This window comes from Brachycentrus maculatus, unplaced genomic scaffold, assembly GCF_059751285.1.
Source record: "Brachycentrus maculatus isolate JH-2025_06_01 unplaced genomic scaffold, ASM5975128v1 h1tg000144l, whole genome shotgun sequence".
Lineage (NCBI taxonomy): Eukaryota > Metazoa > Arthropoda > Insecta > Trichoptera > Brachycentridae > Brachycentrus > Brachycentrus maculatus.
In genome coordinates, this window is record NW_028280897.1 from 2994359 (window position 1) to 3121827 (window position 127469).

The following is a 127469-nucleotide window of genomic DNA, read 5'->3' on the forward strand; positions in this document are numbered from 1 at the left end:
CGAGAGCAAAATCAAGATCTACAAAACTTGTGTCCGACCCATCATGACATATGGAATCAAAAGTAGAGCGGACACCGTTGCCACAAAAAACGCGCTTAGAGTGTCAGAAATGAGGACTATAAGAAGCATATCAGGCAAGAGTCTTCGAGATAGAATAAAAAATTCCAGGATCAGGGAAATATGCGAGATCGAAGATGTCGTTAGGCGGGGAAAGCAACAAAAGAGACGATGGTATGTACATGTGAGGAGAATGGAACCATCCAGACTCCCCCACATCGCACTGTACGGCCAACCTCATGGTAAACGACTCCCGGGCAGACCACCAAAGAGATGGGTCGATAGCTGGGAATCGACATTGCAGGTGGCTAATCCCTCTTAAAAACAGGCCGCAAGGCATACAGTAAGAAGAAGAAGAAGAAGTGGAAGTTTATTTGTTCTTTCAGACAATTCCACTGATCTTCTATTGGAAGCTTTAACCAAAACCAAATAAAATGAAATATACAAATGTGTGTGTGTGTGTGTGTGTGTGTGTGTGTGTGTGTGTGTGTGTATGTGTGTGTATGTGTGTATGTGTGTGTGTGTGTGTGTGTGTGTGTGTGTGTGTGTGTGTGTGTGTGTGTGTGTGTGTGTGTGTGTCTGTACATTGGCAGGCTTGTTGCTAAGAAGTGATGTCTTCAACCAACCAAAACGAGCTAATGAGATATCGGTTGAAGTTTGTAATTAGAGGGCAGATAGTGCTTGTACATAAGTATCAATGGAATAATAAAAAATGATCATATTTACCTTATGAAGAAAGATATATCATCAACATTATGTATTAAATTTTAATTGATGAAGAAAAGGCAAAGGAACAAAGATCACGTAAGGAGTTGAGGGGGAGGGGTATAAGAAACCAAGGAAGATATTGACAGTTAGGGTTCCAATGATAGATCGTAATATGTCTAGCGTTTCTTGAAAGTTATCAAAGAATACGTGTCCATCCACCTATCTGTGGCTATAATATCTCATTTGTTTTTTATACGCTACCAGAGGCTTCATGTTATATTTGTAGCGTAGTAGAATGGGGGAAGAGTTTAAAAAATCCAGCCGTAAACATTTCGAAATTGCTTTTGTGAAAAAATATAGCTTTTGAGTGAGTATTCTATACTGATATAGAAAACACGACTCTTGTAGTACGTCAATAAGGGTCAATTTTGTATCTGTAGATTTTAAAATTGGTTAGATATTAGCTTCTAGTTGTAGCAAGCAGGCTGCTCCGGCCCCTCGGATTCCCCTCCCCTCCCACACCGCCGAGAGTGGTACGTCGACTCGAGTGAATAATACAAATAGCGGTTCTATACAAGTTAGTCTTTGAGCGGTTCCGAAAGGAGCGGTTGTGCGTGGCAGAGCGCGCCTAACCTCGTATTGACAGCTCTAACAATAATAAGTGTTCGTGAAAGTGGTCCCAATTTCTTCCAAAAATTCAGTGGGTACTTAGTTATCCCCGACTTACGCACCCCCCCGTCTAATACATACAACTTTTCACGGCGCGTTAATTAGTTTAAGCGAGTTCAATGACGTCGACAAATTGAAATGTGAAGTGAATGAATTTATTGCACTCACTACATAATGCTCGCTAATTTACAGTGTTCGGAGTTTAAGCGTTGCATTTATTCGCCCAAATTATATATACCTTAGTTGTTCATCTAAAATGTGTGCTAACCAATTCGTGTTTACATATTTTAATCTTTAAACTGTGTGTGGATGTTGTGGCATAACGGGTGAAGGTAAGTTTTATTCTTTGATTATTTTGAAATTGATATGACGATTACACTGTTATACTGTATAATTGCGTGTGTAAAGCGTAATTTATTGTATAAATATATTATATTATGTTAATTTCGCAGGTAAAAATATTAATATGTGTATTTATTACTGCCTTTTTTGTAAACAGTTGTATGTATTTATGTTCTCGACGAACGCTTCATTTGTATTTATAACGCGAAAATGGATACAATCTTCATACATGAAGATATACTGTGATTTGCCGAAACGTATGTAGAAAGTTTCACCGGAGTTTTGAAGCGACGATGGTATACAGCGATTTAGGCCAAGAACAAAAATGATAATTCGTACTTGGCTTTTTTTGTACACATATGAATCGTATTATATTATTTAAATTATACAGTACTAAGTGTACTGAGCTTTGAGAATAGGTGTCTGCGGAGAATTTTAGGCGTGCGGTGGTTTGACTTTGTGAGGAATGAAGAGATAAGGCGTAGGACGCAGCAAATCTTGGTCACAACTGTCGTCAAGAAAAGGCGATTCAGTTGGCTTGGCCATGTACTCCGCATGCCTCCTGAGAGCCTTAATCAAGCTTGCTTCTTTTACAAGGCATCAGGTTCGCGCCGCCCAGGACGACCACTGCTGACAATTCGTCGGCAGTTCTCGTCAGAACTGACTTGGGAGGAAGCAAGGGAGCTGGCAGCCGGCAGAAAAGCCTGGAGACAGCTTGTGGACTTCGTATGCTCCACCTAGGGAGCGGATATGGTTTTAATTATACAGTACTGCCTCGGTTAACGAATTTAATGCATGTTTGCGTGACGAATCACGAATCAGTCTGGGGAGCGTAGTAAGGTTTAATTCGGCGAAAATTTTTGCCTAGAATTTTCTCGATTTTTAAACTTATTCTTCTTCTTATATCTCTTATTCCTCATTACTCTTCCCCTCCAGGCTACCTATCCAGGCTATTCCAGGCTATCCTCATTGCCACGCGCAATGTGTCCAAAGAGTCCAAAGTTATAGTAACTTTAAACATAACTTAAGCAGTTGAGGCCTAAGTAGGGCCATGATAAGCGGTGTTGCATAAGCCATAGCTAGATTTCAGAGTCACTTGGACTTTGACGTTGGTAATTAAAAAAGGTCAAATTCTACGTGGGCGATGCTAACCGAATTGCACTAGTGAATTGAATTGGTTGTTTTAATCCGAGAATTTGAAAACCATAATCAACGACACATCCCAATAGCAATTAGTTAAGCACACAATACGCCGTACATGGTCGTCTAAACAAAACTTTCCTCAAAAAAGTATGGGCGTACATGAACGTCCGCGCTTATAACTAAAGTCCGTTGACATTTTTTTTATAAAATGGCACTTTTACTACCATCTGTGGTTGTATTCAAACACTAAAACTACACTTTAGACTATTTTTCTGTTTTACCCACATTTTACTTATAACAAAGTTAGTGCAACGCCATCTTAATGACGCTGTAAAAGAAAAGTCATGACATAAAACATCGATAATTTTGATATTCTTTACCTTCTTCAAACCCTCATCCGCAACCCAATGGTGCATAGGGCACTGCACAACACAAACGCAGTGTTATCTTGATCGTTAACACATGAAGGAAAGGTGATCAGCCCTCCGCTTCAGGTACCAGTCCTAGGTAATATTGAATAAATATTGGAGTGAAAAAATCGCTTATTTTATATTTATTTACCCCCCTCTGGGAATCGAATCCGGGACCTCCAGAACGGTAGCCGAGCGTGCTGACCATTACACTACGGAGGTGGACAACATTTTTATATAAAACATGTTAATTGGTGTAAATATTTTTGTGATTCAAGAAAACAGATTATAATAAAAATAAATAGTAAAAAGACGAGCATGCTTTCTAGCTGTATACATTTGTTTATAAATTGGGCGTTTAATTTATAGAACTCAATTTTAATTTATATTTAAATATTAAAATCAAACTCTGATTTTTACAGTCTACTAACTAAATTGTATTTTATTATGAAAACATCAGTTTTTATTTTGAATATGTATAAAAGTATACTAATTGATTGTTTCCCCGAAAGTAAAAAAAAGTAACTCCGCCAGGTGGGAGGTGACACGGTTTGTCAAACAATACGCGCTAATATTTTGCACTTGACAAAACGGGAACAACGTAGAAATAACCTTTAAATGCAGAAAAAGGAAACTCGCGCTAAAAAGATTGATTTTTGCGGTATACATAAATCATTCCAACAAAGCTCGTTTTGATGCGAGCATTCAGGCAGTCAGTACACCGAGCCGAGCGCTCCATCCATAGTTTCGGATGCTCGCTGATGCTCGCCGCGAGCGATGTTACGACGTTATGTTACGACGAAATGTTCCGGTCAGTCTCCACGTGTGACTCATACTTTTTAAGTGTCAATGCCGTTCAAATTCAACCGAGTTGTAAAAATAAACCGTCTGATAAAATTATAACTATCACTGTTTTACCAATTAATATGGTACATATAACTACGCACGTATTTTATCGAGTGTCTATATCAGAAATGTGATCAATTGACAAGAAAATTACAAAAAACTCAATTGAACATTACGCCTGAGATGTAAAATTTGATACACATACAAGAACGTCATCGCGCTTTCCAGTGAAATTCGTTAGCCGAATTAACCACCTTGCGAAAAAAATTCTTTAGCCGAGATATCACTGTACTGATCATAAAGTTTTGCTTATAATCGTACAATATAGATAATAAAATATCGTACAATATAGATAATAAAATAAATAAAAAAACCGGTAGACGTAAAAATCTCGGTGAGTGGTTATATACTAATTTTATTAACATTTTTGTAAAAAAATAAATAAGTAATAAAATATCAATAATCGCTTAAAATATTTAAATAATTGATTACTAGAAACGAGAGCAATATTGGCTTGCGTTCAGTGTAACTTTTGTTTTGTCTGTTAACACGTTCTGCGCGTCGAACGCGGCTCCCGCGTCCACACAAATGAACGCGGGAGTCGTGCTGAATGGAGGTAAGGATTCCTAGACGGTTTATGTGTTTGACAGTTAAGTCCCCTATAGCGTTGAGATAGATACCGAGTTATCGAAGGGAACGTTATAAGGGGTTAATGTTTTGAATTGCGTTTTTTTTTATTTTAACCAGCGGAAATGACTGAAATGAGTCATTTGAAATTAAAATACAATTTAAAAACATTAACTCCATATATAGTTCTCTCCTATAACGCGGTACCTATCTCAACGTTATAGGGGAGTTTACTGTAATTAAGTACATAATTTTATTCATCAGCGTACGTTTTGTAGGTACTTTTCATATATTATATTACCATAAAATGACTACCGACTAAAGCAGACTGAATGCATTCGAAATGCGACCTCTCAGACGAATGTGCGGCAAAACGATGTTCGAATGGTGAAGTAAGGAAATAATGCGAGACTGAGATAAGCACACAGATGGACATGTGGAACGTACGAGTGAGGAAAGATCGACACTACAATTTTATGAGGCAAATGTAGTTGAAAAGGCCGAGGAAAACATGGCACGATCACGTATCTCTCACTCCTTTCAAGAACGTCATAAATCAAAAATCGACAATTTTCAGTTAGGCATGTTTTCGGAATGCCCGCACTTCTTATACTTTCTTCAGTCGATCCTCTCGTTAGCAAATTTAATATTGCCAACTCCATGCTTCACTTTCATATACTAGGGTTGGAACCAGGACTCTAAAAGCTCTCGCCACATTCCCAGGTCCGGAAAAAAAACTGTTGAATTCCATTCGGACCTATCCATTTAAAAAAAGCTTGCAAAGTTTTTCGCAAAGATAAAAAAATATTACTAATGTTTTTAAAGTCCCTATCACTGTCAACGGGACACGTAAGTTAATACTAAGTAGTGCGTACCATCCACAGACAGCGGCTGGAAGGTTAGTAACCCTACTAGGGAACCCTAGTTGCATTAGGAAATCACCCGCACCGACAGGCCACGGCCACTTGTGCACTACACGGAATGTTACTGTTCGGCAGTCCGGTTAGCATGATAAAACGGATGATTGACTTGGATTGGCTTGTGCTTTTGTCCGTCTTTCTTCGATCGGTGCGTGATCACGGTGCGCGTGAACTCGATCACGCTAAACTGTCGTAGTCGCTTTTATTTGAAAAAAAAACCGGACTGCCGGACAGTAAAATTCCGTGTAGTGCACAACCGCCCCAACCCTTCGCGCTCCGCTGTGTACTGCCAGTTTAGCTTTCGCTGATAGGTTTCTATTTGCCATAACTGATTTGTGTAACTTGCCCCTAAAATTTTTCTGGCGACTATTGTTGGCTCATTTTGGCATTAGCGATGTGTGCGCGCAGATTCAGGTGAACTTCTTCCTGAACGTCCAGTGCCTACTTTTCAGATCCCGGCAAGAGGATAGTAGCCAAACTGCCGGCTGCCACCTTCCGTTTCGCCAGCGTTTGCCATAAGCGGGCAATTATGGGAGCCAAATGCCTTTGGAAGGCAACGGACATGCTTTGAAGGTAAATAATGGATTTCAGTGATGACGTTTACCCTTCCCTTACGGCGCTAATAACTTGCGTGCACCGGTGATATGTATTTTGTACACCATATGCAAATAATAATTTACATATGGTGTAAACCTGCATATTATACAAATAATAATTTACATAAAATCCTCGATAACTCAAAATCTAAAATTGATTTATTACAAAAAAGTGGTGTTTATGAAATTTCGTGTGGAGATTGTGATAGAAAATATATTGGCCAAACTGCGAGTTTAAAGATTAGAATTAAAGAACATCATAGCGGTCTTGTTAGTAATTATTTTTCGGAATTCGCAAATCATATAATAGATACTAATCACTCATTTCACTCTCATAAATTAAAATTATTACACCTTGTTCCATATAAAGGCCAAATTATGAATTATCTTGAAAACTTAGAAATCCAAAAAAAAAAAAGAATTCTAGTAATAATTTATTAAATAATATATTGTTTCAAAATTCTTCACCATTGCTTTCCATTTTTCCTTTGTTTTCAAACTCCGTCCCTTGACTAACCCCTTCCCCTTACTTTCCCCTCTCCTTATTTATAGAACAATTTTATATTTTATATTTTAGTTATTATACAGACCTGAATGATGGAAGTTTAACTTCTGAAACATGTAGTCTATAATAAAACTCAAGTGGTAAAAAACGAAGTGTTTTCTTTGATCATTGTACCGTATGCAAATGTGATTTAAAAACGGAAAAAATGTAAATATTCCTAAATGTTACTTTTATTGACCATAGTTGAAGTAGAAATGTATCAATTTTGTAATGTTAGCTCTGGTTAATACCTAAAAAGAGAAAAAAACTACACCGTAAGTAGCCGTCATAGCTAGCGTAGCGACACGACCACCCTGAATGGCGACATGTGCCCAACTAAAATGAGATCGTCGGAAATAGTATGAAGCCACGTGCGCGTGTACGTGAAGTGCGGCACGCACGCCCCGATTTTTTTTTACAATTTATTTATTTCCGTCGCTGCGACACTTGACCAAAGATGTCCCTGTAAGGATAGAATTATCCTTTTGATTGAAATATCAAATAAAATCAGTTAGAAATCAAAACATTACATCCCAGGTATAATGTTTTATTGAGTTATTTTTTCAAGTTTTCTTGTTAATCTATCACATTTCAGATCTAGACACACGATAAAATACGTGCATAATAGTTGTATATTCCATATTTTTTGGTAAAACTGTAAAAGTTATAATTTTATGAGATAATTTTATTTTTATAACTCGGTTTAATTTGAACGCCTTTGACGTATCAAAGTATGAGTCACAAGCGAGCGTTATGATTTGTCGGATTACCACAATCAATCTGTTTAGTGCACGCTACCTTTTTCTGCATTTCTGCAAAGGTTATCTCTATGTTTGTTCTCGTTTTATCAGGTGCAAAATATTAGCGCCTCATTGTTTGACAAACCATATCACCATTGCGTGCGTGCGTGCGTGTGTGTGTGTGTGTTTGTGTATTTACGTTGTATAAATATTTACTTCTAATCTACTCCCACCGGGGTCCTATGAATTTACCATTTTAATATTTTACCAAAATGGCTCTTAGCAAATTATTCCAAATTCGTCCTCATTTTCTTTGATCTACGCGGAATATTCAGCATTATTTTCCCTTTCCGGAAGCTACCAAATGACATTGTTTTAAAGGACACATTATCTCCCCGATCCCATCTTTCAAGGGGAGTACCCGTCATTAAATATTCTCTTTACGTCATTAGATATTCTCTCGATTCATAAATCACAAAGGAAAATTTCAGAATGACAATTTTTTATATCCTTTGTCTTTACTGATTCGCCTTGTATTCTTGAATCGCGTTTGAAGATATAATGATATTCTTTTCAATATATCCACGTAATGTCAGTCTCTAGTCTGCTATAGAGCTGTCAGTGTTCTCTGGCGCCTGACAGTGTTGGAAGTTTTAAGGGGATAATTGGATAGAATAAAATAACAACTACAGGCCGACCTCATCTTTCGCACATTCGACTTTCGCACAATTCGCTATTTCGCGCATTAAAAAAATCTTTTCTTTTTTGGCAATACTCAATGCAAAAATGTTTTGTTTCCGTGCAATTTATTCCCTTTCACACAATGAAATGCATATGAACCAGGTCCGTACTGTAAAAAGTGTTATGTACGTACTGAATTGAATGTGATCCCAATGGAGAACGCATATCTCAAGTGCGTAGAGCGATCCATAATAACTCTTTATAAAGAAAAGAAAAAAATATTGTTAAATTAACTCTCGAAAAGTATATTTAAAAAAAATATTTTTTATTCAATATGTACTTAGTAGTTGTTTTTTTTATAAAAACAAACTATAATGTACAATTTTTGGTGTTTTTTTTTTAATAGTCCCTTTACTTTCGAACATTTAACATTCTCACACATTTTCAAGAACCTTGTGCGAAAGTTGAGGTCCCTCTGTATATAGTTTTTTCAACATTAATTTTATTTGACCAGTGACCGGGTTTCGTCGCGACCGACATCATCAAATTGGTTCGTCTTTTATATAATAATTTTATGTAATTTATTATTACATATAATTATTATTTTTCCTTCTAAACTTTATCCGGACCCAATGATACATAGGGCACTGCATCGTATTGACACAGTGTTATCTTAATCGTTACTTACATGAAGGCTCCTGCGCTTTAGGGAGCAGTCCAGGGTAATAAATATTATAGTGTAACATCACTTATATTTATTTTCAACCCCTCTTGGGAATTCAACCCGGGACCTCCGGGAGGCAGACATAATTTTTGTAATTATCGAATACAACCTTATTTCGTTTAAAAAATATAAAAAAACCAATAAAGTATACAGTACTGTACCTGTATTGCTACTCGAGTACACAAAATCGTCAATTTTCAGTTGTGCATGTTTTCGGAATGCCCATAAAGTGTACTATATCCCAGCCAAAGAGGCATATTTTTAACTTAATATTTACCCGCTACAGGGCAGAAAATGTTGTTTTTGCATTTTGGAGAAATGGTTAAATTATTTTTAAATATACTAAATATTCTTCAAATGGAGAAAAAACCTTCAGGTTTTACCTAAAAAGATCTGTTACACAGTAATAAGTTCAATAAGTGGCCTGATATTTATTTTTAACACATTGTGTTATATTTTTAAACTTTAAAAACGATCTCCTGAAAAATCAAGATTTTTGATTTTTGACGTTCTTGAAAGGAGTGAGCGATATATTGAAATGTAGAATATTATGCAGCATAGGGCGGCCCGTACAGCGTAACTACTAACTAACTAACCATCACGCCGCTTCCCCGCAGGGGTAGGCAGAGAGAATAGAGCGCCACACCACTCTGTCCTTGCAAACATTCTTCGCCTCTTCCACGTTCATGCATCTCCTCATACATACCCGCCGATTGTTACGACTCCTAACCTGACCACTTTCAAGTATTTGGCACACCTGATCGTGCCATGTTTTTCTCGGTCTTCCTCGGCTTCTTTTCCCAATAACATTCGCCTCATAATTTTCATTATTTATGTACTGTATTACAAATTTCTCGGCTAATCCGACCTTTTCCAAATCCGAACTGATCACGAATTTCCGGGGTTCCCCTGTATGACGATTTTGGCTTCACAAGGATTGGATGCGGAGGGTGGGGACAGCCTACCCCGTGTTTTGGTTGGTAACAAAGTAAATTTGGGAACACGCGCGCACTTGTTTACTCGTTCCTCCGTTCGGGATAAATTATCCCGAATGGGGGAACAGCGCTCGAACTCGAGGAACTTGTCAACTGGAATAATCTATTTTGACAGGATCGACCTAAAAAGTCACATTTAGTAAGTAAGTAACCATCACGCCGCTTCCCCGCAGGAGTAGGCAGAGAGAATAGAACGCCACACCACTCTGTCCTTGCAAACATTCTTCGCCTCTTCCACGTTCGTGCATCTCCTCATTGCCCGCCGATTGTTTCGACTCCTAACCTGACCACTTTCAAGTATTTGGCATACTTGATCGTGCCAAGTTTTTCTCTGTCTTCCTCTGCTCCTATTCCCAATTACATTCGACTCATGAATTTGTTTTACCGTTCTTTCCTCACTCATTCGTTCTACATGTCCAAACCATGTCAACACACCTTTCTTAATTTTATCGATAATGCTTGTCCAGCTTTGCATTCCTTCCTTATTTCACTATTCGAACATCTATCATACATCGTTTTGTCGCTTATTCTTCTGAGAGATCGCATTTCGACTGCACGGTAAATGGAGATATTTTGGAGCAGGTAAACGATTTCGTATATTTGGGTAGTATGTTTTCTAGGGATGGAAAGATTGATAAAGACATAGAAAGGAGAGTGAATTCTGGGAACAAAGTGAATGGTGCACTGCAATCAGTTATAGCAAATAAAAACCTAAAAAGTCACCTTCCCTTTAATTCGAATTGGATAGAGAAGAAAAGAGAGTGACGTATGATAATAATCTATGTAGAAAGGAGAGGGAATGCAGAGTAAATGGTGCACTAAATTCAGTTAGGTGCTGCATTGTGTTGTTGCCTTTTTGCGTCGTGGTTAGGTTAGGTTTGGTTACGTTTGATGATGATAGGCCAAGAAAACAAATGCAGCTCGAGAAAGGAATCTGACATAAAATATCGATGTATAATGTCACTCTTTTTTGCCCCACTCCCGCGGCGTCACAATGTATAGATAGCTCTCTTTCTCCTATCTACGTTTAATCTTTCTTCTCTCTCATGTAACGAAATGTGCCTAATAAACGTGACGCGTCCTTGAAATTCCACTCTCATTTCTCGTCCAATTATCGATTATCAAATCGCCGCTGAAGAATTTTTTTCTTAAAAAATAACACGGCTTTTTACAACAAAAATATCGTGAAATTTTCATGGCAAGTACCTCCTTTTGTGTAGCGTTCCGCTTAGCCTATTTTGGTTCTTGTGAAATGCCAATATTTGACATTAAAAGGTCCCTCGGGCTCTCCTTTATTCGTCGTCTGCTTCCCGGAACACCATTATTGATCCTCCAAAAATATTCTTTGCCCGTTTCAAATTTCAAATTGAAAATAAATAAGTCTCGGCTAACGTTGGAAAATACGAAATTCTACTCAAATGTTGGAACATATCAAATTCTACTTGAGTATTCTAAAATATTTTCCTAGTATTCATATTTAGAATTCTAAAATATGAATACTAGGAATGAACTTGAATAAAAACTTGCTTCAATAATATAGGGTGTTTTTTTTAAAGTTTAGTTTTTAAACTGGCAATTGACAGTTGATTTGTAATCAGTACGTTTTGCCATTTCACCATGAATACACTGAATGACCATTATGCGCGTCGTAGTTTCGGTGAATGGACCGAAAACAATATTCAGCTTGATCCTCTTTTTCAACGCAAAATGTTATTCATATTTTTGGTTAAATGGCTATGTCAATTAGCAGAATTGTTGAATTTGGAGTGGAGAAAACTCAAAAGCCGCTGTCGAAACGTCCTTACATACATTAAAAGTCACTGTTTGGTGTGTTTTACGGGCAGGTGGCATCATCGGGGCATATGTTTTAAAGACTATGTCGTCCAGAATGTTACGGTCAATGTAGAGCGATACAGAACCATGATTACTGACTTCTTCGTACCTCAGTTGAATGCCATTGATGTGACAGAGATGAGGTTTCAACAAGATGGTGCAACATGACGCGCGGCGGGTGCCACCGTCAATTTATTGCGGGAAAGTATAATTTGTATACCTCTACAAAACACCCTATATTTCTCTCAATGTAATATTACACCGATGCGTGTTTTAAGCGTTATATTTATAGAGATGTAACTGATGGGTAAATGTTACTTTTTAGTTACCCGATTGGGATGTTATTCGTTACTTTTTTTCTAATAAATATGCAGGCAATATATGGTACCTGTGCAATATAGTAATTTATTACATAACATTCGCAAGAAACACATCACACCTAATAATAATAATTATATTATATATATATATATATATATATATATATATATATATATATATATATATATATATATATATATATATATATATATATATATATATATATATATATATATATATATTCCTTTTTTCAAACCCTTATCCGTACCCCAATGGTGCATAGAGCACTGGATTATTTATATGCGTCTATACGCAATGTTATCTAGATCGTTAACAGGTGAAGGATAGGTGATCAGACCTCCGCTACAGGTAATATTGAATAAATATTAGAGTGAAAATATATCTTATATTTATTTGACCCCCCCTGGGAATCGAACCCGGGACCTCCAGAACGGTCTATATTATTTATCGATGAATGTGAGTTCTGAAGGAATAGCTCACGAACTACGGCGATTCTGTGCTCGCGTCCGTGTGAGCTGTGCTTGGTCCGATCGGGAGCCGAGATATGCCTGCGTAATTGGAGGTAGCCATTGCGTACCTACTCACACACAACTCACTTCCTCGAGCATTCCGTATAAGAGATCGCAGTGAGGCGGTATTAATTACTTCTCACGCTTCACAATGATCCAATTACGGCCTTATATGTGTGTGTAAACACACGTCTAAGGGTGAAGACTAACCGGAGCATTTCGTCGTAACGTAAAATGTTACGATGCGAGCATTCAGGCAGTCGCATAGTTTCGACGAAGAGAAGTAACGACGTTACTTCTTCTTCTTTTTGTAGATCCTAGGGATCTGTTTGTGCCTCCGCATGTCGCTCTTGGGATGTTGACTTCCAGCTGTCTTTCCATCTTTTCGGAGGTCTGCCTGGGGGTGGTGCGTCCTTCAGGGTTACCTTGAAGGGCGATAAAAGCATTGTCGAATTTGTGGTATGGTAATATAATACTCGACTTCTAGATACATTGATCCAAAGCGTGACACAGTAAATTCACAGTAGCCATCTTTGTTGGAATAGGGAAAGCTTTTATTAAGCAAAGACTCTCTTTATTTGTATGCTAGGTCCAAATCCTGAATTTTAAATATCTTAGCCCTTATCCCCCACCGTAGTGTAATAATAGTCAGCACGCTCGGCTACCGTTTTGGAGGTCCCAGGTTCGATTTACAGAGGGGGTCAAGTATAAGTGTATTAGTGATTTTTTAACTCTTAATATTTATTCAATATAACCCTGGACTGGTACCTGAAGTGGAGGGCTGATCACCTTTCCTTCATGTGTTAACGATCAAGATAACACTGCGTTTATATGATGCAGTGGCCTATGCACTATTGGGGTGCGGATAAGGGTTGGAAGAAGATGAGGAAGAATTCAAGTATGTGAATTCCCCAAGTATGTCTAGGAATTCATTTAGTTTTATTTATGAAGACATTCAAATGTATTTACGTTTGTAAAAGTCAAATGGGAACGGTTAATGACAGACCTCTACAAGGCCAAGCAATGTTTTCGTCTAGAAAGAGCATGGATTTGTGACAAAATCATTAAAAAACGGTTTTAAAGTAAGGTCATGCATTTTATTATTGTTTCTAGCCGGTTCGTCCTGTTTATTTCTTACGGTGACGTATTCACGTGCAAATATAGTCACTACGACATATTGAATTTAGTAATATGTATTTAAAGAAGCACGGAGTTGGCAAAAGAAGGATGAAAGCAGACGAATGCGTGTCAATTTTTTTATGTTGCATTTACTTTCCAGTTCAGCAGATAGATTTAAAGACATACTAAGAAGATTTTTTAATGATTCGTTAACTAAAATTTGGTCTTTGTGACTTGAAGTGATCCTTTTTCTGGTAGTTTGGGCAGTTTTCATAAGGACCAGATTCAAAAAATATCTGGACCGCACACTGAGAGCATTGAATTTTTTAAAGCTATTTTTACCCGGGTCAACCCTTTTGAATTCAATAAAATTATTTGAGTTTCACTCAAATCAGGTTTTTTTGGCATTTTAATATGAAATAATGAAGGCTTAATTGAAAAGTACAAAAAAAAACACTTTTTCACTGATTAAAATAGCTGGAGAGCAATGTTCCACATATAAAACTGACCCTTGAAATTACTAAAAAGAGTTTTTAAATAAACCACGCCCGTAACTGTCATAGATCGGGATAGCACGGCTGTCCAAACTAGATTCTACTTAGTAGTAGCAACTTAACAAAGTAGATTCTACTTAGTCCAAAAATGCAAAAAAAAAAGTACTACAAAAAATTTCCCTTACTGTGTTTTAAGTTTGGACAGCCTACCAGGTAATAAATACAGGTACGTATGTATGTATGTGTGCGTGCGTGCGTGCGTGCGTGCGTGCGTGCGCGAACGTGCGTGCGCGTGTGCGTGTGAGTGTGTGTATGTGCGTGTGCATTTGCGTGTGTGTGTGTGTGTGTTTGTGTGTGTTTTAACTTAAGACTGAGACACCAATACATTTGTATTTATTATGTAGATGTGACATTTCCGAGTGTGCTGCTATTTCAGACGACTCACGCTAACGCACGTTTCGCCTAGTCAGGGCATTATGAGAACATCCTGTCTCAGCAGTGCCTGGAATTTAATACGCTGCTAAAATTCGTTATGAACATAAGTGAAGTTCATGATGTTCGCAAACGGTTTCCATGAAATGTGTTGTTCTAACGACGTCTTAAATATATTGATATATGTATATATATATATATATATATATATATTTACTATTACAGTGAAACTACTATTTTACGTGTTTTTAAGGCCCAGTATTCGATATGTCGTAATTTTCTCTAAATCCAGGACATTTTACGTAATTCATTATTTTTCTTAACGCCGTTTTTGCATTGAAAAAATAAGTTTTTCTTCGAAATAATTATAAGGTTTTGAAAAGAAATAGTTTTTTAAAAAATTATAAAAATATTTTTTCTATATATCGCTCATTCGGTGCAACAATGGCGTAAATACGCTTTTAAAAATATTACGTCAGATGCCATTCAGACGTTGTAGCACCAGAAATGGCGCCATTTTACTCAATCTACAATGACACTCGCGCCATCTCGCAGCATTTCACCACAAAATCAATTATTTCGATGTTTCTCCCGATGTAAATATTATATGTCTTTCCGCACATTTTGACATATCGCTCACTCCTTTCAAGAACGTCCTAAATCAAAAATCGTCAATTTTCAGTTGAGCATATTTTCGGAATGCCCAGAAAATGTACTATATCCCAGAAAAGGAAGCATATTTTTAACTTAATATTTACCCGCTACAGGGCAGAAAGTGTTGTTTTTGCATTTTGAAGAAAAGGTGTTATTTAATTATTTTTTTTTTTTAAATATACTTAATATTTTTAAATGGCGAAAAAACCTTCAGGTTTTACCTAAAGAAACAGGTTTTACCTTCAGGTTTCACAGTAAAAAGTTTAATAAGTGGCTTGATATTTATTTTTAATACATTGTATTATATTTTTAAACTTTAAAAACGTTCTCCTGAAAATCAAGTTTTTTGATTTATGACGTTCTTGAAAGGAGTGAGTGATATATAACTTTAAAAAATGTAATTACGTCATGGTTGAGCGATATATTCTAAAAAAACAAAACATATCCAATATACTTTCTTCAAAAAATCGGACGTGAACAAACATGTTACCGGAGACCACCTCTCCGGTGGTCTCCGGTAGAATATTCATGTGCTTACGAATATCCCCTTACTATTGAATTTTACAATTACATATTTCCAAATATACGCTTATTTAAATGTAAAATTGATTCGCTTACATGGGAATGTGTAGCGTGTTCTCCCATTCCGTAATATCATAATTATAAAACATATCGCAATCTACTATGAACAATGGCGCATTGCTTAGTCGTAGTATAGATAGACGTTTTTCGTTGTTATCGTTTCATTTACGAACAAGATTTGATACTGTGAAAATTGTTTTTTTTATGTTTGTTGGTTTATTTTGTTAACCTTTTGCACTCGAGACTCTTTTGTATGACATACCAGTTAACTCGAGTGCACTTTTTTTGCAAATTTGCACAAAAATAATTTATTTTAGAAAAAAATACTGGAAATGCGTATGGAGATTGACAATAAAACCAATCTATTAATATTATTTTTTAACATCTCATCAAAGATGAAGAAGAATATGGAAGTCTGGCCATTTACAGGGCTGACGACCGTCATAGACTGGTTTAAGTGATCACTTTACACACATGTAACATTCGCCAATTCTACCCATTATTCCATATTCTTCTTCATCTTTGATGAGATGTTAAAAAATAATATGAAAATAACTCCTGTAATTGGAGATAATCCAGATTTTGTGAACAAGTATTTGGACACACTCAAAATGTTGTCAATCTATTAATGTTTAAAATGGTTTATTTAAGAAAAATAAAGACAATTGGTTACTATTTTAAAATTTTATAGTCTTTCAATGTATGGTATCTAACAAAACAATCGGCCAAATGCCATCCTTGGCTGCCCGCGACAAGTGTCACAAAACTCATAAGTCTCATGCTTTTGCCAATGTTTGTCCCTCCGTGAGCAAAGCACACTGTTCTTTTTGATCCTATGCGCAAAACATGTTTTTTGCCATCCAAGCGGACCTAAGTTTAAGAAGTAGACGGCCTATTTGGAATCTGCCGAAAGTCCCCTACAAGTGATCTTCTAAAGTTTTCACTAACTTTATGTGACTGGATGCTAGAAAGGACCTTCGATGCGCAATTGGTGGGACAGAATTGTACCTGTATTAGTACGTAACCCGGCCTTTTATTATTTAAACAACGTAACGGTACAGTGGCGACATCGTTCACTCCTTTCAACAACGTCAAATATAAAAAAATCCTCAATTTTCAGTTGTGCATGTTGTCGGAATGCCCAGAAAATGTACTATATCCCAGCAAAAGCGGCATATTTTAAACTTAATATTTACCCGCTACAGGGCAGAAAGTGTTGTTCTTGCATTTTGAAGAAAATTTATTGTTTAATTATTTTTTTAAATATACTTAATATGTTTTTCAAGTGGAGTTTTTTTTTCAAAACATTCAGGTTTAACCTAAAAATATCTGTTGCATAGTAAAAAGTTCAATAAGTGGATTGATATTTATTTTTAGTATATTTTATTATATTTTTAAACATTAAAAACGATTTCCTGAATAATCAAGTTTATTGATATATGACGTTGTTGAAAGGAGTGAGCGACATGTAGTCGACAACCGATTTACTGGGGAATTTACCATGTCGACATATTGTCGCCATTCCAGTGCAAAGGGTTAAAGTAAATAAGGGTGTGTTGAGATGGTTTGGGCATGTGAATCGAATGGGTGAAGAAGCGATCGATGATGTACGCAGCGATCAATTGGAACGTCAAATGCCTGAGACGAATTTCCTTCTTAATCCAGATTTCTTACTGAGTATTCGGACACACTTAAAATGTTATTTTAAGGTCTAGTGTTTGGCATAGTCCATAAGCGGAATGCCTATGCGAGGAGTTAAGTAGGTAGTTGGATTGGTACAGTTTGTCGTAAGTCATAATTGGGTCGATGACCATCTGTGTTTAGTAGTTGTTTGCACTGTGAGGTAACATGCCCCTCGAGTGACGCATCGATCATTAAACCCACGGCAAACGAGACGTATGTCTAAACATAAAAGTAAAACATCTTAAAACGTAAGGAATAAGAGAGATTTAACCTGTCAACCGGAGAGTTCACTTTTGAATAGGGTATTATCACTCGGGAGGAATATCGAATTTACATACTCAATCTATAAAATAGTGCTTATAACAGCCGATATAATCAATATTTTCATTCATCATTTTATTTTGCAAAATTCACATTCGTATAAACGTTGCTTTCGTAAGTTTGTAACGAATGACGTGACAGAACTACTATTATTAATATAAAATAAAACCCTTATCCGCACCCAATGGTGCATAGGGCACTGCGTCATAAACGCAGTGTTATTTTGATCGTTTACACATGAAGGAAAGGTGATCAGCCCTCCGCTTCAGGTACCAGTTCAGGGTAATATTAAATAAATATTACAGTGAAAAAATCACTTATATTTATTTTACCCCCCTTGGGAATCGAACCCGGGACCTCCAGAACGGTATCCGAGCGTGCTGACCATTACACTACGGAGGCGGACACTACTACTATTATTACAGCTCTATAAAGCAGATACATAAAGGGATACGCCCCATAACACACCCGATTGCGTAAAATTTGAAGACGTATAGCGGTGTCCGTTATTCGTTTTATTCAAATATCTAAAGTTTAAACCTTCATACCTCCCTTACTTCTCTACAGATTTCAATAAGAATGTTACCACCGATAATATTGCAATTTTTCATATTAATTTATTAGCCAATAATAACACTTCATGCGAATGATCCATTACGTAATATACAACGGACCCAAACTCTTTCAATAGGACGTGTAGTACGTCACGCCCGGTGGACGTCATTTCATATATTTTATTTACACTAAAATAAATAAAAAGTCTGCGAAATATTTTTTTTTCGTTTATTTATATATATAAATCACAGAGAGAAATACAAAATTACAAACAAACAGGTCACAAACACGCTCGGCTACCGTTCTGGAGGTCCCAGGATCGATTCCCAAGGGGGGTTAAATAAATATAAGTGATTTTTTCACTCTATTACTTATTCAATATTGTCCTGGACTGGTACCTGAAGCGGAGGGTTGATCTCCTTTCCTTCGTGTGTTAACGATAAAGCTAACGCTGCGTTTATATGATGCAGTGCCCTATGTACCATTGGGGTGCGGATAAGGGTTTGAATGAATGAATGTTCAATATTTGCAAGATCCATAGATGGCTACTGTGAACTCATTAAAATTAAATGTAAATTATCTGAAAATATTGAAAATAGTGAGGAAGATGAGAATAACATTATTTTATGGAGTTTTGGAAGGTCAGATTTTAACAGCAATAGTGAATACGGACAAAAGTCCCGGTAAGTAAATAGACGAATCCTGTAAAAAAAAAACGAGATAACGGAACGAGAGCGATCAAAAAAGGCAAGAGGAAATTAATCAGAACCTAAAATGTCTAAAGTCTGCGTAATCGGTGGACATGTATGACTAGACAGACGAGTGTGGAGTTCCGTCCACTGCCTACTGCTGCGGGGAAACGGCGTGATAGTGGTAGTAGAAGTGATTGAAGTGAGTCATGTACGGAATTTCAAACCATTTCCTCTAATGTCTAGCATTTTCTCGAATTCCTTTACATGGTAAGTAGAGCCGGGATGCTTCTTTTGAGATGTTATTACCCTTTGCGCGTATACAGGCGGACCTCAACTTTCGCACATGATTGCTTCCTGAAAATGTATGCGAAAGTTAAATGTTCCTAAGTAGAGGGATTATTAAAAAAAACACCAAAAATTTGACTTTAAAATTTGTTTTTATAAAAAAAATACTAAGTACAAATTTAATATTTTTTTAATTTTTTTAGTTAACTTATCAAGAGTTGTATGTTACTCTTTTTTTGTTTTCTTCATAGAGAGTTCTGTAGGTAACATGAAGTATTATTATAGATCGCCCTACGCACTTGAGATATCGCTCACTCCTTTCAACAACGTCATATAAGTATATACAAAAAAAACTTGATTTTTCAGGTCGTTTTTAAAATTTAAGAATATAACAAAATGTATTAAAAATAAATATCAAGCCACTTATTGAACTTTTATTGTGCAACAGATCTTTTTATCAGAAAAATATTTAGTATATTTAAAATAATAATCAAACAATACCTTTTCTTCAAAATGCAAAACCAACACTTTCTTCCCTGTAGTGGGTAAATATTAAGTTTAAAATATGCCGCTTTTGCTGGGATATAGTACATTTTCCGGGCATTCTGAAAACATGCACAACTGAAAATTGACGATTTTTGATACATGACGTTGTTGAAAGGAGTGAGCGATATGCGTTCTCCATTGGGATGACATTTAATTCAGTACGTACATAACACTTTCACAGTACGGACCTGGTTCATATGCATTTCATAGTGTGAAAGGGAATCAACTGCACGGAAATAAAACTTTTTTGCATTATTGGAAAAAAAACTTTTTTTATTGTGCGAAATAGCGAATTGTGCGAAAGTCGAATGTACGAAAGATGAGGTCCGCCTGTACTGAGTGCAATTACCACTCGCTTGGAGTATATCGACCCCTGTATGCCGATAAGTGGAGTAGCTTCCATCGTTATATCGTATTCAACTCGGAAGACGTAGTTAGAGTTTAGTCACAGCCGTTACTCCGTTACGGTAGAGTTTGCACGGTAGTATAATGGCAAATGGGGTATATCTGTCATTTTCTAAGTTTGTTCCACAAAATGTCTAAAAAAAAACTAACTAATCATCACGCCGCTTCCCCGCAGAGGTAGGCAGAGAGAATAGAGCGCCACACCACTCTGTCCTTGCAAACATTCTTCGCCTCTTCCACGTTCATGCATCTCCTCATACATACCCGCCGATTGTTACGACTCCTAACCTGACCACTTTCAAGTATTTGGCATACCTGATCGTGCCATGTTTTTCTCGGTCTTCCACAATCTGTCAAAAGGATATAGCTGTAGTTGCAACACTCATTTAGTTTTATTAAATTATTTATTGATTCGGCATTAACTCTGTGGAATGACATGATTATTTTATTAAAAAATTAAACCCTCGAATAATCCACTTAATTGAGTTTTATTTTTATTTACGACTAGTTTTAATTTGTACCAGAAGATGAAAACAAGTGTCGTTTTCGAAACTAGTCGTAAATAAAAATAAAACTCAATTAAGTGGATTATTCAAGTGTTTAATTTTTTTAATAAAATATTTTTATTAAGATATGTACACAAGCCATCCGAATAAAATATGTAATTTCACAAGATTGTTTTTGCTCTCCTGTAAAACGTGTCTGAGACAGATATACCCCTTTGTCTTTACACTACCGTGCAATGTACTCGTACAATAATTAGCTAAATAAAAGAGTTAAAATGTCGGGTTGTGGTCCCGTGGTTAGTGTCGCGAACTCTTGAGTCAGAGTTTTTCGGTTCGAACCCACTCTACCACAATTTGATACCTATTTCTAATAATGAGCCGCTTAGGGTCACAGAAATAGTATTAAATTGAAGTTTTGAATATTGAAAGCATTAACTTTGTGGATCATATTGATATATTATTTCGAGAAATAAAAATACTTTGTGTTTTGATCCACTCACATTTTTATTAACCAACTAGTTTCGGCAACAACCTGTTGTCTCTTCAGGGTTTAATTTATGATTAAACATATATATAAAAAATTAATTATTTTTTATATATATGTTTAGTCATAAATTAAACCCAGGGCAACAGGTTGTTGCCGAAACTAGTTGGTTAATAAAAATGTGAGTGGAATAAAAAACCTGTTGTCCTCTTCAGGGTTTAATTTATGACTAAACATATATATAAAAAATTAATTCTTTTTTATATATATGTTTAGTCATAAATTAAACCCAGGGCAACAGGTTGTTGCCGAAACTAGTTGGTTAATAAAAATGTGAGTGGATCAGTTTTGATCCACTCAATTTACTTCTCAAAATACTTCAATTTACTCAAATACTCAAAATACTTCAATTTAATATATTATTTCGAGAAATAAAAATACTTTGTGTTTACAAAGTATTTTTATTTCTCGAAATAATATATTAAATTGAAGTATTTTTGTAAATAATAAAAACACAAATATTTTTTTGTTTGTTTTTTAAATAATTAGTAATAATATTTTTCTGTATCCTTTCGGCGGTCCTCGTTCTGTTCTCCCGCTCACTATGATTTCTTAGTCTTTCTCTCGCTATCCATTCGCTCCACGCGTCCATACCACCTTAAGGAACTCTTCTTATTTTTTTCATTTATCCCTAGTTCAGCCTAACATTCCTCTCAATATCTTAAATATCGGAAGTATATAGTCATACATTGAATTCAACGTACACATAGTTAAAATATTTATTTTTATTTTATAGGCAACAATTAAAGAGAAATGAAACTTTGCGATCGGTCATGTTTTGTTTACGTCTCATAAATTTGTTTTATGACTCTTTTTCGTATGCCCAAATCATCGCAACACATCTGCCTAATTTTAATCGATAATGCTTATCTCAGCCTTGCATTCTTTCCTTATATCACCATTCGAACATCTATCATACAACGTTATGCCACTCATTCGTCTGAGAGAACGCGTGTTGACTTCAAAAATATATTAAGTAGAATATATGTATTGAGCAACCAATTTCGTCCTCTGATTTGCGTGAATAGCCTCATCAACAACCATTCAATTTTAGTTGTCATTAAATTAACAGTTTGAGTGTGTCCAAATACTTGTTCACAAATTGTTCAGGAGTTATAACATAGATGAAGAAGAATATGGAAGTCTGGGCATTAACGGGGCTAAAGCTAAAGCATCTTACATCTCACCAATAGATATCTATCTCTAGTGAAATTCTAGTGATTCAAGCACTATGTTTCGGAATTTAATCATAAACGAGTATAAAGAAGTTCCAAGAATAAGAGTAGTGTGGTTGTCAATTATGGGTAGAATTAGTTAATGTTACACGTGTAAAGTGATCACTTAAACCGGTCTATGACGATCTTTAATGTCCAGACTTCCAGATTATTTTTCATCTATGTTGAAATGTCAATAAATGATATGAATTTTTTTAAATAAATGTTTTACTTAGTAAATACCACTATTTCTTAAAATCTACTGTGACGCGTGTTTCGATGCATTCCGCATCATTTTCAAACACCGTATGAGTAAAACATTTATTAAAAATGGATAGATTTTACCACAAAGTGACTGCCGAATCAATTAATGAAAATGATTATGAAATCTAGCTAACATTTTGAAATTGATTCAGACGACACCTATATACCTACCCTTATATAATCTACCAAAATTTTTAGCGCGTTCATATTGACGTCATGTCATTGACTAGTTTTTTTTTCATTGTCTAAATATTAATATAAAAATAAGTAACGATTTTACTTTAAAGAAGTCCATTTGATTCGATCAGCCGTGTCTAGTCTGAACCCGTTACAATTCCGCCTTCGATCTTTGTATCTCGAATGATAAGCGTCGTTTTATGACTGAAAATCGTGATTGTAATCTAGAAAAAATGCCAGAATAATCAGTAATTATTTTCACATTAGTGGACTGCGACTCGTTCTCATACAATAGATCGTGAGTCATACCGTAAACGTAGCAAACATCGTCTATAACTGAGCTACCTATAGTGTGGACCGGAGGTTCATAAGATCTGCTCATTTAAATGATCCGCATTGCCACATACGTAGCACGTGTATTAAATGATCCGTTCACTAAGACCCGATCATTTTGACGATTTGGTCGGGCGAATCGCGCTGGCGAGAAGGAGAAATTTTAACAATCCGAACGTAAATCGTTCATCCGGATTACTGAGTGTTTTGAGAAAAATGAGAGAAAAAAGGAGGTACTGAATGACTATACGAACTCCATTTATCAATTAGAACTTGAAATTTGTCTGTAAGTAATTTCATTATTGATTCGGGAGTCATATTGTGGTAATATTTATGCATTTTCAGTTTAAGTTTTACTTGGTAAATACTACTATTTCACAAAATCTACTGTAAAACGTGTTTCTATGCATTCCGCGTCATTTTTAAACACCGTATGTGAAGGTATGTCTAAAATTAAAATTTGTGTCCTTGGGACATTGAAGGACGAAGAGGGGAGGGGGTAGGAGCTGTTTATTTTAATTTTTATTTCTTTTATCAGTGGCAACATAGACAATAAGGGGGAGACTTTGTCATATTGTTAATTATGGGTTTATTTTTATTATTTATGAATTTCTATTGTTTCCAAAAGTTGCATTTTATGACTTTTTGTATTCAGTGTTATATTTTCAGTTTTTAAGTTACATGCTTACAAGGAGATAAAATCAATCATTTCGGATTACAACGCATTTCGGAATACGGAGCGTTCGGATTAGCGAGCTGGCACTGTAGATCTTACCATCGATAACCAAAAACGGCAACAAAACTTTTTCCATCGTGTAATCTTATGTTTTCTTTTAAAAATTTCTTGATCAATTAATATAATAATAATATTAAACCATATCCGCTCCCTAGGTGGAGCATATGGAGTCCACAAACTGTCTCCAGGCTTTTCTGTCGGCTGCCAGCTCCCTTGCATCCTCCCAAGTCAGATCCGCGTCCCGAAGTTCTGACGAGAACTGCCGACGAATTGTCAGCAGTGGTCGTCCTGGGCGGCGCGAACCTGATGCCTTGTAAAAGAGGCAAGCTTGATTAAGGCTCTCAGGAGGCATGCGGAGTACATGGCCAAGCCAACTGAATCGCCTTTTCTTGACAACAGTTGTGACCAAGATTTGCTGCGTCCTTATCTCTTCATTCCTCACAAAGTCAAACCACCGCACGCCTAAGATTCTCCGCAAACACCTATTCTCAAAGCTTAGTACACGGCTGCTCTGGGCCCTTGTAAGGTGCCATGTTTCACAGCCGTATAAGAGAACAGGAGCAATGCAGGCATTGTATAGGCGGCATTTGGTCTTCACCGAGTATAAATGCGATCTCTAGACAGCCTTCATACTGATCAATTAGTCAACAAATTAGTATTTACGCATTGATTTAAAAAAATAATCAGAATTTATTGTGTACATCGGACGTATTTTGTAAATATCTTAAACAAATTCGCGTATAAACAGCGCGTGAAGAGTGTAGGGGAACCGCGACACTATTCGCATCTCACTTTTGCATATTTGCACTGTGCAAGCGTGAGGAGCCCAAAGCTCAATGTTCTCTGGCTAGCAGCTAGCGGGCGAGCGGCACAGTACCAGTAGCTTTTGGGCTCCCGACAAGAGTGGACCTATGCTTGTTCCGATAGCGTTACCAGATGGTTTTATAATGTTTTCAGCAAATAAATATAAATTATTATATTTGTTGACTTCATTTATAATTAATTAAGGGATTAGCTATGAATGTCCGTATTTTTCGATTTGAAATTGCTAATTTTTTATATTCTTTTTGACATCTCATCAAAGATGAAGAAGAATTTGGAAGCCTGGGCATTTACGGGGCTGACGACCGTCATAGGCTGGTTTAAGTGATCACTTTACGCACGTGTAACATTCACCAATTCTACCCATTATTGACAACCACACTACTCAAATTCTTGGAAGCTCTATATATATATATGAACCAATGTAGAAACCTTGTTCTTGAATCACTAGAACTTCACTAGAGACATTTATTGGTGAGATGTAAAGTAAACACGCTACTTTTTTATTGTATAGTGACTACCCAACACCGGGACGCGCATTTTATTTTAGCTCCGAAAGGGGAAAGGTTTCTTCGTGATTCTTTCAAAATTGTAACCCGGTCACTCGTTGGATGTACCTATGTGAACGGATTATTTAGATCCGGTTTGTTTGGTAACGGTCCTAGTTAAGTTGGTTCGCCAACTTGGCAAACGCTGCGAACATAAAGGGCTCGTAGTTGGCTTGCGTTTGTATAACATACTAGCTACAGAAGTACGGCTGTCCAAATTTAAAACACAGTAAGGGACATTTTTTTGTAGTAGTTTTTTTTTTGCATTTATGCACTAAGTAGACTCTACTTAGTCCAAAAATGCAAAAAAAAACTACTACAAAAAAATGTCCCTTACTGTGTTTTAAATTTGGACAGCCGAGTAGCATATATGCATCGTAATGTGGTCAATCTATTGTATAAAATAAATATATTAAGTAACAAACTAACCATTACGCCGCTTCTCCGAAGGGGTGGGCAGAGAGAACTGAACGCCACACTACTATGTCTTTGCAACCATAAAAAATCGCCTCTTTCACATTCGTGCATCTGCTCATACATACCCGTCGATTATTTCGACTCCTGTCCTGACCGCTTTCAAGTATTTTACTTACATGATCGTGCCAAGTTTTTCTCGGTCGTCCTCTGCGTCTTTTTCCAACTACATTCGCCTGATTAATTATTTTTACCGTTCTCTCCTCATGCATTCGTTCCACATGTCCAAACCACCTCAACGAAGCTTTCTTTATTTTATCGATAATGCTTATCTCAGCTTTGCATTCCTTCCTTATTTCACCATTTGAACATCTTTCATACATCGTTTTGCCGCACATTGATCTGAGAGAATTAGAGAAGTGTGGTTGTCAATAATGGGTGGAATTGGTGAATGTTACACTTGTGTAAAGTGATCATTTAAACCAGCCTATAACGGTCGTCAGTCCCGTAAAGCCCAGACTTCCATATTCTTCTTCATCTTTAATGAGATTTCAAAAAATAATAAGAAATTTTTTAGTTCCACACAAAATCAAAATATGCAAACAAAATATCGATTAAAATCGCTTTGTCATTTTCAATTCATAAATATCGACAAACAACTTGTAGATTTTGTATAGCCGAATGTAAATTATTATCATAATTTATCATTATCAATATCTACTTACCTGTATTTTTTTATTTTATTAATGCCATAATTATAACTCACTTCTAATTGAAAACAGTGTATGAGTTGCATCGGTGACGTACAATATACGACACTTATCTGCCTACCGTGTAGTATACTTGTCGCCAGATAACCTTGCCAAACTCTCGTAGGGTAACCATGATGAAAAATATAAATGTATTAGAATTTATTTTTATCATTATTTACTCAAAGTTTTCGAGTAAAACTATTTTTTTTCTGTACAAAAAGGTGTTTTCAACAAAATCATTTAGTTATATATATAATATTACGTGGGATTAAATAAAGTTTTTTTTTTTTGTATGAAGTTGCATTTATTATTTACTTTGCTTATTACATATCGCTCAATCCTTTCAAGAACGTCATAAATCAAAAATCGACATTTTCAGTTGTGCATGTTTTCGGAATGCTCAGAAAATGTACTATATCCCAGAAAAAGCGGCATATTTTTAACTTAATATTTACCCGCTACTGTTATTTTAAACTTAATATTTACCTGCTACTGTTATTGCGTTTTTAAGAAAATGTATTGTTTAATTATTTTTTTAAATATACTAAATATTTTTCAAATGGAGAAAAAACCTTTGGTTTTACCTAAAAAGGTCTGTTGCACAGTAAAAAGTTCAATAAGTGGCTTGATATTATTTTTAATACGTTGTATTATATTTTTACACTTTAAAAACATTCTCCTGAACAATCAATTTTTTTTTATTTACGACGTTCTTGAAAGGAGTGAGGATATGTACAAGGTTTATTTTGTGGATATTTTTACTTCCAATTAAAAAAATGTTTTTATTGAATCTGTATTGGGAACAGGAGAGATGATCTAGAGTGGGCCAATCAGGAACTTGTCGGCGTTTGCTCATTGCTGGGAGGAAACCACGTTGCACTCCTCAGGAGAAGGCGGACTGCTGACTGTCGTCAACAGACCTTCCGTTCCACTAGAAGTGTGTTGGCCATTTTGTGTCCTAGCTTGGTTTATGGTACGAATGTCCTTCACTATTTTTATCATGTATGATTCCATCTCTCGTGACAGTTCGCTATAATTATCACGGATCCGATATCGGATAGCTCAAATATAGCTTCAAAGTTTAAGTTGTGAGGTATAAAATTAATACAAATATTGAGGCAGTATCTTTATTGTATCAATTACTGGATGTTCACACTAAGAATGATGTCTTGATTGAAATTACAACATTTTGAGTGTGTCTAAATACTTGTTCACAAATCTAGATTATCTCCAATTATAGAAGTATTTTTCATATTATTTTTTGATATCTCATCAAAGATGAAGAAGAATATGGAAGTCTGTGATTATAATATTGTAATATTATGTCACGTGTGTGATTATAATCCAGGATTCGGACCTCACATACTAATAAAAGAATTTCTGCTCAATAAAAAGCCTCTTTTCATCTCATCTCTAGTGAAGTTCTAGTGATTCAAGAACAATGTTTAAAAATTGGTTCATATATATAGAACTTCCAAGAATTTGAGTAGCGTGGTTGTCAATAATGGGTGGAATTGGTGAATGTTACTCGTGTGTAAAGTGATCACTTAAATCAGCCTATGATGGTCGTCAGCCCCGTAAATGCCAGACTTCCATATTCTTGTTCATCTTTGATGAGATGTCAAAAAATAGTCTTGATTGAATAATAATTTCTAATATGTGGAATACAGTGGACCTCTCATTAAGACCATAATTCGTTCCAGAATCTTACTCGTTAAGCGATTTTTTTTAATGGCGCGGAAGTCCCTGTTCACAAGTGAATTTCGTAAAAAAGGGACATACCATTTCTCTGTAACGCGTTATGCGAGATGTCGCTCGTTAAGGGAACAACTTATTCACATTTTTTTGCTCGTTATGCGAGCTACCCCGTTTTGAGAGGTGCTCGTTATAAGAGCTTCCATTGTGTTTCGTTAGAATTGTCACCTTAGTTTTCTTTGTACCTTTGGTATCATCAAAGTGAGAAAATTAAGTTGCGGGCTATCGATTTTCCCGCCTCAATCCTATTCATCCCAATGGAAAATGTCAAAAATCTCTTTTAATATAATAAATTCCGTCTGGGAGCATCGCGGCGTTGTGCACGTCATGTACTCACTGCGAACAAACAATTGGTGAAATACCTTTCAGTCTAGGAACTTCGACCCCACAAAAGAATTTTCCGGACATTCAGAATTCACCGACATCTAGATTTCAACCTACCGGATGTCTGTCTACATAGCGGTGCAATAAACAACCTGCCAATAAAATAATAAACGTACTCGAGTACTAAATAATGATAAGCTAGAAAATATATCTCGAGTGACTTGAATTTAATGGCTCATAGGGTACCGGGTCAAAGTAACCCCCGGCTCCTTATCGGGTTATAAAAAATGATTTTATTGGATGCTTCTAAACGGTTGTAGGTTAAAATCTATGAAGGGGTTAAATATATCATTAAGGGGACAATATATCATTAAGGGGGACAATATATCATTAAGGCCCTTCATACGTTAAATAGCATCTTAACTAACTAACTAACTAACTAACCATCACGCCGCTTCCCCGCAGGGGTAGGCAGAGAGAATAGAGCGCCACACCACTCTGTCCTTGTAAACATTCTTCGCCTCTTCCACGTTCATGCATCTCCTCATACATACCCGCCGATTGTTACAAAAATGCTAAATAGCATCTTAACTTTCTTTAAACCCGGGTAATATTTGATGTAATTGAATTTTTATCTTCAATTACATCATCGTTTTTGCATTGAAAAAATAAGTTTTTATGCGTAATAATTATAAGATTTTGAAAAAAAAGTTTTTGAAAGGTAAGCAGTTAAAAAAACATATAAATAAAAATATTTTTTCTCTATGTATTCTTAAAAAAATATCCAATATACGTTCTTCAAAAAAAATCAGGCGTGAAAAGACGTGTGACCTATCCCGTGGTCGGCCGGTGATTGAATTCTGTGCTTGCGATTATCCCCTTAATACGGTAAACGAAAAATTCTCCCTCTTTTCCAATTTGTGAACAAGTTTTTAGACACACTTAAAATGTTGTGATGGAATTGTTACAAAGATTGTAACCTGCGGTAATAAATACGGTGATAAACGCTTGAAAACAGCATTTTCATTTCTTTTATTTTTTATTTAAGTGAGTGTGTCCAAATACTTAGTTACAGAGTATTTTCACACACTCAAAATGTTGTTAGAGAAATTCATCATTATAATACACGAAGGCATAAGAAAATACGTGTGGAGCCGATAAACTATTCGGTTGAGATTGTGAAAGAAATCGTTCATTCTATCTCTCTGCGCGGTGCATACATGTTCGTACGTTACTCGTAATAAAATGGTGTTTGTTGTGTGGCTGAAACGAGGCGGTAAAATTTGAAGTTAACATCCGTTACTGTATGAGCGCTTGTGCACTACACGGAATTTTACTGTCCGGCAGTCCGATTAGCATGAAAAAACGGATGTTTGGCGTTTTTAGTTTAGCGCGCACCGTGAACTCGATCACGCTAAACTGTCTTAGTTGCTTTCTTTAAAAAATATTATAAAAAAACCGGACTACCGGACGGTAAAATTTCATGTAGTACACAAGCGCCCTATGGGGGCTTGTGCAGTACCCGGAATTTTACCGTCCGGTTTTAAAAAATAAAAGTGACTACGACTGTTCAGCGTGATCGAATTTACGCTTAGCCCAGATCAAGAGCACCGATCCGAAGAAAAAGGACAAAAGCACAAGTCAATCCAAGCCAATCATTGTTTTATCACGTCAACTGACGTGCCGGACGGTAAAATTCCGTGTAGTGCACAAGCGCCCTATGTGTTGGCCGTCGCGTTGTACCTTCCTAGTCGGTCAGCGGTCGGGAAAGGGTCGAGTCCTGTGGGGGAATGTCAGCATCAGGGGACTGCTAAATTCTTCATTTACCATTAATAAATTTCCTACCAGCACGCTTCTCAAATTGATGTTCTCCTAGTGTAATTGTGGAATTGCTACATAGCTTTGTTTGGAAAATGTATGAGTACTTCAATATTATTGAAATACGTTTGTATTTATTTCAGTTCTAAAGTTATCATTTCGATTTATATTATTTGTTCGGACAACTTATAATTTTAACCCTAAATTACTATACTAAGCTATCCTACGAGTGTCGTTGTAACTATTCGTAAAAAATACGTCATAGAAATAAATAAAGTAATAAAAACTTTTATATTTTAGTAGTAATAGCATCATTCTTTGGGGTTATGAGATCATGTAATAAAAAAAAGGTACATTACGAAGTTACTGTGAATTTATTCGTACAGTTTAATATTTTATTCCTAGATTACTAAACTATCTTATATATGACGGTGTTAAACATTTGTCTCTGCCTACCCCTGCAGGGAAACGGCGGGATGGTTAGTTAGTTAGTTAGTAACATAATTTGAGTTTAAGAGATCACGTAACAATGAAAAAAAAGAAGTTACATTAGGAAGGTACTGTGAAGATCTTTACGTTTTTTTTTCTCCGGGAATCGTCATTTTGCCGTCGTAATTTATACGATAGTACAGTATTCTAGGGTTAAAGTGCTAGTATATACCCAGAAAATATTAGGATCGTATGATGAGTTTCGTAAACGAAGTATCAAAGTTAATTTGGTGACATCATCTTGTAACTGTGTCAGGTAAATTTTTAACCAGAAGTGACGCATTGTTCAGGGTTTAGACGCGTTCGAAGCGAGCAATGTGGCATATACATGTATTATGATATATTATGACGCGTGTTTCGTTGCAGCCGAAATCATCATCAAACACCATACGCGAAACTCGGCCTCATCTTTCAACATCGTAATGACACAACTTTTGGTCGCAATCAAAAATGAGACTTGAAATACGATTTCAAACTAAAATTATGTTCAAAATATAATAAATAAATAATAAATCCCTTACCGCACCCCAATGGTGCATAGGGCACTGCTTCATATAAACGCAGTGTTATCTCGATCGATTACACATGAATGAAAGGTGATCAGCCCTCCACTTCAGGTACCAGTCCAGTGTAATATTGAGTGAAAAAATATTAGAGTGAAAAAATCACTTATATTTGCGAGTGTTTTTGCCTAGAATTTTCACTCATGAATTACATGAAATTATAGTAACTTTAAACATAAAGAGTAAATCCACTCACAAGTAGGCATAGGCTATGAAACTTATAAAGTTGAAGCCTGAGTAGGGACATGATAAACGGTGTTGCATAAGCCGTAGCTAGATTTCAGAGTCACTTGGACGTTAGGTAATTAAAAAAAAAATCACTTATATTTATTAAACCCCTCTGGGAATCGAACCCGGGACCCCCAGAACGGTAGGCGAGCATGCTGACCATTACACTACGGAGGCGGACAAAATATAATTATGAAATATTTAAAATAACAAATTTTGACGCTTTATTGTTTCCAACAATTTTCTTTTGCGTTTTTTTTTAATAAATGTATAAAGCAATTTATTTCTTTATAATTTTATTTTTCACTTTTTCAAAAGAAATAAATTCGCTGGAACAATTTATATCGTAAGTAACAATATCTCTGCGTAAACCACGTGTTCAGAAATTTAATCACATATTTATATTCAGTTTTACTATTATTCTCAAGTTACAAATAATAAAAATTGGTTTTATAATATAAGACTCAAAAATACTCGTGTTACTCTGAAAAAGCAAAGACACTGCATTTTAAGTAATTCAAGTCTCACTCAAAACTGACGCAGCTTCGCCATCTTGGTTTTTCTCTGTCACTCTCTGTTTTATCGGCGAAACACTTTTTAAATTAAAAATAAATTAGTACAGTTCTTTGAATGTTTTAAGTATGCAGATATGCGATTCCATAATCGCATATCTGCATACTTAAAATATTCAAAGAACTTCTTCTACATACTTCTTCTACATGCCTACATATCCATACATATACATACATATCCATATATGTGTGACATTTTCATGTATGTAGAAGAAAAAGTATTTTTTTTTTAAAGGTAAGCACCCTTGAGACGATGTTTTAAGAGTAAAAAAGCACTTTAGAAATGTTATTTTAACCCCTATCCGCACTCAATGGTGCATAGGGCACCGCATTGTAGCGACGCATTGCTATCTTGATCGTTAATTGCACGAAGGCAAAGTGAACAGCCTCGCGCTTCTTGTACCAGTCCAATCAAATAAACATGAGAGTGAAAATCACCCATATTTGTTTTGACCTCTCTGGGAATCGAACCCTGGACCACCAGCATGGTAGCCAAACGCGCTGACCACTACGCTATGGAGGCGGACAGATAGAAATAAGCCAAATATTATTATCAACTCTCAAATTTAAATTTGAATTTCGCGTACATTGTTTGTTATCGCCTTTGCATTTATTGAAACACTTATAATGGTTAAGTTTATTTAACTTTCTCAAAATGCAAAGACGTTGCCACAAAGTGACTGACAGTAAAATTAATTAAAAAAATATGTATTCTTAACATTTGGGGTGAGTACAAATTGTTGTTCATAAATCTGGGTTTCTCCACTTAGCAGTTATTTTTACAAATTTACATCTCAACACAGGTGAAGAAGAATATGCAAGTCTGGGTAGTTACAGGGCTTGCGACCTGTCATGGGCTGGTTTAAGTGATCACTTTACACGCGTGCAACATTTACCATTCTACCTACCCATGATTAACAATTACACTACTCATATTTTTGGAACCCCGTGCTTTATTTTTTTTTAATTAATTAATTTATTTATTTCATGGATACATTTTTTTAAATGTTTTTATTATAATATGTACGATGAGCAATTACACTACTCATACTTTTGGAACCCTTTGATATATTTTTTTTGTTATTTATTTATTTCATAGATAAATGTATCCATTTTTACTTTTTTTTATTATTATATGTATTACGGCTCTTTAGGCATGGCCTGTGTTGAGCCGAAATACTTACATGTTAATACAATGATTTGTATTATTATTTGTTTTTTTTTATACATTACATGCAATAGATACAATAACAATATACAGTATAAAGGTTTTACAATAAAATAATTACACCTGGACTTTAATTAATTCACTTTCTACCTTGTCCCTTCCAACGAGAAACAACCATCGACGGACACTGTTCTTAAAGATGATGATGATCTTGATCAATCTGTATATTGTGACATGGTACATGAGTTCACAACAATTATCTACTTTTGAAACAGCATTTTGAGTATGTTCATATACTTGTTCACACATCTGGATTATCTCTAGTGAAAATTATAGTGAACGTTTAAAAATTGGATATATATATATATATATATATATATATATATATATATATATATATATATATATATATATATATATATATATATATATATATATATATATATATATATATATATATATATATATATATATATATATATATATATATATATATATATATATATATATATATATATATATAGAATTATTATTATTCTTCATCTATGTTGAGATGTCAAAAATAATATGAAAAATACCTCCTTTGATTGCAGCTAATCCAGATTTGTGAACATGTATTTGGACACACTCAAAATTTTGTATATAGAACTTCCAATAATTAGAGTAGTGTGGTTGTCAATCGTGGGTAAAATTGGTAAATGCCTAGACTTCCATATTCTTCTTCAGCTATGTTAAGATGTCAGAAAAACTAATAGTTTTAAAACGTGGTGACAGCCCTGTCTGAAGCCGGGCGCGGCTTTATCGATCTCATCCCCTCTCCACTCAGTTCTCCTCCTGTACCCCCTGGAGCAATAAAGGGTGGTAGAAATATATAAATAATTATATAATACAAATATACTCCAATTCAGCCTGTCTCGCTACTGATTATAATTATAAGACTGACGCGGAATGTCAGGGCTGACAGTCAATCGTTTTCAACATAATCTAATATTTCATTTACAACATTTTGAGTGTGTCCAAATACTTGTTCACAAAATCTGGATTATCTCCAATTACAGGAGTTATTTTCCCGTCAATGCCCAGACTTCCATATTCTTGAAACAATGGTCACAATATTAATTTATTTTGTGTTTTTTTTTAAATAAAATACAACTTAGTGGACTCGAAAAATCTGGGTTTGATTTGAAATTAATCCATAAATTAAAATGGAGTTCTACAAATTAAACGCCAAATCAATGAATAACTATACAGAAGCTTTGTTTACTTAAATTACGTCACGTATATATATATATATATATATATATATATATATATATATATATATATATATATATATATATATATATATATATATACATATATATATATATATATATATATATATATATATATATATATATATATATATATATATATATATATATATATATATATATATATATATATATATATATATATATATATATAACGTGGTAATATTTTCCTTTTGAAAATTAAGTGTAAATAATATGTAAAGTGGGTGTATAATAATAAAATAAACAATGTGTTGCTTTGTAATTAAAGTTTATAATTAAAGTTTATTCTTAATTTATCTTTATAATAATTTTTATATCTATCTATCTATCTATCTATCTGATTCTGACAGTTAATTTTTCCTATCGGATCTCTTTTGTTTAATTCTGTGCGACGCATGCGGCATCTGGTGGTAGAACTGTTTTATGTAGGTACTTTTTGTAAGTACTTAATAAAATGTATAGGTAGGTACCTAGTTATTTTATTACATATATATATATATATATATATATATATATATATATATATATATATATATATATATATATATATATATATATATATATATATATTTAACGTATGAGTTGTTTAATATAAAAAGGTTAAATATCATATTTTCAGGCGTTTCCTAGTATGTAAAAATAATCCGGGGTTCTCGGATCTTGCACATATCCAAATTAAAAGGTTTCTGCTAAATAAAAGCTTTTGTCTATCCAACATAGATGGATGTTGTGAACTCATACAAGTATGTACTGTGTCATGATATTGATCATATGTATATCTAATAGTTCTTAAAATTTGAGTCGTGTGACTGTCAATCATGGGTGGAATGGTGAATGTTGCACGCGTGTAAAGCGATCACTTGTCCAGCCTATGACACAGGTCATAAGCCCTGTAAATACTTAGATTTCCATATTCTTCTTCATCTATGTTGAGATGTCGAAAAAATATAGAAAATAACTCCTGAGCGGATAAAATCCATATTTGTGAACAAGTATATATATATATATATATATATATATATATATAACGTGGTAATATTTTCCTTTTGAAAATTAAGTGTAAATAATATGTAAAGTGGGTGTATAATAATAAAATAAACAATGTGTTGCTTTGTAATTAAAGTTTATTCTTAATTTATCTTTATAATAATTTTTATATCTATCTATCTATCTATCTATCTGATTCTGACAGTTAATAATATTATCGGAAGTCTTTTGTTTTCTTCTGAGTGACGCATGCGACATCTGTTGGTAGAACTGTTTTATGTAGGTACTATTTGTAGGTACTTAATAAAATGTATAGGTAGGTACCTAGTTATTTTATTACATCTCCCCCCTTGGGGATGAAAATTCATAGTAAAATTTTCACTCGTCCTCCGGATCATCTTCTTGTAGTGAAGGGACTGGTATAAGTTTAGTGATATGATAAAGTTTTTTTTTTCTTCTTCTTTCTTTCTTTTTTCCTTCTTTTTTTTCTTTCTTTTATTTGTATTTTTTTTCTTGACCCTTTTAAAGTAGACACAGTTTTTTTCAATCCATTTGTTTTTTTTTTCTTTTGAATTCCTCCATTTTTATTTAGATCTCTTAAAGTATCTTCTAATATAACCAAATTTACAACTTTTAATTGTTCATCTGCATTTTCATTCGAGTTTAATACTGAATTCCTGCTTAGACAATCTACTTCTAAATTCTTCTTTCCTGGAGTATATTTTATTTTATCTTTCGTAGAAGTTTTTTCTACTTTATTTTTATTTTCATTTTTCAAGCACTGTTTCTGTGTTATTTGTATGTCTTTATTTTTATTCTGATCTTTTAAATTATCTTCTAATTTAACCAAATTTGCAACTTTTAATTGTTCATCTGCATTTTCATTCGATTTAAATACTGGATTCCTGCTTAGACAATCTACTTCTAAATTCTTCTTTCCTGGAGTATATTTTATTTTATCTTTCGTAGAAGTTTTTTCTACTTTATTTTTATTTTCATTTTTCAAGCACTGTTTCTGTGTTATTTGTATGTCTTCATTTTTATTCTGATCTTTTAAAATATCTTCTAATTTAACCAAATTTACAACTTTTAATTGTTCATTTGCATTTTCCTTCGATTCTATTACTGGATTCCTGCTCATACAATCTGCTTCGAAATTCTTCTTTTCTGGAGTATATTTTATTTTATATTTTGTAGAAATTTTTTCCACATTATTTTTATTTTCATTCTTCAAGCACTGTTTCTGTGTAATTTGTAAATCTTCATTTTTATTATTAATCTTATCATCTTCCTTTGTTTTAAACCAGCACGATGCTTCAGGGTGATATCGAGTTCCCTTATTTAAATTTTCACAAATCTTACATGGACTTTTATCTTTAATTTTATCACTAGTTCTTAGATTTCCACGTCTTCTTTGTTTATCTTCTAATCGTTTTCTTTGATCATCTTCTAATTTTTCTCTCTCACTCCGAACATATTGTAGTAATTGTTTTAATACATCTAATGTTTCATAATTCATTTCCAATTAACAAAATTGTCGTTTTATAACGTGGTAATATTTTCCTTTTGAAAATTAAGTGTAAATAATATGTAAAGTGGGTGTATAATAATAAAATAAACAATGTGTTGCTTTGTAATTAAAGTTTATTCTTAATTTATCTTTATAATAATTTTTATATCTATCTATCTATCTATCTATCTGATTCTGACAGTTAATAATATTATCGGAAGTCTTTTGTTTTCTTCTGAGTGACGCATGCGACATCTGTTGGTAGAACTGTTTTATGTAGGTACTATTTGTAGGTACTTAATAAAATGTATAGGTAGGTACCTAGTTATTTTATTACATATATATATATACATATATATTCAAATCGTGGTCAGAGGTGACGACCGGCTTCTAGCAATGCCGGACGCTTACTGAATCGGATGTACGCGCAAACGACCATATACTTCCCTTGACGTTATAAGACATCACAAGCGTTGGCCGTGTTCCCCTTCGCAACCGAAGATTGCCTAAAAAGGTGCTAACGTAGAGAATTATTGTAACAATATGTATTGTCTTTAACGTGACCAATAGACTGATTACTCACCATATATTATTACGAATAACACGCTATTATTTGTTTTCATGTAATGTCACGTTTGCTTTTGATCCAAATCTTTTTGCATAACGTCTCAAATTAAAAGCATATTGTATTACGTTTATCAAAACTAACAATACCTTTTATGAAAGCTGTCTGTGTATAAACAATACCATTTATTAATTCAGCTGTCATTTTGTGAGAACATCTTTCCATTTTCAATTTATTTTACTTGGTGAATAGCACGTTCTCTTGTCTATTGCGAAACGTGTTTCGATGCGCTCACCGTAATTATACGATGTATGATTTTAATGATTTGAAGAAAACGTGGTATCAACTAAGTGAAATACTAATTGAAAATATAATTATTTTACATTGTAACCTCTAAGCTGCTCAATTTCGGGTGTCAAACTTTCCGTCCTGTGCTGGATTATTTACATTACAATATTTTTGACAAAAAAAACATATTTTTGCTTATTTTTTTAAGCGAAACTTTCGTAAGTCGTTTGATTATCTATTATAGATGTTCACAGTACGCAATTCACTTTACTTATTATGTTTTTATAGTGTATTTACACCAAAATATTAACATTAACGGACTCGCGTAGGAAATTTTGCGGCCGTATAGTACACACGGCTGTCGTATAGTCCATTCGTTTTTTTTTTTTTTTTAGATGGGAATTGCATTTATTATTTACCTTGCTTATAATGTACAAGGTTTAATAGTCCATTCGTTGCGTGCGCGCAGTTTTTTTTAAGTCTGTTGAAATCACAAATCTGCATTTCAGGCATCTTCCAGTATCGTAAATTAAACCGGTTAGGATCTTGCATACATCAGAAATAAAAAGGTCTCTGCTAAATAAAAGTTGTCGCAATCCAACCATAGATACTGTTGTGAACTCAAACATGAAGCGACATAAGATTTACGATATATGTATGAGTTCCCAAATTTTTAATAGTGTGGGTGTTAATCACGGGTAGATTGTTGAATTTTACACATGTATCAAGTGATCACTTGCCTATGACAGGTCATAAGCCATGTAAATACCCATATTCTGTATTCTTCTTCTTCATTACGTTGAAAGGTCTCCCGACCGCATTCCCGGATCTGATACAGAAGTATCTAGGCTTCCTGACAGACCTCTATTTCAAAGCAATTTTATTTTATGAACTAAGTTAGTTAAATGATTAGAAAATGTGAAACAACATTGTATCCCGATTCCACTGTGAATTAACATTTAATTGCTTTCAATGTCCCTGTCACCGCCACTGCTGGATTAATGCAAGTTTGTAATACCATTAGCAAATGACTAGTAGAGCCCCGGTGTAGGCAGTAGTTAGTAGGGAATAGTAGTTAGTTAGTTCGATTTGTCAGCTTAATCTAATTCCAACACAGACGCCTCCACAACCTCGACCAGCACAGCAGACAGACACGGAACAGTGCCAAGGCACTTGCAGGAAATGTTCAGCCATCGCATTTCCCACTCAATCATTATTCTTCATATACATGTATATTATGTATTGTTTGTCATTAACTTTGTGGAATGACATTTGATAATTTTAAAAAATTCAACACTTGTGTAATAACACTTTATGAGTTTTATTTCATTCCACACGACTAGTTTCGAAAACTACACTTGTTTTCATCGACAGGTGATTATTAAAATTCGTCTTTTAATAATCACCTTTCGATGAAAATAACTATAGTTTTCGAAACAAGTCGTGTGGAATGAAATAAAATTCATAAAGTGGCATTATACAAGTGTTAATTTTAAAATAATCTTCTTCGTCTTTGTTCAGATGTTAAAATGTAATTTGAAGGGGGTTGAAATGAAACACTGTTTTCAAAGCTAACATTATTTTTTCGCGTGTGCATTTTCATTCATAAGGGTGCAACAAGTGCTTGTTAGTTTCAAGTGCATGTTACTGAATATTCCACGCCACGATTGACTCCAATTATACAGGTAAACTTCAGCATTCCCGCATGCTATGCCACGATAGTAAAAATAGCAAATGCGATTTTGACTTGTGGAATTTTTCAAGTACTTTGGTACTTACCTTATATACAGGGGTGTTGGAGGGCACTATCCACCCATATCTTGTTTAATCCTTATGTAGCTATACTATTCTAAGTGACACTTTTAACATGTGTAGTAATTATTTATGGGAGACAACGGTAGCCAATGGGGGGTGTAGGTACGTACCCTTATATTTATTTTCTAGGAAAGGCCTAATCAGTTTAAACGCCAAATCAATAAATAAATATATAGTATAGTTAATTATTCCGCAGTAATTGTTCACATAATAAGCTCCATACTTTCCAAAATGACAAATGAATCAACACTCAAGGTAGTATGCGTTTTATGAAATGGTTGAGTTTTTCGGGAATGTCGTTTTGTCATTGCTTTATACATATCGCTCACTCCTTTCAAGAACGTCATAAATAAAAAAAACTTGATTTTTCAGGAGAACGTTTTTAAAGTTGAAAAATATAATACAATGTATAAAAATAAATATCAAGCCACTTACTGAACTATTTACTGTGCAACAGATCTTTTTAGGTTAAACCTGAAGGTTTTTTCTCCATTTGAAAAATATTTAGTATATTTAAAAATATAATTAAACAATACCTTTTCTTCAAAATGCAAAAACAACACTTTCTGCCCTGTAGCGGGTAAATATTAAGTTAAAAATATGCCTCTTTTGCTGATATATAGTATATTTTTTGGGCATTCCGAAAACATGCACAACTGAAAATTGTCGATTTTTTATTTATGACGTTCTTGAAAGGAGTGAGCGATATGTTTCGTCCGGAAATTTTTGTTTATACCTGTCCCAGCTTGATATGAAACATCCATCGTTCCTCTTTATATGAAAAAAAGATGGAATTTTTGACCTGGAATTCGGCTGGCTTAAGTGATCACTTATTCACTTGTGTATAAGTGCTCACCATTCTGCTCTTTATTGATCATCCATATTGCATTGATCCTTGAAACCTGTATATATGCGATGGTATTAGAACCTTTCACATGTCGGTACGATTTTCGATACGTTTTGAAGTATGGCTGTTTATAGCGCCACCAGCTGAGAAATTTTAGTCCTAATTTAAAATCGTCTTCACGTCGAACCGTCCAAAGTTCGACATTGTATTGTTTTTTCAATTTGTCACGTGCTGTACTATAAATATGACCAATGATATTTATGTAATCAGATCCCGAATTTACGGATCACGTGTTATCATTGGATCTCACGTTGCTTACTTCGTGCATAAAATTATATAACATATGATAAATCCTGACATGAGTAATCCTTGAAAATCGCGGATCATTATAAATATTCTATACTCTGTATACTGATGTAATAGGTTTTATAAGTAGAACTAGAATAATAGTGTTAATATAAAATACAAAAAATACTTGACTATCAGAAAACAAAAGTTATTATTATTTTTTTTAAATAAAATTAAAAACTTAATAATAAAAATAAAGCCCTTATTGGCACCCCAATGGTGCATAGGGCACTGTGTCATATTAACGCAGTGTTATCTTGATCGTTTACACATGAAGGAAAGGTGATCAGCCCTCCGCTTCAAGTACCAGTCCATGGTAATATTGAATAAATATTACAGTGAAAAAATCACTTATATTTATTTTACCCCCCTTGGGAATCGAACCCGGGACCTCCAGAACGGTAGCCGAGCGTGCTGACCATTACACTACGGAGGCGGACAGAATTATACTGATGTATGATATAGTATACTGATGAATTTATTTTATTTTATTTAACTTAAGATTTTTCAACGATGTATGATAGATGTTCGAATGGTGATATAATGAAAGAATGCGTGTCTGAGATAAGCGTTATCGATCAAATTAAGAAAGGTGTGTTGAGATGGTTTGGGCATGCGAATCAAATGAGTGAAGAAAGAATAGTAATACAAATTTATGACACGAATGTGAAAGGTAATAGAAGCAGACGAAGGCTGAGGAAAACTTGGCATGATCAAGTACACTAAGACATCACTTTGCGTCGTCGATGCGTTCCAAAATATCGCTACGCAAATTGAAATTTACAAAACGGGACCTTTTAGACCAAAAACCTTTTAGAAAATTTAATAATAATTAAAAAAAAAAAAAACAACGCAATTCGAAGCGAAAATGAGTCTTAATTCAGTAACGACGCAACTTTGAAAAAACGTAAAGTGAGGTCTGAGTGTATTTTGAATAGTTGATCAGTGAGGCAAAAAAATGTATGATAGATGTTCGAAAAGTGATATTAGGAAAGATATCAAGGCTGACACAAGCCTTATCGATAAAATTAAAGAAAGTGTGTTGGGAAGGTTTGGTTTGGAAGGAAAAGAACAGTAAATAAATTTATGAAGCGAATTTAGTTGACATTATATCGCTCACTCCTTTCAAGAACGTCATAAATCAAAAATCGTCAATTTTCAGTTGTGCATGTTTTCGGAATGCCCAGAAAATGTACTATATCCCAGCAAAAGAGGCATATTTTTTACTTAATATTTACCCGCTAAAGGGCAGAAAATATTGTTTTTGCATTTTGAAGCAAAGGTATTGTTTAATTATTTTTGGAAATATACTAAATATTTTTCAAATGGAGAAAAAACCTTCAGGTTTTACCTAAAAAGATCTGTTGCACAGTAAAAAGTTCACTAAGTGGTTTGATATTTATTTTTAATATATTGTGTTATACTTTTAAACATTAAAAACGTTCTCCTGAAAAATCAAGTTTTTTGATTTATGACGTTCTTGAAAGGAGTGAGCGATATGTCAATTACTTGGCGTGTCCAGATGAGGAGTACTCATAATTGGCGGGAACGTATGTGGAGAATAATGTTTGCAAATACAGAGTGGTGTGGTGTTCTTTTCTCTCTGCCCACCACTGCGGGGAAGCGTCGTGATGATTAGTTGGTTAGTTAGTTAGTTTAAGCAGAAAATAATACACTTTACTGTCAGATACCTTTTTTTTTACTGTAGTTCTCATTAAATAAATCAATTAGTCTCCGACGATATTGGAAAAGTTTTAATTTAATTTTCGCAATCGAAGTTTGTCGACGCTTTTCCATTCTAGTACGAGGGTTGCCTTTTATATAAAAACTGAAAAGAACCAAAGTGTTGAAAATAAATTGTTGAAAATAAAGTGTTTTATTAAAGTCACTTTTGCATATATTCAAATCAATTCTGGAAACATTTTGCCTCTCTGAAGCTGATATCGTAGAAATATGCTTGTGAAGTCGTCAATAGCTTCTTTAAGTGATTAAAATCGATGTCCGTGCATCTTTTGTTTGACAGTGGGGAGCATAAAAGTCATTAGGCGATAAATCGGGGGAATACGGGCAATAAGACATTAATTCCATGTTTTTTCTTCTTCAAATATTCAGTTATTTGACGTGCTTTATGGGAAGCAGGCATTGTTGTGATGATGAATGATGCGACATTTTTTGGTGTTTTTCCTTATTTTATGGCTGTGAAACATGGCACCTTACAAGGGCCCAGAGCAGCCGTGTAGGTACTAAGCTTTGAGAATAGGTGTTTGCGGATAATTTTAGGCGTGCGGTGGTTTGACTTTGTGAGGAATGAAGAGATAAGGCGTAGGACGCAGCAAATCTTGGTCACAACTGTCGTCAAGAAAAGGCGATTCAGTTGGCTTGGTCATGTACTCCGCATGCCTCCTGAGAGCCTTAATCAAGCTTGCCTCTTTTACAAGGCATCACGTTCGCGCCGCCCAGGACGACCACTGCTGACAATTCGTCGGCAGTTCTCGTCAGAACTTCGGGACGCGGATCTGACTTGGGAGGATGCAAGGGAGCTGGCAGCCGACAGAAAAGCCTGGAGACAGTTTGTGGACTCCATATGCTCCACCTAGGGAGCGGATATGGATATGGTTTTTTATCCATGACTGTTTGAAAACAAATTTAAGTATACCATTCAACATTAACAGTTCTTCGATCCTCTAAATGAACGTTAACGATCTGTCCTGTATAACCGAAGAAACAAGCGGTTGTTTTTTTGGAAGTGCTCCGTTAACGAACAACTTTTGTGGTATTGGGTTCATAGTCAAACACCCAAACAGTAGACTGTTGTTTGCTTTCAGGTTCATACGAATATATCCTTGTTTCATCTCCTGTTACAGTATTGTATACGGATTTTGAACGTCCTCGGTCGATTTTTTAAAAACATTTCGGGACACTAATCATCACGAGCCTCTTTTTTCGGTTCGGTCCAATTATCCAGAATCCATCTGGAACAAATTTATCTCACACCTAAATGCTCATGAAAAAATATTGTATTGCAGTCTTCGATATGCCAAGAAACCTCTCTATCTGCCTGTAAGTTACATGCCGATCATCTTCAATCATGTTGCGCACAGCATCCATGTTTCTCGGAACGACAACCGAATTTGGTCGACCTTCAGGATATTCATCACTGACGGACGCACGACCGTGATGAAATTCTGCAAACCAATTGTGAACAGTCTTCTCTGATGGTGCTTCATTACCAAAAGTTGCACAAAGTGATTCTATGTATTGTTGTTGAGTAAAGCCCTTTTTAAAATCATAAAAAAACATCCAACGCAAACCCTCACGAGTGATCTCCACTTTTCGCACAAACTTACTTCTTTCAAACGTTCACTGTCAAGAACTTAATTGGTAATTAGTAAGTTGGTAACGCAATAACAAACCTCAGTGTTCACAAATACAGTGATGTCACAACTCGCAAACTCCATCTAGTATTCGCTTGTAAAAACGTTAAAGGCAACCCTCGTAAAATCAAATCAAATAAAATACAAGTTGGTGAACGTGAACTTTTTGTTAACTTTTATTTCTTTGATTAATCAGTCGAGTGCTTTCAGAACAAGTTTGACGAGTCTTGTGACAAGAGTTGTGAATCTTGGAAACTTGTATTATTTCGTTCAGTTTGTTTGGCTTCCTTATTTCATTGTTTTAACCCTTTGGTTGGCAAATTTTATTCCTCATAATTACTTCAAATAACTTACGTGTAATTAATAATAAGCCATTTTATAATATAAATGTAAAAAAAAATATTAAAAAAATACTCGTGGAGGGAAGCATATTTCCCACCGAAAAATCATAATATTTTTTTAAATATTAATTATGCGTAAAAAATATAGAAAGTACACAATTATAGTAGGTAAACATTAAATAAACAAAAAGGACAGAATATTTTAATATTTTTCCATTGAAATTTTTGAAACACGTGGACCCATCCACGCAAAGCGGCACCTCGCACCCGCTGCAAATATACGAGTATTTGGTACGTTTTTCGATTACTTTGGTACTGCAGCCCTGCACCGTCTTTAAGTGCCACATTTTTCCATTCCATTTTTTATCCATCTAAATATAATAATGAAAGAAAACAGTACAAAAAAAAACATAATTAAAAAAATATACACACTAATAATTTTGGTCACATTTAGTTCCATGGGATATAAATTTCCCACCAAGTTGACACTTGATTATAAATGAACGACGTGCGTGTTTTCCGATATTTATTAATTAATGTAAACATGAATACAAACCGTGATAGAAATATAATAGTATATAGCTTAGAAAGCACTTAACGCTGAATAAAACGATTTTTTGGGAAAAAACTCTCACTGACACAAAAAATACTGTCGAAAACTGATTGTTAGTTTTAAAATATTTGATTGAAAAAGATTCCAGAAGATGTCAGCAGTTGACATTAGTATAATTCAAGTGAAAACACCGCTTCCCAATGACTTTTTTGTGCCATTTCCTTAGGTGGGAATACATCTTCCCACCGTCCACGAAAGGGTTTTAATGTTGAATTATTATTAGATGGCGGTTTAACCTTTTAAAAATTACAAATATAAAATAAAGAAATCGTGAATTATGTATTTATTTATTTAATACATAAGTCACGTATATAATATTCCCGATGAATTACTTCCATTTCCCATTTTGAGACATGGAATTAAGGTTAACAAGCAAACAAGAAAACAGCGAAAAATGTAAAATGGAAAGCAATAAAAAGTACAGTAAATAGGCATATTAAAAAAAAAACATAAGGTAAGAAGCATGTTTAAAGGAAAAAAGAGAAAATATAACTATGTAATCACTAACACATAAAAACTGGTGGACATAAAAACCATCGCACTTATCACCACGTCGCTTCCCTGCAGGGGTAGGCAGAGAGAATAGAACGCCACACTACTCTGTCTTTGCAAACATTCTTCGCCTCTTCCACGTTCATGCATCTCCCCATACCTATCCGCCGATTGTCACGACTCCTAACCTGACCACTTTCAAGTATTTGGCATACCTGATCGTGCCATGTTTTTCTCGGTCTTCCTCTGACTGATGACACTGCTTTTAACCTGACTACTTTTAAGTATTTGGCATACCTGATCGTAACATGCTTTTTTCGGTCTTACTCTGACTGATGACACTGCTTTTAACCTGACTACTTTCAAGTATTTGGCATACCTGATCGTGCCATCCTTTTTTCGGTCTTCCTCTGACTGATAACACTGCGTTTATATGATGCAGTGCCTCATGCGCAATTGGGGTGCCTCATGCGGATAAGGGTATGAATTAATGTGTTTTTAAGGATAAATAAATGAAGGAGATCGCCTCCGCAGGTATCGTCAGCCGCTCGGCAGGGCCGGCGCGCCTCCCGCGCAGGCAGCGGCCGCCGCCGCTCCGCAGTCGCGACCCGACGCGCCCGCCGGCGCACCGTGGACGCGTGTCCCCACATGAAGTTCCGAGCCCGCGACACCCCACGGCTCCACCGAGATCTGGCCGTGAGTATTTGCCATTTGCCTATTCAACTTTTTATTTCATTAAAATTAAACACTCGAATATACCGCTAGTTGCAAAAACTTACAGATGTTTTTTATCTACTTCTAGAAAATTTGGTGATGGACTTACAATCTTGTATTTATTTAGATTGGCAGTGACAGGTATATTGAAAGCTTTTAAATGTAAATTCACAGTAAAATCGGGATACAATTTTATATTATTTCACATTTTCAATAAATTTCCCAACTTAGTTCAAAAATAACATTGCTTAGCAATAGCAGATCTGTCAGGAAGCCTAGATGCTTCTGTATCAGATCTGGGCATGCGGTGGGACAGCTTTCAAAAGATGTTTTCATCTTCTGGTACAAATTAACAGTTTCGAAACTAGTCGTATACATAAATAGAACTCATTAAAGTGGTATATTCAAGTGTTTAATTTTTATGTTTTTAAGTTTTTGTCCGCCTCCGTAGTGTAATGGTCAGCACGCCCGGCTACCGTTCTGGAGGTCCCGGGTTCGATTCCCAGAGGGGGTCAAATAAATATATGTTTTTTTCACTGTAATATTTACTCAATATTACCCTGGGCTGGTACCTGAAGCGAAGGGCTGATGATTATTAAGTTTTAAATTTTATTTAAAAAAAATAATAATAACTTTTGTTTTCTGATAGTCAAGTATTTTTTGTATTTTATATTAACACTATTATTCTAGTTCTACTTATAAAACCTATACCCTTATACCATTTACTATGACCTAAATTATATTGTATACCCACACACAGGCCATGCCTTTGTGGAATCTTTTTTTTTATTTAGATTTATATTTTATTCATATATTTTTGTATTTGAATTTATGTCACGTAATGCAAAATAATTTAAAATAAAGAAAAAATAATAATAATCACGTCATTACACAAAGTTAATTCCGAATCAATAAAGAATATAACTTTTTATTTATTTATTACAATTATTGTTTTTAACATTCCCGAATGTAGAAACCGTTTTTAAACAATTCCAACAGAACTTTAAATATTTGGGAACCGACTACTTCGATTACCTAAGAAATTCAATGACTCATATACACGTTAATAATAAAAAATACACAATATAAAAATAAATTATATCACTCAAACATAAACAACAACTTATGTACAATAAATAATTACAAGTCCCTCTCCAAGCTTAAATTTGAAGAGTGTAAAGTAGAAACGTCTAGAAAATTAATTAAAATAAAAAAAAACTCTTGGAACCATGTTAAATACACACATATATATATATATATATTGATATCGTTTTTGATATATATATATATATATATATATATATATATATATATATATATATATATATATATGTAATAAAATAACTAGGTACCTACCTATACATTTTATTAAGTACTTACAAATAGTACCTACACAAAACAGTTCCAGCTCAGAATAAAACAAAAGACTTCCGATAATATTATTAACTGTCAGAATCATATAGATAGATAGATAGATATAAAAATTATTATAAAGATTAATTAAGAATAAACTTTAATTACAAAGCAACACATTGTTTATTTTATTATTATACACCCACTTTACATATTATTTACACTTAATTTTCAAAAGGAAAATATTACCACGTTATATATATATATATATATATATATATATATATATATATATATATATATATATATATATATATATATATATATATATATATATATCAAAAATAAATTACTAGTAAGATTTAAATTAAAAATAGATTATCATTTTATTGGATCTCATCAAAAATGAAAAAGAATATGGAAGTCTGGGCATTTACGAGGCTGACGACCGTCATGGGCTGGTTTAAATGATCACTTTACACACGTGTAACATTCACCAATTCTACCCATTGTTGACAACCACACTACTCAAATTTTTGGAAGTTCTATATATATATGAACCAATTTAGAATGTATAAAAATAGATTGATAAACGTTATTTGACGTTCGAATGGTTAAATATGTAAAGAATGCAAGGCTGAGATAAGCATTAACGATAGATTTAACAAAGCTGTTGTGAGATGGTTCGGACATGTGGAACGAATGAGTGAGGAAAGAACTGTAACAATAAATTTATGAGGTGAATGTAGTTAGAAAAGGAAGCAGAGGAAGACCGAGGAAAACTTGGGAGTGGTCAGGTCACGAGTCGGATTAATAGGCGGGTATGTATGAAGATTGTGTGGAATTCTATTACCTCTGCCTATCTTTGCGGGGCAGGTGCTTGACGGTTAACTTATTGAATAAGTAATATACATATTTAGAACCCACGGCGAAAAGCCATCTTTTAGATATCTATCTGTAGTTAAAACAAATATCGTGTGTAACTTGCGTCAGTGAATTTCTAGCTAGTTTTTACAATTTTTCAATGCAAAATTATATCGTATGTGCACTTAATTTTTCATTAAAAAACCAACCGTTTTTTTCTTCAAGTTTCTCTAAAATTACTTATTAATTTTTGATACTCGTGTATATATTTATAACACACGGGGAAGAGATAAGATATCTTTCTTAGTAAGAACGAATATCGTGTGCAATTAAATTTCTAATAAATTCATAATCATAATAAAAATATAATCACCGTTGCTCTGTGTTCAGATAACGTATTATGTATTTTTTTATTTATAAATTTGGCGTATGATTTGTAGAACTCCATTTTAATTTATGTTTTAAATGTTAAATGAAACGCTGCATTTATGAGTCTACTAAGTTGTATTTTATTGTTAAAAAACACATAAATTTTGTGACGATCGTTTCGCCTAGTTATGGCATTTTCAAACGAATGTCGCCATTCGTTCTCTTCAGCGACAACTCTTTTCTTTTCAATACCATATTTGCATTTCGATGAAAAACTTATTTTTTCTATACAAAACCGACGATTTAAGCAAACATTCAATTTAGGGAAATGCTACTGGATTCAAAGAAAATTCAGTTGTGGGCGTCATCCCGTCTCATGGAATCATACCATTTCGCTCACTCCTTTCAAGAACGTCATAAATCAAAAATCGTGAATTTTCAGTTGTGCATGTTTTCGAAATGCCCAGAATATATACTATATCCCAGCAAAAGCCGCATATTTTTAACTTAATATTTACCCGCTACAGGGCAGAAAGTGTTGTTTTAGCATTTTGAAGAAAAGGTATTGTTTAATTATTTTTTTAAATATACTAAATATTTTTCAAATGGAGAAAAAACATTCAGGTTTTACCTTAAAAGATCTGTTGCGCAGTAAAAAGTTCAATAAGTGGCTTGATATTTGTTTTTAATACATTGTATTATATTTTTAAACTTTTAAAACGATCTCCGGAAAAATCAAGTTTTTTGATATATGACGTTGTTGAAAGGATTGAGCGATATGTCCTTTTACAGTATGATTTGACTTTTAACCCTAATTATAGTATTCATGATCATCTGTTTACCTTTTTTGGATTCAAACAATAACACTGCGTGACATTAAATGTATGTTTCGTTGTATTACTCATTCCTCCATAGGTTTAACATGTCGCTCACTCCTTTCAAGAACGTCATAAATCAAAAATCGTCAATTTTCAGTTGTGTTTGTTTTCGAAATGCCCAGAAAATGTACAAAAATGTTCTTAGCCAAAGCGGCATATTTTTAACTTAATATTTACCCGCCACAGGGCAGAAAGTGTTGTTTTTGCATTTTGAAGAAATGGTATTGCTTAATTATTTTTGTAAATGTACTAAATAATTTTCAAATAGACAAAAAACCTTCAGGTTTTACCTAAAAAGATCTGTTGCACAGTAAAAAGTTCGATACGTGGATTGATATTTATTTTTGATATATTGTATTATATTTTAAATCTTAAAAAACGTTTTCCTGAGAAATCAAGTTTTTTGATTTATGACGTTCTTGAAAGGAGTGAGCGATGTGTCATTGTTCGTCACTTGGTGATAACATAAAATTTTCAGTTTATCTATAACTCGCTTATTTTATTTTATTTGATTTGGAAAAATAGATTAGTTATATTGATTCATTAACATTAACAAGTAACACAAAACAGGTATTTGTACCATTCCAGTTACAAAATTTCACATTTTGTAAGTTTGTGAAAATACCCGGAAGAGGGACGGGAGGGAGGAAAAGGGGAAAATGAAAAGATCAAAGCTCAAGTCAAAGACCAATTATATGACTATAGGGACACACCGCGATATGAATGTCGACTTACTATGTAAACGATCTCAGTGCTGACAACGTTCAGTAGAACATTTCCATATTCATCGTTGACCAATTTTGATGATCGATAAATATAGGAACTTTGTTTAGAGTTTGTTCTACTCGCGGGAAGCGCTAAGGTGTCAGTTGCCAGGTTATCCGACCGATTATCGAACGCGTATTTTTAACACGATTACGTTAATTTTCTGCCCGCCGCTGTACGGTAATTGATAGTCTTATTACAAGTTAAAAGGAAATATTTTTTCAATATTCTCCATATGAATTAGGTTACTGGTACAAGGCGTAGTGATGTCGCTCTGAATAAATACTGTTAGAAAATAATATTTTAATTGTGCGTTTATTTATTTTAAAAAGAGCGTATTTCTGTATAATATTTACTATGCATCGCTACTGGGATTACTTACATTAGATATATATATATATATATATATATATATATATATATATATATATATATATATATATATATATATATATATATATATATATATATATATATATATATATATATATATATATATATATATATATATATATATATATATATATATATATACACACACTCGTACTTGTAAAAAAAAATACATATCATTTACTCATACATCCTTCCCAATTATTTCGACTCCTGACCGGATCACTCCCTGGGTCTTCCTTTGCTTCTATTGGGAATTACATTCGCCTCATGAATTTGTTTTACTGTTCGTTCTACACTCATTCGATTCACATGTCCAAACCATCTCAACATACCTTTCTTTTATTGTATTATATCGACAATGCTTATTCCAGCCTTGCATTATTTCCTTATATCACCATTCGAACATCTATTTTACATCGTTTTGCCGCACCGATAGATCGCATTTCGACTGCATTCAGTCTAGTTTCATCCTTATTTTGCCAACTCCATGCTTCACTTCCATACATTAGGGTTTGTACCAGGACTCCATTGTGTACAACCTTTTGTGCTACATTTCATTAGTACCTACTTTGTGTATATTGTAAAGTTATGAATTTCGAAGTTTTATGACACTCCTTGGCAGCTAATCTACAGATAATGACAAATCGTCACCGATTTAGAATTGAGGACAGATTTGTGCCTTTGTTTGAAAAACATTAATATCTTTTTAATTCCATTATTCCGATAACCTGGAAGTAGCGATTAGAGAAATAACTGTAACTTAGATTTATTACGTGTATTATACCTTCGCAGATAGCAGTGAGTAATATGGACAAGTCAAGTATGTTGCATAGGTACATTTCAATATATATATATATATATATATATATATATATATATATATATATATATATATATATATATATATATATATATATATATATATATATATATATATATATATATATATATATATATATATATATATATATATATATATATATATATATATATATATATATATATATATATATATATATATATATATATATATATATATATATATATATATATATAAACGACGATATAAGAAAGGAATGCAAGGCTGAACAAGGAATAATTGAAAAGATTAGGAAGAGTTCTTTGCGGTGGTATGGACATGTGGAGCGAATGGATAGCGAGAGAATGACTAAAAAAATATATGTGGCGAATGTGAGAGGTAAAACAGAAGGTGGACGACCGAAAAAGACTTGGCACGATCAGATCAATCAGAACCTAAAATCTGGCGGTGTCAAAAGTCTGCGTAATCGGAGGGCGTGTATGACTAGATGTATGGATGTGAAGGAGGCGAGGAGTGTATGTCAGGACAGAAGAGTGTGGCGTTCTATCCTCTCTGCCTACCCCTGCGGGGAAACGGCGTGATGGTAGTAGTAGTAGTAATATATATATATATATATATATATATATATATATATATATATATATATATTACTACTACTATATATAATATTCTTCATCTTTGATGATATGTCAAAAAAAATATGAAAATAACTCCTGTAATTGGAGATAATCCAGATTTAGTGAAGACAAAGTTTTTGGACAAACTCAAAATGTTGTAAAATTATATTTTTATAATGAAAGATATTTAGTTTCTACTAGAGGCGAGCTTGTGTGTGGTGAACGTACATATGTAGATAGATATATTTTAAAATAATGGGTGCCGAATAAACGAATGAGAAAATATTAATTATAAATAATAAGCATGTTTGGCCCCGATCTTGTACTTACTATAGTAGCGCTGTAGCTCGGCGGTCATCGTTCCAAATATTATAGTATGACACAACCGCTTGTTTGTAACAGCTCTTCACGCGGCGTTTTCTTATATTGAAAAAAAAACTTATTTTGTCTTATCTTTTATTTATTTTAATAATAAAATAATAAATCCCTTACCGCACCCCAATGGTGCATAGGGCACTGCTTCATATGAACGCAATGTTATCTCGATCGATTACACATGAAGGAAAGGTGATCAGCCCTCCACTTCAGGTACCAGTCCAGTGTTATATTGAATAAATATTAGAGTGAAAAAATCACTTATATTTATTAAACCCCCCTGGGAATCGAACCCGGGACCTCCAGAACGGTAGGCGAGCATGCTGACCATTACACTACGGAGGCGGACTATTATTTACTTAAATATTATGTACAGGAAAAAATAAGTACATTGGCGGGCTTGTTACTAAAAAGCAATATCCTCCAACCAACTAACAACAGACTAGTGATATTGATCAAAACGTTTGATACCATATATAGCTTTACAACATTTTGAGTGTGTCCAAATACTTGTTCACAAAATCTTCTTTTCATCTCACCAATAGATGTCTCTAGCGAAGTTCTAGTGATTCAAGAACAATGTTTCTTATTTGGTTCATGTATTTAGAACTTCCAAGAATTTGAGTAGTGAGGTTGTCAATAATGGGTAGAATTGGTGAATGTTACACGTGTGTAAAGTGATCACTTAAACCAGCCCATGACGGTCGTCAGCCCCGTAAATGCCCAGACTTTCATATTCTTCTTCATCCTTGATGAGATGTCAAAAAGAAATAGAAATATTTGTATTTTTAAATATATGTCAAAAAATATATATATAACGTGGTAATAATTTTCTTTTGTAAATTGGGTGTAAATAATATGTAAAGTGGGTGTATAATAATAAAATAAACAATGTGTTGCTTTGTAATTAAAGTTTATAATATTTAAGTTAACAATATTTTTCTATCTATCTATCTGATTCTGACAGTTCAGAATATTCTATTTTTTCTATCTGACGTCTTTTGTTTTATTCAGTGCGACGTATGTGACATCTGGTGGTAGATTTGTACTATATGTAGGTACTTAATAAAATGTATAGGTAGGTACCTAGGTATTTTATTACATATATATATATATATATATATATATATATATATATATATATATATATATATATATATATACATATATTGTTTGCTTTTTTGTTTAACGGCCCGTTAGGATATCTCATTTCTAAAATCTGGCCCGGCTACTGAAAATGTTGGCCACCCATGTGTTAAATGATCCTTTTACTTTTAATTTCTCATTTTAATATCATGAAAATAATAAGAGGTACTCAGATATTTATTTCCAATTTAAATACGGGTCGGGGTAGAGAGTTACATCATTAGTGGAAGTTTCAGTTTAGTACGGGATCCTAAACTTATTGTAGCGGAGGTGATTCGCTTCGGTGAGTAAGCTAACAGAACATTTCCTTCCGCGTTATATTAACTTGGGTTAGGAGTTATATTAACTTGGTCCAGACGCTATTCGTTCGCTCCGGATATCATATTCCATCCGGTGCAGTGCAACGGATTTTCCGGCTACTTGTATATTTGTCTTTTCGACTTCGAAAACTTGAAATGTAATCCGTGAAAAAGTAAGGAACTCCATCCCAGTAGTGCAACTGAAAATGTAACATTTACATACTTCCCGTAGGTCGGCAAAGTGTGGCTCGGGAGCCGCAGGCGGCTCTTTGACCTTTTAAGAGGGGCTCCGGGACAAATATGCGCGGGAAGACTGTTTGATTATTTGTGCGAACAGTCTTTTTTAAGCATGACCTTTATTAAAAGCACACTGAGAAATCGTCTCGATGAGGATAACTTGGAAACGTGCTAAAAATAATCCCGTACAAACCTGGCTTTTATTCGCAATAATGTCCTTGCATGACCTTTGAAAGGTTAATCGATAATAGTGATAAGTAGTGTTTTATGGATACCTTACTGTCAAAAGATTTTTTTTTATCGATTCATAAAATCCTATTATTTTTTGACATCTCATCAAAGATGAAGAAGAATATAGAAGTCTGGGTCTGAAGTTATTTATTTTCATCTCACCAATAGATGTGTCTAGTGAAGTTCTAGTGATCCAAAAACAATGTTTCTAATTTGGTTCATATATATATATATATAGATCTTCCAAGAATTTGAGTAGTGTGGTTGTCAATAATGGGTAGAATTGGTGAATGTTACACGTGTGTAAAGCGATCACTTAAACTAGCCTATGACGGTCGTCAGCCCCGTAAATGCCCAGACTTCCATATTCTTCTTCATCTTTGATGAGATGTCAAAAAATAATAGGAAAATAATTCCTGTAATTGGAGATAATCCAGATTTTGTTAACAAGTATTTTGACACACTCAAAATGTTGTGAATGAAATTCTTATTAAGGATGAAATCATGTTTCATTGGATGTATAAAGGTTTTAAATTATAATACAGGTGTACTAGAATTGCAAACAGATTTCGCTCGTAAGAATAAAAATATATCGTTATAATGTGCTCTTTGACTAATAAGTTTGCCGACCACTGGCCTAGACTATACCTAATTCTTCCAAACTAATAGAAAATCTCGATATTCGAATTAATCCTAAGAATTGGTACTTGGATGCTTCACTTCCATACTTTAATATATCATATTCATAGTTGTATTTACCGAGTGATATTCGAATTAAACTTGAGTATCCATATGATATTCATAGTGGTAATTACCGAGTGATATTCAAATTAAACTCGTGAATTGTTACTTGAATGGTTTACATAAGTTTCATTAGTATATTATATTCATAGTTGTATTTACAGAGTGGTATTAAAATTAAACCTGAGATCGGTACTTGAATGCTTCACATCCATACATTAGTAAATTAAATTCATAGTCGCATTTAAATTAAACCTGATAATTGGTACTTGAATCGATAATTTATAAGAGAGTTTATCCTCTTTGTAGGAGAGATTGCCTTCATATTGAATTGGAAAAATTCCCAGTTTTCGCGATCACTCTCCAGTCTCCACTTCGGATGGATTTCGGAGAATCTCTCATAGGTTTCTGGGTTATGAATATGTAATAATTTGGTCGCTCGCTACTTTGAGCCGCGCTCTCGTGCCTGAAGTGTTTTGCTAAATATACTAATGTTTCCACTTCGAGCGCATCTTTCCAGCATCCCGAACCACATGGCCGCTTGTACCCACTTTCTATCGTGCTAAATATATATATTTATATATGTATATATATATATATATATATATATATATATATATATATATATATATATATATATATATAAATATATGTATATATATATATATATATATATATATATATATATATATATATATATATATATATATATATATGTATATGTATATATATATATGTATATATATATCCATATATACAGTGGTGGCCAAATGTATTAGGCACCTCCTACAAAATTGGTTTATGTCTTTAAATATGAATTCTTGCAATCTTTTCGGATTGTATCGTATTTTGATTTATTTTACCTACTACTTTTTACCTGCTATCCCGACCTACGACAGTTAGGGGCGTGGTTTATACAAAAACTTTCTTTTTACTAATTTCAAGGGCCAGTTTTATATGTGAAACGTTGCTTTCCAGTTATTTTAATCAGTGAAAAAGTGCATTTTTTGTACTTTTCATTTAAACCTTCATTATTTTATATTGAAATGCCGAAAAAACGTGATTCGAGTGAAACTGAGCGATCTTAAATAATTTTATTGAATTTAGAAGGGTTGAACCCGCGTAAAATTAGCTGAAAAAAATTTCAAAATCGGAAAAAATAATAAATTTATGCAAATAAATTCATGCATCATACCTTATTATCGACAAAAATACTTATTTGAATATTTTGTTATTGTTCCATCTAATTCTATTGAACGTTGTTGATTTCCTATCGATAAACACCCGAAGGTGTACGATAACACTGCAATGTTTTCAAATTCTAGCGATTGGAAAAAATATTTTCACATTTTCATATAAAACTCGCTGAAACATAAACAGCATATTGGGTCTGTGTTATGTACATATATTGGGTCAATGTCTTGTGTTACAAAAGTGGTTTACGATTATTTTTAATATAACGAAAAACGTCGTTTACGCTCTTTTATTTAGACATATTAAAAAAATATATGTTGGTAAAAACCACAATTTCATTAAATCAAACGTAAAACAATTTATTTTTATTAAAAATAATTGTATTATTTTTGACATCTCATGAAAGATATTCTTCTTCATCTTTGATGAGATGTCAAAAATAATATGAAAATAACTCCTGTAATTGGAGATAATCCAGATTTTGTGAACAAGTATTTGGACACACTCAAAATGTTGTAAATAAATTGGTTAAATTATAAGCTTAAATAATAAAAATGAAAATGGTATTTTCTGGCGTTTCTCATGTGTGTGATTATAATCCAGGATTCGGATCTCACATACTAATATAAGAGTTTCTGCTTAATAAAAAGCTTCTTTACATCTCACCAATAGATGTCTCTAGTGAAGTTCTATTGATTCACAGAACTTCCAAGAATTTGAGTAGTGTGGTTGTCAGTCAATAATGGGTAGAATTGGTGAATGTTACACGTGTGTAAAGTGATCACTTAAACCAGCCTATGACGGTCGTCAGCCCCCTAAATGCCCAGACTTCCATATTCTTCTTCATTTTCGATGAGATGTCAAAAATAATATGAAAATAACTCCTGTAATTGGAGATAATCCAGATTTTGTGAACAAGTATTTGGACACACTCAAAATTTTGAAAATAATTGTGGTTTTCTTTTTTTCTTTTCTTTCCTATATCAACATGTATCATATTCATTAAATTTATTTTTCAGCATTTAAATGTCTTCATTTTTTTATGTCTGTAGGAAGGTTGTTGAAGTAATTATTTCACAAATATTTAAAGTTCTGTTGGAAGTTTTTAGTATTGCATTTTGATATTGTACAGTCGTATTTATATCTCGAAGATGAACTTTTATTTAGATTTTAGTAATTTTCATCCTTAAACAGTTGGAGGACTGCTGTTTTTTTAATAGTTCCTAATTGGGAGCTTTAAATATTGAAAATAAGATTGAAAATAGCTTGTTGAGTTATATTTTAGTTTGCAATTTAGATAGGATGGATATTCTCCTAGAGCAGTCGTTTCTTTGGTTCTTCTGAAGCAGTCCAGAACTTTCCCTTCACACAATTAAACCACTTTTTTATTGAATAATTTTACAAAATACATATTTAAATAATACGTAATAGTTGGTAAATATACAAAACATTAGAAATATAACATTTCTACCTCTCTAATAGGATGTTCGTTTTAAAATTCTTCTTTTTTACTAAGTAAATTATAACAAAGTAAATTAAAGATAAAAATAATAATATTCCTTGGTATGGAGTCTAGGGAGGGGTAAGTCTTGTATGTTTTTTAAATTTAGTTTTGAAGGTTTGATACTTTTTTATAGATTTTAAGTGTTCCGGAAGATTATTAAAGTTTTTTTACATACCTACGCATAATGATTTGACGCTGGTGTTGTTTAACATCTGTGCAATATTAAATTATTAGAAAATCTAGTTACGTGAATTTTGCACTTCAGTTGTTTTTTCTTTAAAAGTTTGTAGGATAGAAGCTTTATAAAAAAATTATTCAATTGTTGCTACATTGTTCTTCAAATACTAATTTTGAAGAACTTAATGTACTTATAGATGCGAGTGATCCACTTAATACTGCCTATTATCAATTATTGAATCGGGTCCAATTCGTTATTGAGATTAATTCATGTATAACACAGTTAAATTCTAAGTAGCGAATGATTTACATCAATAGTTTTATTGATATCGCGACATAGGAGAGGAAGTCTCTTCAAAAAATAATATATTAATTATGTTTATGAATTAAAATTAAGAAAAGTGTGTTGAGATGGTTTGGTCAAACAAATTTATGAGGCTAATGAGTAATAGAAGCAGAGGAAGACTGAAGAAAACTTGGCATGATCAAGTATTTGAAATACTTGTGCGTGGTCAGGTGAGGAGTCGGAATAATCGGCGTGTATGTATGAGAAGATGGCTGAATGTGGAATAAGAGAAGATTGTGCGCAAGGACAGATTGGTGTGGTGTTCTTTTCTCTCTGCTTATCCTAACGGGGAAGCGGCATGATGGTTAGTTTAATTTTTATGTCAGATAAATTTGGGAGCTCGTAATACATAATACGTAAACGAATTTGTGAACTGATTGGTGTCATAAGTTTCGAGTAATCGAATCCAAAAACCGAATGGATCTTTGTCAGACGGGAGGAATATTTAATTTAACATACTCAACCTATAAAGGATTGTATTAGACTCGTTTTGTGTTTATAACAGCTGATATAATTAATATTTTCATTCATAATTTTCTTTTGGATAATTCGCCTTCGAAAAACGTTATTTTAGTAAGTTGGCTATGAATGACGTCACAGAAACGATGGAGTTATAATAATGTTGGTGTCATTGCTAAATTATTGGCGGCTCTATTTGTTGATGTCTATGGCCCACCCTCCTACTCCCCTCCCCTTATATTTGTATAACACAAATGGTAGTGTAGTGGTAACCAAATAATCCACACTACTACTATTACAGCTCTATAAACCATAGACAATAAACCATATGACGTCATAAAACGTTCGATGACGTATGCGAACGCGCGTTTTTCGTTTTATTCAAATATCTAAAGTTTAAATCTTCATATCTCCCTTAGTTCTCTACAGATTTCAATAAGAATGCACCGATAGTCTTGTGATTTTTCATATTAATTATTAAATAATAATCACGCATCGTAATATTTATCCATTAAATAACTACATCTTTTATTATTAGTCGTTATTTGATTCAATTGTTCACGTTTAAAAATTAACCGGTTAGTCACGTCTCTATATGTTTTACCTTTAAAGGTAATATAAAATGCTCCCACGATAATATATTTTCACTCATGTAATGCTCTTGAATATTCCCGGATGAAATATAAATACGCGTAAAAGGCTTTCCTTAAATATGGATTGAGGCTATAAGAAATGAGTACTCCTTGAGCGGGATGAATATTTGATTTCGCGTGTTACGAATTTTTCTGGAGAAAAACCTTTAAATAACGCGGCTGTATGTCACTGTATTTTTCGTTGTTGAAAAAAGTTTCTTTGAGTTTTTATAATATCGCTCACTCCTTTCAAGAACGTCATAAACCAAAAGTCATCAATTCTCAGTTGTGCGTGTTTTCGGAATGCCCAGAAAATGTTCTATATCCCAGCAAAAGCGGCATATTTTTAACTTAATATTTACCCGCTACAGGGCAGAAAGTGATGTTTTTGCATTTTGAATAAAAGGCACTGTTTAATTATTTTTTTTAAATATACTAAATATTTTTCAAATGGAGAAAAAACCTTCAGGTTTTACCTAAAAAGATCTGTTGCACAGTAAAAAGTTCAATAAGTGGCTTGATATTTATTTTTAATACATTGTATTATATTTTTTTAAATTTAAAAACGTTCTCCTGAAAAATCTAGTTTTTTGATTTATGACGTTCTTGAAAAGAGTGAGCGATATGTCCATATTATTAGAGCTCCATTTCTCTGTATTTTCTACAATTGTGAATATTCGGCAAAAATATAATCGGAACCCCCTTTTTATAATAACCTAAAGACTATTTTAAATATAGTCAAAATAAACCGAAACAGCAGATATATGATTCATTCGTTAAAATTTATGCAGTACGGCCTTACAGAGCCTTCAGGATATTATTCATAGGGCACTGCATCATATAAACACAGTGTTATCTTGATCGTTAACACAAGCACCAGTCCAGGGTAATATTGAATAAATATTCGGGTGAAAAAATCACTTATATTTATTTGACCCCTCCTGGCAATCGAACCTGGGTACGGTAGCCGAGCGTACTGACCATTCCACTACGGATGCGGACTTGAGAACATAAATTACAGTAATTTCATCTACCGAGCATTAGGAAAAGGGTTCCATAAACAACTCTACAGTGATGATTATAGTCGTTAATTGAAGGGGCTTACGACCGTCATAGGCTGGTTTAAGTGATCACTTTACACACGTAAAACATTCACCAATTCTACTCATGAATGGCATCCACACTACTCAAATTCTTGGAACTTCTAAATATATTGATCAAATTCGAGACATAGTCTTTGAATTCACTAACTCCTAATAGGAGATAATTCAGGTTTGTGAACAAGTATGTGGACCCACTCAAGATGCTGTGAATAGCAATGAAGTTACTGATTTTAGTTATATGGGTTTGCTTGTGAGTTTACATAGCATAATCCTTAGATTTCCGACAGGCGACATGGCTGATGTTTCTAGTTGGATAGAACATAATCATTCTAAGTCTCGTTATACCTCCGAGTCGTGAGTTTGAGGATCAGTTCTGTGAGTGAGTAAAGTAGGCCCGTAATAATAATGTACGTTCATGCTTCTCTTGGGAACGTTTTGCTGAGAATCGTTTAGCCCCAAGCTATTTATAAATGATGCGTTCACATATCCCCGTGTTAATTCACATCTTACACGAGGCAATATAGTATAAGGGTTAATTTTTAAAAAAATGTTTCAGTATTTTAATTTTGATTTAACATGTCAAGTACTACTTTTTCTTAAATTCCATTACGCTCACTCCTTTCAAGAACGTCATAAATAAAAAATCGACAATATTCAGTTGCGCGTGTTCTCTGAATGCCCAGAAAATGTACTATATCCCAGCAAAAGTGGTATATTTTTAACTTAATATTTACCCGCTACAGGGCAGAAAGTGTTGTTTTTATTTCTTTAAATATACTAAATATTTTTCAATTGGAGAATAAACCTTCAGGTTTTACCTAAAAGATCTGTTGCACGGTAAAAATTTCAATAAGTGGCTTGATATTTATTTTTAATAATTTATTTTTAACCAGGCTTTAAAAGGTCATCTACGTTGAGATGTCAAAATGTATAAATAACTATATATTTTTATTGACATCTCATCAGAGATGAAGAAGAATATGGAAGTCTGTGCATTAACGGGGCTGACGACCGTCATAGGCTGGTTTAAGTGATAACTTTACACACGTGTAACATCCACCAATTCTACCCATTATTGCAACCACACTACTCAAATTCTTGGAAGCTCTATATATATGAACCAACTTTGAAACATTATTCTTGAATCACTAGAACTTCACTAGAGACATTTATTGGTGAGATGAAAAGAAGCTTTTGATTGAGCAGAAACTCTTTTATTAGTATGTGAGGTCCGAATCCTGGATTATAATCACACACATGAGAAACGCCAAAAAATAAATGGTTCAAAATTGGTTCATATAAATAGAACTTCCAAGAATTTCAGTAGTGTGGTTGTCAATAATGGGTAGAATTGGTGAATGTTACACGTGTGTAAAGTGATCACTTAAACCAGCATACGATGGTCGTCAGCCCCGTAAATGCCCAGACTTCCATATTCTTCTTCATCTTTAATGAGATATCAAAAAAATAATATGAAAATAACTCCTGTAATTGGAGATAATCCAGATTTTGTGAACAAGTATTTGGACACACTTAAAATGTTGTAAAAATAACTCCTCAGTGCGAAACCCAGATTTGCGAACAAGGATTTTGCACGCTCAAACATGTCGCGAATAATAACAGTCCTTTTGATTTAAACGATACCGTTTGCGATACGGTTAAAAGCTTCTGAAAATCGTTTGAAATCTGTCATGCCCTGAAAGCTTTCGTGCCGTATACTGGTATGAGTTCAGTACTTCGGGTGTGGGCTGTCATGTCTCCATGCGTCCTCACGTCTCGCGACGCTCGTAAACAATACCAGCCCTCCAAATAACGGATGATTGCGACGTTTTCCTCGGTACGGCTAGGGGTGCGTATTTCTAAAGTACACAAGGCCGGAAACCGTCCATACGTCGTGGCTTGTACTAATAATACAAATAATAACAATTTTAGGTAATTTATATAGCGTTCGTAAAACACTACCTCAAGGGCGCCTACACAGACGTAAATTTCGCGAATAATGTGACAAATCGCTCACTCCTTTCAACAACGTCATAGATAAAAAAAACTTGATTTTTCAGGAGATCACTTTTAAAGTTTAAAAATATAATAGAATGTATTAAAAATAAATATCAAGCCACTTATTGAACTTTTTACTGAGCAACAGATTTTTTAGGTAAAACCTGAATGTTTTTTCTCCATTTGAAAATATTTAGTATATTTAAAAAAATAATAATTAAACAATACCTTTTCTTCAAAATGCATAAACAACACTTTCTGCCCTGTAGCGGGTAAATATTAAGTTAAAAATATGCCCCTCTTGCTGGGATATAGTACATTTTCTGGGCAGTTCGAAAACATGCACAACTGAAAATTTATGATTTTTGATATATGACGTTCTTGAAAGGAGTGAGCGAAATGTGTTATGTTCAGAGTAATCATTATGTGTTTTTCGGTACCTACGTTTTTTTACTTTTTGTTGTATTTTCAGTACTGTTTGCTAACATTTTTGGTTGTATAATATTTCGTGGGTGCATTCTGGCCCCGTATAGTTTAGAAACACGTGTAAGGGTAGGAGTATCACTCGTTCGGGGCGTGCTGTAAACTATATGTAGGCCACGTCAGTCAATCCCATATTTCAGCGGCGCGCCCTTCTCTTCGATACTGGCATACCCAGGCCCACCCTATTAGGCTGTCCAATTGAACACCGCCTAATTTACAGCCTACCTGTACATAGGAACCAATCGATATTGGACGAAAATTATTGGAACACCAATTCAATTGAAGTAATTTGATTAATTTATTCGGCGCTCGCTTTGTGGTAATGTCTATCCATTAAAAATGAAAATTTTACTTGGTAAATACCACTATTTCTTAAAATCTATTGTGACATGTGTTTCGATGTATTCCACGTCGTTTTCAAACACTGTTTTTGTATAATGCAGCGCCTTGTGCACCATTGGGTGTGGACAAGGTTCGACAAAAACACAACTACCAGATTGAAATATTTTACAATAATTAAAGAAAACACTTCGTTTTTTACCACTTGAGTTTTATTATAGACTACATGTTTCAGAAGCTATACTTCCATCATTCAGGTCTGTATAATAACTAAAATATAAAATATAAAATAACGAAAATATAAATATGAAATATTTTCATTTTTTTAAATTAATTTTACTTGGTATATACCACTATTTCTTAAAATCTATTGTGATATGTGTTTTAATGCATTCCACGTTATGTTTATACACTGCTTATATATAATGCAGTGCCTTGTGCACCATTGGGTGCGGATAAGGGTTTGACAAAAACACAACTATCGGATTGAATATAAAATTTTATTTTCATAAACAGTAGATATGTGAATGTGTCAACAAAACCCTTACGTCTTTTGCAGTAATTATTTTATTTCAATTTCACTTGGTAAATACGTCTGTTTCATCTATTTGTGATACGTGTTTCGACGCGTTCGGCATCATTTTCAAACTCTTTATTTGAAAATTATGCGAAATTCATCGAAACAAGTGTCACAATAGATTTTGAGAAAAGTAAAAATTTTAATAAAAACAATTTATATATTACCGCAAAGCGAAAACTGAGAAAACTTGCAGTATTTTTTAATTAATTTTTTAAAATTATTATAATTATCACAGTTTTTCATATTTTTCCATTCCATTAGGGTAGGCACTTCTTATGTGCCTATATGAAATGCACGCCACTGGGTGAACTATCTTAAATTCGTACGTTCATAAGTGAAGAACCTTAATTATTTTGATTTTTCTCTAATAATACTGTATCATGTACTTCAACAATTAGATTTGCACCTCACCTTGGAATACGTACATAATGGCATAATTTTATATGATCAAATCAACGGACGGGCAGTATTTAGGTTCGCTGTTCATGTCAGGAAGTAATTATGTGTGTTATATTATGGTACCACTCATCTGTGATTATTCTACATATCGCTCACTCCTTTCAAAAACGTCATAAATCATAAAACTTGATTTTTCAGGAGAACGTTTTTAAAGTTTAAAAATACAATACAACATATTAAAAATAAATATCAAGCCACTTACTGAACTTTTTACTGTGCAACAGATCTTTTTAGGTAAAACCTGAAGGTTTTTTCTCCGTTTGAAAAATATTTAGTATATTTAAAAAAATAATCAAACAATACCTTTTCTTCAAAATGCAAAAACAACACTTTCTGCCCTGTAGCGGGTAAATATTACGTTTAAAATATGCCTCTTTTGCTGGGATTTAGTACATTTTCTGGGCATTCCACAAACATGCACAACTGAAAATTGACGATTTTTGATTTATGACATTCTTGAAAGGAGTGAGCGATATGTGCTTTACATAGATTCAAATACAAACAACACTAAATCGACCCTTTTCCGGAAAATCTATTTGGTATACGTTATCTATTTGGTATACGTTATCTATTTGGTATACGTTATCTATTTGGTATACGTTATCTATTTGGTATACGTTATCTATTTGGTATACGTTATCTATTTGGTATACGTTATCTATTTGGTATACGTTATCTATTTGGTATACGTTATCTATTTGGTATACGTTATCTATTTGGTATACGTTATCTATTTGGTATACGTTATCTATTTGGTATACGTTATCTATTTGGTATACGTTATCTATTTGGTATACGTTATCTATTTGGTATACGTTATCTATTTGGTATACGTTATCTATTTGGTATACGTTATCTATTTGGTATACGTTATCTATTTGGTATACGTTATCTATTTGGTATACGTTATCTATTTGGTATACGTTATCTATTTGGTATACGTTATCTATTTGGTATACGTTATCTATTTGGTATACGTTATCTATTTGGTATACGTTATCTATTTGGTATACGTTATCTATTTGGTATACGTTATCTATTTGGTATACGTTATCTATTTGGTATACGTTATCTATTTGGTATACGTTATCTATTTGGTATACGTTATCTATTTGGTATACGTTATCTATTTGGTATACGTTATCTATTTGGTATACGTTATCTATTTGGTATACGTTATCTATTTGGTATACGTTATCTATTTGGTATACGTTATCTATTTGGTATACGTTATCTATTTGGTATACGTTATCTATTTGGTATACGTTATCTATTTGGTATACGTTATCTATTTGGTATACGTTATCTATTTGGTATACGTTATCTATTTGGTATACGTTATCTATTTGGTATACGTTATCTATTTGGTATACGTTATCTATTTGGTATACGTTATCTATTTGGTATACGTTATCTATTTGGTATACGTTATCTATTTGGTATACGTTATCTATTTGGTATACGTTATCTATTTGGTATACGTTATCTATTTGGTATACGTTATCTATTTGGTATACGTTATCTATTTGGTATACGTTATCTATTTGGTATACGTTATCTATTTGGTATACGTTATCTATTTGGTATACGTTATCTATTTGGTATACGTTATCTATTTGGTATACGTTATCTATTTGGTATACGTTATCTATTTGGTATACGTTATCTATTTGGTATACGTTATCTATTTGGTATACGTTATCTATTTGGTATACGTTATCTATTTGGTATACGTTATCTATTTGGTATACGTTATCTATTTGGTATACGTTATCTATTTGGTATACGTTATCTATTTGGTATACGTTATCTATTTGGTATACGTTATCTATTTGGTATACGTTATCTATTTGGTATACGTTATCTATTTGGTATACGTTATCTATTTGGTATACGTTATCTATTTGGTATACGTTATCTATTTGGTATACGTTATCTATTTGGTATACGTTATCTATTTGGTATACGTTATCTATTTGGTATACGTTATCTATTTGGTATACGTTATCTATTTGGTATACGTTATCTATTTGGTATACGTTATCTATTTGGTATACGTTATCTATTTGGTATACGTTATCTATTTGGTATACGTTATCTATTTGGTATACGTTATCTATTTGGTATACGTTATCTATTTGGTATACGTTATCTATTTGGTATACGTTATCTATTTGGTATACGTTATCTATTTGGTATACGTTATCTATTTGGTATACGTTATCTATTTGGTATACGTTATCTATTTGGTATACGTTATCTATTTGGTATACGTTATCTATTTGGTATACGTTATCTATTTGGTATACGTTATCTATTTGGTATACGTTATCTATTTGGTATACGTTATCTATTTGGTATACGTTATCTATTTGGTATACGTTATCTATTTGGTATACGTTATCTATTTGGTATACGTTATCTATTTGGTATACGTTATCTATTTGGTATACGTTATCTATTTGGTATACGTTATCTATTTGGTATACGTTATCTATTTGGTATACGTTATCTATTTGGTATACGTTATCTATTTGGTATACGTTATCTATTTGGTATACGTTATCTATTTGGTATACGTTATCTATTTGGTATACGTTATCTATTTGGTATACGTTATCTATTTGGTATACGTTATCTATTTGGTATACGTTATCTATTTGGTATACGTTATCTATTTGGTATACGACATTAACAAGAATAATTTGGGATAATTTATTTAATCATTTTCGTAAAATACTACCTCGAGGGCACTGTGATAGTATACAATACATTGTTCATACTTGGACAAAACAATGATAAATATTATGTTTACTCTTCTTTGGGTACAACGTCAGATTGCCTGGTCATATTTGTCACATCTGGCTCTGGTCCGTTAGGGTCATCGAACGCACTTTTGACACATATGATAACGGCGGGTATGTATGAGGGAGATGCGTGAATGTGGAAGAGGCGAAAATTGTTTGTGAAGACAGAGTCGTGTGGCGTTCTATTCTCTCTGCCCACCACCGCGGGGTAGCGGCGCGATGATTAGTCAGATAGTGTACGAGCATATATATGTGTGGGCGTTTTATTCGGAATTCACGAATAACGTTGTAGATCCATGAATTTGGAAGAGGCGCAGATTGGTTGTGAAGACAGAGCGGTGTGGCGTTCTATTCTCTCTGCCTATTTAATCCCTTGGGAAGCAGCGAGATGGTGTTTGAAGATGAACACGTGTTTCGATTTATTCCGCATAATTTACGAGGAATGCATTGAAATTCGGGTCACAATAGATTTTTAAGAAATAGTGGTATTTACCAAGTAAAAATGATTTGTTTTTATTAACGTACAAGGGCCCAAGTCTAACAGAATGCATGCGAACTTGAAACCAGTTTTTCTGAACTTGTTCCGCCTTGTGTTGGCTGGCGTTGTCTGGCTGCCAATTTGCCCGGTTGCCCGGTTGCCCAATTGCCCGGTTGCCCAATTGCCCGGTTGCCCGGTTGCCCGGTTGCCAGGTTGCCAGGTTGCCCGATTGCCTGGTTGCCTGTTCGGCTGCTCTGGGCTCGGGCACAACGTGGCATTATCACGGTAGGCTGTACCGAAAACTTCAACGGGACAACAAACGCCATCGTGTATTACGTCATCCGTAGGGTGACCATGAATCCCAGATCGAGTAAAGCTTTTTTGATTTACGTTTCACTTGATAAATACCACTATCAGTAAATAGTGATATTTATCAAGTAAAACTTAAATTAATAATTTATATATTTTGTATAATTAAAGCATTGTGAACGTTGTGGTATGGTAATAAAATACTCTTCTTATCATTCATCGTTAATTTTTTGTAATTTTTAAAATATTCTTATTGTGATTCATTTGTCTTCTTTTTCTCTTTCGAAATGTTATTTTTGTATAAATATCAGACCTACAAATATCAGAAACCGGTAGTCACGAATTAGTGTTTATTAAAGTGGTATTACAAGAAGTAGACGAAAAATGATGAGTAGAGTGTTAATAAAGAATAGATTGGAATTGCTGAAAGGTATTTTACGAATTGTTTATTCGGCACAAAAAAACGCGCTTAGAGTGTGAGAAATGAAGACTCTAAGTAGCATATCAGGCAAGAGTCTTCGAGATAGAATAAGAAACGCCAGGATCAGGGATAAATCGTAGTCGTACAGGAGAAAGTGATCATCTAACAAAACGTAAAATGTTCAGGAGGGAGTGATTTATGTCAATTTTGCTTGGTAAGAAAATAAACATCAATGTAGTTAGTCATTTTTAACAAGTCAATATATTATACTTCCAAGTTTAAAATCCTTTGGGATTTTTTCAGAGCAATATTAAGCTAGTATATTAAGATATCAAATAGTCAATGTCGTTTTTGTAAAAAGAGCACTTGGTCACTTTCTCCCGTATGACTACGAGATGCGAGATCGAAGATATCGTTAGGTGGGAAAGGCAACGATTGAGACAATGGTATGCGCATGTGAGGTCGGCCAAACGCGCATACCATTGTCTTATTCTCCTCCTTGAATATGATAATGATATGTGATCTTCGGTATGTGATAGGACTATCCCGGTCCAATCGGGATGTGTGGTGACCCTGCGTCATTTGGCGTGGGGGCCGGCCCGCCTGCACCCACCTCCTTCTGTCTGGAGAGCGAAAGTTTTAAACGCGCCACACATTTTTGCACCGATCCAACAGTCGACAATATTACTAACATCGAACGGCGAAGATTTAAACACAAAAAATGCTAACGCGGATTCTCACCGCGGAACCACACTACTCAAATTCTTGGAAGTTCAATATACATATATAAGAACCAATTTTGAAACATTGTTCTTGAATCACTAGAACTTCACTAGAGACATCGATTGGTGAGATGAAAAGAAGCTTTTTACTGAGCGGAAAGTCTTTTATTAGTATGTGTTAAGTCAAAATTTATACAATAGTTTAAATGCGTTTAGCTTTATCATTTTAGAAATTATGCCCGCAATTCTAGGTGTATTATAGGTTCAGACAGAAGGGTGGATACTTGGCTGGGGAGTTGGATTCCTGTCCGTGTTAAGCTATTTAGAAAGTTCTCCTTCTCTATTGTCATCGGACACTGAAAGAACGTGATTCATTTATCCTCAATAATTAAATATACATATATATATATATATATATATATATATATATATATATATATATATATATATATATGTATATATATATATATATATATATATATATATATATATATATATATATATATATATATATATATATATATATATATATATATATATATATATATATATATATATATATAAATTCTAAGTTATGGTTATCATCTACTACTCAGCGTAGATACAGCTTTGATTCCGTAATCGAAGCCACGGAAGCAAGTCTGCAGTTTATTTTTCCCTCACCCGCAGATAGCGTAAAATTGAATAATTCATATTATGGCTCGTACAATTAGCCTTTTAATTTTATGTATTCGTGTTACTGAAATGATACGTATGGATTGGCTGCCTCGGTCTGGACTAGCCAGCGACACTAACAACGACAATTACAGTAACGGAACTCGACTATGCCAAGTTACAAGCGTATTCTATTGTTGGGATTTTACACTTTATACTGTTGTAAACAGTTTTTGGAGATAAATGTATTAATTTTAAATCAAACGCAGATTTTATGAGTCTACTTAGTTGTATTTTATTAACAAAAACACATAAAAAAAAATATTTTGACAGTAGTTTCACCTTGTTAGGGCATTATCAAACGAATGTTATTTTTGACGAACTGAAAAATTCGCTCTGGTAGTCTTTTGGTAAAAAAGTGGTGTTTCTTGCTGTTTTTTTTTCGTCTTTTTTTATTTTATTTTTTAAATACAAAATGTACATATAATTTATTTGCATCTTTAATTTGGCTAATTAGGCAAAGCCTGTGTTGAGCCGAAATATTTTTGGTAAAAAAGTGGTGTTTCTCGCTGTTTTTTTTTCATCTTTTTTTATTTTATTTTTTAAATACAAAATGTACATATAATTTATTTGCATCTTTAATTTGGCTAATTAGGCAAAGCCTGTGTTGAGCCGAAATATTTTTGGTAAAAAAGTGGTGTTTCTCGCTGTTTTTTTTTCATCTTTTTTTATTTTATTTTTTAAATACAAAATGTACATATAATTTATTTGCATCTTTAATTTGGCTAATTAGGCAAAGCCTGTGTTGAGCCGAAATATTTTTGGTAAAAAAGTGGTGTTTCTCGCTGTTTTTTTTTTCATCTTTTTTTATTTTATTTTTTAAATACAAAATGTACATATAATTTATTTGCATCTTTAATTTGGCTAATTAGGCAAAGCCTGTGTTGAGCCGAAATATTTTTGGTAAAAAAGTGGTGTTTCTCGCTGTTTTTTTTTCATCTTTTTTTATTTTATTTTTTAAATACAAAATGTACATATAATTTATTTGCATCTTTAATTTGGCTAATTAGGCAAAGCCTGTGTTGAGCCGAAATATTTTTGGTAAAAAAGTGGTGTTTCTCGCTGTTTTTTTTTCATCTTTTTTTATTTTATTTTTTAAATACAAAATGTACATATAATTTATTTGCATCTTTAATTTGGTTAATTAGGCAAAGCCTGTGTTGAGCCGAAATACTTACATGCTAAATTGCAAGTGCTTAATCAATTCAATCTTTTAACGTTTTTAAAACCGCAAATAAAATACGCCGTAGTGTTTATCAGGCCAAATATTGTTTTTAAAAATAAAAGTTATTTTTTAATTTATGATTTGGAATTAAAAAGTTAAAGTAAAAGTTTCGTAAAAGTAGCGCCCTTAAGGGCGCTACTTTTACGAAAATGGCTATATAAAAAATCTTTATTTATTTTTATTATTATTTTATTATAATAAGAAATATATATGAAATACAAGTACTCGAGTTATAAGCGCCTTAATATAAAACAAAGCTTTTTAAAATAAAGCGATTTTTTTCTACCATTTACTCGTATACGAATATCATATAAATATACTGGTTTGAAGAAATCAGATGTACGTCGCGTCGTACTACCTCGTATGACGTAAATGCGGAATTTTACAATGTAAAATATATATTTTATATGTATACGCTTTGTCATATCAAGTTATCCTGGGGGGGTTCGTAACATATTTTGTAACAAATAAAATTCCTCCTCATCCCTGAATTCTTTAGCCAAATTCCTGTACAACATTTAAGTACATTGCTACACGGGAGATGAGAAGAGCGGGAATACATTTTGTCGCCGAATTATGCCTCGGGCCAGCCCTAGGTAAACACTGGTATGAAAGGAAATTTCGCATGGTATCAACAATTTACGTTTTGATATCATGAGAAATGCGAAATAGACGCGGTTCGTTCTTGAACGACCGGATCTTAATAACCCGTTCATTTGCTAAATAATATCTCGTTCACTGGTTTACTATTTAACGTTTGGTTTACTATTGCAAAACAAAAATTTTAAGATTTTTTTTGCATTAGACTGTAATATAAGGAAACACTCTCCTTACCATCCATTGTTAATTCTGTGTAATACCACTTTTTTAAACACTTATTTGTGACTGCCGGTTTCGGAAAATCATTCCATCATCAGGTCATTAAAATTACAATGCCATATTTACATTTCTCTCATTTAATTTTTTTATACAAATGTCAAATCGTAATAATTTTGTTTTAACTATAATAATTTTAATGTAATAATTTTATTTGAATTTTAATGACCTGATGATGGAATGATTTTCCGAAACCGGTTGTAACAAATAAGCGTTTAAAAAAGTGGTATTACACAAAGTAAACAATGGATGGTAAGGAGAGTGTTTTATTACCATACCACAAAGTTATCATTGGTTTTAATATACAAAAAAATGTAATGTAAGGCCCTCACGTATGGAAGTGAAGCGTGGAGTTTATATAAGAAGGATAAAGGTAGACTGAATGCCGTCGAAATGCGTTCTCTCAGTGCGGCAAAATATATCTTCAACCTTGTCTTAATACCTTGTATACATCTTACCTTGTATGATATATCTTCAAAGTGTGATAAAAGGAATGAATGCAAAGCTTTGATAAGCATTATCGATAAAAATTAAAAAAGGCGTGTCGAGATGGTTTGGGCATGTGCATGTGCATAGAATGAGTTAAGAAAAGATAGTCAGACAAATTTATGAGGCAAATGTGGTTGGTAATAGAAGCGGAAGAATACCAAGAAAAACTTGTCATGATCAAGTATTTGAAATACTCGAAAGTGGTCAGGTCAGGAGTCAGAATAATCGGCGTGGATGTAAGAAGATGTATGAACGCGGAAGAGGCAAAGATTGTGTGCAAAGACAGATTGGCGTGGCGTTCTATGCTCTCTGCCTACCCTTGTGTGGAAGCGGCGTAATGGTTAGTTAGTTAAGACTGTAATATGAACAGTTAATGCATAGTATTTTATACTCGAACGTGTAACATCAGCACTGCAAATGATACCAGATATTATCTCTCGGTTACTCCCGTATCGCTCACTCCTTTCAAGAACGTCATAAATCAAAAATCGGCAATTTTCAGTTGTGCGTGTTTTCGGAATGCCCAGAAAACTATATCCCAGCAAAAGCGGCATATTTTTAACTTAATATTTACCCGCTACAGGGCAGAAAGTGTTGTTTTTGCATTTTGAAGAAAATGTATTGTTTAAATATTTTTTGAAAAACACTAAATATTTTTCAAATGGAGAAAAAACCTTCAGGTTTTACCTAAAAAGATCTGTTGCTCAGTAAAAAGTTTAATAAGTGGCTTGATATTTATTTTTAATACATTTTATTATATTTTTAAACTTTAAAAACGATCTCTTGAAAAATCAAGTTTTTTTATATATGACGTTCTTGAAAGGAGTGAGCGATATGTTATCATGAATATGCCCGTAACGACATAATAAGTCTCGTGTTTATTAATTTGTACTGTGCTTGATTACGCGAGTACCTACTTGCCAATAAAGATGACATTTATTTCTGTATTTCCTGTTTTCTAGTCATTAAACTGTTCATTGTGTATGAACGATTTGAAAAAATGTACATCTATCATTTTTATTACAAATGTGCATATCGCACTCTTGACCTATTCGAGGCTGGCATTGTAGTGAAAAGATAACGTTGTTACTACTTAGTGTAGTTATAGGTGTCTCAGCTTTATATGGAACATATCGCTCACTCCTTTCAAGAACGTCATAAATCAAAAAACTCGATTTTTCAGTAGAACGTTTTTAAAGTTTAAAAATAAAATACAATGTATTAAAAATAAATATCAAGTCGCTTATTGAAATTTTTACTGTGCAACAGATGTTTTCAGGTAAAACCTGAAGGTTTTTTCTCCATTTGAAAAATATTAAGCATATTTAAAAAAAATAATTAAACAATACCTTTTCTTCAAAATGCAAAAACAACACTTTTTGCCCTGTAGCGGGTAAATTTTAAGTTAAAAATATGCCTCTTTTGCTGGGATGTAGTACATTTTCTGGGCATTCCGAAAACATGCACAACTGAAAATTGACGATTTTTACAACATTTTGAGTGTGTCCAAATACTAAAAAAGCTTCTTTACATCTCACCAATAGATGTTTCTAGTGAAGTTCTAGTGATTCATGAACAAGGTTTCTAAATTGGTTCATATATATAGAACTTCCAAGAATTTGAGTAGTGTGGTTGTCAATAATGGGTAGAATTGGTGAATGTTACACGTGTGTAAAGTGATCACTTAAACCAGCCTATGACGGTCGTAAGCCCCGTAAATGCCCAGACTTCCATATTCTTCTTCATCTTTGATGAGATGTCAAAAAATAATATGACGATTTTTGATTTTTGACGTTCTTGAAAGGAGTGAGCGATATATCGTCCTTTTTATATGAAAGAAGGTTAAAATCTTACCATCCCATGCCTATGACCTGGCATTTGGCTGGCTTAAGCTATCACTATATACACTTGTGTAACGTTCACCATTCTGCCCATTATTGATCATCCATATTGCATTCATTTTTAAAAACCTCTTTATGTGCAAAGGTCTTGATTACCTTCCATATTCTGGTACAATTTTTTTGCAGATTTGGAAGTTGACTGATTGTGGCTCCATCAGTTGAGAAATTTGCGAAGTATTTATTTTAGTTTACTCCGTTTCCATCTTCATGTAAAAATAATGATTGACGTTTCATTTCAAATTGATATTGACATATCATCCGTAGGTTGAAAAATTCGTTGTTTGATCCGGACTATCGAAATGTCCACAGATTATATCCGGGAGGATTCCCATATCCAATAAGAAACGACGATTTTCAAGACTGAGTAATTGATGTTTTTTACAAGAAGTATTTGGGATGTTGAAATCGGTTGTCTTCTAAAAACCATGACTTTGGATTTCCTACACATTCATCAGCACATCACTCTCCTTGCACGCATTATGCACCTTTGTCACCAGCTCCTGCGATCTTCAAAACTCCGATTTGTGACCAGAGATTTGGTTATACTAAAAATATTGTGTGTTGTAAAAAATCAATTTTCTCATTTATTTATTATTATATGTACATAAGTTATTACATACACAGACACACACATACACATACATACACAGGTAGATAAAATAATGATATAATAATCAGATAGAAAATAGCAAGTGGACATAACCGAGAATTACTCTGAGAGTAGTATTTTCCTTTTAAAGGCACCCTCGCCAGTGTGAAGAAGGTCCATATGCAAGGAGATACGGTTGAGCAGGGATGCTGCCCTCGCAATAGGCATCTCCATCGGCAGGCTAACCTCCCGAAACCTGAGATAGTTATCGGAAACATAGAGATCGATCCTCTCCGGTACAACTGGGTTTATCGTCACACCGCGGATCAGACGGAAGAAATGCGTGGCCTAGCTACGCATGCCTTCTTTTCCCCAGACTTTTAAATCCAAGCGTCCCCAGAATAAAGTCTGAAGGGAACAACCATGGATAGATTCCATATGTAGAGATATCTCAGAAATTTCGTGGGTTTAGAGAAAATTATCTTATTAAATACTGGGCCTTAACCCTTTCAGGACAACTGGTTACTGCTGCTAACCACAAATTTAAAATAAATTGTCTGAGTGCCTACAGATTTCTAGTTAAAACAATAGTGCAATATGTGTTGCCTATGTAACAGAAATAGTGCTTGTATAGATTTCATGTTGGCATCATTGTCTCGGAGCTTATTTCAGACTATTTATTGTGGCGATGTGCACATATCGGGATATTTATATATTACTTTATAAATTTTGTGATGTTATTGAATGGAATAAACAAAATGACAGGTGAGTTACAATCATAATAATACTAAAAATAAGTAGTGTTATATGTTACCTCATATTTTCAAGAAAAAATGCTTTTATTTATCTACTTTGTAAAACATGGTCTTTGTTGCTAACCACCAGGCAGACAATGTGTATTTTTAATTTTGTTGAGGGATAAATATTGTATCAATCTGTGTGTACAATTTTCAGTTGCTGTACCTATACACATATTTGTACATAATTTCTAGAAATAAAAATGTGTTAACTCTTTCATTCGTCTGAGGGATCGCATTTCGACTGCATTCAGTCTTCTTTCATCCTTCTTTTGCCAACTCCATGCTTCGCTTCCATACATAAGGTTTGTAACCAGAACTTTGTTGTGTACTGCCAGTTTAACTTTCGCTGATAGATTTTTATTTGCTAAAACTGATTTTAGTGCACCATTCACTCTGTTCCTAATAATCGTCGCGTATGTATGAGGAGATGCATGAATGTAGAAGAGGCGAGAGATGTTTGCAAGGACAGAGTGGTGTGGCGTTCGATTCTCTCTGCCTACCCCTGCGGGGAAGCGGCGTGATGTTTAGTTTTTTTCTTTTTAAATGTGTTAAGTAATTTTTTTAAATTCTGTCCTCAAAGGGTTAAGATTCGGAGGCGTATCAATTTCTCTAGCCGATCTCAATCTGATGTGTTGAAGGGGTTTTTTCTCATGACCGGCGCACTATGCTGGCTACTACAGCAAACTAGGTAGCGCCGCGCGCTGGCTGCGATGAATCGTTCCGTTCTGTTAACAATATAGAGCTTGCCGATATTAATATTAATTCATCACTATATCGCGTGAAGCGCTGACGATAATTGACTAAACCTTTTTGAATTTATACCTCCGTTTCTGAAGGCAGTGTCAACATTTGCACAATCTCGACGCGTATCACTGTAATCTAGATACGAATCAATGTACGTTTTATATCGACAATCTAACTGACTGACTAACCGTCACGCCGCTTCCCGAAAATATAATCCACCGCACCAATCTGACATTTCAAACAATCTCCTTTTACACATTCGTGCATCATATCCTCATTTTCAATTTTCAATTTTTCAATTTTCAATTTTTCAATTCAATTTATTCAACAATTAATATATACATTACAAACTAACATTTAAGGCGTATACATTAAAAAAAAAACAAATTAAAAAGTAAGCAAGAAGACTCTTGTTAAATGATTAGAAGAATCCCGCTTCGGAAGACTCCTTCGGACACATGGAACAGGTCAATATCCAATGAGATATTGTTCAACATAGCAGTAGCTCTTCCTACAGGCATAACCATCGACAGGTTGGTCCTGTGTATAGGAATGTGAAACAATCTATGTCGACGCAGTCTTAGGTAACTATCGGGAACATACAGACCAATGCTCCGGATAATTTCAGGATTATCGATCATACCGCGCAACAATCGAAAAAAATCATATATACCCTACGATTATTCCAACTACTTATTACTTATTCGAAATACTTGATCGTGCCAAGCTTTCCTCGGTCTTCCTCTGCTCTTGTTTCCAATTACATTCGCCTCATAAATTAGTTGTACCGTTCTTTCTTCACACATTCAATTCCTATGCCGAAACCATCTCAAAACACCTTTCTTAATTCTATCGATAATGCTTATCTCAGCCCTCATTCTTTCCTTACTTCACCGTTCGAACGACTATCATACACCGTTATGCCGTACATTCTTCTGAGTGATCGCATGTTTACCGCATTCAGTCTACTATAATCTTTCTCTTGCCAAATCCATGCGTCGCGTTCACACGTTAGGGTTGGAACAAGGACTCCATTGTGTACTGCCAGTTAAGATTTCGCTGATAATTTTTTTTATTTGTTGTAACTGATCTCAGTGCGCCATTTAAGATTTTCCCAGCATTCACTCTCCTTTCTATATATTTATCAATATTTCCATCCTTACCTATTATATATTCATTTGATTAATATCGAATTTCGCCTACCGGAAATTTTAATTTATTAAATATCGCCTTTCTTCCCATTTACAATTCCCATAAGACGTTTACTTTGTTTGCTGACTAAGGAATAATTAATTTTACGGAAATTTGACGAAATGTTTTATAATTAATTTTCCATCGGTAAATTCGTTCGTAAAACCCCTTTTAATTAAATTTAAATTGTATACCTTTAAAGGCTGTTATAATTATTTTCTTAATTTAGACTGAAATTATTCCAAACTGAAACATTCCGCCATGTAAACGTAGGTGAAGAAATGGAAGTCTGGTTTAATTACTTTTATAAAAGCTTTTTTAGGGATACTTTCTAACATAGATGGCTGTTGTGAACTCACATGTACTATGTCATGAGTTTGATCAATATATTATATCTAGGAGCTGTATCATTGTGGTTGTCAATCATGTGTAGAATTGGTGAATGTTACACGTGTGTAAAGTGATCCTAATGACGATCATAACCCCTGTAAATACCCAGACTTCCATATTCTTCTTCATCTATGCTTATATGTCAAAAATGTACAAATTACCCCTATTATACATAATTTGTAATTAAGTGGAGAAAACTAATGAAAAAAAAAGTATTTGGATACACTCAAAATGTATAGTTTTTTGCATAAATAATTTTCTCTCATTACAATTTTATGAATAAAGCTAAAAAAGTAACTAACCATCACGCCGCTTCGCCGCAGGGGTAGGCAGAGGGAATAGAACGCCACATCACTCTGTCTTTGTAAACATTCTTCGCCTCTTCCACGTTGGACACTTGCATCTCCACAATATTGTAAAATGTCCCCTCGGCACATTTTACAACTCAGTGTGGGCACATCATTGTAATTAGGAATCATGTGTTTGATGAAATGAATAAATGATATGTAACGCCCTGTTAGTGTAAATGTTATCCTTGCCAGACCTCCCACATAATTTCCTTTTGAGATTCGACCTTCAGCGTACATTGTTCTCAGACCAATTTTTGATGAAAATAATTGTTTAACGGTTGTCTGTAGTCATTGAAATTATATTTCTCAATATTCACCTCAACATTACTGTAATATAACAACAATGTACACACATATATATATATATATATATATATATATATATATATATATATATATATATATATATATATATATATATATATATATATATATATATATATATATATATATATATATATATATATATATATATATATATATATATATATATATATATATATATATGTATATATGTAATGAAATACCTAGGTACCTACCTATACATTTTATTAAGTACTCACAAATAGTACCTACATAAAACAGTTCTACCACCAGATGTCGCATGCGTCGCACTGAATAAAACAAAAGACATCAGATAGAAAAAATATAATATTCTGAACTCTCAGAATCAGATAGATAGATAAAAAAATATTATAAAGATAAATTAAGAATAAACTTTAATTATAAACTTTAATTACAAAGCAACACATTGTTTATTTTATTATTATACACCCACTTTACATATTATTTACACCCAATTTACGAAGGAAAATATTACCACGTTATAAAACGACAATTTTGTTAATCAAAAATAAAGTAACAAAATAATAAATAAAATGAATACTGCTCATTTTGTGTCACTTTCAGTTGTGCATGCCCAGAATGGAATGCCCAGAAAATGTACTATATCCCAGAGGCATATTTTTAACTTAATATTTACCCGCTACAGGGCAGAAAGTGCTGTTTTTGCATTTTGAAGAAAATGTATTTTTTAATTATTTTTTTTAAATAAAACCCTTATCCGCACCCCAATGGTGCATAGGGCACTGCGTCATATAAACGCAGTGTTATCTTGATCGTTTACACTTGAAGGAAAGGTGATCAGCCCTCCGCTTCAGGTACCAGTCCAGGATAATATTGAATAAATATGACAGTGAAAAAATCACTTCTATTTATTTTACCCCCCTTGGGAATCGAACCCGGGACCTCCAGAACGGTAGCCGAGCGTGCTGACCATTACACTACGGAGGCGGATTTTTTTTTAATGTACTAAATATTTTTCAAATGGAGAAAAAACATTTAGGTTTTAGATAAAAAGATCTGCACAGTAAAAAGTTCAATAAGTGGCTTGATATTTATTTTTAATACATTTTATTATATTTTTAAACTTTAAAAACGATATTCTGAAAAAGCAAGTTTTTTTTAATAAATATATTACGTTGTTGAAAGTAGTGAGCGATATGTATTACATATTATGTAGCGAGTGAACCGGTCCTTGCTTGCAACGAATGTGATTCGTAAATTCAACAATGACGGTTCGCGAGATGAATCAACTAATAATTTCCAGTGGTGTGTCATCGACCATTTTGAGACCGTCATATTAAATATGTGCATTATGTGTTCCGTTTTGAGAGTTTCCTCCTCAAATTCAACAACTCGATTGAGCATATGTAATAATATTTCGTCAGCTAAGAATTGTTTCAAGAGACCTACCGGTCTCATAAGTGTGACCCATGATTGAAAACCGATTCCGTGATATAAATAAATTGATTTGGCGTTGAATTTCTAGAACTCCATTTTAATTTATGTATTAATTTTTAAATTAAACACAGATTTTTTGAGTCCAACCCTCATCCGTACCCAATTGTGCATAGGGCACCTCATAATATAAGTTATCTTGAACGTTAACACGTGGAGGAATGCTGACTCCAGGGTAATATTGAGTAAAACACACCTTTCTTAATTTTATCAATTATGTTTATCCTCAGTCTTTCATTCCTTCCTTATACCCCATTCCAACATCTATCATACATCGTTTTGCCGCACATTCATCTGAACTAATAGCGAAAGTATTAGGTTCTCCTTATATAAACCTTAGAACATGTTATATTACGCAGTGAACTGGTAATATTTATATTAGCAAGCGCGATGTGTGAACAGATGTTTTAATTTTCTTTCGTATATACATATTTAAAACAAAACTGATTAATGCATTAGATGTGGGATGCACACTAACGTGGAATTTGAACGTGTGTTTGTATTATATAGACATGGGCGATCGAATTAAAAAAAAAACGATTAAATAATGACTTCTTTAAAAAAGTCGTTACTTCATTCGCTTTCTTCATTCTATAGTGTAATATTTTTCTTTCATATTATTTTTTGACATCTCATCAAAGATGAAGAAGAATATGGAAGTCTGGGCATTTACGGGGCTGACGACATGCCCAGACTTCCATTTTCAACATTTTTAATTGTGTGTCCAAATACTTGTTCACAAAATCTGGATTATCTCCAATTACAGGAGTTATTTTCATATTATTTTTTAAGATCTCATCAAAGATGTAGAAGAATATGGAAGTCTGGGCAATTACGAGGCTGACGACCGTCATAGGCTGGTTTAAGAGATCACTTTACCCACGTGTAACATTCACCAATTCTACCCATTATTGACAACCACACTATTCAAATTCATGGAAGTTCTATATATATGAACCAATTTAGAAACCTTGTTCTTGAATCACTAGAACTTCACTATTAGAGACATCTATTGGTGAGATGAAAAGAAGCTTTTTATTGAGTAGAAACTATTATATTAGTATGTGAGGTCCGAATCCTGGATTATTATCACATACATTTTCCATCTCGCCTTAGGTCTGGGTACTGCTCACTGTCTGTGCATCTCTATAAGATAAAGTGCGTCACATCACCATATTGCGAATGTGGAAAGATATAGGAAATGCAAATCATACGTTCTTTCAGTGTCCGCTCACAACAGAGAAGGAGAACTTTCTAAATAGCTTAACACGGGCAGGAATCCAACTCCCCACCCAAGTATCCACCCTTCTTTCTGAACCTAATTCTAGAATTGCGGGCATAATTTCTAGAATGATAAGGCTAAACGCTATTATTTAACCTATGAAATGTTGTATTAATTATTATTATTATTTTCTATCTTTATTTTGTTTGTAAATTAAAATAAAACTTGTCACTTGCAGAAACATCCTTTCACTGGGTGACTGTCAAATAAGATTTTTTTAAATTAAAAAACATTACTTGTTTCATATTAAGTTTTTTTTAGGTTAAAAAGACTGGAACACAAATAATAAAGTAACAAAAAAGTTTTTTTTGGCAAAATATAATAACACAAAACAGAAATAATAAATGGGCATAAGAAGCATATTTAAAATAGACAAATGAGAAAATATAAAAAAAACATAAGGTAAAAACAAAATAAGAAAATACGACTTATCACTACATATATATCTTTCCATAAAATACTTTTTCAGATCATTTAATTTGGATCCCGGTGAGGGTTTTATTTTATATATGTCAGGCAACTGGTTAATTTGGGTATTGGCAATATATTTTAAGGACCTTATTCCAAATTTAGTAGCGTTTATCCTCATGTATTTTGTTATGTCCTAGTGTATTATGATTATGAATTTCTTTGTTAAAAATCGTTGACACCTTTAAATCTACTTTTCTTATTTGTGTCTGGGCCATGTGACGTCAGAACTCATATTTGCGCTAAACTGGGTCATAAAGTAACGTACGAGTGGTGGTGGGTGAGTCCGGTGATGAGACGGATAATGCTGATCGAAGGACTACATGTATTGTGTAGCTATTTTGTGATAAGCCTGTAGGGTAGGCGAACCGTTTACGGACAGTTTTATGGCTGTCCGTTAATGCTGTATCTTCGTACGTACGATTTTATAATCCTGTTTATGTGTTTGTAGAATGTACGCTCTAATACCCTAAATTGGAACTAAATCACTTTAATCCAAGGGTGTTTGCTCACTCATTACGAAGTCTTTGTATATATATATATATATATATATATATATATATATATATATATATATATATATATATATATATATATATATATATATATATATATATATATATATATGCATATTTTTTCCCTTATTCGCACCGAATAGGCTAGGTATAATAATATAATTCGCTAGGGCACTGCATCGTATCGACGCTGTGTTTATATAATGCAATGCCCTATGCACCATTGGGGTGTGGATAAGGGTTTGAATTGAATTGAAACAATATTTGTACCTTAAAAACATAGTTTACTTTGTGGTTATACATGCAGGAAAGGTGATCAGCCCTCCGCTTCAGGTACCAGTCCAGGGTGATATTGAATAAATATTGGAGTGAAAAAATCGCTTATATTTATTTGACCGCCTCTGGGAATCGGAAATATTGTTTGAATGTGCAAATTTTACGATGAGAAAAGCACAGGAAAGCCACAACATGAGCCGTCCGGCGCCACGAGCCGGCGGTGAATGTGACTTGCGCCCGTCGGCCTTTGAACCCCGTGGAGGTACTTCCTGCACCGAACAGCTGTTGCAACTATTCTTTCATAGCGGTATATTGAAAGCTTTTAAATGTAAATTCACAGTAAAATCGGGATACAATTTTATATTGTTTCACATTTTCAATAAATTTCGCAACTTAGTTCAAAAAAAAATTGCTCAGCAAGAGCAGATCTGTCAGGAAGCCTAGATGCTCCTGTATCAGAACTGGGTATGCGGTGGGACAGCTTTCAGTGTATTCTCTCATAGCGGTCACGGTACGCCGGACGGCCGTCCAGCCATTGTACGGCTCACAATGCGACACCCACTATGTGGAATTGTTGAATTGTTTATCGCTGCTCCAACAGGTGATGCGCTGATCCAATTTCAAATTACTTTTTATTTTTTATTATTTTTTTATTTGTATACATTTATTTAAATCACAATTTATACATATTTAGAACTTTTTTTTGCAGAGACCCACCAAGCCACCTTGTGTGTCTTGTCGGTGGAGTTCTTTTTTAATACATTTTTTATTGTTTTTAACGATTTTAACCTAATAATATACACACATTTTGTAATATACACAAATTTTACAATTTTCATAATATTAACTCTTGATCATTTACCCATTCCTTTATTTTGCCTTTGTTCCATATTTTATTTTGACCTCTAACATCCGTCGGCAACAAACTTAAAATGTTCGGAACGATATATTGCAGTGTTCGACTCCCATATTTATTGTTAATTCTTGTTAATTTCTTTTTGAAGTGAAACTTCTGGGGCGGCGGTGATGTAATGCAATGTGGATGTTCTTCTTCTTTTAACCACTATCCGCACCTAATGGTGCATAGGGCACTACATCGTATTGACGTATCAAGTATACATGTCTTTGCACTGTTCCGTGTCTGACTACTGTGCTGGTCGGGGTTGTGGGCGTCTGTGTACCGGCCAATGTCGAGTCGGAATCGGATCTAGCTGACTAATTGAACTAAACACTAATCCCTTTCACTGCCTACACTGGGGTTCTTCTAGAAAATTTGGTGATGGACTTACAATCTTGTATTTATTTAGATTGGCAGTGACAGGTATATTGAAAGCTTTTAAATATAAATTCACAGTAAAATCGGGATACAATTTTATATTGTTTCACATTTTCAATAAATTTCGCAACTTAGTTAAAAAATAAAAATAATAAAATTGCTTAGCAAGAGCAGATCTGTCAGGAAGCCTAGATGCTTCTGTATCTGATCTGGCCATGCTTGCTTATAAGAAGGCGAGGTGATCACGCCTGCGCTTCATATACCAGTCCAGGGTCGTATTAAATAAATATTAGATTGAAAATGACTTATACTTATTTTATATGGATGTTACACAATTTAAATACCGACTTGCAACAGGTCGAAAGTCTTGTAAATGGCCAGACTATGTCCTCTCGAGATGAACATAATACCTTGATGCAGAGTACGTTACGAAAATCTGAGTAGTGTGGTTGTCAATCATGGGTAGAGTGGTGAATATATGTAAATAAATGTAGAATTCAATCCCATAACCGTGTTTAATTTTGGATATATTACCCAACAATACAAATATTTACTTAATTGAAAAAAAAGAAGAAAAAACAGTTTTTTTGAGTTTTTTTTCCATCGGTCATTATTTGGAAAGAGCTCAGTACGTATAAATTTGCAGCTTAACATTTCCCTTTTTATGTACGTGAATTCCATCCAAATTAAGGCACTTTTTGCGACGTTTAACATTGTGCTTAATTCTGTCGTAAACGTCTGTCGCCAGTTGTTAGACCCACCCTAATACCCTAAATTAGAGCTAAATCACTCTAAACGGAGGGTATATATATATATATATATATATATATATATATATATATATATATATATATATATATATATATATATATATATATATATATATATATATATATATATATATATATATATATATATATATATATATATATATATATATATATATGTATATATATATATATATATATATATATATATACACCCTCCGTTATAAAATCATTATAAAATCAGGTCATTTTGCATTAAAAAAGCAATATCTTTTTTTCTAATGTAAAATAGAGTAAATGTTATACTGTTTTTAAAATGACATAAATTGAGCAAACTTTTATAAAAACTTTCCAGGTTAGCGTCATTTTTTTTTCAGGGTTAAGAGTCAAATTCACCTAAAAATTCTTTTTAAAACCATTGACCAGGCATCTATATTTTTTTTCCGCCAAGGCAAGCCAGTATTGGTAATATTTTGTACTGTGATCAACAGAATACTTATTCAGTATTATGAAACAAATATTAAAATCCTAAAGTATGAAAATTTTAAAAAGTGGCATTCAAAAAACTGATCTAAGGCGTAGATGCTCGGAAAATTCATAAAAGTGGAAATATCTGGAAAACGGAGGCACTTTTACGGAGGTTATATTTTCATTTTTTGGTGAGTCATAAGCTGGCCTAACACCCCTTAAAAGGAATACGTTGGATTATGGGACACCCTGTATATATATATATATATATATATATATATATATATATATATATATATATATATATATATATATATATATGTTTGTGTGTGTGTGTGTGTGTGTATATATGTGTGTGTGTCACTCATACACACACACAATAACTAATCAATACATCACCAGACGAAATAAGTTTTCCGGTGAAACAAATGAGAATTGCTGACATGAAAACCCGTACAAGTGTTCAGACGAGCAATATTTCTAGAATACTATTGGTACAGCATGCCTCGCGAGAGTTTTATTTTAAGTTTGAGCTTAAAAATATACTAAATGAGCATGAGATGGCTGAATGATGCGGATTTTTTATTTGCTAGAGTTAGGTGGTCGCATCGCAAGAAATTCTCCCCTGCGAGACAATAATTCGTACACGCCTTTTGGGCGCCAATTTGTAATCAGACTCACATCCGTCGTTTTGGGGATTCACCGGCCAATCGCCTAGCTAACGAACTAACCATCACGCCGCTTTCCCGCAAGGGTAGGCATAGAGATAGAACACCGCACCAATCTGTCTTTACAAACTTTTTCGCCTTTCCACATTCACGCATCTCCTTGATTATTTCGTCTTTTGATCGAGCCGTTTTCAAGTATTTGACATACCCGATCGTGCCAAGTTTTCCTCGATCTTCTCCTGCTCGTTCTTCCAACTACATTCACCACATAAATTTGTTTAGGTACCTTTCTTTTCTCACTCAATCATTCCACATGACCATATTAACACACCTTTCTTAATTTTATCGATAATGCATATTTCATTGTTGCATTATTTCCTTACTTCACCATTCGAACATCTGTCATACATCGTTTTGCCGCGCATTCGTCTAGAGATCGCATTTTGACTGCATTCAGTCCACGTTCATCCATTTTTGCTGCTTCGATTCCATACGTTAGGGTTGGAACCAGGACTCCGTTGGGTACTGCCAGTTTACCTTTCAATGGTAGCTGTTTATTTGCCTTGCCTGATTTTAGTGCACCATTCAATCAGTTCCCAGCATTCACTTTCCTTCAATAATCCTTTAAATCAATTCGGCATTATACGGTGTTTGAAAATGATGCGGAATGCATCGAAACGCGCGTCACGATAGATTTTAAGAAATAGTGATATTTATAAAAAAAAATATAAAACCCTTATCCGCACCCAATGGTGCATAGGGCACTGCGTCATATAAACGCAGTGTTATCTTGATCGTTTACACATGAAGGAAAGGTGATCAGCCCTCCGCTTCAGGTACCAGTCCAGGGTAATATTAAATAAATATTACAGTGAAAAAATCACTTATGTTTATTTTACCCCCCTTGGGAATCGAACCCGGGACCTCCAGAACGGTAGCCGAGCGTGCTGACCATTACACTACGGAGGTGGACAAAAACTGGTATTTACCTAGTAAAAAAATTAATGGAAAATGGATATGTCCTTTTATATATGTCCTCGGGAAAATTTCATTAAATATTTTGAACAACATTTTGAGTGTGTCCAAAAACTTGTTCACAAAATCTGGATTATCTCCAGTAACAGGAGTTATTTTCATATTATTTTTTGACATCTCATCAAAGATGAAGACGAATATGGAAGTCTGGGCATTAACTAATAAAAGAGTTTCTGCTCAGTAAAAAGCTTATTTTCATCTCACCGATAGATGTCTGTAGTGTTCTAATGATTCAAGAACAACGTTTCGAAATTGGTTCATATATATAGAACTTCCAAGAGTTTGAATTGTGTAGTTGTCAATAATGGGTAGAATTAGTGAACGTTACACGTGTGTAAAGTGATCACTTACACCAGCCTATGACGGTCGTCAGTCCCGTAAATGCCCAGACTTCCATATTCTTCTTCATCTTTGATGAGATTTCAAAAAATATTATTATTATTAAATAGAAAGGAATGTAAGGCTGAACGAGGAATAATTGAAAAGATTAGGAAGAGTTCTTTGCGGTGGTATGGACATGTGGAGCGAATGGATAACGAGAGAATGACTAAGAAAATATATGTGGCGAATGTGAGAGGGAAAACAGAACGAGGTCGTCCGAAAAAGACTTGGCACGATCTGATCAATCAGAACCTAAAATCTGGCGGTGTCAAAAGTCTGCGTAATCGGAGGGCATGTATGACTAGATGTATGGATGTGAAGGAGGCGAGGAGTGTATGGCAGGACAGAAGAGTATGGCGTTCCATCCTCTCTGCCTACCCCTGCGGGGAAACGGCGTGATGGTAGTAGTAGTAGTAGTAGTAGTTAAAGATATTTCGTGACAGGATATTCCCTGTGCAATTAAGGTGGGTGCAGTTTATCGCGGCTGGAAGTAGACGCCTGCCATAACTACGGAGTAATATAAGGCAGCCCCAAAGCGACGTTTACATTGGTAGATTTAGTGGCCGAGCACGCTGTAAGCGAACTGCCGCGTCGGGTCACAGATCATGTACGGGTACGCCCGCACGTGTAAATGAAGCATATTGTGGCAATATTTCAAGTGTAGTTTTACTACAGCAATACTTTTTACTCCAAACTAAGAAACAACATATCGTAGTCATACAGGAGAAAGTGACCAAGTGCATTGTTTAAAAAAACGTGATCATTGACTATTTGATATCTTACTAGCTTAATATTGCCCTGAAAAAATCCCAAAGGATTTTAAACTTGGAAGTATAATATATTGACTTGAAAAAGGACTAACTGCATTGGTGTTTATTTTCTTGGCAAGCAAAAGTGACTTAAATGGCCCTCCTGAACATTTAACGTTTTGGTAGTTGGTCACTTTCTCCTGTACGACTACGATATATGTTTACATATATGTGTATATATATATATATATATATATATATATATATATATATATATATATATATATATATATATATATATATATATATATATATACATATATATGTACATGCACAGTTTTGGTTGTCAAATTATCAAATTACAAGCTATTATAGAAATACGAAACCAAATTTGTGCACTGATTGGCTGATTATGTTGTAATGATCGAATTTATGAACCGAATAAGTATCAGCGTCTTTTAAAGGAGTCGTTATTTGATTCGGTTTTTTATTCGATCGGCGATGTCTAGTGAGGTGGGTGGTAAGGGAAGGGATAGTATAGTGTAGTTTAGTACGGCTAATTAGTCTACATCCGAGCTGCGCTACTAAATCTAGCGGTGTAAACGTGGCTTCTTCTGTACGACCACAGCTCCCGTTATTTCCCCAACGTCTCGATTTTCTGCAAAGCGTCACAAATTATTCAAACCTCCCTAGAAACATCTGTTACAATCTTCGCTGTATGGATATATCCTGTGTGAGTGTGTAGGTATCAACCCCTTCGTGACTAAGGTCCGTGGGGTTAAAAAATCTCATTTCATATAAGGTAGGGTTATTCTTTAAGTGTGTACTCTCAAATATACAATTCAGTATGAGAACCCACGCGTGTATTCGGTGCACAATTTTAAATTGTGTACTGGAAATTGTTTTTTTCATTCGGGATTATCAACCGTTCGAAGTGGGTTGAGAGGCGAAGAGGATTGTTATACAGTTTACAAAATTTGTTATAGTTAGTTGTTCAACTTTGTTATATGTACATCCACAACATCCACATACTAACAGCGACCTCATATTCAAACATTTATACAGACGTTTTATACTGTCTTTGAAGGTTTATACGTATAAAATATGGTACACGTAAAAATACGTTTGAATTATTTATATTTGGATATACTTTATACTTGAAACACCAAATTTGTGATTTTCCATTATATAATCAAAATGTAACTTTGTTTTAAAATTACTTTAAATATTTTATTAAAACTTAATTATAATGTCTACCGGTTTCGAATCACTAATTTTTATTTATTATAACTTAATTTTAATGTCTACCGGTTTCGAAGCTAACCGCTTCTTTATCAAGACTGATTAATACTAGTATTAATCAGTCTTGATAAAGAAGCGGTTAGCTTCGAAATTGGTAGACATTATAATTGATTTATTTTGAATTACCTAACGTCCAAGTGATTCTGAAATCTAGCTACGGCTTATGCAACACCGTTTATCATGACCCTACTCAGGCTTCATGTTTTTAAGTTTCATAGCCTATGCCTACTCGTGAGTGGATTTACTCTTTATGTTTAAAGTTACTATAATTTCCTGTAATTCATGAGTGAAAATTTTAGGCAAAAACACACGTGATATTTTAAGTAAAGTTTAATGGTCCTGTTTTCCACATTTAGTTTACATCTTAATGTATATTATTAGATTAAAACCAATATTTTTAGCTTTTCCACTTTATTTTTATTTGACCAGCGACCGGGTTTCGTCAAATAAAAATAAAAATAAAGTGGGAAAGTCAAATAAAAATAAAGTGGAAAAGTTAAAAATATTGGTTTTAATCTAATAATATATTAAAAATGCAATTTCATCACGAAGTGTCAGTGAATAATACATCTTAATGGGTTTTCGATGCTGTAAAATAGTTATATGCGTTCGTAAAAAGATTTGGCCGACTAAAGGAGATATTGGAAAACAAGAGCCATAATCAAGACTAAAATAAATGTGATGGTAATTTTTTCGCGCAGATAATAGATGAAAAATATTTTTTTTTTACTTATATTAAACTTGAACGTTTTTACAGACATATCTTTGCATTTTATCTAACAATAAACCATTCGAGTGTTTCAGTTGTACAAACACAGGTGTTTCATGCGCGGTTTATTTATTAGAAATGAAGTTCTTTTTACTTATCTAAACTCATTATTCAAGTAATTAATGGTGCAATTCTCAACACTGCGTCACTGTCAAAAGCACCTATATATAATACCAACCTTTTCCCATCAAAATATCGCGAATGTTTTTGCCTAGAATTTTCACTCATAAGAAATTTTAGTAACTTAAACATAAAGAGTAAATCCACTCACGAGTAGGCATAGGCTATGAAACTTAAAAAGTTGAAGCCTGAGTAGGGTCTTGATAAGCGGTGTTGCATAAGCCGTAGCTAGATTTCAGAGTCACTTGGACGTTAGGTAATTAAAAAAAAACTGTATGTTGACGACCGAAAAACGTTGTGAAATCAAATGCCAAAAGCGGGCACAAATTAGCACAACCAAAGTTGAACTTATTTATTGAATGATATTTTTTTTCATTCTTTACAACACTAAATCACAAAATAAAACCTATATCAATCGTAGATGGCGGAGAGAAATTTTAACCCCAACCGATACAATTTTGAATAGATCCTCAAACGAGCTTCTTTTAATAGTCCTATGCAAATTCGTCAGTAAAACTGAATAATCCATTACTATTATCGTACAGTTATGTCACGAGATGCTATATTTCAAATACAGACAGGTATTTACTTATTTACTACCCATTTATTTTCTTTTTACGTATATAACAATTCTTCGTCTTCTTCTTCTTCTTTGTCAGCCGTCTCTCCACTGCTGGATGTAGGCATCTTCTATTTTTTTCGGACCTCTCTCGTTTGGGCTTTTTGGCTTTTGGGAATTTGAACGAATTTTTTAATTACCTTACGTTCAAGTGACTATAAAATCTAGCTAAGGCTTATGTAACTGCGCTTATCGTGGCCTTATTTAGGCTCCAACTTTTTAAGTTTTATAGCCTATGCCTACTCGTGGGTGGATTTACTCTTTATGTTAAAGTTGCTATAATTTCTTGTAATTCTAGGCAAAAACACTTGCCGAATTTGAATGTTGGAGATTTCACCCTTAAGGCCCAGCATTTATAACACTATCTGCGGGCGGATTCGCGCTCATAATAGAGATAAACATCTCTGAAAAGCAGTGATAAGATTTAACCATACTGTATGTATTGATGTGAGATCAAAAGATGCCGCAAAAGTCATGTTTAAAAATAACTTACACGCAATTTACGATGAGTCAAGTGAAAAGGTAAAATTATCCTTCCCGCCGAACACCACCAGTCGAGTGAAACGGTAAAATTACCCTTCCCGCAAATAGTAAGTTGCATTCATTCTACAAGAGAGCACCGGAGAGGTCACATATCTTTTCACGCCTGATTTTTTTAAATAATGTAAAATGGATATTTTTTTGTTTTTTATATTATTAATAAAAATAAAATAAATTTTAACTTCTTACCTTTCAAATACTCTTTTCTTTTCAAAACCATATAATTATTTCGAAGAAAAACTTATGTTTTCAATACAAAAACGGTGTTTTAACAATAAAAAAATCAATTACGTATAATGTTACCTGGATTTAGAGAAAATTAAGTTGCGACTTAACGAATGCTGGGCCTTAAAAAGCTTTCTCCTTCTTTCCCTTTATTTTATTTTTACACACATTATGGTAAATATTATTTAAATGTATATGCTTCTAGTTTAACCATTTAATTATTGACAATATATTTTTTCAAAATACCTTTCATGGTGTGTGTTCGCTACAGATTTGTCACCCACACGCCCCTGCTTACTTGTGCGCTCACTTCTTTCAACAACGACAAATATCAAAAATCTTAATTTTACAGGAGATCGTTTTTAAAGTTTAAGAACATAATCAAATGTATTAAAAATAAGTATCAAGCCACTTATTGAACTTTTTACTACGCAACAGATATTTTAAGGTAAAACCTGAATGTTTTTTCTCCATTTGAAAAATATTTAGTATATTTTAAAAATAATAAAACAATACCTTTTCTTCAAAATGCAAAAACAAAATTTTCTGCCCTGTAGCGGGTAAATATTAAGTTAAAAATATGCCGCTTTTGCTGGGATATAGTACATTTTCTGGGCATTCCGAAAACATACACAATTGAAAATAGACGATTTTTGATATATGACGTTGTTGAAAGGAGTGAGCGATTAGTCTGCAAAAGTGCGAAACAGCTTGTACGTGCATCCGGGCTATTATTTTTATAGCCCCGGCTATTATTTTTTATATTCACAAGTGCTATTTTTTTGCGTCACTTTAAAAGTGAATTTTTGTTCCCAGGTAAACAGCAACATCCGGATTTACTGGGCTGAAAAGGGAAAAATGCCGACAAGCACAAAGGATAGTCAACAATCGTCTACTGAAGGTTAGGAAACCTAAAAATCATTATTTCTGACTCTCGCTTAGGTATGCAATTATTACGTGTAATTCCATTAATTTTTGAAAATTGTATATATGCAATCACATTTGAATATTAGTTGTAACTGATAGATAGTCCTGCCATCTGTTGAGTGCTTTTGAAGTAAATACCTCAGCATCGGTGAGAATTCTTCCAAAGCAAGTCACATATAGTAAGGATGTTTATATAACATTTAAATTAATATGCTTCTTATTTGATCAATCTTCTTATATATATATATATATATATATATATATATATATATATATATATATATATATATATATATATATATATATATATATATATATATATATATATATATATATATATATATATATATATATATATATATATATATATATATATATAATATTGCAAAAATCTAAGATAACTATAGATTGAATTCGAGTGACAGAAATGTTTTTTGCACTGTTTTTCCTAAAAAGGTGTTCTATAAATAAAAAAATAATTAATAAAATTAAAACACAGTATTGGAAATTTGTAAGAAAATTTAAGCAATAACTACTTTTTCATTATTAAAGGCATTGTTAACTTTGTGGTATGGTAATATAACACTTTCCCTATCGTTCACCGTTCACTTTGTGTAATAGCATTATTTAAAAAAAAACACTACTTCGCGATAACGGGTTTCGAAATAATCATTCCATCAACAGGTCAAATGTAGATTTCATTTTATTTTTTATTTTATTTTTATTTATTCGGTAATTGTACAGCTTACATATAAAAAAAGATATAATAAACAATAGTTACATTAACAATAATAAACATTACATTACAGTAACAAAAAATAGTTAAAAAAAGCCAATTAAACAATTCCACATTTATGTTATAAAACTATTAAAAAACATTCAGAGATTTAAAAAAAAGGGTATGATATAAAATAATAGGTTTTAATATACATTTGACATGACGATGGAATGATTATTCCGTAACCGGTAGTCACGAAGAAGTGTAGTGAAGGATGAATGATAAGGAGAGTGCTATAAATATTTTTGACTACAGGATCTGGTGACTCGTCCGAACACATTCCCATAGCTGACCTGCAGCTCCTTGCCAGACTTGAAGAGGCCAACAGGATGATCGAGGCGGACTCCAAGAGCCTGAACTCTCTCTCGGGAGCTTCGGGCCACTCCCGGAAGAGTTCTACCACCTCGCAAATATCCCTGACTTCAGGTACTAAAAAAACCTTTATTAGATGAAGAAAATACGGGTATTTACGGGGCTTGCGACCGTCATAGGCTGGTTTAAGTGATCACTTTACACATGTGTAAGTACCGTATATCGTATATAGTTATTTTAGTATATTGGACGCACTCAAAATGTTGTAAATAAATTATCTGGTCAAATTATAAGCTAAATAAAAAATAACTCCTAAAATTAATTACATCCAATGGATCTTTTTCAGACGGGAGGAATATCTAATTTAACATGATCAATCTATAAATGATTGTATTAGACTCGTTTTGAGTTTATAACAGCCGATACAAATTATATTTTCATTCAACATTTTCTTTTGGAAAATTCGCCTTCGAAAAAAACGTTATTTTCGTAAGTTGGTAATGAATGACGTTACAGAAACGATGGAGTTATTTTAATGTTGGTGTCATTGCTAAATTATGTCTATGGCTTTCGAGCTTGTCGCAAGCCAATATAAATTCCGATTGAATTTTTTTTTATTAAATATATAGAAACATCTATGAGAAGATCAAGCATTACTAAAATATTGCAATTTACCGATATTATCAAAATTAGTCATCTTTTTAAAAGCATTTTTGTTGAAAAAATGCTGGTCCAGCCGTATTACCTTTATTATTAAAGCGTAACACCTAATAAAGGCATTGAAAGGGTTAATTAGAATTCGGTCTACCTGATGACAGTGTGAAATTACAATACCTGATCAGTCACAAACTCTTGTTTTCCAGCCACCAGCCTCAGCCAAGGGGGCGGCGTGGGGTCCGAGGAGACGGAGGAGGATGGATGGTCGCAGTGGAGCCGGCTGGTCACCGACTGGGACGCGCAGTGGAAGAAGAGGTGTCCTCAGATCCGGGAGCTGGTCCGCCGCGGAGTGCCGCACCACTTCAGGCCCCTGGTCTGGCAGCTGCTCTGCCAAGCCGACCGCACTCCCGAGAAGAAACTCTACGCGGAGTATATGACTGTAAGAACATCATCAAAATATCTTTCTTTATCTTAAGCCTTCTGATCTTGACTGCTGGATATAGGTTTCTTTTGTATCCTTACATTTTTTCGGTCTGTTCCTGCTTGCAGCTAGTTTCTACCTCCCACAGCGACCATCTTCCGACGGCTCTTTTATTCTCCCAAGGTCTCCATTTAAAAATTTTAGGGGTACATCTTGTGAGGTCCTATCTTGCATCATATCCCGTCATTTTCATCTAAAAATCTTATCGATGGTTGAGCTTCGTCTGAGTTGAAATTGATGTTTAAATAACCACTCAATTGTTTAGTTTTTTGTCCTAACAATGCAGCATCTTCAATACTGGAAATTGATAACTAATGTGTTCAACTTATGTACAGTATAATATGCAAGCATCTACTGGTTCATTCATTTTCATTCATTCTTCTTTTTTGACACTTTTAGTACTGAGTTTCACGAGTCTTTGCTAATCTGAAATATTAAGATTAGAAAAATAGCGTTCAAAATCAAATTGTCTTGGCATTGAAATGGGGGTTTGATGGAGCGATTCGTGGTTCTAGAATAATTGGAGGTAGAGAGATCTCCTTGACGGCTACCGACTACCATTCTGTCAGGGGGCTGGAATATCTCGCGCAGCTAGTACAGTGATATTGCGTCATTTCCTGTGCTCTAATGCAATTGTTTGTTCCAGGCTTGCTCGCCGTACGAGAGGCAGATTCGCCGTGACATCAACCGCACATATCCTGAACATGATTTCTTCAAAGAGAAAGACGGGTTAGGCCAAGAATCCCTCTTCAACGTTATCAAAGCCTACTCGCTCCATGACAGAGAGGTTGGCTACTGCCAAGGGTCTGCATTCATTGTCGGCCTTCTACTTATGCAAGTTAGTTGATACGATCTTTAATTAATTACTAAAATCCCTTACCTTGTGGTTAAAATCTTCACTCTGAAGTCCGTTAAAAAACTAGAAAAGTATCACTAGAAAAATTTGTTTTACATAAATATTTTTTTGACATAACATTGCATTCAAATACATGTGTTGTTATGAAACAGTGACAAATAAAAGTTTTTTTTTATCACACATGTGCCGTCCGCAAACACTGCTCTTCCAAAAGTGTTAAGTAGTCAATTTGTCATTCTCAAATTGAGTTTAAGAAATTTAACGTTTAAAAAAAAATTCCAGATGCCAGAAGAGGAGGCGTATACTGTTTTCATCAAGATAATGCAACACCACGGAATGCGTGAAATGTACAAGCCTCCCATGGCGATGTTGGGGCTATGTCTTTTCCAACTTGAGAACATGGTCCAAGAACAGCTTCCAGAATTACAAATGCATTTCAGGCAACAGGTATTTTTACTTATTTGTTTACATTTTCATCGGCGGTTGGTACAGTAGAGTCCTAAAAACTCAGTCTTATTTAGACCGTGGTCTGGTTAGAGGGTGGCCTAGTTTGTGAAAATACCGGGTTATCAGGAATGTGGGTAAAAAATAATGAGTGTTTTACTCAGAAAATACAGTACCGTACTTACTTTAGCCTTCTTCTTGTGTTCAGTATTAAATAAAGGCCTCCCTCTTGGGCTTCCACAGTTCTCTGTTGGATGCGACTCTTCCAGTGCAGGCCCGCCAATTTTTTAATGTCATCGGACCATCTTGTCTGGGGCCTATACACTCTTTAGCGTCCTGTTTTAGTCATCCAGTCAAGTACCTTTTCGTCCATCTATCCTCAGATATACGTGCCACATGAACTTCTCAGATCCACTTTTGTCCCGCAATTCTTTGAGCCACATCTGTTACCTTGAAAAAATAATTAATATGACTAAGACATTACTGTACTTGTATGTATTGTTTGTTTGAGAATTCAACAGATAATAAATTGCCCAAATACCCTTGTCCAAAGGAAAAGTACACACTTCATTTACTGCATTTTATTTATTAGCCTACTGCATGAAAATTAAAATGAATGAATTCAAAGCGTGCAGTAATTTAGCTGATAAGACAGACCTCTATGCGCATTCTTAGATAACACCTCAACGGAAGTCATATTTAAAAGCATGACTGAAAGGAACATCAATCAAAAAATACTTAAAAAAAACTGGATCGAGGCAATGCTTTCTTATAGAATTGTCAAGACGACACTCTTAGACAAAACTTTAGCTGTTTGAATAGCAAGAGGATGCCCACAAGGAGGGGTATTGTCACCTCCGGAATGGTCCATCGTAGTCGACAGCCTTTTGTGGCTCTACGAAAAATCTACATTCTCTATTATTGTGACGCACTCGCTTGCTAACGAAGTCACATCCTTGGAGGACCACTACTGGACTCTGAGAAGGTGAAGCTCCTACCACCAAGACAGGTTGTGAGTTACATGACACATTTAGTCTTGAAAGTGAGCTGTGATACAGAGGGAGGCCACAATAGACCTTATATGGTCGCAGTGACATAAGGGATGCAATGATTCCTTGACCTCACAAAAAAATATAGACCTCAGAAAAATACTTTATGATGGCATAAAGCTGTCTATAATGGAAATTAACTAGTCGACCTTGCAAAAACTAGCTACTTTGTGATACGAGACAACAACAAAAAAATAGACTTCAGAAAAATACCTTATGGAGGCATAAAGCTGTCTACAATGGAAATTAACTAGCCGACCTTGCAAAAACTGGCTACTTTGTGATACGAGACAATAAAAAAAAAAAAGACTTCAGAAAAATACCTTATGGAGGCATAAAGCTGTCTACAATGTAATTAACCAGCCGACCTTGCAAAAACTGGCTACTTTGTGATAAGAGATAACAAAAATAAAATTAAAATAGACCTCAGAAAAATACTTTATGGAGGCATAAAGCTGTCTTCAATGGAAATTAACTCAAAACTTCGACCATGCAAAAACTGGCTACTTTGTGATACGAGACAAAGGAATGCGGGACCTTGAATAGATCTGCGCGAGGCGTTTTTTCGCCCTGCAAAGGTTTGACTGCGTTTGCCGGACTGCCGGGTTATCCAGTGTTGAATTTCAATACTCTACTGTACTCTCCAACTCTCATTGTATTCTCCTTTAGAGTCCATGTCTCATATCCAGCGCCTATCTAACCTAACCTAACCTAACCTAACCCTAATCCCGATTTGCTCGTTCTGGTCAAACCGTATTATTTTTTGAGGTAGTTGAATGTATTCTCGCAGGGTGGCTCTATGTGTATGGACTGTTGTGGACTCTAGCGCCCAATGTCAGTATGGTTTCCTATGCTACCAGCACATCGTAAAAAATTGTTGGCAGGTGGTTTTTTCATCATGCATGGTATACTTATCACATTTTTTTTCATTCAAACCCTTATCCGCACCCCAATAGTGCATAGGGCACTGCATCATGCAAACGCACTATTATCTTGATCGTTTTAACATATGAAGGAAAGGTGATCAGCCCTCTGCTTCCGGTACCAGTCCAAGGCATTGAATAAATAAAAGAGTGAAAAAATCATATTTATTTCACCCCCCCTCGGAACAGAACCCGGGACCTCTAGTACAGTAGCTGAGCGTGCTGACCATTACACTACCGAGGCGGACATATTGTGATACTTATCACAAGTAACCGCAAACCCAACTCCGATATGTACAATTTTTTTTCGAACAGTTGACATTTACTATCAAAATAAACAGAAATAAGAATATTTGTGCTACCTTTTGTGTTACTTTATTTCCAGAGTGTTCCCACGTCCATGTATGCGAGCAGCTGGTTCCTGACACTGTTCACCACAGTCTTGTCTCTGAACATATCCTGCAGGATAATGGATGTCTTCCTTATGGAGGGAATGGAGATCATTTTCAAAGTCGCCATGGCTTTACTCACTATGGGTAAAGAGGACCTGTTGTCCATGGATATGGAAGCCATACAAAAGGTAATTAATTTTTTTACCCTCCTATTTTTTTGAATTACCTAACTCCAAGTGACTCTAAAATCTAGCTACAGGTTATGCAATACCGCTTATCATAGCCCTGATTAGGCTTCAACTTTATAAGGTGTATAGCTTGTACCTACTCGTGAGTAGATTTACTCTTTATGTTTAAAGTTACTATAATTCAAATTCTTGGCAAAAACACTCGCGAACCCTCTCTTACATTAGGCCCTCATATGAAGTCTTAATAGCTAAGTTAGAAGTGCTGCCAAATTGTTAAAAAAAGTACTAACCGTATAGCAGACTGTAAAATGCACTTTTTTCTTTTAAAAAATTGCCTTTGAAATGCGTCTTATACTCAAAATCAATATAAAAATGTCCAGTGTTTGAACCGGCAACATTGTAGTTATGGGAATCGTAAAATAAAAGATGTAGTCCACTACACAACACCACACATGTATTTTTAGTACCAAAACATACTACAATTGTGTAATGCCATGTTTTCTGAGGCGACCCACACTCTACTTATAATTATGAAGATTTTCTTCAAGTTCTCTTTTTTCTAAAAATCTTTTTTTAGTCTGGCTTTGCAATCTTTTAATAAAACTGGTAAAAATGTTATTTTATAAATAAATTTCTTTAAACTGAGGTGCGTCTTATATTTCTTACTGTCATTTAGTCCGTGTAAAATACGGTGTCTTACAAATTACTATTTACAGTAAATTGCTTAGTTAAGACTTGCTTGATTAAAATGCCACCATAGCGGCTGTAGGCGGAACACTCATTACATTTGCTAATGATGTAACGAAAAACCATTGTTCCCAGACTGTTTTGAAGATTTCCAGTCATGCTTATAAAATCTGTTTCTTTCTAATGTCATTATCATTTGTTTATTTTATTAAATTGTAACATTATTCATATTCATTGCACTGTTTTGTCATATTAGAATAACAAAATAAATTTTATTCTACCTCTACATGTAATTTATTTCCATTTATTAACGTCATCATAAAAATGTTACAACCCTATTGTACATATTGTACTCTCTCAAATACAAATAAGCCTTATACGATGCCCTTCTGAAATTCGTAAAAATTAAATACATTAATTTAATTTTTAATTACTTACAGAAATTCCACACTAGAGATTTTTTTCGTTTATTTTTTTTTTAATATGTACGAGAGGATTATACATTATACTAATCAAATATATTTTTCAAAGTAACCATATTTTAAAATATTTTTTTTAGTATTTCCATAAAGACTTGCCCGATAAAGCTGGCACAGATCCCGACAGTCTGATGAATTTGGCGTTCTCCATCAAATTTAATCCGAAAAAGATGAAGAAAATGGAGAAGGAGTACGCTGTCATTAAAAGCAAAGAACAGGAGGAGATGTCAGAATTGCGCGTGAGTAATTTAATATTTAGTATATATGTCTACTCCTAGGGGTGAAGGGGGTTACTGCTATAAGGGAGAGGAAATAGAGGAGGAACAGAAGGTACTATAGAAGGGAAAAGGAGAACAGCAGCAATGTTTGGTCATCCAGGGTTACATATGTGAATATAGGTTACATAGAAACAAATCATTTTTCAAAATTAAGTATGTAAATTTTCTTCCACGAGAAATTATATAAACAGAAAAATTTACAAAAAAAATGACAATACATTGATATTATACAATATTTATTTTATGAAAAATGTTTCAAGTTAGATTGCGGCTTTTTCCATTTGGGGCGTGTAGTTGGACGCCCTTCATCAAACTCAAAAACTTAATACAAATGACATATTTACCAGTTTATACGTTCCCTAGTTATTATCCTCATGGATCCTAGGGAATTCTGAGGAAAAGCCGAGCCCGTGAATGAGTGAATAATGTTTGATTCCAGAAACTTCGGTCTGAGAATCGCTCCCTCCGCTGCGTAGTGGACAGCCTGGAGTTGGAGTCGGCTTCCCTTGCGGAGAAGTTGGTGCGCTGGCAGGTGGAGGCCGCCCGTGGCGCCGAGACTGAGTACGCTCTGCAGCAGCAACTTAACGAAGCGGAACGTAGATTGCAATTAGCCCGGGAAAACCACGAACAGGTAAACCAACCTCAAAAATGCGCTCTGCTTTTTGTGTTAACCCTTATCTAATAGTTTCATATTACTATACACATACTTTTCAATTCACTCACTCTCTCTCTTTTATAACCTCTCTTTCCCATACCACATACGGACATTTTAGCTGTGAAATTCATTCAGAATAATAGAAAATGCTTTAGAAAAATCTCTTGCATTTTTTAAGACTTTGTCTCCAAATAACAAGGGCTATATTGGCCGTTCTTTAGCTATAACAAATCCTAACAACATAATTCAATATTCATAGCTTTGTCATTTTTATGAAGGATTGATTGGTATTTTGTACTGTAAGAAACATATAATATTAGCTATATTTGTTAGTTTCCTTGAATATTTTCCACATTTGATATTAATGCACTTTTGCTTTTAAATAACTGGCTAATGTTTAATTAATATTGCCAAATCTTCCATTGAACATACTCACAAATTAAAACCTTTTAATGCGACCATTTACACTTAACCTTTAGGAGGGCTCGCGGGAATCCTCTCTGGGCTATGTGGCCGTAACGAAAGAAGAAATACTCCAAAGGGACGAAATGATAATTTGCCTGCAAGAAGAACTGGTGAAGGTGCGACTGAGCGAGGCGGAGAATGATGCCCTCATTAAAGAACTGCGCGGTAAGATCGCCGAGATGGAGCAGGACCAGAAGTCCATGAGGGAGACGGCCGTAGATAACTCCGTAGCCCATCTGCAGGAGGAACTGATAGCCGTGAAGCTCAGAGAGGCCGAAGCCAATTTGTCCCTCAAAGACCTCAGGCAGAGAGTCGCCGAACTCTCCGACTCGTGGGCCAAACATCAGCAGGTTAGTAAATTGCCTTTTTTACTTTTGGCCTGCTTGACTAACATGTACATACATGTATCTCACCCTAATATATACATATATATTTAAAATATATATATTTCCTACCTCACCCTACATCCAGGACTCGGAGTACACTGAACATCAATCCGCTTTGTGAGATCTTCCCTAACATTTCTGAATAGTCGAGTCTATGAAACCAGATTGGTCTATATTATAATCTGTAGACCACTCTGGTTTGATCGTTTTTCCATTTAGAGCATTTTTGATAGATGGTCATTATCAAAAGTTGAATTTAATTTAATTTAATTTATTTATTATTATTTGTAATTCTTTTCTGTGATGAAAAAACAGACAGATTTAAAAATTAATCCTTTTGAGCTTTTATTTCTTATGCATTTTAAAACTGGCTGTTAATTTCTATTGACAGGAGTTGATATCAAAGAGAGAAAAAACAAAGCAATGGTTGTTTTATTGGATAGAAGTAAAGTAAAATTTATCTACATTTAGCACTTTTCAAATTACATAACATAATTCGAAGGCATGGCCTAGGTCACGTTGTCCATGATAGAAGGACCTACAACCTGAGGACGAGGAGAGCTGACCCCAACAGTCTACAAAGACGATAAGTTGGGGCCAGGAAGATCGTAGATAGCTTAACAGAGACAAAATATCATTTTTAGTATTTGACTTGGGAGTCTGGCTCTTAATAGGAGTTAGGACCTATTCACCTGACCAGTTGACATTTGTGCCCGTGATATTTTTAGGAACACAAGGGGGAGTTGGCTGCATCCAGCCAGTCTTCAGACGTGATGAGCACTCCTAAGAAGCTTCTCCGCGCTTGGGAGAACCGCTCTGTTAACGCACAGAAACTTGAAGAAGATCTGATGTCCACTCAAATCCGAGAAGTTCAAGCTGTCACCGAGCTAAAAGAGCTCAGACTTAAGGTTTTACTTTATTTACTCACTCACTTATCTGATAATCTGTAATAATGTAACTGCTCCGAATCAACAAAAGAAGACAACATTAAATATTTGGGTAAAATAGACTAAGTTTAGACGAAAATATTTTTTTACATTTTGAATGGGTTCAAATACTAGTTTGTCATCAACATCAACATCAACAAACCTGGATTGTCTCCAATTGTAGAAGCTATTTTTATATAATTTTTTGACATCTCATCAGAGATCAAGAAGAATATGGAAGTCTGGGCATTTAGGGGGCTGACGACCGTCGTAGGCTGGTTTAAGTGGGTAGAATTGGTGAAAATATAATATAAGTGCGTCATAATACTCATGGGCAAACTGTTTTCAGGTAATGGAGCTAGAAACGCAAGTTCAGGTTTCGACCAACCAACTCAGGAGACAGGACGAAGAGAAAAAGGGACTGGTTAACGAAGTGGAGGAGTGTCAGAGGAAAGTGAGGGACTTGATGACCAAGCACAAGGAGCAGAATCACAAATTGTCCGATCTTCAGACCAAAGTATGTCAAATATGTCATTTTGTAGTATTTTACGAAAATGGTGCTATAATAATAATAACAAATTCGAATAATTTATAAAGCGCCATTTTCGTAAAATACTACCCCAAGGGTTTTCTTTTTCTAACCTTTATCCGCACCTCAATGGTGCATAGGGCACTGCATCGTATAGAAACAGTGTTATCTTGATTGTTAAATACACAAATGAAAGGTGATCAGCCTTCTGCTTCAGGTACCAGTCCAGGGTCATATCTAATTAATATTATACTGAAAAATTACTGATATTTATATTGACCCTCTTGGGAATCGAACCTGGGACCTCCAGCATGGTAGCCTAGCGCGCTAACCACTACACTATGGAGGTGGACTACCCCAAGGGAGCTTTATAAACTATCCAAAAGTATTATTATCCCTGTTATTATTATACATTTAAAATTTTATTTTGTAGATTTTCTTTTATAGTATTGTAATAATTCTGTGTCTTGTTTTATAGAGCCAGTATTCCCAAATGCTCGCTAATCTACGCAATGCCGATGATGCACAGAAAATAGCCGAGCTTAATCAAGAAGTATCAGTATTGAATATGAAGGTATGTTGGATCATTGTTCCATCTTTTCAGTCGTTAAAAAAATGTTAATAAACGGTTTGGATATGTGGAACGAATGAGTAGAGAAAGAACGGCAAAACAAATTTATGAGGCGAATGTTGTTTGAGTTGGCTTGGCCATGTACTCCGCATGACTCCTGAGAGCCTTAATCAAGCTTGCCTCTTTTACAAGGCATCAGGTTCGCGCCGCCCAGGACGACCACTGCTGACAATTCGTCGGCAGTTCTCGTCAGAACTTCGGGACGCGGATCTGACTTGGGAGGATGCAAGGGAGCTGGCAGCCGACAGAAAAGCCTGGAGACAGTTTGTGGACTCCATATGCTCCACCTAGGGAGCGGATATTGTTAATAATAATGTTGTTTGAAATAGGTGCCGAGGAAGACCGAGGAAATCTTGACATGATTAAGTATATCAAATACTTCCTATCCTACGTCCAGTACCTCATATCCTTAAACCCTCCAAATATTAACCGTTTGAGTGCCAAAAAATGCATACAGTTTCTTGTAAAATGCCACCAAAAAAACATCATTTTTTATGAAACTATATATTTTTTTAAAACCCCATAAATTCTTTGAATTTTCATGAATTTTGATGATTTTTTCGGTGTTTTATTAAAGAATGTCGAAATATTTGAAATAAAACGCTTGTATAAATGAATACAGTATTTTATTTAGAAAAAAAGAAAGACAAAAATGAAAAACAAAAGAAAATCAACAACTCTGCTTTCCTGCACACGCCGTGTGGACACCCTTCTTACAATAAGCACAAATAGTCGTTGATCTACGCAGCCCAGCACCATCTTTATTACTACAGACCAGAAGAGTTTTCAAGAAATTGTTGGGCATATTTGTTGGTTTCATTTTTTATCGTTGTTAACAGAATGACATTAAAAAATAAATCAAAATATGATATGGGTTTGGAATCACGCGGAGGAGGATCCCGAAGTCCAGGCGTTTCGAAAAAATGAGAATTTTCGGTAGAAAAATTGGTTCCGGGAGGTACATTTGTAAATGAGTAATTTCTGGTGTTACTCTCCATTTCTTGGTCACGATCAGAAGAATTACTGGAAATTCGCATCCTGCGGTTGGGAAACACGGATATGACATCACTCTCACCAGAGCTACTCTTACTCGAACTTGAATTAGAGGAGTGGAAATCGTCGCTCCCGCTATCAGACATTTCAGAGGACGCGCTCGACATTATGTTTTTTAAATTAACTAAAATAAAAAAAATAATAAATGAATCTGAAATTTAAACGGTTTACTACGATCTTACAACTATTAAGATAATATTAGAATAATATTTACCAACGCCGCAGCACCACACCCTACGTACGCGCGAATCAGAGCACGACTGACGCAATCGACGGAAATCGACGATCGGCAATCTTCGTTAAAACACGAATCGACGAAAATCGACGATCGGCAATCAAACGGTTAATATTGCATTTATAAAACACTGGAAAAATGTAATGAGTATTAGAGATAATTTACATTAAATCCTCGATAACTCAAAATCAAAAATAGATATATTACAAAAAAGTGTTATTTATGAAATTTCGTGTGGAGGTTGCGATAAAAAATATATAGACCAAACCGCGAGAAATTTAAAGATTAGAATTAAAGAACATCGTAGTGGTCTTGTTAGTAATTATTTTTCGGAATTCGCAAATCACATAATAGACACAAATCACTCATTCCAATCTCATAAATAAAAATTATTACACCTTGTACCACATAAATTATTTTGAAAATTTTGAAATTCAAAAAAACATAAATTCTAATAATAATTGATTAAATAATATATTCTTTCAAAATTCTTCACCTTTGCTTTCCATTTTTCCTTTGTTTTCAAACTCCGTCCCTTGACTAACCACCTCCCCCTAACTTATCCCCTCTCGTCATTTATAGAACAGTTTTTTATTTTATATTTTAGTTATTATTCAGACCTGACGATGAAAGTTTAGCTTCTGAAATTAGTACATAGTCATTAATAAACTCAAGTGGTATAAAAACAAGTGTTTCCTTAATCATTTTAACATATCTTACCACAAAGTAAATGCTGAAACAACAAATAAAAGTATTAGAGATTATTAAAAATGTAATGTTACATAAAATAATAATAAAGTATCAGTTGTTTGTGACATATATTTCTCAATTCTGGGTGATTCGCAACAAAAAGTATGTGAAATACTTGGTCACGTCAGGAGTCGGAATAATCAGTGGGTATGTCTGAGGAGATGCATGATGTGAAAAAGGGAAAGATTGGAAAGACCGAGTGGTGTGGCATTCTATTTTCACTGCCTTCTCTACTTAGTTTAACGATTCCCTGCCCAAAGATGACTTCAAATATCTCAATTTCAGATGCAGGTGATCCTGACGGAGGGAGAATTACGAAATAATTTGGGAGACAGTGAGAAGGTCCGTGAACTTCAGGATTTGCTAGCCGAAAAAGAAGCCGAGGTAAATAATCCATACCACCCTATACCCGATGGTGCATAAGGCTCTGCATCATATGGACATAGTTTTATCTTCACTGTTATTTGCTCAATAAGAAACTTTTTGTGAAAGCTAATCTGGCAGTGTACAATTGAGTCCTGGTTCCAATCCTAATGTTTGGAAGTGAAGCATGGAGTTCGCAAAAGAAGGATGAAAATAGACTGAATGCAGTTAAAATGCGATCTCTCAGTGTGGCAAAACCATGTATAATAGATGTTCCAATGGTGATATGTATATATGTATATAAAGAAAAAATGTAAGGCTGAGATAAGCATTATAAATAAATTAATCAAGGTGTGTTAAGATGGTTTACATAAGCGAATAGTGTAGTTTTTAAATTTCTCTTCCTTGACATTTTTTTTCAAGTTTTCGAACTAACCAGGAAATTCTGGAAAATCGGGAGTGTACTGTATTATTGTCAGGGCTGAGAGTAAGGATGATTGAGATTGACTGTGAATGTGATGTGATCAATTTTAATTTTGTGTACTAATTTCTCTCAAGTGGCATGCGTTTTTTATGAACTTAGATGAAATATCTAATCAGATTTTGGGAAATTGTTTTAGTTCTTATCTCCGATCACGAGCCCAGAAACTGAGCCTTGGAAATGGCTCGAGTAAGTGTTCAAAAGTACTTTGTATGATTATTTTCCAGTTTTGATATTGTTCCTTCGTAGGTTGAATGTATCCGTATATGTATTGAAGTACAGTGGAAGCCGGTTAAACGAAGTCTATTTGCAAACAGCGTATGTGACCCGCTTTATATGATCATTGCATTATAAACGAATTGTCTAAAATTATGATTTTTTCCTATGAAAAATAAAACATTTGTGAATATTCTTCATTATTTTTAAACATTTTTATAAAATATAAATACAAATCATATCATGATCACTTTAAAAAAAAAACGGTAATCTCTTGTTGATTTTTTTTCTAAAGGACCTTTAAAAAACCCCCCGTAAATGAGTGGAGGCTTAATGACTAAATTTAAAATAAAAAAGGACTTTTTTTGATAATATGATTTTTTAGGGAAACTAACTGTATGATTTTTATTGGGTCCAATCTTGTTGTACCTCCAGCCATCCAATTGCAGTATCTTATCCTTGCAATGCTTCTGGGCATGTTGGAACATCAACTAACTCCTCATATGGCAATTCATCGTCGACTTCCTCTAAATTTGTTTCTTTATGTCGGATATATTTTAGTTGGGTGCCCACCAAAATATTACTTGACAAGAACTTTAACCTTTGTTTCTTTCAAGGTCTATTTTAATTTATCTTGTATGTGTTTTGTTTACGCTGGGCGCCTTAAAACAAAAATGCTAAGAAAAGACCCGCGGTATATCCGAATGCGCATTATAACTGGCTTCTACTGTAGTACTGTTCTCTTATTACTAGGTAGAGAAATATGTATGCCCTTCAGAGTTTTTAAATAATTTATTTGTTTATTTTTCCGTCTTCGAACATTCTGTTAGAAGATTTTATTTCGAGGTGTTTTGTTGCATTCACTATACTATAAAAATCACCTAACTAACGTACCATTGAGTAGCTTCGCTGCAGAGATAGGCTGAGAAAATAGAACCTCACACCACTCTATCGTTGCAAACAATCTTTAATAAGAATAACTATAATTTTACATCAATTTATTATATAATTATACCTTCTGACTATTATGTGTATAGGTATTAGATAGATAATAATAAAAAAACAGCATCAATTGCTTTTCCACTAATTTAAAAAATCTCTTGAGTTGTGTATTAATACATTCAGCCTCGTTATCAAACACATTATCATAATGATGCTGATTGAAACACGTGTAACAAAAGATTTTAAGAAAAAGTGGTATTCACCCAGTAGAAATTAAATTAAGAATTAAGATTAGATACCATAAAGTGACTGTCGAATCAATTAAGAAAATTGCGATTTGGTTTATAATTCACATGGGTTGTTTTTCATTATTATCCAAAATTAAATTTGTCAGAAATGGTATTTGATTGCAAAATAAGCCTGTTATTATATTTTTCAAATATTACTAAGCAGCTAATTTTTACAGATAAGTTACTTTTTCTTTATTTAAATTCCAAAAACATAATAGTAAATATAATAAATTCACATTTTATTTACATAGAAACTAATACCAAAATAATATATATGATTAAAAAACTTCAAATACCCTTTCAGAAATTATTACTTATTTCTCTGCATTAAACATGGGCAATCATGTTTTGCAAAAAAAAAATTGTACTAGACTACTTTGAAGAGAGTTGTTATTTAAGTCAGCTTTTGGATTGGATGATTTAAAACTAAACACACGCAGTACGCAAATTTCGTCACGCATTGTGTTTTTTTGGCTTCTATTCTACAATATTTGGCAAATTGACATAAAAAAATTAGGCTGAAAAGAAATTAAACTGAATATTATTCCAATCACGATGGAGAACAAAAAAATTAGCGATATAACCATAATCATAATAAAGACAGGTTAATTTATCTGATTATTTGAATTTGCAATTAAATTATTTAAAAACACTAAGAATATAGGACAAATACATGTTGTAATATATATACTATTTTACTAGAAATGTTGAATTCTGTTAGATAGTATCCAGTATACTTAATCATAGGTATTTGAAATGTGTTTTGCATTTAAATAATGTATGTGTAGAGTATGTTTTTTGGTGAATGATTGTTGTCAATATTTTAGAATATTGATGAATACATACTGCTTTTAGTAATAATTCACTACTGTATAGCTGCGTACAAACAAGGAGTGCTCTTCGGTGTCTCCAAGTACATAAATTCACGACTCTCATATTTATGATTATTGTAACCATCTATAGTGGACTAGATCTCTAATTAAAAATCCATGAAGCGTTTTCCAGCTTTACTCAGTTCAACAAAACATGTTTTTTACATCAGCTTAGGTAAATTAAGAATATTTGCAAAAATTTGACAGTTGGTGCTGCCTGTCAATTGGTAGTATTCATTTTTATAGCGGTCAGAGGCGTGCATTATATAAAGGCAGAAAATCAGCGCCTACCCTAGATTACCCGCGTAGAGTGTAAACTTTATCTGATTATATATATGTCAATACATAATACAGCACCAGAGTACCTAAAAAATCTGTGCACATCAGACAAATTGGTTGATAGACGTCTTACAGTTTGATTGGCTACATCCACTGCCATGAGTAAAGTGATTTTCTTTCTTTTAACCCTTTTCATTGGTGCATAAGGCACTGCATCGCATCGATGCAGTGATACTCATTATCATTCATATAAACCCTTATCCGCACCCCAATAGTGCATAGGGACTGCATCATATAAACGTAGTGTTATCTTGATCGTTAACATGTGAAGGAAAGGTGATCAGCCCTCCGCTTCAGGTACCAGTCCAGGGTAATATTGAATAAATGTTAATGTGAAAAAATCACTTATATTTATTTGTCCCTCCCCTGGGAATCAAACCCGGGGCCTCCAGTACGGTAGCCGAGCGTGCTGACTACGGAGGACAGTGATACATTGATTGTTATTTATATAAAGGTAGGAAGATCAGTGCGCTTCAGGTACTAGTCTCGGGTAATATTAAATAAATATTTGAGTGAAAAATCACTTAAGTTTATTATAATCCCCATGGGAATCGAACTCGGGACCTCCAGGATGGTGGCAGGACACGCTAACTATTTCACTATGGAGGCAGACAAATGATCTCAGCAGATTGCAACCAGCGCATTCAATTTGTGTGCCTTTGTTGTTGTAGGACTGATAGCATGGAAAGATCTTCCACCAGCAGTTATAAACAGTGAGATAAGATTTAATTTAGAAAAAAAGAACTTATTTGTTTTCAAAATCATTGCAATGGTTTTATTTATCTGTAATGTTTTTATATTTTTTTATAGCTAAATCATAGTGCCTTTTAGTTGTAATTCACAAAAATGACACTTTATAATCTTTTATATTTATTAAGTGTTATTATTGCAAAATAATTATTATTGTATACCGTAGAACGGGGCTACTTGAACTTTGATGTGTTACTTGAGCCCGGTACAAAAAAATAGATCTGTATTTGGTCTACAATAATAAACGTTTCGACATGATTCATTGTTTCCCTGACAGGTGACACTTATACGTTCATTATTGTAGACCAAATACAGATTTAAATCTTTTTTTGTACTGGGTTCAAGTAACACATCAAAGTTCAAGTACTTATAATGTACTACTGTTCTGATAAAGATAGATATTTTATATGAATTATATTTTTTTTACCTTTTTTATTTTTTGAGTAGATGCCCTCTCATTTTTAAACAACTGTACAAGATTTTTGGTTGTTTGGAAGATATTGCTTCTCAGCAATAAGTCCGCCAATGTTCATTTATTATTATATTAGAATAAATTTACTAAATAAATGGGCATAATTTTCTGTTTTTTGTAACTAAATAAAATTGTATTATTCATTGTAAGTAAGTTTCTGATTCTGTATTGCAGATACTGAGTCTACAGGCGTGGAAAGATAGAGCACTCACCGAACTGCCGGATGGAAGGTTACAAGCTATTGACATGAATCTATCTGCAGACTTTGAAAATGCTTTGACTGAATGAATATCCTACTATTCATACTTCAGAATGTACATAGGAAATGGATTATTTTATTATTTAGACTGTTAACTATTATTTTTTAAATCGTTAATTTATGCATTTTTCTTACAAATATTTACTTTTTTTTTAATTTATTTATGTGCATAGAAACTTAAAGCTTATTTTCATAAACCAAACTACCATATATGACAGAAGGGATACCTTAATGGAGTGGAAAAATATTCCCTTTTTAGCCGCATTTTGAAATATGTAATAGGCTGTTGGGAAAATTCTGTTGTACTTAATTTGAAGCTAACGCCCCCGAAACAAAACTTGTTAAACTACTTTGGTGGCTATTAACACTATGAAATACTGAATGTAGGTCTTTATAAGCAACCTTCATACTTTTGCCGTGTTGATATTCATACAAAATACAGTATTTCAATCAGTCGCCTCTTCTGACATATTAACTATTTAACCGTCAAGAAAGTACTTTGTGGTGACATTTTTACGTACTCATTTGTATTATACGTACACTTGCATGGTGGTTTCCTGACAACCTAATAGGACATCATTTAATTTACGAATCACTGCTAATATTTGGGCCACCTAATTCACAAAATTGTGCAATCAGTGTGAGGCAGAATAACAAGCAATTTTAGAATGACTGGAAAGCAGAGTATTGAATATTGACCAACATTTATTGTTTAATGTTAAATTTTATTTTGAAAAAAAGTGTTTAAATACTTTTTTCTTAAGAAAAATAAGATCAAATTATTTTATTTTTAAACATTACATCTGAAAGATGATGTTTTCCTGGTATCTCAGGAAATTAAGCAATAAGCTCACCAATCTTTCTTTGTTTCTCAATCTTTTAAGTAGTGTGACTCCCTAAAAGACCATTAAAAATGTATTTTTATCCTTTTCCGAGATTTTGTCTTGACTGAAACTATTGAATTAGCAGAGACATCTATGAAATTCCTCCAGAATTATTCTTACATACTAGGTGACATGTTGAAAACACGATTTTTGTTTTTTATTGAACTTATATTTTCACCAGATATTTTATTCATTTAATAATCATTATTTCAGTCATTTCAAAATTGCACATTAATTTGCCCCACCCTTTATACTTTAGTAATGACTATTTTATTTCATTGTACTGAATTCATTGTATCAATCTCTATAGTTTTTTATTGATGCGGATATTTTTGAACTGAGATAGGCTCGTTGAAGACTATTGAATTATATATTGTATCGGATGAACCTGGTTTTTAAAACAGACTCCTCTATTCATTATTTTATTATTACAGAATTATTTTATCTCGGTTGTTATCTGTAGCAAAGTATATAATTTTTTTAAATATTTAAATAAATTACGTAAGTTGGTTTCTTTGATATTATGTATGTTTAAAATATATATTTTTCTTGTTTCAACATTGAATATAATTATTATGAACATGTTATTTGAATTTTTAAGCACTTATTCATACAACAAAATATAAATAATCAACTTCATCTTAAAATGAAATGATTTAATATATTAAAAATAATCCAATAGTAAGTGCCGACTTCATTAGTAGGGTGTATACATCAAGAGGAAATTATTTGGAAGACAAAAATGGCTGTAAATGTTTAATTTTTTCAAAGTCAAGGTATTACGTATCATAAATATAAATTTAAATATCTTAGTTAAATTAGGTATTCGATTATGAAAATAGTTCTCATCAATATAAAGTTTTATTTTAAAAATGAACTTTTGGATATGTTTACTTAAAATCTTTATAAGTCTGATAATTCACATTATTTTTTAATGAGTTTGTCGGCATACTTCTTATTGATAGTTGACATTTTAGAAAAGTTGATTGTTAAACGTGAGTCTTGATTTACAACTACATATTCAATTCCATTATAGAACACATGTTTTTTTTATACATTCGTTCAGTACTATAGTGTTGAAAACATAATGTAATGGTGGCTGAAACGCTGGCATGAGAAAATGTTACACGTTGAACCGAAGAAACATGTGTTCTACTAGACAAGTGATCATTAAAAATCTTAAAACAAATATGTGAAGGTTCTATTAATCATTAGTGGTGTGTTAGAAATTTGTTATCAATTTAAATATTTATAACTGCTGCAATATGTGTATGATATTTTTAATTCACTGATATACAATATATCAGAGTACCCAAAAAGTTCTCGGCCTAAGCTGTAATTGAATGATAAGGTTAGTTTTTATTATATTTTTTAAATAAATGTCATATTGTAAATATCGTATTTTACAAACTATAAGACGCTACCAACTATAAAACGCACCTTAATTTTTAAGCATTTAAAAAATATAAAAACGTGTTTACCATTCTTATTGTTATATCGCAAAGCCAGACTTAAAAAAATATAAGTTTCAAAATTGAGCTGATCTTTAAAATACCAAGAATTTTAGAACTGTCGTGGAACCCCAGACAACATGGCATTACTTAATTGTAGTGTATTTTTGTGTACTAAAAATGCATGTGCGGTGTTGTGTGGTTGACTTCATTTCTTATTGTACAATTCCCGTCACATATTGCCTGATAGAGATAGGTTTCCCGCGGCATTGAATATATGGCCATTTTTAAGACTGGTGGGAATTTTAAATCAAACACTAGATATTTTTTTTACTAATTTTTATTAATTTTGAGTATAAGAGCACCAGAATTTTGGAGGCAATTTTTTAAAGAAAAAAATTCCATCTTATAGTCCGTAAAATACGGTATATTTACCTGATACTTAAGCGAATTATGAAAACGAGCTGAGTGGCCAATTTCCAACATGACAAAATACTTCTAAAAGTGTTTTTGTCTCATCATTCGCTCTCTTAATCTCCAGACTTCCACATTCCTGTAGAACATTTTGGATGGCTGATGTTGCTACAATTGTTCATCCAAAATTATTATTGCTTTGTATAAAAAAAAGTGTATGAAGTGTTGTAATACCTTCATAATATTAAATAGTATTAAAATAATATAAAAAAGAAAAATAACATTGAATGATTTGTGTCGCAAAGTTTCAGATTAACTGAACGAGTATATTATTCATATCCCTGTATTTATATTTCTTGCAGTTTTGTAGGAAATGGATTAGCCATATTCGTAGTCAATCGGGATCCCTCATACATATTCTGTATGAATATAGATTTAGATCTGATTATAAGTAAACATCATCGATATTGGAAATATAAATTTAATAAAGCTATTATTGTTTATTAACTCAGTTTTGTCTGCATGTTGTAAATAGTAGACAAAATATTATATTCATGTTTGAATTTTTGTTATTATGAATTCAAATTATTAAGGAGGAAATTTAGAATAATTTCGCAAACAATAAAATGCTCAAATTGATTTGAACCAAGTATAGCGATGATATCAGGTAGCAGATTCCTTTCCATACCCTTCCCAAATACCCATTACATCCTCTAACCGCTCTTTAGACTCAAACACACAATAGGTCGTGTTATACATTGTTTTTTGTGTGAAATAATTTGAAAAAAGACTGTAAACTCTGCGTTTACTAATTTTAAAATAAATAGTTGTATTTGCATGAGAGATATTGAAGCATAATATTAAAATTTCTCTATAAAACGCACTAAAAATAATAATTGAAGAAATTATGCAATATATGTTTTTTAAAAAAGATATTAAAATTGTCAAATATCAAACAAATCTAAAAAAAATAACTGACTGAATTGAAATTTTTTAGAATGATTTAATTATTATCAATACTCGCTAAATAGTTGATTATTTTAACGTATGTACTTAAAATTAAAATAATGTAATTTTTAGCACTGAAAGTGTATAAAAATATTTTAGATGCAATTAATACAATGTGCATGATATGTGCAATAGAATATGAACTTGACAAAGTTCGTAATTTAAATAATATTGAAAAATAGGTTAATTATTTAAAGTCCTCGACATTTCTACATAATTGACTCCTGAACGTATGCACGGGTCTACAAAAGTAAATCAATGTAAAAAATATTTTCTTTATATTTATTATATACATTTCGTACACACTGAAGATTAAGTATCAGGCGCTGTAAGTTCTGTGATTCTACAGATTAATAATGTTTTTGTGATGTAAGTGTAGGAAATAAAAAGAGTCAAGGACCATTCGGTATACCCAAACATTGCCAAGTTGGTTTTACTTTATATGGTGATGCCTCACATAATTCGTTCTAGGAGAAAGTTCTTTTTGTAAAATGCACTTACCGTTACATATTAAGAATTTTAATTTCGTTCTGTAGCGTAGAATATGTTTTTTTTCCTCATCGTCAGCTGTCTTTCGACTGCTGGATGTGGGCCTCTTATAATTTTTTCCAGACCTATCTCATTTGGGTTTTTTCAATCTACCCGCAACGAGGACCATCTTTTCTGGCCGGCCCATTCCTCTCTTCATGTTTTATAAAATGTGGTACATACTACATATAACATAAAAAAGATGCTTGGGTTTTTTTATTTTTTAGTCAGACTCAGTTTAGGAGAGTCTAACGAGGCTTGCAGGATCAGATCCTCTTGTTCCATCCTTTGCTCTTGGCTGATGAATTCTTGAAAAACATTTCGGGTTTATGTATGTTCGTACAAGTGCATTGGCTGCGTGCGACCTCGGGCGTGTGAGCGGCAAGAAGAAATACAATACAGTCGGTTATGTAAAGCAAGATTTGTTAATTGAACAACAGATGAGCAGAAAGTTCATCGTGAGCAGCGTTCGTTATGTGAGGCAGCATTGTGTCAAAATTTTGCAGTTACTTTTCGTATTTATATATATTATGATTTGTACGTTATTGTTGTTATATGTGTGATCTTTATTATTTAAATCGTTAGCGAACTCTTTAAAATTATTGTTTCTTAAACTCAATTCATATTTTAATAAATTAATATTAATTCATATTTTATTTCTCCAAATAATATATTAATTCATGATCCCCGAATATTGTTTTGAATTTTCTGAAAGTCATACCAATGTTTTAACTTCCACAGTTGCAGTTTAATTTATACCACTGTTATCTAATACATTTTTATAATCATTTAGTGATTTAACAATATTATATAAATTGTTTTTAGTGTAATATACTGGTTTTTTATCAGGCATTTTTTGGTTATTTTAGTGAAATTTAAATAAAAAATTGGATAGATCCACGAAGTGACTACCGAAGCATTTAATGAAAATATATTAGATGTTGCTTTAAGTAGTGAATGGAGATAAAAGTTTAACTTAACTGGTAGTACATACTGAGTGCTAGTGCCAACATTGATGTACGAAAGTGAAACATGTTGTTAGCAAAAGAAAGTATTAAAGCTCAGTGAACGCTGGTAAAATGCCATCCCATAGACGGATGTGTGGAAAATTGGTATACAACAAAATTAAAAGAAAGGAATATGAGCCAAGTAAGATATACACATGGACTATTTGTGTAGACATGAGCGATTGAAATAAAAAGCCAAATCAAATATGATTTCTTTAAAAGAAGTTAATTCGGTTTTTGGTTGCGCATTTCCTATTTCTACAATAGTTTCCTTGTAGTTCGTATTTCTACAATAGTTAAACATATTTGCCAATTTTTATTGGAACTATTGACATTAAAAACTTAAGTTGAAAAAAAATGCAAACTGAGATAACGTAACGAATACTATTCCGACCATGTTACCCAAAAAGTAACAGTCAAACCCGTAATTTGTGTATGCATCGAACATACTTCAAATTGTGATAAGCTTACATTTCAACAATTTCAGACCCTGGATAATATTTCAGATCTAAATATTAGTATATTTATGACAAGCTTTGTGTGCGGATTGTTCATAAATTCTGATGACAAATGGTTTGTTTACATGTAACATTTTTCGTTATGGATTATTCAGTACAGTTTATTTCCTACTTTTTTGGAATAACCCCTGTCCCAAGCGATCCGCCTAACATTCCTTTACGTACCATTTAATAATAATAAATATAATCTAGCATCTCAGATGCTAACGTTGGTATCACCTTTATAATTTATTTTTTAAATACTGTTCTGTAGCTCCTTATGTAAATTTATTTGTATCTGAATATTTCCATTGTGATGTATGAATGTGTAGGTTAACAAAAAACCTAACACATTACATATTTATGAAGCATTTAGTTGCACATTGTATGTAATTATATAATATTTATTTGTTCTGTGAGAGACTTTATCTCTTCTTTTTGTAAATGATTATATCAAAATACAGAAATTCTTATAATTATTTTCGTTTCAATTTCCTATTCTTATCCCGACAGTGTAATAATCACAGAAGTGTCTGATACAAACTTACAGCAACGACGACGTGGAGTGCTCCAAACATTTCTCGGTAGATTATTCAGATTGTTGGTGAATACACAGTCTAAATCATAGTTTCCCAAAGTGATCTGTATGGAGCCCCGAAGGTGGATCTATATCTGCGAGGAATGTAAATGGGGATCCACATGAGTATGTCACATTCAAGCAAATAATCATCATTATTTAGGAATCCTGTAATCAGTGCTCCACAACCAGTGTGTCATATGCTGGATACACGTGTGTCGCAGTCAAATTCAATGTATTTGACATATTAAAATTTTTCATAAAAAAAAAAACTAACTAAAAACTAACTAACCATCACGCCGCTTCTCCGCAGGGGTAGGCAGATAGAATAGAGCGCCATACCACTCTGTCCTTGCAAACATTCTTCGCCTCTTCCACGTTCATGCATCTCCTCATACATACCCGCCGATTGTTACGACTCTTAACCTGACCACTTTCAAGTATTTGGCATACCTGATCGTGCCATGTTTTTCTCGGTCTTCCTCTGCTTCTTTTCCTGCTAACATTCGCCTCATAAATTTGTTTTACCGTTCTTTCCTCACTCATTCGTTCTACATGTCCAAACCATCTCAACACACCTTTCTTAATTTTATCGACAATGCTTATCTCAGCTTTACATTCCTTCCTTATTTCACTATTCGCACATCTATCATAAATCGTTTTGTCGCACATTCTTTTGAGAGATCGCATTTTGACTGCATTCATTCTACTTTCATCCTTCTTTTGCCAACTCCATGTTTCACTTCCATACATTAGAGTTGGTACCAGGACTCCGTTGTGCACTGCCAGTTTAGCTTCCGCTGATAAATTTTTCATTATGTATTTATTTATGCACAATGACAGTTTATTTTTCATAATATTGTCTATTTTTCAAAATATAGTACGGTATTCCGTAATTGAAAATAATTATTATTATTGTCACTAAATAATTTTTCCTTGGTCTATATATTTATTTTATACATTTTTTCAATATTACCTGAAGCGGAGGGCTGATCACGTTTCCTTCATATGTTAACAATCAAGATAACTCTGCGTTCATATGATGCAGTGCCCTCCTATGCACCATCCGGTGCGGATAAGGGTCTGAAGAAGATATTTTAGGTTTTGGTGTGCCGCGGCATTCTAGGAAGAATTTTGTTGTGTCGTAGGTGAGAAAAGGTTGCAGAACACTGCTGCACATGTCTTATTATACCCAAGAGATTGTCTCTACTACACTACTGATTAATACTTATATCAGACATCAAAAATACTTAATTAATTATAAAGCACCCATGCGCTATGTTCATATGCACGTTTCATATTTTCGCAAACAAATTTTCATACCAGCAGCACGGCACTGTGCAGTGATTAACACAGCTACCAGACTTGTACCAAAAACTTTGACCTTTTGACTCATCAAGGTGAACAGCACCAATTCAATATTAGCTAGACAGGTGGTCAACGGAAAATTAAAAAAAAGACTAGAGCGGGTGAAAAAATTTGGTCTAAATAATCCGGAAGAAAATATCCTCTCGTGTATACGAGAGGATATTTTCTTCCGCCTTTGTGGTGTAATGGTTAGAATGTTTAGCTACTGTGCTGTAGGTCCTGGGTCCGATTCCCAGGGGGTGGGGTGAAAATAAATATTAGTGATTTTACACTCAAATATTTATTTGATATTACCCTGGGCTGGTCCCTGAGTGCAGGAGTGATCACCTTGCCTTCATGTAAGTATTGATCAAGATAACACTGCGTCAATACGATGAGTGCCCTATGCACCATCGGTTGCGGATAAGGGTTGGAAGAAGAATATAAGAGAGGATACAATAGGATATCACCAGATATAATTGATAAATAAAACAAATTAATCACACTGATAAAATATATTTTGAAACTTTGATGGTACATGTATATAAAACATATTTGTTTGACTACTTACTGGGAAAATTTGTAATTATAAAGAATAAAATGTAAATCTGTGATTAAAATATATATTTTTTAAATAATTTCTGAGGATGGAAAATTTCTAGTACTGAAAGGGTTAATTGATATATTCAAAGCCAAATATGCAATTTGCATTTGGGAAAATGCAGACTCTAAAAATGCCTTAAAGGTTTGGTTTTTAATATGCACATAGTATAAACAAAAACCAATTTAAGAAATTTAAAAAAAACTGGATCAGAAGCAAGAGTGAGAGTATTAATTTACACATTTTAAATTAATCATATTGACTGGTATAAGGGTACTTCACACTTCGATGACCAAGTTGTATTCCTATGTAGGCCTGATTTTAAATGGTGACCAGCATAAAGAAATTTCTTATTATATTGTATGCATAAGCTTGAATATTTTCCTGTAACTGTAACTCTATCACTATGACCTTTATTTAAAAAAAATAAGGAAAAAAAGGGACCAAGTATAATATTATTCTTGGACTGAGAATAGCTTTAGCGGATTATATTGAATTGTTTCACAACCAATATTTTGAGTACGTAAGAAGCTGAAATCTATCTTTTCAGAGAATTCACGAGTATTCTGAATAATATATCGTGGGTATACGAAAACATGCAATTTAGACTTGACGCAGTATTGTAAAGTTTAACGTTCTATAAACTGGCAAAATACACTTAGTAGTTTGAAATGTCATATTTATGTGGCTTTAAAAGTAAATTCAACTTTAAGTTTAAACTTAATAGCAGGTACTTTATTCAGGCGAAAAGCTTTAAATAACAGGGATTTACGGTTAACATTTTTTTTCCAGTATACTCAACGATATGATAATATAATTTTATAGGATAAGATAAATATGTGAGATTCAAGATATAGTTAGGTGGGGAAGGCAACGAGGAAGATATGGAACTATCCAGACTCCCCCACATTGCGCTGCACAGCCAACTCCAAAGTAGATGACTCTTGGGCAGACCACCAAAGATATGGATTGACAGCTGGGAATCAACATTGCAGGATGCTAATCCTTAAAAACAGGCCACAAGGCCTACACCAAGAAGAAGAAGAAGATAATTTTATAACATGAACAGCAAAGTTTAGTTTAACATCCGATATATAATTTTTTTAAATTTTTATCTGCGGTAACTAAATGGGACCTGACTAGATTATTATATAGAGTAAAATGAGAATGTCGAATAAAGAGATCAATTCATTAAATAGGAAATTATAGATAATTGACTAGTCTAATTGAGAGCAAACTTAAAAATATTAAATGCAAAAAGGAAGTGTTGTAAAATATGCAAAAAAGTATAATAGATTCAAAACTTAAAAATATAGAGATAATTAATAAACTTAAGTCTAGCACCACAACATTACTAAGTCTTTATATACCCTAATTAAAATTTTCACATTTTTTTGTAAATAAGCCGAAATAATAAAAAAAAATACTACAATTTAATAATGATACATGTGTGCGTAATTTTTTAATTTAAAAAGTGTTCCACTGATAAAACAAAGTGTGTCAGAGAAAAACCAAGATGGCGAAGTTAAATCAGACTTGATATGCTTAAAATGTAGTTTCTTTGTTTTTTCAAAGCAACACGAGTATTTTGAGTCTAATATTATAAGACATATTTGGATTATTTTTGACTTGTGCAAATAGGTTGAGAGTAAAAGTAAAACTTGATTTATTTGTGTGACCAAGTTTCTGAACACGTGGTTTACGAAGAGATATTATTTCTTACGACATAAAACTGTTTGTGTGAATACATTTCGTTAAAAGTGATTTTGGTTATTTTATCCTTGAGCTTTGCTGTGGTGCAAACGTCGGTGTGGTATTCATTTTTAATACACCTACGAGGAGACAACCTGTCGTAATTGACAAATAACAATATATATATGTGGATTTATAAGTAATTTCTTATCAAATTAAAATTAAAACTTTTTTTCTTTAGTGGGGATAGGGCGTTGGTTGGGGAATATTAAAAATGGATCCGAAGCAGTAGAAGTAGACAGCTTGTCCTGCAACAACGACAAAAAACTAAAATAAGTTACATCAGAAATATTGTAATTATGAAACTATAATTATGAATTAACGTATGGAAGTGAAGGACGGCCAAACTATGTATAATAGGTGTTTGAAAGGAGATAAGAATAGAATGCAAGGCTAACATTAACCTGTTAACCGGGCAGGATAAATACGTCAAACGTAAACAATATCAAGTACGGGTAGGACATGTGAATACGTCCTTGAAATATATGTTGCGCCCTGAAACGGGTGGGACGTATATTTTTCCAACAACAAAGGTATTAGTCATCCATACATGTCTCCACATGAATTTAAGACACGGAGTGAATCAGTATTCGCGCCCGTTACAAGTTGCGTAATCGGACAGCGGACCGTTTGGTTAACAGGTTAAGCATTATCAATAAAATTAAGAAAGGGTGTTGAGATGGTTTGAGCAAGTGAATTGAATGAGTGAAGAAAGAAGAGTAAAATAAATTTGAGGCGAATGTTGTTGGAAATAGGAGAGGAAGTTCGAGGAATAATTGACGTGATCAAAAATTTCAAATATTTGGGCGTGATCAGGTCAGGAGTGGGAACAATTTTCAGGTGCATGAATATGGAAAAGGCGAAGATTGTTTCCAAAGACAGATTGGTATGGCATTGTATTCTCTCTGCCCACCCCGCGGAAGCGGCGTGATGGTTATTTAGTTAGTCAGTAATAATTATACACTCGAGGTTCACCTTTTTAGCAGCGCCAACAGCGAACGGCAGAACCGTCCATTTATGAATGAATTAACGAAATGTGTAATCGTAGTGCAGTCCCGGAGAGACACAGATTCAGGAGTTGCAGTCACAGTGGTCGTTGGGTGTTGTAGTGTGTATGGTGGGTATCGTACATCGTGAACAGGTTCTAATATTGACACTGTCAAAAACACTGCATGTGGCATTGGTTACTTGGAAGTAAGTGGCAAAATCGTAAGTGCAAACACAAAGAATTGTATGGCTGGTAGAATCGCAAACGCAAAATTCGCAGGGACAGACTCATTATGTTCTACACCTGGGTATAGGACATAATAACATCAAAATTGCAGAATGTCAGAAAAAACAAAATTAATAACGAAAGCGAAAAAGTTTTTAAAAAACGGCTATTTACCATTTTGAATGTAGAATGGCTTCCATCTCAACCCAGCATTCTGTCTCTCAGGTACGGCATGGCATCCCTGGTCTTGTGGTAGACGTGCATGCTGTAGTACAAGTTGACAGCGCAATTAGCACGGAAGCGCATCGTGAAGGTCCTGTACAGCTCGTTGGGAGTCTGGTTGTAGAAGCAGTCCCGCGAGATGCACCTCGGACATACCTCGGCCTTTCCCTCAAGGTATTGCTGCAGCCGGTGGTTGATGGTCTCCTCCACAAACATCATACGTTCAACAGTCAATTCAAGCGCCATCTAAAGACACCAAGAGCATATTTATTAAGGAAAAAGCAATTGGCATTCTCCAAGCCAAGGTGAAACGTAACCGTAAAAAATAAAAAACTTTTTTAACTAACTAACTAACCGTCATGCCACTTTTCCGCAGGGGTAGACAGAGAGAATAGAACGCCACACCACTCTGTCTTTGCAAACATCCTTCGCCTCTTCCACATTCGTGCATCTCCTCATACGTACCCGACGATTATTTCGACTCCTGACCCGGCCGCTTTCAAGTATTTGACATACCTGATTGTGCCAAGTTTTCCTCGGTCTTTCTCTGCCTCTTTCCATTCTCTCCTCACTCATAGATTCCGCATGTCCAAACTATCTCTACACATCTTTCTTAATTTGATCAGTAATGCTCATCTCAGCCTGACTTATTGAATCCAAAATTGCTGCAAAAGTTTATTAGTTAACACAAGTGTATTTAGATCTATAAAATTTTCCATAACTAAAACTAGAAATAGATTCTAGTCTGCAAATATTCTTAGCCTTTTCGACATTCATGCAACTCCTCATACATACCTGCCGATCATTTTAATTCCTGACTTGACCACGCCCTAATATTTGAAATTCTTGATTGTGTCAAATTTTCCTCTAACTTCCACTCCTATTTTCTAAAACATACAGCCTACATTTCGTTCAACTGTTCTTTCTTCACTCATTTCATTCACATGGTCAAACCATCTCAACACACCTTTCTTATTTTCATTAATAATGCTTATCAGCCTTGCACATTTTCCTTATATCACCATTGGAACATCTACCATACATGGTCTTGCCGCACTGAGAGATGGCATCCCGACTGCATCCAGTCTACTCTCATCCTTCCCAAACCATCCCAACCCGCCTTCCTTAGTTTGCTGGATAGTGCTCATCTCAGCCTTGCACCCATTCCTTATATCACCATTGGAACATCTACCATACATGGTTTTGCCGCGCCACGCCTCACTTCCATATGTTAAGGTTGCTATTAGGACCCCATTGTGTACTTCCAGTTAAGCTTTCGTTGTCAGGCTTTTATTTGCTGTAACTGATTGCAGTGCATTTCATCATTCACTCTATTCCCAGCATTTGCTCTCCTTTAAATATCTTTATCAATCTTTCCATCCCTAGAAAACATACTTCCCAAATATAAAATCATCTATCTGTACCTTAACATCTAACTCATTTTCTCATCTCATCATTTTGTTGTGTTGACAGTTTTTACTAACAGGTGGTTGGCAGATAAAAACTTGTCTTGAACATATTACAGGTTGTAATGTAATTTTTTTCGTGTATCTTTGTTTCAAATTACCGTATGGAAAATTCTGATACCAAATTATGCCAAATTTGCCATTTTAATGTGCACATCTGCTTTAATATTAATTATCAGTTTTCCTAAATTGCGAGGATGGGTAGTGTTATTGGTCTACTGCAACTAAAATAACAACTAAAATGATTTACGCGAGTCTCTTTATAATTCTTCCCAGCAGAAAAAAATGTCGCATTATTTTAAAGCAATAACAGTCCCGCAGAATAATAAGTGTTTTAATATTAATAAGCAATCCATTTTAAATAATATAACATGAAACAAATCGATATTCAAGAATATTATCAGGTCAAATTATTTATTTAAGACTTAGAATTTTAACATCGACCTCGCCCAACGTTTTATTGATTTACTAACAATTTTCTTATTTTCTTTTCTCGCAATTTTATTTGGTTTAATATTATCAATCGAGGTCCAGTTCTACTCCTGATATTTAGTAACTAGCTCTCTAATCACTTCAAATGATTATTTGAATAAAATATCCTAAAATTATGAAAGGCGAAAAAAATATTGAACAAAAAAAAAATACAAAATAAATTCCAATTTTGCAAACACTGTATTTTAGCAATAACAGCCTGCTTATTATTGCCTAAATACGTTATAACAATGAAATACACAGACTACTAATTGTAACATATTATTATTTAGTATAATACAATTAAAATAAACAAAAAACATACCGCCGGCCGGAATTTTCTTTCAGGTCACAAACTTTTTTTTCTAGAACCGCTGAGACGCAAAATCAAATGTCATATACTAGAAACTCAAACTACCACAATAACAGAGAGGTTTACAGCAGGGTGCGCTTACAATTTTCAACCTTAAAACATATCAAATCTTTACTACGTAAGGTTTATGTTTGAATGCGCTATTTATACTTGGAGATACCATATGTAAAATTTAGGAAATGAAAATGTTTTTGCGTCAGAAGTAAGTACTTTTTCTTGAAGAAGAAAATCGTAAAATAAATCAATATTCAATCAATACCCAGATATAAAGAAAAAGCAGCAAAACAATCAAGATTTTTTTTAGTGTGTATATATTCCCTGAGTTAATGATGTATTCCCTTTCCCCGTATCAGGAGAAAATTTCCCAAATAATGAACCATCAGGCTTGGTGAATGTTGCATTTTTAGTACCATTTTTATTTTACAAAGACATTATTGTTTTGTTCAGCTGTAGTGTGTTACGAAATACTTTAAAATAAATAGAAAACTAACGGCTAAATATAATGTTAATACATTAAGTCCCATAAATAAATAAAAGATGAAATTAAATTAAATCTACAGTTTTTTTCTCTCAAAATAATAAAAAATACTAGTCTCGGTTCACATTAGTTATAACCGATTTTCCATAATTTAAATGAATAGTTAAAAAAATTCACACAAAAACAAGATTGAAAACAAATATTTCTAAAATATTTCCATTATTCATTTTGAAAAACCCTTGTCTTTACACCAATGGTGCATAGGGAACTGTATAATATAAATGCAGTGTTCTCTTTATCGTTAACTCATGAAGGGAAGGTGATCAGCCCTCCGCTTCAGATATCAGTCCAGGATAATATTGAATAAATATTCGAGTGAAAAAATCACATATATTTATTTGACCCCCACCCCCTTGGGGATCGAACCCGGGACCTCCAGAACGGTAGCCGAGCGTGCTGGCCATTACACTGCGGAGGCCTAAGAAAATATTTACATAGTACCCCGATAATATAATAATACTTAAGAACTTGAAACATACAATAATTGTGATTATTTATGTAACACTTGAGAATGGGTTTGTTTACTTTTAATTTGACGTTTCAAACGTCAAACTACTACTAGGGTTCGTATCGCTGTTGCAGTTTATTTTATGTACTTGTATTTTCTGAGTAATGTATGCAACGAATTTAAGCTTTACGTCAAAGATAAACATTTATGGAATTTTGTTAAACAAACTACCTTTTTAAATTATCAAGAGTCGAAGGCATTGAAATCAAATGTCAAATTTGGTACTATGGAACCATTATTAAGGTGGGGACTGACCGGAGCATTTCGTCGTGACGTAACATTCGCGGCGAGCATCCGACTTCGGATGGAGTACTCGGAACACTGTACTGACTATACGAATGCCCGCATCGTAACGTGTTACCTTACGACGAAATGACTCCGGTCAGTCTCCATCATTAGAATCTCGTTAATATGAACCTTGAGATACCAGTCACTTAGCCCATACAAGTCGTGAGGTTAGCTAAGCAAGTGGATTTTGAGTTGGCAATAACCACATCACCAAACTCTTGGAATCGCATAGTTAGGAGTTTACGGCGACAATTATAATAAATGTGAAAAAAAAAGCCACTAATGGCCAGGTAAACTCCTAGGTAGCATCTCCAAACAAGCTTACGGGGGCCTAGGTTACTTTAGATTTTGGCTGACTTAGGCTTTTCAAGAGACAGGTTGCTATTATGATGGATTAATATAATCCGTCCGCCTCCGCCTCCGAGGTCAGCACGCTCGGCTACCACTACTCACCTTCCCGGCAGATTGTGACCCCTTTGTGACTTTTAAGGGCGCGGTGCCACTCCTCGCTTTCTTTCAAGGTTTATGGGTTCGTCATCAAATTTATCTTTTAACTTGGTTGATGCTTCCAGAAAACACGTTAATATTTTGGGAGGGAAAGAAATAATAACTAAAAAGTATAATAAAGTGTATTTATTTATATAAGTAATCATATTACAATTCTTTGTTTTTTTTTATCACGCACACACATATTTACAATAATGTGTAATAATAATAAAGTAATAGCATAGGAATAGTTAAACATTTCTGTTTTTCATTAT

The 127469-nt window shown here is 33.8% G+C and overlaps 1 protein-coding gene and 1 long non-coding RNA gene across 4 annotated transcripts; one reads left to right on the top strand and one right to left on the bottom strand.

The window, feature by feature from the left end:
* Nucleotides 1-1345: 1345 nt before the first annotated feature.
* Evi5 (ecotropic viral integration site 5) lies at nt 1346-111728 on the top strand. 2 transcript variants are annotated; one of them, XM_088260890.1, is made up of 17 exons: nt 1346-1766; nt 6175-6295; nt 46691-46852; nt 93315-93399; nt 94459-94629; nt 95379-95611; nt 96300-96491; nt 96792-96956; nt 99311-99505; nt 100752-100910; nt 101389-101580; nt 102084-102419; nt 103184-103363; nt 103731-103898; nt 104389-104484; nt 106865-106963; nt 111479-111728. In XM_088260890.1, the coding sequence occupies exons 2-17, from the start codon at nt 6263-6265 to the stop codon at nt 111590-111592; spliced, it is 2580 nt and encodes an 859-aa protein (XP_088117016.1). In that variant the 5' UTR covers nt 1346-1766; nt 6175-6262; the 3' UTR covers nt 111593-111728. The 2 variants fall into 2 exon arrangements, with proteins under 2 accessions (XP_088117016.1, XP_088117017.1); XM_088260891.1 differs by lacking the exon at nt 6175-6295.
* An 8048-nt stretch (nt 111729-119776) lies between these two features.
* Nucleotides 119777-125370, bottom strand: LOC148308923 (uncharacterized). Of its 2 annotated transcripts, none has more exons than XR_015837620.1 (3): nt 125327-125370; nt 123017-123310; nt 119777-121877 (listed from the first exon to the last, which is right to left on the bottom strand). It is a non-coding gene; the product is annotated as an uncharacterized LOC148308923 (long non-coding RNA). The 2 variants fall into 2 exon arrangements; XR_015837621.1 differs by lacking the exon at nt 119777-121877 and adding an exon at nt 122605-122797.
* Between the last annotated feature and the right edge of the window lie 2099 nt (nt 125371-127469).

What these genes read in the sequence shown, in the direction of transcription:
- Evi5 (XM_088260890.1), top strand. Translation starts at nt 6,263, where the DNA reads ATGCCTTTGGAAGGCAACGGACATGCTTTGAAG. An exon ending in TCAACAATCGTCTACTGAAG is followed by an intron (nt 93,400 to 94,458) that starts GTTAGGAAACCT and finishes TTTTGACTACAG; the next exon opens with GATCTGGTGACTCGTCCGAA. An exon ending in TGTCCGATCTTCAGACCAAA is followed by an intron (nt 103,899 to 104,388) that starts GTATGTCAAATA and finishes CTTGTTTTATAG; the next exon opens with AGCCAGTATTCCCAAATGCT.